This window comes from Uranotaenia lowii, chromosome 2, assembly GCF_029784155.1.
Source record: "Uranotaenia lowii strain MFRU-FL chromosome 2, ASM2978415v1, whole genome shotgun sequence".
Lineage (NCBI taxonomy): Eukaryota > Metazoa > Arthropoda > Insecta > Diptera > Culicidae > Uranotaenia > Uranotaenia lowii.
In genome coordinates, this window is record NC_073692.1 from 171,653,644 (window position 1) to 171,791,805 (window position 138,162).

Here is a 138,162-nt window from a genome sequence, read left to right on the forward strand (position 1 = left end):
TGTTGCACTGGTGCACCACTAGGTGCTGTCAAACTGTTTGTTTATTCGGACGGTGTTGCACTGGTTTTGACCTGGTGTTGCACTGCCATCGGGCGGTGTTGCCCCGAAAATTTTGTCAGTGGTGCTAGAGAGCGTGTGAGTGAGCGAGGTAGGAATACACTGGCGACGATTTGTGTTTGTTTTTATCGGGTACGGTGGAACACTCCACGAGGGGAGAAAACAAATACAGTATTAGTTTTTTCAATGCTTTGATTGCTACGTCACAAACGTTCATAAGCGTCTCGACGTTGAAGCCGCCATTCATCGACGACATGCAACGTTTCATGTTGTTTGAAAAATCACAATCAAAGCACCCTCTTATTTTCGCTTTTTCTTCCTGACGCTCAAACAACTTTATTTGCGTCCCAACCATTCCTCCTAATAAGTTTCTATGGCTACATTTGGACCCCTTATACTTGACTCCGTGATGGCGTCGCGTTACGGCACAATCGTTCATAAACAGCTGTATGGATTTATTTATTTACATAGTATTCCGTCTTACGACATGACTTGACGAACATAATTCCTAAAATTCACTCGGTTCATAGCAACCGTTCTCCAATTTCTCGGGCACCCCACGTTCGCCAGATCACGCTCCACTTGGTCTAACCACCTTGCTCGTTGCGCCCCCGCTCGTCTTGTTCCTAACGGATTTGTAGCGAACACCTGTTTTGCAGGACAGTCGTCCGGCATTCTCGCAACATGTCCCGCCCAGCGTATCCGGCCAGCTTTCACCACCTTCTGGATACTGGGTTCGCCGTAGAGACGCGCGAGCTCGTGGTTCATCCTTCGCCTCCACATTCCGTTCTCCTGTACGCCGCCAAGGATGGTTCTTAACACTCGTCGCTCGAATACTCGAGTGTACGCAGGTCCTCCTCGAGCAATATCCATGTCTCGTGCCCGTAGAGAACAACCGGTCTAATGAGCGTCGTATACAGGTTACACTTCGTGCGAGGGCTAAGTCTTCTCGACCGCAGTTGCTTGTGGAGTCCATAGTAGGCACGACTTCCGCTGATAATTCGCCTCCGGATCTCATGGCTGGTGTCATTGTCTGCGGTCACCAGTGAGCCGAGATAGACAAAGTCTTCGACTATCTCCAGCTCGTCGCCGTCGATCGTGACCTTGTTATTACTGGACAAGCGGGTTCGGTCGGTCTCGCATCCGCAGGCCAGCATGTACTTCGTCTTGGACGTATTAATCATTAACCCAATCCTTCCTGCTTCGCGTTTCAGTTTGCGGTAGATCTCCACTACCGCCACAGATGATCTGCCGACTATATCAATGTCATAGGCAAAGCAGATAAGTTGACTGGATCTGTTGAAAATCGTGCCCCGCATTTCGCCCACCGCTCGTCAAATTACACCTTCTAGCGCCACGTTGAACATCATGCAGGATAGACCATCACCTTGTCGAAGCCCCCTGCGCGATTCGAATGAACTCGACAATTCACCCGAGATCCGCACACAGCACTGCGTTCCATCCATCGTCGCCTTGATCAGTCTGATCAGCTTCCCGGAAAAGCCGTTCTCGTCCATAGCTGTATGGATACAACAAACTAATACTAAAGTTTTTGGTTGTCCCCACCTATAGATAAACCACATAGGTATAAAACCGGGAAATCTTGAATGCTTGTTCTATAAGTTCTAAGAACCGTTGACGCTATTGAAAAAAAACTAACCTTATTCATCCCATTGAAGTAATTCAAACGTTCTTTTTATTGAACAGTTATTCAGGCCATTTATTTGTTGATTCAGAATGGGGGTAGGCTTAATAGCGGCACGTTATCCAAACATACGGGAAAATTGTGCCTACTATTAAAATTGTGCCTTTATATTAAAATGATAGATGGCAGATTTTATCTCTCTAGCGGAAAACTACGCAGAAGGCGCTTAAATCGATCCATTGAGAAATACTGGGCTATTGTCAAGCGGAACCTAAAGAAGACCAAAAAACTGCTAAGGACGAGCAGCAGTTTAAGGCAAACTGGCTTTCTGCGGCGAAAAAGGTGGACAAGGTGGCTGTACAAAATCTGATGGCAGGGGTGTTATCGTTCGTATTGTTGAAGTCAAGAGATTGTGCTCGTTTCTCCCTAGACTTAGGTTATTCAAATTTAAAAATATTTAAGTAAACACCTGGGGGAGGAAGACTGAAATTTTCTGCATCGTTTTTTTACTGTTCGGCAAAAAGCCAGCAATTGTTGAAAAGATTTGTATTCGTTCAAATTTTAACTTTAGATGATCAGTTTCGTGTTGCGAGTCATGTAACTCAGTTGTTTGGGTGCTAAATTTAGATTTGGCTAAATTTTTAGAACAACAATTAATCAAACCATTTTTATTTATCAGCTTCAAAACTTTGACGAAATTTGAGCGACTTAATACGCCATATCATGCAAGAATTTTCCAGAGCAAAACAAAACCTAATTAAATCATTGTTTTATACAAAACAAGTGCTTTTCAGCATCAAACAAGTTCTATTAAAAATCACTAAATAAGAAAGTAAAATATTGAACCTCCGCACTGGTCGGTAGATTGATGAGAGAAATTTGACGTTTGAAAGATTTTTTTTCTTTTTTAATCAGTCTTCCTCCCCCAGGTAAACACTACATACACTAAACCCCCTCACCAAACAGACACTCCGACAATTTACTTTCGACCACTATCCAACTGGTCGAAGAATCTGTAGAAAGGAAATGAGAGAAGGAGAGAGAGCCCGGAAAATTGGGAGATGGGAGAATTTTCGGAAAAGTTGGGGTTCGACTGGACTTCGGTTCCAGGGGCTCGGCCTATTGCCTTCGGCCCACGAACGAGGAGAGTTCTGCGTAAAGTGGTTCTTAGAATACGTTAAACGTAACGGTTATTCAAGAAGTGAATTTAAACCAAAAAACCAAATTAATTGCTGACATTGCTTCAGAAAAGGATCAGGTGAGATATATAAAAATGAAGTGAAAAAAAAAAGAACCGAGGGTTTAAACCTTATGATCCCTCAGGACCCGTGATTATCGTCTAGGCTGAGTTGGAAAAGCTATTCCAGAAAGGGGGACCGGCCGAGATATTTCAGCTCGGTTTCCGGACAGCATCAATGATCCACGCCACGCTCATCCTGTGATCCGTCGCCACGAATCGCATAATATCGCCAGAACACCTTACCCGCCACAAATTCACCATTTTGTGAATGGTATCCGCCACGTGCAGCCCAAGGCAAACAATATTCACCAACAGCAGATCCCGCCAGTTTTTGGACCCGGAAGTCACCCTGCATGCTCTCGATACGTCCGAATCGCCGAAACTACAGAAACAGGTACCTGAAAAAAATAACACTTAAACACACAAAACACTGACATGCATTCACAGACTTGTAAGGTTAGGAAATAAAACTTGAAAATGTAATTCAGCTTTGTCTAATCAATTTAAAAAGGAACTCCGATTTGCTTATTAAGTCCAAGAGCCGGCCCTGAGACCTCCGTTGCCGCACGCTCGAGCTCAGCCAATCAAAAGAAGGCCTTGTGTGCCCACCCTCCACTGAGTCTCCAGAGAAACGACCAGGGACTTGAGGGCTTAGGCGGGATCCCTTCTGGATCTGGCAGTAACAGGGGTTAATCGTAAGGCCCGGCAATTCGGATTTGGAAAAGCGGAAGCCTAACTGAATATTTTTCCTGAATTTCATACTAATTAAACTTGAAAAAGAAATTTAATTTGATTTTTTTAATAAAGGATTTCACCGATTTACACGCGTTTTCCCTTGACCAAATTTTGACCGTATCACCCTTTACATGAAGGGACTTTTTTCTCATTAAAAATAACTTGCTGCTTTTGATTCCATATGGATATTCTTTTTAACATGATCAAATAATATTTTAACAAAAGCTGGAATCGACATGCAGTCAAATTAAAAACTCGTCAACTATAAAATCTACCACGTGCCTACATGCTGTTTAGCTGGGATTTAAACGCACAAAAGGCAAAGCGTTTGTTTGAGAAAATAAATACATATTACATGTTTTTTAATTTTGAATATATTTCTCAAATTCTGAACTTATGAAATTCACCTAAACGGCACCAAATTACAAATCATGGCTTAAAGTATTTATTATATTGGATGCGAGAAAGGCAAGAAAGGGTAGAAAGGTTAATTTCTTTCGAAAAAAAAAGCTTTCAACAAGTTTAGAAACTATCCCTGAATTGAGAATTTTAATTCAAAATCATTGCGTCAGAACATGTTAAATTCTAATGCATGTTTTTTGTAACTACATAATAATTGTTCGAAAAAATTTTTCTTCAATTTTTTAACCCTCCCACTGATCATGAGGCTGGATCGTAAACATTGCCATAGAAAAGGGGCAGCTTAGTAGTTTCGTCGCGTATCAACATCAGGAAAGGACCAGTCACCCGGAAGTTAATCTGCGGGGTGATCCGATCTAGGAGTGTGGCCGTTACTGCTCCACCCTCGGTGCCTTTCTCGTTGACAACCACATCCACCTTGTGGACCACTTCGTTGACGAAGAGGGATTGGGCCTGCGCCTGACGACGTACGCGAGCGCTTCCGAACATTTTTGCGCAACATACGCATACTCCCCCGCCAAATTTGCACAACGGATTTCTCTCGCAATCCTGGCGGTTGTCATGATCATTTTCGGTTGGAGTGCATCCAGGATATTTTTCTTTCAGCTCATCTCTTGCATTCTTTTCAGTGTCTTCGAGCTGATCGAATATATCTTCATCTTCATCTTCAACTTCACCGCCACCAAATTTAGATCCGCCAGAGATGACTCGGTACAATTGACTGCGCTTTTGATCGAACACACTGTCTGCGCCCAATTGTTCCAGTAGTTCTTTCATACCGAACGAATTGACCATATGCAGTTTTGGGAACTGAATTGAAACTGTTTTCACCTCCATCTTCTGGATGATGTCGTTGATCACATCCGCATTCACCTTCGTGCCCAATCCAACCAACTTGATTCGGTTGGAGTTATTTGGAAGGAAGACGTACATGGTTATGTTCCGTTTGTACGGAAAACCCACAACTCTGGTGTCGGCTTCCTTCCAGTTGAAATACGGGAAACAGCCACCATGCACCATCATAGGAACATCATATCCGGCCTTCTCGGGGCCATTAGGAAAAAACTTTCGAGGTTTGGTACCATCCTTCAAGAACGGTTCCTCCCACTCGGCCCGAAAGTACAACGTATTGGCGATGACAAGTTGAGTTTCGGGGCTCAAATTGGAAACGATCTCGTTAATTTTGCATCGAGTTTGGTTGCGAACCCATTTGTTGATCGTGTCGATTGCTCGACTGGGATTGTTATGGAAGTCCAAAGTGCTAATGTTGGTTTGATAAAGCTGATCGGCTAACCGTCCGTACTTTTCGTCGATCATCTGCCCATCTTGGCTAAAAATTCCATTACCTATGGTCACCTCTACCGGCATTCCATCGTTTATGTAGCACCTGAAAATAAAATCAGTTTAAGTCACATTCAATTCATGTAGTTAAGATATACAATTATCATTTCACCGTGGGTTTGCCAAGCAAAACGTTCTTCTCTAAACTGAATTTTAAATTCTTAATTTAATTCTGATGAACGACTAAAGGGAATCAAGAGTAACATTCTCGACTCAGAAGTAAGGTCAAAACCTCGAATTGTTATCCCAGATTCACAATTCTACTACGGTTTTTCAAAAAATTCTCACTTGTTGATAGACATTTTAAAAACTGTACTCGAAAAACGCCATCAAAAGTTATTCATAAAAGAAGTTAGTGGATGAATTTTGGGTAGGCCTTAGTCTCCAATATCGAATTTTCCATAAGATTAGACTCACTAAGGTTGCCTGATTATCCGGATTTAAACCGAATCTTTTTACTTTATTTGTGAAATCAAAGAAAAATTTAAATTACTAGATAACAATTATGTCAAATCTAATGTTCTGAGTTCGTCTTTGTACCTAAAAAATTATCACATTTTCAAAGTTGATGAAAAGTTTTACAGAAACATGAGATATCAAAAAAAAGTAAGAACATAATTCTTAAATATAATGAATTTTTCGAAAAAGATATATTTAACGTTCTCCGTGGTGTAATTGGCGCGCCGTTGTACTGAAGCGTAAATTGCGGGTTCGATTCCTGTCGTATAGATTTTTCTTAAAATTAATTATTTTTACGACTTATGTTCTTTCTTCTTCTTTCTTCTTTCTTCTGATGTTTCTCTACTACTTTCCGTTACCTTTGAAAATGTAACAACTAAGTTTTTTCTTCCAAAACATTTTTTTTTAACAAAGTTTATCCAAACAAACTGGCTGATGTGTTTCGATTTTTTTATTCTCTTTTTTTTATTGAATTCCCAAATTTCCTTGGATATTGCAGAGATTTTGGGTTGGAAACTATATAAAATCGAATGCTCGGATTTGGTAAGGTTTTCAGATAATTTTTTTTTTAAATCAATTTTTTTGCCTGATTTGAAAGTTTTAAGTTCTTATGCGGAATTGAAACTTAATAAAGTTCCATAATGGTGATCCAATATTGAACTTTCAGAGTTTCATCATTCAGAACTTTCATTCAGATTCACTAGTTGAATTACGAATAAATAATTGAAGAAAATAGAAAATCAAAGATTCAAAATTCCAATAAGAGAATTCAGGTTAAGGATTCTGTAATGAAATGCCATCACCGGTTCATAATTGTTGAAAATTTTCGTTTGGAATTTAGATTCAGAAATCGATTTGAAATTCAGAACTTTTATTCATGTTCAAAATACAGAATTCAGATATGGAACTTAAATTCAAAATTGCCCAAAACAAAACACAAAACAAGTGAGCACCAATATTATAAAATAAGATTTTAAAGATTTTAAAGATTGCGTTCATTGAAAAATCTAAATTTAAAATATTTTTTTTTCACAAGATTTTGATAATGAAATAAATTAATAATGATATTATTGTTGATAAAATAACTTCTACTTAATATTCAGGTTTAGGAAAATCAGCTGGAAATATACTTTATTGGTTTGTTGTTCAACATTATTCGGATTGTAGATAATTCAAAAACAAGTATCTCAACTAAAATCTGAATGTATCGAGTTTACAAGAGTTGAAAATAAATCTGATTTGAATCCCAAACAAGTTTTTCATTCAGATGAAACCTTCAAGATCCTTCATTTATTTTTAAAAGCTTCAAAAAAACTGAACACTTTTAGGACTTATTTTCAAAAGTAATGATTTGAAATGAATAACTAATAATATAAAAGAAACCCGAATAATGAGATACTTTAAGTATCACTTTTTTCTTCACTATTCTATATGTACGCATTTTTTCAAGCAAGAATTATAGGAAAAATGTTGTCACCAAACCCCCCCCCCCCCACCCTCACCCTCCATGAGGCAGTTCTTTCTACGGCCCTGTCGTATAGATATTTCGTGTATTTATCAGACATATTAGTTAACCTCAGATTTTATTAAGTCCGCATAAAAATCTTAGCTAAATTATCAATTATGCGAGTTTCATCCAAGGAATATTTAAAGAAGGTATTGTCAAGGCAGCCCTGCTCTAGCATTGGTACCTACAGACTGTGTCGTCACAATCACGAAAAATCTTTTAATTTACTGGGAAATTTCTAGAAGAATTCTTGCTCTTCAAGATCGGTACAGAAAAAGTTGGATTTTTGAGTAATTTTTATACAAAACTAGCTGACAAACTTTGTTAAACCTTTGAGTTTTCCCAAAAAATGTAAGTTATCGTAAATGATTATTTATTTCCATGCAATCGGTTCGGCGCCGAAAAATGAAGAAAATCGGGGCAAATAACGGACAATTTTCATAATATTTCTGCGAATTATATTATGTGGATCTTAACACAGAACTCAATCAAAAAAGGAAGCTTTATGTATTTTCTCTATCATTCCTCAACAGCTATTTTTATACACTCCCCAAGTAACGTGAATAGCGACAGTGTCGAATTTATCAAGGAAAACGTTCATTTGAGCTTCCATCGTATTGAACTTGGATTCATGTGTTGTTTTTCGCTTCGCGGATTATTTTGTTTATTAAAATTCCCTTTAATAACCTTTTTCCTCACCCATACTTACATTTGAAGAAATTTTAATTGTTGAATCCTCTAGGGGCAGAGAATAACAATGATATTTATTAGTTTCAATTTCTTGATTTCCAGCGAAACGAAAGCTGGAAGCGAGTTTTTTCTGGAAAAAAACTTGAAAGTTTATTTTCTTCTTGTTTTCTTAGATAACAGAGGATTCTTCATATAGTGAACCATTTTCGATCAACCCCAAGCTAAGTGATGCCATAAAGATGGTAAAACGACTATAATCGAAACAAAAAAAAAAAGATCAACCCCAAGTGTGCCAAATAATGTTTTGTTGAGATTTGTCTCAAATGCACGCAGTTTAAGTTTGTCTTTCTTTTTTCGCCAAAATCATGTTAGAAGTATTTTTCACCATATACGAAATTTGCAGACATGGCACAATTGGCCATCGGCACATGATCAATAGCACATGGTCATTGGCACATCTCTCATCATTAGCACATATTTATCAAAACAGGATTTATTAAGTTCTGGTCAAATAAAATTAGAACATAAACAATATTCTTCACAGCAACTTCAAATTAGAGGGTTTTAATTTTTTTTAAAGCATCGAAAATTTACGGTTTTAGAGATTTTGGCTTAAGGCTTCATTGAGGCTTAAGGAATATGTGATATCATTTTTTAAACGTTTATTCAATAATTTTATTTTTACTATGATTTCGATTTCAAAATAAATCATTTTTAGCATTGGTGTGTAACTAATGTTTATGAGTGAGTACATATTATCTTTTTTTTTAGTTCCAATACCTATCTGGTTTGAAAGCTTCTTTATTTCTTTATTGGTTTTGAATCTTTGTCAATATTTTTTTTTGAGACTTTATTGGTTTTGAATCTTTGTCAATATTTTTTTTTGAGACTTAGTTTTTTTATGTTCAAAGCTTCTTGTGTTCGAAAATATTCTTAAATTAAATATCTGTTTCTGATCTCTGACACTGAGTGTTAGATGAATTATGAATGAATTATGAGTTGTAGTTTTACAAAGTTAACCTTATTTAAAGTCTTTATTTTTAAAGAAGAATGAAGAGTATGTTTTCTAACGTCTCTTAATCATCCAATCGGTTTTTTAACAATGATCACAAAATTTACAAAATTCCATTCCCAAACAAACTTAATACATTCTGAAAAAATCTTAAAAAATCATTCACATCGATTCAAATTTACCTATACTAATTAGATTCAAATAAGACCATCGTTGCCAAAACAATTAAGAGTATGTTTAAAAAATTTCCAGTCTTAGCGTTCAAAATTATTCTCCTTGACTAACATGACATTCTTCACTAAGGCCGTAAAATAAACAAAACAAAATATCGGGGTAAATAAAGGCAACCAGAATTTTTCCCGCTTTAAAAATTTTCAACCTAAATTTGCCAAAATCCAAGAACGACTCAACCAAAATCAGGAAGAAAAACACCTGAATAGTTGTTTGTTTATCGAAACATATCAGCTGATGTTCAATTGATTAAAATTAAGCTCCTTGAAACCGTTCATCATCATTTTGTTGAAGTCTTTAATTTAGCGAAGTTTGTTTAATTTAGCAAATAAAGTGAATAAAACCGCTCTAAATCCTGGATTTGAACATGCCCGGGTAAAAACGGGCAATACAGCATGTTTTGGGTTGATCAGATAAAAAAATGTTTGAGTTGCCTAAATGTTTGAGGTATCCGGAAATATGCTCCTTCCCGGCTAATAGCGTTTTTTTCACCACATTAGAAGTATTAACAATCACATCCAAGTATCCATTTTACTGGTGCCACGTGAAGAGTTCATTGGCTATGAAAATGGGCGCCAAAATTTCTATCATAAAGATGGATGCGCATCAGTAAGCCTTGATTGCTTTTGGCGCCTTCCTACTCTGGGTGATTCGAATGAAACAGAAATTGGGTGCCATGACTTTTATTTGATACGAATAAAAACTAAAAATTAATTTTCAAATTCCACAAAACCATTTTCGAAATTATCTCTCCGTTGTGTTATTCTTCGCGTGAAGACCAACACAACAAAAAAAATCGCATGCAAATCGCATGATCCAGTGAGGAGTTTTGCGTGTTCGTACATTTCTGTATGGGCTGTCTCTCTCTCTGTTTTATATGAGGTCCTTGGAGCCAAAGGGGTATAAGTGCATAAAAGCTTATTTCGAGAAAACACGCTTTTACATTGTAGTGTTTGGCAACTTTCCATATATTTTTCAAGAATTTGTATTTTTCTTTCGAATGTAAAAGTATGTGAATTAAATTCTAACAATCCAAAAAAATCATCAAATATAGTTTGAAATATAAGGAATCGTTTGGCATCATTAACTCAAAATCGACCATTTTGTCACTTATACCCCTTTGGCTCTGAGGTCGTCATATATATAGATAGGCCATCGAAGTTCGAAACAATTGTGGATTTTCCCTACTCCAATTTGCAACACTTTAGAATAAGTTCAAAATCTTCCATAAAAATGTTGAAGTCAGTTCAGTTTAGGATCCTTATTACAATAAAGTAATCAAAACACAAACTTTTATACAAAACCACAACCAATTATTGGCAATTTAGTAAATCGAGTAAAAAATCATTAATTGATGTTAATTGTTCTACATAAGAATTGGATATGGTAAACCGATCGGATAAAAATAATGCCAATCAGTTGAATACTCAATAACTACCAGCTAGACCTTTTTAAGCTGATTTTTTTCTTCATTTTTGCACGTTTTAGCTTCAAGATGACATTTCATTCATTTATAAAATGAGAAATAAACATAGTGCAATATTCTAAGGCCAAAAAATTTCATAACATTTTGAAATAGAGGCCTTACATACAACACAATCAAAATTAAATTGGAATTCATGTTCGTTCTAAAACGTGTTTTTTATTGAAATTTTTGCGATTCTAATATAAATTTTCGATACATTCGCTTTTGTGACGTCACAAAAAAATCCAATATGACTCTCGACACTACCTTTTTTAAATATTTTTTGAGTTTCATCGAATATTGTTTACAGCTTAAACATTTCGACACAAGTCTTCGTATGAATAGATGCTCGTATAAGGATTGGCTTCGTAGCTGTGATCGTGGGCGAAATGGAGCACCCAAAATAATCCGCACGTCGTGGCTACGTGAAAAACTACATAATTTTTATCCAATTGATTTTCACGTAAATTGTACGAAAAAAATAAGTAAACGCTCCCCCAATAGGAATTTTTGCTTGGTGAATATCGCGTACAACTTACGTGAATTTCAAGTGAGTTCAACGCGATGTGATGATGGAAGCTACGTGAAATGTGTTTAGTATTGAAATGATGTTTGAATCTTTTCTATTAATATTTTTTCGTCTCTGCTTTCGGTAATCTATATATATAAAAATGAATTTCTGTCTGTCTGTCTGTCTTTCTGTCTGTCTGTCTGTCTGTCTGTTCCCTATAGACTCGAAAACTACTGAACCGATATGCTTGAAACTTGGCAGGTGGAGATACTAGAGGCAGGGGAACGTTCCTATTATGGTTTGAGACCCCTCCCTTTCTTATGAAGGGGGGGGAGGGGCCTCCCGAACAAAAGACATTTTTTTGCACAACTCGAGCACCCATCAAGCAAATAGTATCAAAATTGGCATGGGGTGGTATTTGGGTACGAGAAATATTTCTATGAACATAAGGTTCCCGTCCCTCCTCTCAGTGGGGTGATAGGAAGGGGGGAGGGCGTCTACCTTACATTTTTTCCTATAACTCGAAAACTATTCAAGATATTGGAACTAAAATTGGCACGGGAAGGTATTTGGATACGAAAAATATTTCAATGATTATTTGAGACTCCTCCCCCTTTTTCTGTAGAAAAGAGGGGGGGCCTCTTTCATATTTTTTTACATAGCTCGAAAACTAATAAAGCAAATGGAATCAAATTTGGCATGGGAGGGTATTTGGATACGAAAAGTATTTTTATGATTATTCGAGACCAATCCCTCTTTCCAGTAGGCAGAAACAAAGGGGGGAGGGGCCTCTTTTATAATTTTTTACAAAACTCAAAAACTAATTAAGCAAATGGAACCAAATTTGGCATGGGCGGGTATTTGGGAACGTGACATGTTCTAATGATTGTTTGAGACCCCTTCCTTCTTCCAGCGAAGAGAAATGAAAGAGGGAGGGGAGTTTCATACAATTTTTACAGCAAAACTCAAAAACTACAACAGCAAATGGAGCCAAAAAATTGGCATGGAACGATATTTGGGTACGAGAAATGCTTCTATGAATATTTGGTATCCCTCCCTCCTTCAAAGAGGTGGAGGAAAAGGGGGAGGAAAGGTCTCCCTTACAATTTTCAGTATAACTGAATTGAACCATATTTGGCATATGAGGGTTGTTTCTATCATAAATTGAAGCCCCTCCTTCTTTCAGCGGAAAGATATAAAGAGGGAAAAGGGAGCTTCCATTTAAATTTTTGGATTACTCGAGAATTTATCGAGCAAATGAAACCAAATTTGGGATCAAAAAGTATTTGAGTACGAAAAATACTTTTTCTATGTGAAACAATTCCTTTCTTGCAGTAGGATGATAGAATTGGGAATAAAGGTAGGGAAGAGGAGGCTAACATTTAACTTTTTTTTTTATAAAATCCGAGAAATGGAGAAAACTTAACATGGAAAATCATTTTGGTATGATTCTATGATTATCTGACACACCATCCTCCTTTCAGTGAGTAGGTACATAGGAGGAGGGAGGTGAGCCCAATACAATAATGTTAGCATAAGTTCTCAATTTATGCTAACGAAGCCAACAAATGGAAACAAATACGGCATGGAAAGGTACTTGGTTACGAGATGTCTTTCTACGATTGTTATAGATCCTTACGCTTTATAGTGTAGAGAGGGGAAGAAAGGAGGAGAGTCCATATAAATTTTGTTGTAAGGCTTAAAAACTTATCAACCAATGGAACTATGTTTGATATAAGAGGATGTTTGTGAACGAAAAAAATAGGTATAATTATTAAAAATCACGACCTCCATTCAGCAGGGGGTGAAGGTAAGGACAGGGGAGGGGCTCTCTTATCAGTTTTTCAGCATAAATGAGAGCTGCAGCTCTCATTTTATAGTGGTTGCTTATAAATTATGTTATAATTTGAATTAAAAAAATGCCAATAAACAATAAAAATTTGAATAATTTTTGAAAATATCATTTGATTTTTCACTGGGTCAGCTAGTAAAAAATAAAAATAAATTTTATTTTATCGCAAACATAATTTATTTAAACCATGTGAATAATGTACCTTTGTGCGCCATTCCATTGCCACTTGAAATATACCTCCAAAACCTTCTTGACTGGAATCGTCTCCTCGGTGCCGACGGCTCCTTCTCACGGTCCTTCCTTTTCTACTCGGCGGAGCTTCCAGAAGCTTTCTCCGAAGCTGGAAACAAACACAAATCTCAGCTTAGAATGAATTAATTTCCGACCGGAAAATCCATATACACTTACCTCCACGCTGCTGACGCTCGGATTTGCATTGCTTGTGCTAGGGCATCGCAGGATGACAAGTGTGGTCTACTGGTCGACTTCCGACGATAGCAAAAAAAAAACAAGTAAGCTGACTGACAAAAAGTCCCTTTTCGAATAAGAATTTATTACCACTATCATCCACTTGGAATTTACGTGAAATTCATGTGTATGTTATGTGAAAGTAAAGTAGCTTTTACCAGGTCATTGTTGATACTCTGTGGTTACACAAAACTCACGTAGAATCGATAGGATGCAACAAAATCTAAATTTACGTGAAAAATCCCGTAGAAAAAATTTCAAAATTATTTTGGGTGAGGAAACAAAAGGGTGTTCGGATCAAGAAGTGGTCAACTTAAATTTACATGTTTTTTTCGTCTTCTAATCATTCATATTAAGAACCTGAACACCCCTCATTTTGCAGGTGTGTGTAAAATGATGTTTCTATTTGGATTTTGACATTAGGTCTTTAGTTATAAAATGGCGTCCAAGCAAGAAGAACTATGGATCGAAATTTTGAACGTGTGTCGTGAAAATTTTCACGCAGAAATAGCAAAACCGTTGAATATGGCCAAATCAACCGTCACCAAAGTATAAAAGTGTTCGGGAACGTTTGTCGACGATAAGGAAGCCTGCATGTGGGGGAAAGCCAGGAGTTGCAGTGACGAACATATGAGTGGCTGACGCCTTTAAGGGCAACCTCTTCGCTCGAGATTTTGCAAATAAGTTGGGAATATCTTCTACAACCGTCCATGAAGCTAAAAAACGATCCAGACTATCGACTTATAAGAAGGTAATGACATCAATACTGGATGTTATGAAATCGCTTTGTACATCTTTGTACCTGAAAATAATCACATTTTCGTAGGTGATAGAAAAAATTAGAGAAACATGAGGTATCAAAGAACGGAAGAACATAAGCCGTTAATATCACGAAATTTTCGAAAAAGATACAACGGCTCACCTGCAGGACTTGAACCTGCAATCTCTGCTGCAGAAGAACGGCGCGTTAGCCAATTTCACCATGGTGAACATGATGAAATCGGCAAACACGAGCAATCGAGCTATACCGATCAACTGCTGGACTGGACCTTCTATCGAAACACCATGTATATCCCGCATGTGACCTTGTTGCAATTGAATTTATTTTTAACGTTAATAGTCTCTAAACTGATACAATACGAGCAATTGGCATCATTAACTCAATAAAAACCCATCCCCATGTAGATTTTTGGAAGCGTGTACAAAAATAAAATAAAAATCCCAAAAATAAGTGAAATATACTCCGCGTTTAAAAGAAGTGAGTATATCGAAATCAGCGTGCAGAGATCGGGAAAAAGAAACGAAACAAAACAAAAAACGACCGAAAACCTCATTGTCGTTTCCGGTGAGGAGTAGATCACCACACCACACAAGTTCGTGGTGGAAAAAATAAGTTGTGTCGCCCGGGAGAAAAACCGCGTGGGAAGTGTGCCTCGGAGATCCGAACCAGAGGTACGTTTCACCATCATATTTGTGCGTGCGTGATTTAATTAGGGCATTATTACAGCCACTACACGGCGAAAAGCCAGACCAGGCCGCGTGCAGCCACTGCATCGGTCCATTCGAGGACGGAAAAGGCATCAAGCCTAAAAAGGTAACACCTGCAGCGAGGAACCTAACCCGCATTTACCTAACCCGACTTTATCGCCCATAGGATAGCCCCAGCCGGGAATCCCGGTCCGGGAGAAGCCAAGAAGGAACGGCAAAAAGAACGGCGAAATTAATTTCGGCTATTCGCAGGCGGCCCTTTCTTTTTTACCCCATCTACTTTTCCCTATTTACCATCACTATCGTGACCTCGGTGGCAAACTCCCAGGGTTGACCAGCGACATCGGTGCTTCAGGAGAAGAGCAACCGAGAAGGAGAATTTGCATCAGCAGTGTTGTTCCTCTTCGGTGCTCCGGGGCGGTCGAATTTTGAAGAAGAGCACCACCAGTGGTTCCCAATCGGTTCTCCCGGTGTCATGCAAACAGAAGACAAGAGGAAGACGCCTCAGGAGGTGATCCAAGTAAGTGAGCAGGAGAAGCTCAACCCGCGTTAGCAGATTTTCGCTCCGTGCGAAGAGCGGCAGGAAAAGGGTGAAGAAGCAGCTCCCTACTGGACACTAGGCGGCGCTACATGCAAGAAGGTAACCTAAAACGGAAGCAGCAGCACCAGTGGTGCTATCCCATCAGTGCGCCAGGTGGAGTGGAGTTGCTGAAGCAAAACAGCACCAGTTGGGTTGTTCAGGTGGCGGCGAAAGCGGCTGCAAACTGAAACAACCGCCGTGCGTATCCATCGGTGCGCCAGGACAAGAAGATCCTAAGGGAGAATCGGCATCTGTTATGCTCAACCCCCTGGCAACTTGACAGTTCTGGCGAGTTTCGTGTGCCTGATTGAAATCCGCAGGTGTCGCTTATGTACCGCTTGTTTACATACTTTTCGAGCCATGCGTATGGAAAGGGCAGATCATCAAATGTGGTGCAAATCATAAAATTCGAATGAATGAAAAAAAATTTCAACCGAAATTATTATTCTCATTGAATATTCTACATATTTATTTATTGTATAGGAACAGTTTTCCATAAACCGAGAAATGTTCTGCTATAATTTGAAAGTTTTGTTATACTAAAATTTTCATATGTATCGCAGTTTATAAAAATCATTCGATGATTGTTGTGGTAATGTTTTGTTTTACATTTATTTTGTACGATCGTCATCAATAGTTTTGGTGGAAGGGGTTCTTTTCCCAAAAATCTGCCGTATATCAGTGAATTATTTTGATCAGTCCAAAAGTTTTAAACGTAATAAAGGACATACAGATTTACGTCTGTGTGCCCTTTATTCGACTGAACTTTTGAAAACAGATTCTTTTTACGTATTACTGAACTAATTTTCAATTCTGAACGTTTTTTTTTCATTTGTTGAATCGGTTAAAAGAAAACATATTTCCATATGCGTCCTTCCGACATGTTAAGTCGCTTGATTTTCGATTTGACAGAACCAGAGAACCAGAAAAAACTGGCACACGCGATTTGTATGGGAAACGTCAAGTTGCCAGGGGGTTGGTTATGCTCCACTATCGAAGCTCAGGGCATAAAGCGGCCAAAAGGAGGACGCAGTACCACTAGTGCCCATAGGCGGCGTTCTTGGGTGAAGATCGGAGGAGTAGCTCGCAGGCAATCCTCAGATCCAGCTTCAGCTGGAAAACTGCCGGCGCACATCAGCAAGTGTTCTGGGCGAATAGCAACCGGAAGAGAAGCAGCTACGCGAGGGCGCATCCGCGTCGTTGCAAGTGCGACGCGTCGTCGAGCAGGCGTGATCAACACGGGGCGAATGCCCACAGTGGGACCGGCGAGGCCGAGGCGGAGGAGATCCCTCCAGGGACGACGAAATGAAGAGCGGTAAGTGCACGCAAATCAGGGAAAAGTCGGAGAGTTAATTGAATACAAAATGCCACAATACAAGCCAAAATTTTAAGAAAATTTATCTTCTCAAGTGGCATCGACCACGATCAGCCTTCATAATAACCTTTCCCACTATTGATCTCTCTTGTTTCTCTAATCCCACACATCGACTCGGAATTTTAGCCGAGCGAGCACCAGGAGGCGGCAACGATACACGTTTCGTCTATGTATCGTGTGACCAACATCTATTGGCAAAGTGTTAGTGAATCTCGTTTTTAAGCTTTTTTTCTTCAGATTTAAGCTTTTTTTACCTTGAGCAGATAGGAGACGAAAGCTTAAATCTGAAGAAAAAAGCTTAAATCTGAAGAAAAAAGCTGCTCCATACGGTTTGAATAGCGTTGCCGCCATCTGGCGAGCACATGGTCGGTTGCTTCGGGTTTGCCGCAACATACGGTCAGATGAAGAAGCAATCAGTGCTGCTCAAGGTTCCGAGCAGACCAGTTACACAGGGAGGTGTAGCTCTGTTGAAATCAAAACTGATGTTACGCAATCGCTCGGTACATCTTTGTACCTGAAAATAATCACATTTTCGTATGTGATGGAAACCATGTGCTCGCTCGGCTAAAATCCCGAGTCGGTGGGTGAGGTTAGAAAAACAAGAGAGATCAATAGTCGGAAAGATCACATGCGGGATATACATGGTGTTTCGATAGAAGGTCCAGTCCAGCAGTTGATCGGTAGAGCTCGATTGCTCGTGTTCGCCGATTTCATCATGTTCACCATGGGGAAATTGGCTAACGCGTCGTTGTACTGAAGCGGAGATTGCAGGTTCAAGTCCTGCCGGTGAGCCGTTGTATCTTTTTCGAAAATTTCATGATATTTACGGCTTATGTTCTTTCGTTCTTTGATACCTCATGTTTCTCTAATTCTTTCCATCACCTACGAAAAAAGGTAGTGACTCCAAATCGCAACGATAAGCAAAACCTCACGGCAAAAGCAAGTTTTCGAGAGCTGTATACGACATTGTTTAGAAAATTTTATTGCGTGGAAATGGACGTTGAAACCTAAGCCAAGGTAGACTTCAGACTGGGATTGGTCGATCTTGGATCGATCCTTGGAAGATCGATCTTTTGGATCGATTCTTCGGCCAGGAAAAAATCGATTAGATCGGTTTGTTTTCAAATTGGTTTTCCGATCATTTTTTCTCATTTAGGTAGAATAAGAGCATAATGACCACCTGTAGGAGGACGCCTATTTAATCATAGAAAACAGTAGGGTAGACTGTCCCAAATTTGTATGGGAAATTTCAAACTTATGTAAAGTTATGCGCTGCAGGAAATGTTATGATCCTAGGCCTAGTACAAAGCCAAGGTTACTATTGGAAAAAATCGATTAATCGGAAATCGATCTTCAAGCTCCGATTTTTTGATGGATCGATCTCAGAACCGTTCATCTGAATCGATTTTGGAAATCGATCCTATTCAGACAGCTTCCTGGTCAAGAGTATTATACAGCAACCGGATCAGTGGAAGTCGAGCCTATTATGAGTTCCACAGGCAACTGCGGTCGAGAAGACTTGGCCCTTGCATGAAGTGTGACCTGTACACGGCGCTCATTAGACCGGTTGTCCTCTACGGGCACGAGGCGTGGATATTGCTCGAGGAAAATTCGGAGTATTTGAGTGACGAGTGTTAAGAATCATCTTTGGCGGCGTGCAGGAGAACGGGGCGTGGAGGCAACGGATGAAAGACGAGCTCGCGCGGCTCTACGGCGAACCCAGTATCCAGAAGGTGGCTAATGCTGGAAGGATACGCTGGGCAAGACATGTTGCGTGAATGCAGGCCGACTGTCCTGCAAAACAGGTGATCGCTACGAATCCGGTAGGATCGAGACGAGCAGGGGCGCAACGAGTGAGGTAGTTGGAGTAAGCGAAGCGTTATCTGTCGTACGTGGGATGCCCGAGAAATTGGAGAACGGTTTTCATGGATCGAGTGAATTGGATGAATATTGTTCATCAAGTTATGTAGTGAGACAGAAAACCATGTAAAAAAATTATTATAGATAATGTCTTTTATTGTCAAACAGTTTTGTCAAGCGAATTCTTTCTAGAATTGGTCCAAAAACTTTGCTGAGCTGTTTAGAGGACTTCATAATTCTTTGCAGATTTAGAAAATCACAAGTCTGAGTTCACTCCTAAGGGTTAGGAAAGCTATGGCTGGAAATTTGTAGTAAACCCACGTAACGAAGTAATTAAACATCCAACAGTTGTTTTCAAGTTTTTAATTTTTCATTAGAATATACAATGATCATTAAACCCTAAATACAACTACGATCTGGTTACATTGAAGCTTCTTTATTTGTTAAAGAGAGAAAATTTAGTTGAGTCTATCAGCTAAACGGATGAACATATTATAACTTTATTTAATCATGTAAAAATTGATTAGTGAAACTTGTTTACATCCGAAAACACTCTCATTCCGCTCTCGGATCGTACACGGCCCCAAAGAACAACGGCAACTTGGTTCGGTCGTTACGGATCAATATCAAGAAGGGTTCTTCTGCTCGGAAAACGGCATTCGTTCCGGACCGGTTCAGCGTGATGGCCGTTGCAGCACCTCCCTCTGTGCCTCTCTCGTTGATTTGCAGATCGATCTTGTGGATAGCTTCGCTAACGTACAGATTGGCTTGTTCAACTGCATCTCGACGCGATCGGCGTCTCTGTTTCTTGCCGCTAGTCGGTTTTACGATACGTTTGTTCAGGAAGAAATCCTTACCATTCAGAGGGTCCGGTTTTCCCTTTACTTCGGTTGGCGTTTTGTATGAAACGTCACGTTTATTTTTCCTCGATCGAGCCATTGATCGGACATTACTCTTTGGCTGTGGTTTGGATTCTGACTCGACAACTGTATTCGACGTCGTTGTGTCTTCGGGATTCATTTTCAGCGACGTTTCTTGCATTTCTTCGACCAACTCAGTAGTTTCAGAGGTTTGTGGTTCTTCGGTTGCTTGCTCGATCGTGTTTGTTTCATTCGCAACGTCAACTCTTGGGAACGTTATGATGGCGTGGTCTTTATCAACAGGCCTTTTGGCAGGTTTCGGAGGCAAGTTAACAACAGGTGAAACGAAGTTAGGCAAATCAGCTGGTCGGTTGTCAACAGATTCAATACGACTTGCACCGGAAATTTCCGAAAAATCACTCTTCGATGGATTGAAGATCGATTTAACACCGATATGTTTTAAGGTTTTCTTCAAATTGAGTGTGTTGGAGACGTGCATTTTCGGGAACAAAATTAAAGCGGTAGTCATACGCATACGATTGATCAGATTGTCAATTTCAGCCGCATTCAACTTTGCGATAAGCTCTTGCAGTGCCTTACGATTTGAGTTTGTCGGTTTCAAAACGTACATTGTTGACTGATTGTTTTTGTACGGTAGACCGATGATCGAGGCCTCGAGCTCCGGGGATTCATAAAAAGGGAAACATCCTCCGTGAGCCATCATATCAACTTTGAAGGAAGGTCCGTTTTTGCCTTCTGGCCAGAAATCTCTCGGCTTAGTTGCCCCCTCAATGAACATATCTTGCCACAGGGCTTTGAAATAAAGAGCACTGGCGATCACCATCACCGTATTTGAGTCCACGGTAGCTGGAAACATTTCCGAAATTTTATCATGAGTGTTCGTGCGTATCCATTCGTTCATGCGCTTCGTTGCCGTATCAGGATCAAGGGCGAAGTTAAGTTTCTCCACTTCGCTGCTGTACAGCACTCTGGTTTTGTTAATGTAGCTCTGGCTGAGCTCGTAAGAATTTTCCAGGAAGATTCCATTGGCAAGCTGGATCTCGTGGGAATAGCGATCGAAATCGGAAGTAGATCTAAAACGAAAAATACAGAATATAATGGGGATTTGTTCATTCCAGATGTTGAAAGCATAAAAACTATCCATATTTATTAGTGCATGCAGGCAGGCAATATTACAAGAGTTATGAAAAATGAAAATGATGATGAGGTTCAAATGATATTTTTACCTGATTTTAACCTCTGAGAATATTCGGTAATCAGTGAAAGAACTCAACGAGTAGTAGTCGAAGTTAACTGTCCGACGCTATCGTGAAGTTCACGATGGCGGCATCCGCTTAATGCTGTAGATGACTGAAAATCGCATGGAAGCCACGCAATATGAGTTGTGGTTGAAAAGGTTTGTTTATTAATAAAATTTTCAGGTCATAAAATGAAAGTACCACAGTAATAAGAAATTATTTGATTCAGAAAGGGGTTTAAAAAAGGCTTTAACAATCTTGTCAGAAAATTTGCTAGCTTCCGGCGGAATTGAATCCCGTATGATATACCGTCTATAGTCTGGGCTAACAAAGGTAAATTTTGAATCGAAACGCCGAATAACTAAAGGATTTGAATATAAATATGATTTTCAAAACCCATACCTTGCTCTTCAATGATGTTTTTTAAAGAAGTGTATACAACTTCAGAATTCAAAACCAACCGTTTTAAATTTACAATACCTTAATGAAATCCCAGTTTAACGTAGGGACAACGTGGTTGTCGTGTGACAGGTATTTACCATTAGAGACAGGCAACCAAATAAGCAAAAAGAAGCAAATTTAAAATTCAAAAATACTAGTCATGAAAAATTTTCTGCAGATAAATGTAAAACATTCTACGAATGTCAATAAGACAATCCTGATCAGATCCCTTATATCTCTTTTGTTTTTCAACCGATTTGTACAAAATTTAGTGTTTTGGAATCCTCATGTTATTTTTTTTAGTTTCATCCCGAGCAGACTTTGATGCCCAAATTGATAGCAAACTGAGACCATGAAAAGGTGTCAACCAACGACGCAAACGTCGCGTCAGGGAGAGGGGCGAGGCGATTGTCGTCAAAGCACCTGAGGGCACGTACGCAGATGTCTTGCGACATATGCGTACGAACGAAGATCTCGCCGATCTAGGCGAGAAAGTTCGGAGGATCCGTCGGACACGCACCGGCGAGATGATCCTCGAACTGAAGCGTGGTGCTGGAAACTCCAGCGGGACCCTTACGGCTAAGGCAGCCGAAGCCCTTGGCGACAAGGCTGAGGTGCGTGCCCTCTGTAAGGAGGTGACCATCCGGGTTAAAAACCTGGATGAAGTCACAACGGAAGACGAACTGCGGGTGGCACTGGTCGAGCAGTGCAAAATCTGCTCTGACCAGATGACGGTTCGTCTGCGGAATGGCCCTCCCAAATCTGGTATGCAGATTGGGCTGGTCAAACTTCCGGTTGCAGCAGCAAACGCCGCGCCGCACTTAGGTGTGGGCGGCTAAAGGTGGGATGGTCTATCTGTCAGATATCCATCCCCCAGCAACCGGACCGGTGCTTCAAGTGCCTGTTGAACGGTCACAAGTCGTTCGACTGCACTGAGCCAGACAGAAGTGGCATATGCTGGCGCTGCAGCGAAACCGGCCACAAGTCGGATAACTGCAACAATCCGTAAACCGGGATTTACCACCTGTGGTTACCAACTAAAAAAAAAAACATACATCCATATAGATCTTTTTTCAAACTTTTGTGATGGTCCTTTTAAGTAGGAAGATAGTTTTGGAAATCAATTTCCATATTTATTGAGCGTTTTTGATGGTGTTAGTATTGCTTAATAAATTTTAATTTTGAACTAAAAACAACACCCCCTCCCCTCCTTCCCTGGACGAGTCCTTCGCACGGACCTTTTTTCATCAGTTGTTTTCCTAAATCTGTCTTATTTGTAATGTGTCGACTTGCCCCGATATCCAGCAATTAAAGTTGTTGGAAACGTTCAGCAATCTAAATTTTCGCTGGAAACCAGCAAACATTCTCCGTCTTGCTGATTTTTCCAGCACTGTATCCGCATTGTTGAAAAAATAGCAATCGATCTGTCAAACTCGAATTTGTTTTTGTGTTTGCAAGCTATTTCTCGTTGGGCGCTAAAAGTGTTCGTTTGTTTGTCGTTTGCAACGGTGTGGTGACATATAATTTTATTTTCTTTCATATTCCAACGAAGAGCATTTTAGACCAAAGGTAATTTTTTTTAAGGCAAAGTATTTCGTTAAAAAAACTAAGATTTTTTTTTGTAATTCACATGAAGCATGATGTCGAAGACTTGGCGGAAGCGGTCAACCCACTGGCGGATATTATTTTACCTTATTATAAGAATTTAAATAAATTACTATTTATGACAACCATGGAAAACCAGCGGGATAAAAACCAGCAAAATTTTGCTGGTTTCCAAAAAAAAAAATGCTGTATAGGAAAAATGCATCTAAAGGCGAGAAAATGCATTTTTTGCTGAGGTACCAATTTCGGTTCAGGTTCCAAAAAAATGCTTCTAAAGGCCAGAAAACGCATTTGAAAGTTTTGATCCCAAATTTCGGTCCAAATCGCGAGAAAACGCTTCTAACGGGCAAACAAAGCGTTTCGAATTTATGATCCCTTGTAAAATCCTGTTTATTTTTCAAACTGCGACCCAGAGATGGGTCTTGACTCAGTCAGCGAAACTTTTTTTTTGTAGAGATATGAATCCAACTGTGTTAGAGTTCAAGTCCTTCCGGGAGACAAGGCGAATTTTTTTCGCATATTTTTCAACATCGATTTTTATCTTATCTAGTCCCTGAAATTTCATCTAACACAGTTGGATTCATTTCTCTTCAAAAAAATTCTGTTTAATGTTGGTTCATGATGTTCTGATATGCTATTTCTAGTTTTATATTGTTTTAAATTGTTCTATCTTGTTTCATTATGTTCATTTTGTTTTATCTGGTTTTTCCTTGTTTTACCTTGTTACAGCAAATTTTACGTTGAATTAAGTTTAAAAAAAAACAACGAAATAGCTAAGTAGGTTAAAACTTATGCAAACTGGAATAAGGAAATTCACTTACGATTGATTAAAATTACGGTTCAGCGCTTAAACCGCAGATTCGTATCAGAACCGCCGTTTTTTGGACTATCAAATTCCTTTCAGTGGACAACATTAGATCCACAATTATACCTCATTATAAGTCCAATAAGTCTTTATTTTGCCTCTTCAATTCATCCAATTTATGGATTGAAATTTGAGTCGTCTTGTTCCATCGAATGCCACGCAAATAACCCTTTCAATGTGTTGATAAAAGAACTTCAATCGAGTGAAATCTTCTGGCTTTAAAATACACGGGTGACAATCATTGAATGTTTCGGATTGTTTGTACGAAAAGTTGAATTAGTTGTGTTTGAAATATATCGTAATTTAATTTAAAAGCAAATAAAACAAAGAAATGTTTCCAAAACTTTAAGATCTAGGATCGTACACAGGACCGTAAAACAGCGGCAACCTGTGAACGTCATCCCTCAGGTACAACAGAAATGGTCCATCGATTCGTAGCGTAAATGCCGACGAGATCCGATCGATGACGACTGCTGTCACGGCTCCACCCTCAGTGCCTTCTTCGTTGATATCCAGGCTGATCTTGTGGATGATCTGACCTATGCTTAACTTTGGCCGCTGAGCTTGACGCCTCATGCGACGCGGTTGCCTTTGTTGAAAGCAATGTCGGAAGTTTCCACATCGTCCGAGTTGATCACAGCCGAATTTGATTTGGCACACAATAACGAAGTCGGTTATGCTTTGCGATGGTGCTTGCGATGATGGTGGGGTTTCAGATTCCTGGAAACGATTCGAAATACCGAAGCCGTTTGGATTGTTTGAGTTTGATTGATCGGATGCACCATCACGATTTCCAAACATAAAGTTTGGATTCACTGGTTGTGTTGGAGCTTCACTTTTGAAACAACAGTAACACGCATTATCGGTAAAATAGCAGCCTGGACGAGAAGTACACTGATTACCATCTGCTCGATACTGTTGATATGTTGCCGATAAGCACTGGTTTACACCGCCGACAGAAACCAGCGAACGTTGACAGCTGCCTCTAGTAAGGTAGAAAGGTTTCTCGTGGCAGCCATTATTGATCATGTCAGCATTCTGAGCTAAATTACACATGCAACGAGTTCCTTCTATCGAACAATGCGATATGAGTGCGCATCTTTTTATGTGGGCTGGAAATTGAATACGATCATCTTGTTCGTTCTGTTGATTGACAGGAAACGGTGCTGGATTTTGACTATGTTGCTCTTGGGGTCGCGCCCCGAGTGACTCTAACCTTTCCGCATTTGAGAGAAATGCACTAAAGTCCGCTTGATCAGGATCAAAGGCGGATCGCAATCCTAGCGAGAGTAGCACGTTTTTCAATCCTACGGTATTCTCAAGCTTCATAACCGGCATTGAAATAGTACCAGATTTCACCACCATCCTATCAATTAGTTCATTAAACTGGTTGATTGTCATTTGTTGATTCCAATACTGTAGGGTTGACCTACTGGAATCATTCGGTAGTAGCAAGTACATGGTAGATCGTTGTTTCATGTACGGCAAACCGACGATTTTAAAGTTATTCACTTTATCTTCGTAAAGCGGGAAACATCCAGAAGTAGCCATCGTTAGAACCTGCACCGGAGATTGATTCTTTCCATCGATGTAAAATGGCTTTGGTTTGGTCTCCAATTTCAAAAACATAGTTTCCCATTTCGCTTTGAAGTATAACGTGTTGACGAGCACCATAGAAGCTTGCTGAACCAGGCTGGGAGTTGTTACGTCCTGGATTTTCCCTCTAGTCTTTTGACTAACCCATTGATTGATTTGATCTGAAGCACCGACTGGGTTTCTCGAAAAATCCATCTGGCGAATATCCGCATCGTACAAATGTTTGGCCAGTCCCGATGCGTTCAGCCGAAGATCTTCACTGGCAAACAATCCATTGGCCACCGTTATTATGTGAGAACTGCAAAGTGAAATGGAAACAAATGTTAGTTAGGAGATGATTCTTTCTGTTAGAATTTATTGATGGATAGTTACGGATTCGTTAGCACCACTAAAGAAGCACACTACCGTTTGTAACACTAACGCGCACCGGGCTCTAGAGAAGCACTACTCAGGTATCGGAAACAACATTGAACAGCGGGTAATTTTCAAGAGTATGAGTATGTGTTTTTTTGTCGAGATGAAATATAAAAACTGAAAGTTAGATAAGATTATTTACTCATTTATAGAAGAAAACTAGATATGAATTTTCATACAAAATATGCCTAATAAATATCTTTAACCATCGCCTGCATTTAAAATAAATTATTCATTCCCGTATTCTAAATAATTCATAATTGCAATATCCTGGCTATAAACTAGGGCTACACCAAGTGGGTTTGTGATATAGCTCAGTTGGCAAATCAGTTGCTTCCTGAGCCGATGTCCGTGAGTTCGAGCCCAAGAGTAAACATCGAACACAGTTGTACCGGATAAGTTTTCCAATAACTGTTCGCCAACTGCAAAGTTGATATAAAGTCGCGAATGCCATAATGATGGTAAAACGACTATAATCGAAACAAAAAAAGTTTTACCTTATTCAGGGCCGGATTAACCCATCGGGGGGCCCGGGTCAATTTGAATCGATTTTTTTTCAAATGCTAGCTCAGAGAATACAAAACCTTTTAAACGGGTTAAAGAACTGGAGTTGAGTTTAGTGACACATGACTTTTGAACCTTGTGGTCTACGTAGAAGATAGTTTCTGGTATCTTCAAATAAAATAGTTCATTAATCACGTTCAAACATTGCGGAAGGAAAGAGTTTAGAAATTCCTCAAAAACAAAATCTCTGATTTGAGCTGCAAAATGCAAAATTTAATTCTCATTTTTTCAATGCCCTCATCACCAACTTAAATTCTCTGATTTCGAAAAAATACCAGATAGATATTTGAAATGATTTCCATTCCATCGTCTGGTTTGTGCACGATCGAGAAATATATACCTGATGATAATTGAGAAATATCATAAAGATTTGAAACATAGAAAACAAAATTCAAAAAAAAAATTACTAATTTCAAATTCCATAGAGATACAGATATAAGAGTTTAAAAATTCAAAATCATTAATTTAACAAAAACAGATTCAAAGTTACAGTCAGAGTCAACTTTGAAACAAAAAAAAAAAACCTTTTCATGAGATGTTTATGAATATGATTCTCATCAAATAAAAAAATGTTATCAAATTGTTATTCAAAATGTGACAAAGTTTTCATTCGATGCCCTCGGAGCCAACTGGGTATAAGTGCCCAGACAACCATTTGGTGGGTATTTCGAATTTGCAACACAAATATACGTGCAAATATCCGTGTAAACATATCGTATATAATGCAGCAAAACCAGTATATACGTATCATTTTGGAGGCCATATAGGTAGATTAGCACACATATTCTTGATTTGGATTGTATTGTCGTAATAAAATCATGCAATGCATTTAAATACGATAAAGAATTATAGGTGCAGATATACGAAAATGAGTTTAAATAACATTCTATACGATATAATTTGTAAAATAAAATACGACTCCTGGTTATTTGGGTGCAGAAATTATCGGTAAAAATAGTTCTGAATAGAGATTGAATCTCACGTAAGCTTCCATTACGTCGTCTGAAACATCTTAGGAATTCACAGAAAACTGCTGCAAAAGTTATCAAACCAATTTTAAATTTGTGTTTCACATATAGAATATGTTTTTCAGGATACACTTATTCTAAATGGAACGAAGTTGCGACTAGTTTATGTCAGTTTTTATATTTTTTTCGTAATAAAACTCTTTGTTTATATTTTGTTTCATACAACGAAATGAAAGCTCACGCGAGAAATATTTGAAACACTGAATCAGTTATCATTGAAAAAGGTCAAATAAGGAATCCAAATGATTTTAGTACTTTAGTACCTTAAACAAAAATCCTAAATTCTCAAATTTCAGAAAATTTTAAACTGAGCTTCAGTAACCGAAAAAACAACACAAGACTTGAAAATCTCAATGAATTGAATCTGGAAAAAGATAAAATTAGAAACGTAGAAATATTCATGTTAAGAAAATCACTCAATGATGTAAGCAACTCAACTATGAGATCGTTTTTCTGATAAGGCTGGAACAAATTTCAATTTCTTCTTTTGTCACCCTCCCCCTTAGATTTGTCTGAAAATCCGGAAGGGGGAAATAAAAAATGTTCAAGATATTTTGTTGAAAAATTTAATATTATTTTCAAAAATTCGAACAATTGGCGAAAGTCAAACTGCAGAGAATGGGAAATGTATCACCTTTTGAATTCGAGATTTTTCCTAATTTTCGATCTAAAATAGCTTGATTTTTCAATGTTATGCAATGTAGGTTATATACAAGTTTATTGCATGCAAGCTTTTGTCCAATTAGATCCATTTTATTGAAAATTTAGACTATTTTTTATTTTCCCCCCTCCACCCCCCTTCGTGATTTTTCAACTCCAAGTGACAAAAGACGGATTTCAAATTTGTTCCGGTATAATTTGAGAATGATCATTTGAAACATGATTTGTTAAATTCAGCATATTTTCTTCGGAAAATGATAAAATTTTGGTGTAATCAGTTGAAAATATTTCAGTACGAATTTAAAGTCAAAGACAGAAATTGAGATGAAAATTCAATAAAGAAACTCTGTACTATCGATTGGTCCAATTTAAGCAATTACAGTTTTTTTTAAAGATTTTTTTTTTCAAAAATAGGAATTTATGAACCAAAGAAAATTTCAATAATAATAATTGAAAAGTGAAAAGTTATAATAATACTCGGTATTAATCCGGATACTGCCCGGGTAAAATTCTGAAATGTTTATCATAAAGCTTTTCTGTGCTCTCTTAGCACTGTGAGCCAGTTTTGACGAAATTAGCTGCTATTTTAGTGCAGTATCCATTTCATGGAAAGTTAATGTAATAACAAACATTACTATTGTGCAAAACGTTTGTATGTAATGAAAATTAGATGTTTTTTTTCTTTATTTTACCTGTTTTGTACAGAATATCCTGACCGATATGATTCGATAAAAATAAAATGAAAATGTTAGGTGCTTTGCCTCATATTCTTCTAAATTTTTTTTGTAGATTTTTTTTCAAATTCAGTTTTGTCCAGATTTTGGATTGAACACTTTGAAATTCAATACGATGATTATAATATTCTCAGCTCGCAAAATGTGGGAGAACTCCTTCACTGCTTCTAGGGGGCCCCCCTTAACATATGTAAGCAAAAAACTATTCTAGATATTATTTCACGGGGGCCCATTTAGTTGTTATATTTCATTCCGATTTTCTAGTCTTGACTACTTTTCATAGATTTGTAGTAGTATGATTAAAGTAATGTTAAAACTTTTTTCCCTTTGGCCCCTCCCCCCTGAGCCGGGGGGCCCGGGACAATTGCCCTATTGCCTCCCCTTCCCTTAATCCGGCCTTGCATATACTGCAACGCCAAAAAGAGTACATTGAGAAAATTTTTCCAAAACAATAAACAGAAAGTTATATAATAAAAAAAACGGGGGTTCTAAAATTAATTGATTATATTTTTAATGGCATGTGCGGCGGACTGAAAACTAGAGAGAATTTATTTAACAGAAATTTGAAAGAAAGGTGGATAGCAACGTAGCAACCCATGGGCATTTAAAATTAATTAAATACTGCTAATTTGATGGAAGTTATGTGACCCATATGGCCATTAGAAATTATCTTCTGAAATATTCTTTAGGGGAGAATGGGAATACTTGATCCATTTTTCTTATTTTCATCATATCTTTCTGAAAATAATTTACAGATTGCCGTCTTTTGCATTTTTTGACAGCCTGCAGTTTCAAATTAATATGCTGCAAAAGTTAGATCGATACATGACACCGTAGATGAACTAGAAGCGTTTTCTTGGGACTAAAAGAATTTTGATATTTTGAATGTTAAATGAGACTTGATCCTTTAATCATGGTGCCCTAAGGTTTGGCAAAAATCATGCGAAATCAAAAGATAAAAGTGTCAATGACTTTTTTGACCATTTTAGTTTTCGTTTCACAGTTAAGTCTCAGAAAAAAGAATTCTAAAAAATTATCTTCTACCCCAAATTTATTGCATATTTAAAGGTGTAATTTTAAAATTTTCCCATTCCAAAAGTGCGGAAGAGTCGATTCTTGATGAAAGCAGATCAGCGACGAAGAACGCACGAGTGGCGATCCTGCGGGCTTGCAGCGTGTCGATGTCGATCAGGCGGCAGCGAATTTCGTAGCTGGGAAGTCGAAAAGGGTCTTGCCAGTTTAAGTGTCGAAGGGCATATCGACCGAACCAAGCTACAGTAAAGACTTTTCAGGCAGTAGATGTCCTTAAAGTCCTTCGCCATGCGGAAAAGAAGACCCAGGCTTCTGGAGGCGTTGTCAACGATATAGTTGGTATGAGTCTTAAAATCCAGCCGCACGTCAAGATTCAAACCAAGATCTTTCACGTATTGAGCTCGAGAGATTGCATCGTTTCCAAAGAAATAAACGGCTGAGAACGGGCGCCGTTTGCGGGAAAATGATATTACTGCAGGGTCTGCAGGCTTAAATTGATCCTAGGCCTAGTACAAGATCTCATGCCAAATTTGGGCCAGATCGGAACACGGGAAGGGGTCGCTAAACGAGCCTGAAGTTTGTAAGGGATTTTGAGACATTTTGTTCGAGAGAAACATGAAAAACTAGTTTTTCATTAATAACTTTGATTCCCGTCGGCCAAATTCTTTTTAAAAAAACGGGTTTTCTCAAAGCCTAAATTATGAAAAATAATTCATCCGAAGGCTGCATTTCGATAAGAGTTAAGATAAAAAAACTTATAAGGCTTCAAAAATGGGCTAACTTTTCTAACAGTGGTATTCATCAGTGTTAATTAGGCGACGATATGCGACCGCCCCGACTCATGAACAGTGATGAATACCATCTTTAAAAAAGTAAGCCCATTTTTGAAGCCTAATAATTTTTTTTATCTTAACTCTTATCGAAATACAGTCTTCAGATGAAATATTTTGCATAATTTAGGCTTTTAGAAAAACCGTTTTCAAAAGAAATCGTCCAACGGAAACCAAAGTTATTGATGAAAAACTGGTTTTTTATGTTCCTCTCGAACAAAATGTCTCAAAATCCCATACAAACTTCAGGCAAGTTGAGCGACCCCTTCCCGTGATCCGATCTGGCCCAAATTTGGCATGAGATCTTGTACTAGGACTAGGATCAATTTAAGCCTGCAGCGCATAAAATTTCTCAGGTTTTGAATTTCCCATACAAATTTGGGGCTGTCTACTGCGCATTTACTACGGTTTAAAAGTAGGCGATTGGCATCACACCAGGACGCAAATAGGTTAAACTGGTTCAGCAGGAAGTTCACATCTTTGGGGCCATTGACAGAGTAGTACAGTTTCAAGTCGTCGGTCGTCGGTCGTCGGCAAACGCTAATTTAGATCCTTCGAGAAGTTACAACACGTCATTGAAATACTATTGGCCCTAGATAACTTCCCTGAGGCACGCCTGATGAAGCTGAGAACTGCCTGGAAAAACGTCCAGTTAAGTAGGGTCAAGTGGGGTAATTATGAACACGAGGTAATTCCGAACAAGTGCTATACGCGCTGCTGTGGGGAATGAATGGACACAAAAAGTTCCAAAAGTGGTAGTTTAACATCCAATTGATAACTATAAGCTGTTTCTGATCTGTTTTCAAATCCTTATGATATCATTTCAGATGTTTTAAAAAACCATTACCTCGTGAAACGGAAATCGTTTTGGACAATGTTCAATGTTTTGAATATGTGATTATAGGAAATCCAGCTGGAATGTTGTTATCACCTGTTTTACATCTAGTTTATGATGCTTTGTCTGGATTTTGAAGAAATTTTGAAAAATTTTATTCGCACTGATTCACAGATGACTGTTCATATTTACCCCATAGTTTTCGTCCTATGGGGTAATCATGAACACATATTCTTATGCATTTACTGCCATTTCTTTCGCTTTTCGATGGTCAAATGTTTTATTCAACAACTTAGGGGGCCATTTACTAATTACCCAAGCATTTCCAGACCCCTTTCCCCTCCTCCCCTTGTAAAAAATTCTTACAACGCTCACAGAATCCACTGGTCCAAATTCAATAAATTTCATATTTAATTGAGGTCCGCAATATGTTAAGTCTTGAGTTTTGAATTTTTGAGAAATTGATTTTTTTTTTGTTTTCTCAAAATGAGATTCGGATTTAGAAAAAAAGCTATGGCAATTCTTTTCAGTCTTTGAAAAAAACTTTTGAACACAATTTTATCAAAACTGAAAATAAAATTTGAAAAAAAAGCTCAATGCGTAACCACATTTAAACAAGTCTTAATTTTGTTTAAAAAAATAGTAATAAGAACTTTTTTTTTTTGTTGATAGAAAAAAGGCAATCAAATGTTTTCTTAGATTAAGTGAGTGGTGCGTAAGGATAGTTTTACCGGTAATACCGAAATCGAAAACCTGTATCCCAGGAATAGTTCTCTATTACCGAATACAGATTTTACGTCCTTCAAAACCAGTTTTTTTGGTATTGATAAATAACAAGGTTATAAATTAGCCTTGAAAAAATTTTTAATTTTAATATAAATAAAATTCATCATTTTTAAACAAAAAGTTTGCTGCTCGAGCTTTTATTCATTACCACGTGAAAATTAACATTAATATGAACCTTAAATCTCTGTGGTCAACAGTAAAATATATGAAGAACCATGATAAATTTAATAGGTGAATAAGTCCACAAAACAAAGATCAAAAAGATAAATTTTCCTGTGTGTTTGGATAACGTGTTGCTTTTCTAGCATTAAAATTACAGCAAATAATAATTGTTTTTGAGTTACATTCGGATAACAAAGATCTAAAATCTATTTTCAAGCAGTCTTATTTTAATACTTTGTTACTTTTTTCAATCCTAATTTGTTCAAATACATTTTTTTCTTTAAGTACATAATGAAAATCTTTTGGTTGAAGATTTTCTCTTTCAGTTTTGTGGGGAAATTACTGCAGAATTTTTTTTGAGAAAAAAGAGCTACTTATGTGAAATTTCGTATAGGTGATAAAAATATTAATTAGTGTAAATATTTTTCAAAAAAGGCGATCATATAGAACTGACAAGCCTTGAAAAAAAGACTGTTCACTGATCCAAAAAGATTTCAATAAGTGTTTTTATGAAACCACCATCTTTTAAAAAAATAAGAATTTTCTGTGTATGTATAGGTTTTAATTTCATGATACCTCGCACGTAGGTGAAAAGCCTAACCCACGACATTTAGGTGAAAAATTGATGTTTGCTGCGCAGGACATTTAAAACGGATGTAAAAACTGTCGAGTTGTCTAGCTCGCCTAAATTTTCACACGTATGGAGAGGTCCTATCAAATAAAAATGATCTGCAACGACATAAAGAAACGAAAGAAAAAGAAACCAACCAAAACGTAAAAGATGCATCAAAAAATTGAACTACCGAATCAAAAGATAGAAAAAATCAATAAAAAAGAACACTAAATAGCTATTTTTTGTGTTGCTTTACCTCTAAATTTTGATAACATTTGTTTATTTTACAAGTTTTATACATTAATTGAATTGAGTTTTCAAAAAACAAGCCATTTACTTATTACTGCTAATTATTTTCATTATTTGGTGTTGAATTAAGATTATCTGACACCATATAAATCATATTGGACAAGTCTCGGGGTAAATATGAACAGCGTTCGGGGTAATCATGAACAGGTTTTGGGGTAATTATGAACATAATTTTTTAAGTGAAAAATCACCAAACACTGCTTACTATGGGTAAATGTAACGTATAACTACAATTACTTTTCAAAAATTTTATACCAAGTTCGTAATCCGTGTTCATAATTACCCCCTAGACAGTGGGGTAAATATGAACAGACGGGGTAATTATGAACAGACGTCTCAAGGACGTGGGTTGCGACCAAAAACAAAAAGTTGTTCTACAGAATGATGAAGAGCACGGAAACATTCATTGTTGGCAGTTTTTCAGAGTTTGCGATAAGAAATAAACATTTGGTGACTGTAAGTGTGCCAAATGAAGAAATTTTGTTCATAATTACCCCACCTAGCCCTAACTGCGGAAATCCTAAACGTTCGAGGTTTCCGATGGCAATATAATTGTTCACCTTGTCGAATGCGGCCGAGAGATGGGTATAGATGGCAACAGTATGAGATTTCTTTGCAAAACTTTCATGGACAAACAAGGTAAAGGTCAGTAAGTTAATTGTAGTTGAGCGTTGAGGCATAAATCCAAGCTGATCGTTGGATAAGTTATGCTTGCAGAACAGGAAAATGGGATCTTTATCCACCAATTTGAAAAGTTTGGCTATTACCCATAAAGCTGAAATTCCACGGTAATATTGACATCTTTCCTATCTCCCTTTTTACGAAGCGGAAACATTTAAAGGGTGATACGGTCAAAATTTGGTCAATATCAACTTGACGTATTTCTTTCAATTTTGCATTTAAAAAATCTGTACACCCCTCATTTTGAAGGTGTGTGTGTAGAATGTTGCTCCTATTATGATATTGGAATTCACTCTTCAAACTTCAAAACTTTGCTCGCGCATCGCGAAAATCCGAGCTACTCGAACGCAAAGCTGGCAAAATCGCTAAAAGTTGCCAACTCAACCGTTACAAATGTAACTAAAGTGTTTGTGGAACGTTTGTCGACAGCCAGGAAGTCTGGATCGGGGGGAAATCGAAAACCGGAAGCTGCTGAGACGACAAAGAGAGTTGCCGGTAGTTTCAAGCGAAACCCTAACCTCTCTCTCCGAGATGCCGCAAATAAGTTTACAACCGTGCATCGAGCCAAAAAACGAGCCGGACTATCGACTTACAAGAAAGTAGTGACTCCAAATCGCGATGATAAACAAAATACGATGGCCAAAACGCGATCCCGGAGACTGTACACGACGATGCTGACGAAGTTTGACTGTGTGGTAATGGACGACGAAACCTACGTCAAAGCCGACTACAATCAGCTTCCGGGACAGGAGTTTTGTACGGCAAAAGGAAGGGGAAAGGTAACAGATATTTTCAAGTACATGAAACTGTCAAAGTTCGCGAAGAAATATCTGGTTTGGCAAGCCATCTGTACCTGTGGCTTGAAAAGCAGCATTTTCATAGCTTCCGGGGCTGTCAACCAAGAAATTTACGTGAAAGAGTGTTTGAATAAGCGTCTGCTGCCTTTCCTGAAGAAACACGGTTGTTCCGTACTGATTTGGCTGGATTTGGCATCTTGCCATTACGGTAAAAAGCCATGGAGTGGTACGCCGCCAACAACATGCAGGTTGTTCCCAAGGACAAGAACCCTCCCAACTACTGGGCTATTGTCAAGCGGAACCTAAAGAAGACCAAAAAAACTGCTAAGGACGAGCAGCAGTTCAAGGCAAACTGGCTTTCTGCGGCGAAGAAGGTGGACAAGGTGGCTGTACAAAATCTGATGTCAGGGGTTAAGCGTAAGGCCCGGCAATTCGGATTTGGAAAAGCGGAAGCCTAACTGAATATTTTTCCTACATTTTATACTAATCAAACTTGAAAAAGAAATTTAATAAAATGATTTTTTAAATTTCACCGATTTACACGCGTTTTCCCTTGACCAAATTTTGACCGTATCACCCTTTATCAAAGATGCTCGAGAATTTATTGGCAAAGAGATCGCAGATTCCGGAGTCAGAGTTCGCGATGATGTCATCCAGGATTCCAGAAGGATTTTAGGCTAGTCTTGAGGTTTCGCTGAATCCGGCTAAGATGGATTTGATAGCAACTTGGACTGGCTATTTCATAGGCGGAGTTGAGTTTGCGATATTCTTCCTTGATATGCGGAGATTTGTGTTTGTTGTAATTTCGAAGGGCACGCCTTTTTGTCGTTTTCAGTTGTCGTATCGCCATATCTTCAGAGCAATGAAATCAATATGAAAAAAGCCCAATTAGCCAGCGGCCTTGACTTAGAGGTTAGAGCGTAGGTCTTCTTAGCCAGAGGTCGTGAGATCGAATCTCGACCATGGCATACATTTTAGTACTTTTTTTGGAGGTGGGCGAGTGGGTGTGGAGATGAGTGTAGGTGAGAATGAGGATACTTGATCACTAGGGCTACTTGATTCTTCAGTTATACCTCAAAACTGTAATGTCTTACAATGATGAAATGTTCTAGAAACGGGTTCTGATTGAAAAATCTAACAAAATATGACTTGAACATTTTAAAATGATTCTTACAAGGGAAAATTATATTTATTCCAATATGTCTATCGTTAGAGTGAGACATATTTGACATATTTTAGAAGCAATAGTAAACTCTCTCTTTTTTAAATTAGATTTCCAAATTTTATTTCATCCCTTGAGTCTAAAAAGGTTTATTTTTCTTTTCAATGGTTGTTGATCACTGCTAGGCACAAAATTATTATTAAATTTATTATTTATCCAGTCACTTATATTTATCCGATAATTTCCAAATAAAAAGAATTCAAAAAGATTTTTTATCTGAAAAAAATAAAATTGCGCTTTGAAATATGCCACTAATATAGGATAAAAGACAAACTTTTTGAATTCTTTTTGACTGACCTTTTATCTTTAGATTTTGTATGATTTTTCCCAAATCTTGGGGCATTGTTTTGCTTTAATTTTATGTTCCGTGATGTAAAATCAATAAAATTTACATCAGTGTAAAATTATATCTGTTGGTTTTAAATTTTTTTTAATGAAACTGTTTGTCTGTGCCATTTGCCAGTTGAGTCATTACTCGGGAACCGAGTATCTTCGTTCCAAGACTTAGCTCCAGCATCTCAATTTTTTTCTTAAAACGGTAGGTTTCTAAAGTGAAAAGCCAAGAAATGATTTAATTGATATTAATGGGGAAAAGTAAATAAATAGAAAACTTTTATGCTAAGAATTCAAAATGACTTGCAGTCAAGCGAAAAATTGATAATTAATTGAAAACCTTTTGGGACCAAGTAATTTCCCATAACTACGGAAAACGCGTTCCTTCCTATTGACGTTTCAAATAAGAATGAAAAATCGAAATACTTCCATCAAATGTTTCAAAATGAAACTTGAAATTGGGGATGAATACAGTAATTGGTTTGAAATTTCAAAACACTTGAAATAATGATAAAGCATGTGGTGAGAAGTTTCAATAAAAGTTACAAAGATTCTTCTGATAACTATTTTTTTTTCATGCTTCAGAATTTCGTACTGTAGTTATTTATTTCCTTCATGTTTATATTTGATATTTTTATATTTTGCTTTTCTTAGAATGATACAATATTATTTTAAAAAAAACCAATAAACTGGAATAAGTTAAACAAAACTTTGTATGCTAGGAGATTGCAAACAATCTTTATTGAGCCAAGGCGATACTCGAGTTTGATCAAAGTTTTGAAAAAATCAAAAATGCGAAAGGTAAAAAAATCCTATTTTGACCGGTTTGTTTTTTTTCTGCTCTTGGAATTGTTTTTGTATTTAGTAATTTGTCGAATTTATTATAAATCTCTAGAGATGTACCGAATATTCGGTCGGCCGAATATTCGGCGCCGAATACCGCTCAAAAACCGTTAAGCCGAATATTCGGCTCATCGAATAGTTGAGCTAAGTATTCGGCCGAATAGGCCGAATATCTATTATTAAAATTTATAGAATAACAAACATGTAAATTTTTTCAAACGATTTTACGTAATTTATGAACTATCCAAAACTAATGTTGTAAAAGCTAGTGAACCTGTATATAAGAGAAGTGACATCTGAAACACAAAATTCCAATCGAGCAAAAGAACTGTCAAAATCGATTCCAATCGATCCGAGCATTTTGTCGCAGAGCTTTTACCTTTCTTATTGAAAACTCAACCAAGGAAGGTATTGTGATTGTTGTTATAGTTCAAACAGATAATTTTTTAGCTGGTCATATGAATTTATGATTAGTTGCAATTTTTGTCAATGCTTTGGTGAATCGTGTTTCTAGTTAGAAAACTAGCTGATTATTAACGAAATTCAAGTCATTCATACCGTTTATCGCGATCCTTCGGGCATCGAGTTCAATGTCGTTTTGTTGCATTGAAGGAGCGTTCACTTTAGAGCTTGAACATTGAGCCAGAAAACAGTGCTGGGGATTTTTTTGTCCAAGACTTCGGCGATGTTGCCACATATTTTATTTTAAGAGGGATCAGATGTCGCTTCTCTTATATGAAGGTTCACTAGTAAAAGCAACACGATCATCAAAATTTGATGGTTTCAACTAAACATCTTAGGTGTATCCGTGTATCTTTCACTGTAGATAGTACAAGAGAATGCAGAGGAGTATCGCTTTATATCTACCTTTGATTTATCGTTTGTTCCAGATTTTCTTAATATATTCTGGCTTACCCATAAATCCAATAGAAATTCGAGATAATTTAAATCAGGCAGGGATGTCCAGATATTGTTTAAAACTTCCCGATTTTCAATCGTGTATTTCAATGATTTGCTAAATTAAATAAAAAAAAACTCAAATTTATCTTTAAAACTTATTAGATATTGTGTTCTATAACAATTTTTGAAAAATTTCAAAATGAGCAGAAATTTTTTCAAAATTGTTTTTCAAAAATCATCCTGAATGTCTGAAATAAGCAACTCCAAATTGATTGGCACCTGTTTTGACATATTTTGTCCCAGATTTCATGGGAAGACAATCTCTTTGGTGATAAACACCCTAGAAGCGACAAGTCATCTGATATCCTGTCAATTATTGGTGACATTTTAAAAATCAGAAAGACCCCAACTTGAAAAAATCTTCTTACACATCATCTGGTTGAAAATAATCGACTCAAAAACATGAAGGGAATTAATACGGAAAAAGAAGGGAATTGAAAAAATCGTTTTTTTTTCATTAAAAACTCAATAGTATATTCGACCGAATATTCGGCCGAATATTCGTTTGGCCGAATAGTTGAAAAGGTCAATATTCAGTATTTGGCCGTTCGCCGAATACCACTATTCGGTACATCTCTACACTGTAAATTTTTGTCTCGATTTCCAGCAAAAAAAATTGCTGGAGACGTTCAGCAATCCAAATTTTTGCTGGAAACCAGCAATCGCTTTTCTTATTGCTGGATTTTTCAGCATTCGGTTGTGTTCTTGTCATTTTTGCTGGAAAATCAGCAATCGGGTTTCAAATTGCTGGACTTTCCAGAAATTGGTCTAGTTTGCTGGAAAATCAGCAATCGAGTTGTCAAATTGGAGTCTGTTTGTTTTCGTACGCTGAAGCAAGATGAGAATCTTTTTCACGAATTTTGTTAATGTTAAAACTATTTTTTTATTTTCCTCTATATTCTAGCAACCAGACATCAAGTCAAGGGTGAGTTTGTATTGGAAAATGGATTTATTGGATTCATGAAAGGTATTAATCAAATCTCTATTTCAGGTGGTGGATGATTATCACATTGGCACAAAGCTGCCACCCCGGAGGCGGTGTTGGTATATTGACAAAACATATGTCTCTGCTAATTCATTTAATTCATAATAAAAAAAATAGAAGAAAATAAATGTTGTTTATTACTACATGTGCACAGCCAGTTTCAATATTCAAATTCGAATTGAAATACAAATTTGATAGCAAATACAGCCGAATGCTTTGATATAAATAGCTGGTTTCCAGCCATCTGGATTGCTGATTTCCAGCAATTTGAATTGCTGGAAACCAGAATTGTTGTTTGCTGATTTTTCCAGCAATCGATATTGCTGGAAATTTTGCTGGAAAGTCAGCGGGACAAAAACCAGCAAAATTTTGCTGGTTTCCAGCAAAAAAAAAATTGCTGTGTATAAATCTCCCTTCTGGTTTTTCGGACACATCGAAGAGGGGAGGGGGGGGGGGGGGATGAGGAGGGTCTGGGGGTAACAAAAGAAAAACTTGATATTTGTTCTGGTCTTATTGAAAAGTTACTCAAACAATGTTAAAATAATTTGCATGCATCGAACAAAGAACAATGATTGCTTACTACTGATAAATGTAAAATGAACAAAAGGTTAAATACAAACGGACACAGTTTTTCAACTAGCATGCACTACAAGTTAGATACTACAAGCTCATCTAAAGTGATTGTCACTGCATAGAGTTCCTACATTCTTTTTTTTTTTAATTCCTCCAATACCTTGACTATTAAACACAAAACAATTACTAAGTACGAGATTGTGTAACATCTAACAGCGAGGACACACAAACGAAGATATTTACCTTGAGATATTCGCACTTTATTCGGGCGTTCGTGTAGTTGAAAAACCGGCATGATCCGGTCATAAACACACTTGACGTATTTTCACTATTTACTGCTTTTACTTAAATTTTGCTCGTATGCAAGCGATCGTAAAATCTCGTCAACTCAACACCAATTGGGACGGTATGGCTCGTTCAATTTTTTTCACACCTTTTTTTGACATTGAAGCCCCTGATTTCGTTCAAATTCGCAACTTCATTCACTCCGCGTGACAATGACAATTCACTTCGAACAAGACGGTAAAAAGAGATGACTGATCGTGGAATATTAGGTAAACAAAATGCTACAGAAGCTCACGTCAATGGGATATAAAAACAAAATATTTCCAATCTGTTCATGTACATATGATCGGTTGGTATACTACAGTGTATATGTGGGGGAAAAAGGTGCAGGGACTTGAATGAAGAGGGCAAAACTTACTCGGACTGACGCTTCGGACGTTTGGCCGGAGTTTGAGGGGCCTGGAATCCACCACGCATTCCCACATCGTCGTCATCGTAGTCATAATTGTTGCACTTATCTGTCGCGCGCCAAGGGATTTCGGACTTCAGGATGGGATCGTTGGTGACCAACTCGCGGAACAGTTTTCCGAAGCTTTTGTGAATGTCGGTGAACGAGATGCGTGAATCGAAACCCATCACGTTCTCCAGCTCGGTTCGGGTTGTGCCGGATGCTCCGAGAAGCAGCAAAGAAAGGGCACCGGCGATACTGACCGGAGAAAAGATTTCCGTTTTACTCTTCTGACTGGTGATGGCATTGCTAATTTTCTGCGCCAGATTCGTGACACTGTCTGCCACGATGTTCAGTTTTTGGCTCTCATCGTTCACATTTCCTCGCTGTCGGTTGTGTTGGCTGGAAAAAAGCATAGTTTTGTAATTGTATGTGTAAATTGTGTCCAATTATTGATCATTACTTCTGGCAGGTGACCGATTGAATCGCTATCAAAAGTGTCAGAGAAAACGCAAGTTTCAGTCTCATGTTGTCAGCTAAAATGAAAAAAAAAGAAATTTTAAATTAAGCCGTGAAGAGCCTTGATTTGAGATATCTAGTGTATCGTTAGATTTATAAACATGAGTTTTGGGGTGGTTTTATACATATATTAACTTCAAAAATCAAAGAAAAGTTATTCGATGTAGCCTTGACTGTAAAATTTGAATGCGTTTTCGCTTGATGCTCTTCATCAAAGTCTTTACAGTATCATCCGGTACCAGTTTCTCAGTTTTTATTTCCATTTTCTTAACATATCCTTCTCTTCTTTGACTGTCATCTTGCTCTTCCGTAGTTTCTGCTTCATTATTGCCCAGTATTGCTCCACGCACCAGGCGCAGCTACATCGGGCAATGATCGCTCGTGTGCATTTGTGTACGGTAAGCTTCGTTCTATTGTTTCGTTGGTGTGATTTTATTCCTGCGATGCATGGAAAACATCAAAGCAGAACTTTTTTTTTATCTACGACACTTTACCATCCTTGTGGCATTCGTATCTGAATGCAGAACTGTTCTCTTCGTTTTGTGTGGAAACACGTAGTGATTGGAACGAAGATAAAATCAATCTGCACACAACAAGTTAAACTCGGAAGGAATCAGCGGAATGATTTTTTCCGAAGCGAGTTTACGCACCGCTGCCCTTCGTAATGAAAGGCTTTCTCCTCAGGCCGCAAGAGCAGATGGCCAGCCAAACGCGAAATTTGGAGGCGAATTTCGACATTTTCTTCTTCTTAAATTTATCATCCACAACGAACTTGCTCTTGCTGGTAAAAAAAACTCCAACTCCGGAATTTGTTAAATCGGCTTTGACATACGTTTTGTCGTCCATCACACAGTAGCAATAATTTGTCAGCAACTTCTCGAAGAGAATCCGTGTCCAAGTTTAGGCCGTCGATTGTTGCCGCTCTTCGCGGTTTGGGAAGTTCTGTACCTTGTATGTATATGTATAAAGGGTGATACGGTCAAAATTTGGTCAATATCAATCAACTTGACGTATTTCTTTCAATTTTGCATTTAAAAACCCTGAACACCCCTCATTTTAAAGGTGTGTGTGTGTGTGTGTGTGTAGAATGTTGCTCCTATTTTGATTTTGGAATTCATTCTTCAGTGGTCAAAATGCCGTCCAAGAAAGAAGAGCAGCGTATCAAAATTTTGCTCGCGCATCGCGAAAATCTGAGCTACTCGCACGCAAAGCTGGCAAAATTGTTAAAAGTTGCCAAATCAACCGTTACAAATGTAATTAAAGTGTTCGGGGAACGTTTGTCGACAGCCAGGAAGTCTGGATCGGGGGGAAATCGAAAACCGGAAGCCGCTGAGACAACAAAGAGAGTTGCCGGTAGTTTCAAGTGAAACCCTAACCTCTCTCTCCGAGATGCCGCAAATAAGCTGGGTGTATCGTCTACAACCGTGCATCGAGCAAAAAAACGAGCCGGACTATCGACTTACAAGAAGGTAGTGTCTCCAAATCGCGATGATAAACAAAATACGACGGCCAAAGCGCGATCCCGGGGGCTGTACACGACGATGCTGACGAAGTTTGACTGCGTGATAATGGACGACGAAACCTACGTCAAAGCCGACTACAAGCAGCTTCCGGGATAGGAGTTTTATACGGCAAAAGGAAGGGGAAAGGTAACAGATATTTTCAAGCACATGAAACTGTCAAAATTCGCGAAGAAATATCTGGTTTGGCAAGCCATCTGTACCTGTGGCTTGAAAAGCAGCATTTTCATAGCTTCCGGGGCTGTCAACCAAGAAATTTACGTGAAAGAGTGTTTGAATAAACGTCTGCTGCCATTTTATGAAGAAACCAACAACGTGCAGGCGGTTTCCAAGGACAAGAACCCTCCCAACACGCCAGAGCTCCGCTCAATTGAGAAATACAAGCGGAACCTATAGAAACCCAAAACAAAATCTGATGGCAGGGGTTGAGCGTAAGGCCCGGCAATTCGGATTTGGAAAAGCGGAAGCCTAACTGAATATTTTGCCTGAATTTTAAACTAATTAAACTTGAAAAATAAATTTATTTTGATTTTTTAAATAAACGATTTCATCAATTTACACGCGTTTTCCCTTGACCAAATTTTGACCATATTATCCTTTATCTAGTCCAGCTCTCTTCTTTTGCGTTCTGGACGTAGCTCTGCGACATGCCGAACTTTTTTGCCAAATCACGGCTTGATGCTTTGGGATTTGCTTTAATCATCCGCTTCACCTTTCCTTCCGTCTTTTTGTTTTCGGTCCCGGTATTCTCCCAGCTCCTTTGTCGTGGTCCAACGTCAACCGCTCCTGAAACCTGGAGTAGGGATACCATACGCCTACTCTTTTAGGAGTACATGTACTCTTTTTTGATCGAGAAATGGGCGCAATTTTGAGCAATTTTATCAAATGTACTCTTTTTTTGTTGAAGACGTTTGATCAGAAAAAAACCAACATACATAGAAAAAGGATGTAGTTATGTTAAGTTAAGTTATGCGCTGTAGGCTGAAATTGATCCTAGTCCTAGTACAAGATCTCATGCCAAATTTGGGCCAGATCGGATCACGGGAAGGGGTCGCTCAACGAGCCTGAAGTTTGTATGGGATTTCGAGACCTTTTGTTCGGGAGAAACATGAAAAACCAGTTTTTCATCAATAACTTTGGTTTCCGTCGACCGATTTCTTTCAAAAACGGTTTTTCTTAATGAGTCGAGGCGGTCGAACATATTGACGCCTCATTAACAGTGCTGAATACCACTGTTAAAAAAGTTAGCCCATTTTTGAAGCTTAATAACTTTTTTATCTTAACTCTTATCGAAATGCAGTCTTCGGATGAAATATTTTTCATAATTTAGGCTTTAAGAAAACCCGTTTTTTAAAGAAATCGGCAGACGGAAACCAATGTTATTGATAGAAAACTGGTTTTTCATGTTTCTCCCGAACAAAATGCCTCGAAATCCCATACAAACTTCAGACTCGTTGAGCGACCCCTTCCCGTGATCCGATCTGGCCCAAATTTGGCATGAGATCTTGTACTAGGCCAAGCTTCAATTTTAGCCTGCAGCGCATAACTTTTTCAAAAGTCGGGTCATTTGGGGTACTCTAATATACATCCTTTTTCTCCTGTTTTGCATACCATCCGGGTGCAAAGCTTGATAATTATATGGATCTTTCATCAACCTGATGGCTGGGATAACGTGGGAGCTCAGCAACCGGAGTTCGAATAAGCGGGGTTTTACTGTATATCGTTTATCGTGTCTTTTGGAGGAAATGATCTCAATGTTCTTATTTTGATGTTGCGGGATATGGTAACCCACTCTAGAGACGGTTGAATGGTGAATGTTCCAAATTTTCTCCCAACTGCCGGTGCGACAGGTCAGGAAATTCCTGGTGTTTGGATAGAATTTGTTCCCTCGACTAGTTTCGTTTAATCGAAAAACACGACTTCGATTTTGACAGCATGTAAACAATACACGTCGAGTGTGCAAAATGTTGTTGATTTTTACTCAATGGTATAAAAGTTATGCCCTGTTGAATGTTTCGCAATAATTTCGTGTTCGCCTTTAAGCATCCTTGCTTGGTGTCACCCCCAGATGAAATAAAAAGCTATGACAAAAACACTTGGTACCAAAATTTTCATAAATTTTATTTACACACTCTAACCTACAAATTTGTCTATCAGGTTGTCATATCTCGTATCGTTGAACAATTTTTAAAGAAAATGTGTAAATTTCGCCTATTTACAAAATTTTGTAGAACAATCACATATTTAATGGTAAAAGCAAAACAGAGCTCGTACGAGATCAGCTAGTTTTCATATAAAACATAAAGTCAAGGGGTCCACCAATAGCTAGATTAAAAAGCTAACTTTTTTGTAAGGCAGTTTAGGGCTTTAATTTCTATTACAAAATTGTTTTATCTCAGCAAAATACACATGGTAAAATTAAAAAAAAATACCTTCAAAAACGGTTTTTTCTCAAAATCTAGAACATTGTGGGTAAGACAAAACGATATGCAGTCTACGAAACAAAGTTGGAATAAGCGAAAATCAAAAATCGCCTCGTATGTTTTCATTTGTTTATAAAAAGCTGATGCTGTAAGAAGTGGTGTGTTTTTAACGTTTAAAATCGATACTTTAATAAGAATGCACAGCTTTTTGCCTATGCGAATTATCTATTTATTATTCATTTCCAACCTAAAACTTGCGCGGAACTCGGTGGGACTCGAAGCTATTTTAATGTTTAAAAAATTGTATTATTTAAAAATAACATTTTTCTTGACAAAACTAAAAAAAAAATAAGTTACTTGTTCTTTCCTACACAGAGCAACATGCTTTAATTTATTGAATTTCTGATTTCGTTCTGAAATAGGAAGATAACTACAAACATTTTTGTGTAGTGATTCTGTATAGATGAGTTTTGAAGTCATATTTCCAAGTGTTGCAAAACCTTGTTTGAATTTTTGGTGTCATTATTTAATACTTGTTCCTGCCATGTATTCAAAGCGTATAATCCTCAATCTGGACCGGTAGATACATATGTATGTTGATTTATTGATAGATCATTTCAGCAATCATTTGTGTGAATTTGATTCCTTTAAACCAGTGGTTTTTAAACTTTTTTCACTCACCACCTCCCTGTCTTGAAATCTTAGAGCTCACTGCCCCCCTAGAAGTAATTTCGAACAAATTTGTATAGAAATACAACAAAAATTGGTAGTTCTGAACTCTTTCACATCCCCTTTCAATGCCCCCAGGGCGCGGTAGAGAGCACTTTGAAAATCACTGCTATTAAATAAAGGTAGGTTCAAGCCTTTTTTAGAAGATGCCACGAAGTGGTCAATTCTGGGAGCAAAGTTGTTTCTAGAAAACAAACATAAGTAATTTTGTCGAGTTATACAATTTTATTAAAACAGGAAATTGAACATAGAAACACAGTTATCGAGATTAGCTCAACGAGCTCATAATAAGAGATATTCAACTCTTGCTTGGTGTTTCACAAACCCATATTTTTTTTTTGTTTTTTCGTCGAGACGTTTTTAACAGCTCATCGTCTGGGACAAACATACTTGACCCCTCAACTTATTCTTAGACATTCATTCCTTCAAGTTTATCGAACGAGTAGTATGACGCACGATAGACCCGGCTTGACCTTTGATGCTCGTAATATCCGGCAGCAAGTTATGCAAGCGTTGATAAGCCGACGACTTCAATGACGTTAGAATATCTTGAACATTCAAATTGTAGCAAAAGTAGAAAGAAAAGAAATTGACGACCGTAAGTTGTGTGAGTAACTACTCGATGCTGTGATGCTAGATTTTGCGGTGATGTTGGTCGGAGTCGCATGGTAAGGTTTTTAAACATGGTAATTTCTCAGCCAGCTGTAGGGGAGAGTGGGGATACTTGATCCCCTTTTCTTATTTTCACCATATCTTTTTGGAAAAATTTAGTAACTCGCCGTCTTTGACATTTTCTGACAGCTTGTAACTTCAAGTTTCTTTGCTCCAAAAATTAGAACGATACTTGAACCCGTTGATGAACTAGAAGCATTTTCGTGGGAGTAAAAAAATTGCGATTTTTCTGAAGTTAGGGCAGACTTGACTTGATGATGATTAGAGGAAGCCCTAATCCTTGTATAAAAATCAAACAAAACCCCAAGATAGAATTTTAATTCACTATTTTGGTCATGTTTGTCCTCATTTCACAATTTATAGCAGACATAAGAAGAAAATTCTATAACTATCCCTCAACGCTAATAACATTGCATACTTAAAGGCGCTTTTTTTAATAATTAAGACAAAATTAATTATTTTTGCTCTTTTCTTCAGACAATTGTTTGATAAATATCAGTTTTTGGATAAATATTAGTAATTTCGTAATCAGCAATCATAACGATCCATTCAGAATAAGAATATGCCATTTGGAAGGGGGATCAATTGTACCCAACTCTAGGGGATCAATTGTACCCATTATCAACATTTTAGAAAACTTTCTCTAAAAAAAAGTTGAGAGTTTTCCATTGCTTTGAAAATATGGCATTTGGAAGTTCATTTTACGCTCGAACGATTGATACATTGGAATTATTTTTTTTCATAATTTTCCCATGTAAGGAACATTTTAAAGTGATGAAAAAAGATCTTCAAGTTACATTTTGTGAAATTTTTCAAACAAAGTTCAATAACTCAAACAATTATTTTGTTAAAAAATTTTAAACTACAAGCATTGTTATTTTGCTCATTTTGGCACATTTTTCTAGAACATTTGATCTTTGTGAGACATTCCAGTTTCGAGATATAGCTAAGGAATCAAGTATCCCCAGGGATCAAGTATCCTCATTCTCCCCTACATATTAGAAAAGGTACATAGCCAAAAATTTAGCTTTAGCTATCGGCCGCAACCAATTTACGCACACGGGAGAGATATTTTACAGTACAAATATACCCGTGAATCACATCAAAAACAGTTAATCACGTCAAGATCCTTAAGCGATAATGGAATAAGATCAGTGTACTGCAATTTAAATTAATTTCTTATGCCGAATGAGTAGAGGCTTTCAAAAAGATTTATTATCCCTTGAGAAATTCAAGAGATATCTATGTTGCGTCATATTTTTCATAGATAAATTGTGAAAACCACAGACCTAACACCTTCTTTTAAGGATTCTAAAGTCTTTATAAGACTCTTTAGTCTAGAAATCGTTGTATTTTCTCCAACTCTAAGCAGATAAGACCTATAATTTCATTTCCACAAAATTAAGTTGTTTCAAATTGTTCAAGTGAAAATTACATATAAAACAGACAACACTCTGCTAGAGTCATTTGTTTTTGGTACTGAAGAGAAAATGTCCCTCTAAAATACAGAAATGAGAAAGTAGAAATTTTTTTTTCCCTAAAGTTTGATAAAAATAATATTGCATGAATAAACTCCAGCTCTGGATGTAAATTGACTCTAGGAATTGAAACCTATAAAAAATAATGGTTGACTAAAATCAAGAAAGATAACAAAGAATCCTCGAATATTCAATTTGAGGCAATTCGTTACGTGTTATTAACGTCACTTTATAAACAGTTAACTGAATTTGATTACTGTATATACATAGTACAGATAACTTTGACAAACGTCATGAAGCCCAAAACCAGTCGGCCGATGAACTTTAGGCCGAATGGGAAATCAGGCCGAAATGGCCACTAAACCGAATGGATTATTCAGCCGAAAACTGTTAGGCCGAAAGAACGCAAAGCCTAAAGGATGTTAAAGTCTGCTTCATTTAATATTGGAACACAAACAATTGCGTGTAGTTCAGTCATTTATTAACGAATTCATAATTTGTTTTTCATACAAATGTAGCATTTTCTTTACTCTTTCATAAAAAAAAATAAAAAAATTATTCATTGCTGTTTCGAAGACATTCTCGTACTTTTCCCGTAATACGGCACATTAGGCGGCGCACCCTTTTCGTCCACCGTTTTGGCGATTTGATTCCACCAGTTCTTCATTTGAGTCATGTTCCTAACAAGTTTTCCCTTTGCCTTAAGCCTCCGCTTCGTGATTGCCCAGTATTTCTCTATCGGCCGGAACTGGCGGCAGTTTGGGGGGTTGAGGTCCTTCGGTATTACGCTGACCCCGTTCGTTGCGTACCATTCCATAACCGTTTTGCTGTAATGGCAGCTTGCGAGGTCCGGCCAAAACATTACTGGACGGTCGTGGGCACGAATAAACGGCAGAATCCGTTTCTGTAGGCACTCTTTTTTGTAGACTTCTGATGTCATTGTCTTGTCAGTGAGAAAGACTTTGGTTTTCTGTCCACAACTGCATATCCCCTGCCAAATCATGTACTTGCGGGCGAATTTATCCGCAAACACGAACTCTAATTTTGCAGGTACATCCCCCCGAGCCGTCGCCAAATAAAATTTTTGACCTGGGATTTGCCCAAAGTCCGCCTTCACGTAGGTCTCATCGTCCATCAGAATACATCCGTCGAACTTGGTCAGCACTTGGTCGTACAGCTTTCGAGCACGGATTCTGGCCACATTGTTCTGCTTCAGCGTCCGATTTGGCTGTTTGCTGGCTCGGAATGACCGTATTCCTTCCCGGAGACGAATTCGTCGCACCGTACTGTGAGCGGCCTGGAACTTAAGGCAAAACATTCGAAGACTATCGAAGTGAGAGCTCGAATTAGAGGTGTATGTCCTTGGATGACTGTAGATGTTTGGAAGTGGATAAAAATCAAGGACTCCCTTCTAGTAAGATGTAAAAGAAATCCGTCCGATCTTAGCATTCAAAACTTATTAAAACACACATCTAAGAAACTAAACCAGTGCAAACTAAATGCAAAAAGAGATTATTACAGCAATATCTTCAAGAATGCTACCAGCAGAAATACGTGGAAATATTTAAATTCCTTATCCGGAAACCGACCCGAAGAAAAAGATAAACTGAAACTAATGGTAAATGGAAATCTCACGAGTCACGAACAGACTGTTGCTGACACCTTCAACTGCTTTTTTAGCAACATAGGGCCCCAGCTAGCTTCAACTATCAATAGCCAGAGAAATACAAATCTTTTCGGAACCTTAGCTCAACTTCGTAATTCGATTTTCCTGGAACCAGCTACACAGCAAGAAGTGATTATCAAAATCAAAGATCTCGATTCTAATAAAAGCGTTGGTCCCGACGGAATACCGGCATACTTCATCAAAAACCATCATATTTTTTTCTCAAAACTGATGCGGGATGTGTTCAACGAAAGTCTTGTCACCGGTAGATTCCCTGATTGTCTAAAAATAGCCAAAGTTGTGCCAATACACAAAACAGGGTCTAAATTCGACGTAAACAACTATCGACCAATCTCAATTCTGCCCTCTTTAAGTAAAATTTTAGAACAAATGTTGGTTACAAGGATTTCAAACTTTTTTCAAAGGCAGAGCATTCTATACAACTGCCAGTATGGATTTAGATCGGGCTCGAGTACAACAACAGCTACTTACGAGCTTTTTAACGATGTTTACGGAGCTCTAGACCAGAAAAAACACGTAGGACTGCTTTTTCTTGATTTGAAAAAAGCTTTCGACACCATAGACCACGAGATCCTGCTTGAAAAGCTAGCCTATTATGGCATACGCGGCAGACCTTTGGAATTGTTAAGAAGTTTCCTTACTGGTAGAAGTCAGTTTGTATCCATCAACGGAATTCGAAGCAGTATTCAACCGTTGCAAGTTGGAGTACCACAGGGAAGTAATCTCGGACCACTACTCTTTCTTGTGTATGTAAACGACCTGCCCAAACTAAATATTACCGGAAAGCCACGATTGTTTGCTGACGATACGTCGCTGTTCTACACTGCCAACGAAGTCTCAACAATTATCAACAGCATGCAGAATGACATGGTTGTATTAAGCAGATATTTTAATGAAAATCTTCTGTCTCTGAACCTGCGAAAATCGAAATACATGATATTATCAACACCCAGGGGTACTGATGAATCGCATGAGGAACTAGTAGTTGACTCCATACCAATAGAAAAAGTCAATCACTTTACATATCTTGGCCTAGATATCGATTGTAAGCTGAAATGGAACTACCACATAGAGAAACTGCAAAAACAAATCAGTGCATCGTGTGGTTTATTGTGGAAAATTAAAAGCTTTGTCCCACGAAAACAGATGACCTTACTGTACCAAGCGTTCATACAATCAAAATTACAGTACCAAGTATTCATTTGGGGCGCTGCAGCCGTTACGCGTCTTAAAAAACTGCAAGCGGCTCAGAACCGCTGCCTAAAAGCTGTCTATAACCGGCATAGAATGTATCCTACGAGAAACTTGTACTCTGAAGCCGACAACTCCATATTCCCGATCCAGGCTCTTAGAGAGCTTCAATCTATCTCAATAATCCACTCCCATCTAAATGACCAGCATGTACACCACAACATGGTATATGAGCAACCCGACCACGTGTACGAGCTCCGAAATTCAGCCACCCTCTCCTTAACCAGGCCGCACAGTGAAATGTCAAGGAAAGCATTTCCATACTATAGCAAGAATCTATATAACGCAATACCAAGGATCCTCAGAGGAGAAAGAAATCCGCAAAAATTTAAAAAGATGCTGAAAATGTACATCAGACATAAAATCGATTCCTACTTTCATTAAATCCTGATGTTAGAACATCCAATAGTTTAAAACTGTGAGCTATAGACGTCAAGAGCTTCCTTAACAGAGATTCATTCATCTCGCTGGAAGCAAAATCAATTTTTACCTCCCTTCATCCGAAAGTGGCATTATAGCCGCAAACATTCCCACCTCATCGGTTTAATAGATGTCTTGTCTCTTATTTATCTCATTTCCGCCAAATACCGCCGCCCCCAACCACCGCCTCCAACCGCCGCCACCACCGCCAACGACCACCGCCTCCAACAACCGCCACCACCGAATAAAATTCCAGCCATAACAAGTGATTTGAAAAATTCAAGTGTTCAAGTGAAACGAAATTATTGTACACAAATTATTGTAAAAAATTGAAAAAGTTGAAAAAAAAAGAAAATAAATAGTGATGAGGAGGTTTTGCGCCCACTGGAGAAGGAACATGAAAAAAGTTCCACTAACGCGGGCTTTTCCCTGCTCATGTATAAAAAAAAAAAAAAAAAAAAATCGCGGTATATACGGCCTTGATGACTTTCCCACGCAGTTTCCGGTCGACAGTTCCACTCCGACGCTTCGAATGCGGCTTCCGAGCCGTCGTCAATGTTTCCTTGTACTGCTTGATAACACGCCATACGGTATTTCTGGGCATTTTAAGCTGTTTAGCTAGCTTCGATGCCGACAACAATGGATTTTCAAGAAAACTGTGCACAATTTGATCTCTCCGTTCGGCTTCCATGGCGGTTGTTTACAAAATGCTATCGTTTGGTGTTATGACATAAATACATGGTGAAAGATAATGAATTTCCCGACACGTGGGTGAAAAAAGTTTCCAAATCCGTCCACTAGGAGCGCCACAATGAGCAAAAGAATTTGTTCCAATATTAAATGAAGCAGACTTTAGACCGAATAGTCATAAGGCCGAATGTTCATAAGGCCAAATGGCCTTCCGCTTGAATGGACACTAGGCCGAATGGTCGTTAGGCCGAATGGTCATAAGGCCGAATAATCGTAATTAATGGTTGCTGGGCCGATAACACATCTTTTACACTTATATGCATGTTAGGCCAAATGGTCATCAGGCCAAATGGATGATAGGCCGGAAGAACTATAGGCCGAATGGTAAAGTCGAATGGATGCTAGGCCGAATTGATGCTAGGCCGAATGATCGTCTAGCCGGTCTAGCATCCATTACAAAAACGACCAATCGACTTAGCAACCATTCGCCCCAACAGACAATCAAGCGTTGATATATCTTATCGGCCTAGCATCCATTCGGCCTTACGACCATTCGGTCTAATGCCCTTACGGCCAAATGACTATTCGGCCTGATGACCATTCGGTCTAACATCCATTCGGCCAAATAACCTTCGGTCAAATGTCCTATTCGCTCTATTGTCGTATTCGGCTGAACATCCTTTGGCCTATTAACCCATTCGGTCTAGCGAACTTCGACCTAACATTTTCCGGCCTTTTCGACACTGTTTAGAAAACTGTGCCGAAAAGTACTACTTTTCGACATGATTTTTTCGGTAGGAAAAGGAGGTCTTTAAAAAAAAAAAAACAAAATGCGGAGTTGTAGAAAAAATATCATTTTTTAAATGATTGTTTTGTTCAATCAAAGCAATCGAAAGAATCAGTAGAATTATTAAACCAAGTAGACTCAAAAGACACATTAGATTGTTTTTTGTTTAAGTTTGTCTTGCCTTTTTTCTTGTTGCAAAATAAGCACTTAAAATGTTTGTTTTTTTTTTCAATAAATCCTTAAAACCGTTCTCACTGGTAATCCCGATTTTGTGTACTCGGTGTAACCTTGAGTATAAATTTATGCGTATTTCAGTGAATGATTTAGAACAGATTTTTGAACAAAATTGTATTAAGAATCCTCTTTATTTTTATTATGTATGTAAATTCAGCAACTAGAAAAAAAACCAGCATTATTAAATCGAGATTGCTAGTTATATTACAATCTGAAACCAAAGTCTGAATTCTTAATTCAAATCTTGTAACAGTAATTGGTATTGAATATTGAGCTGTATATAAATTGAAGAATGTTTCTTAATTCAGATTTTGTTTTTTTTAATTTTTTTTATTGTTTTTTTAATCTCTTTATTTAAAAATAAAAATTGTTTTTGAAATGTACTGAAAATGTGGTTTGAAAAAGTTCATCATCAGTTGTTTCAACTCCAAACGAATATAGGTATTTTGGGTTGAAAATGCAATGTCAAATTCCGGGTTTCTATGAGGATAAAGGGATGAATCATCCTAAAGGATGAAAATCCCGGAAAAAACGTGTTTCTATGAACCGAATAAGACGTTCATATACTTTTGTAATTTAATTATTTTTTGAGGAAATTTTGAAGCTGGAGTACTAGAGTCACAAATTTCAAGTTCGATGATAATTCCATGTCGAACAAGTTTAAAGATTATTCTCTCTACGTTATTAATTCAATACTGATTTGACTCTGAATTTTGCCTGTTTCAACTTTTACAGTCTCATAAGGCGCCAAATTTATGCGAAAATGTATGGAAATTTCAGACCTGAGACTAGGGATTGTAATATCTACCCGTTTTCCCAAAACTGGAATTCGGTATTTCACTTTCTTTTGCTTTTGGCGCATACATACATTTAGTCCATGACAATCAAAAAAACTATTTAAATTTTTATTATCTAAGGACTGGTTTTCAGTCGTAAAAATACACTTTTATAATCTGAAATAAGTCGTTAAGTAGTTTCTATTTATAAAACTACTGAAACTGAGTGATTATTTTGCTTTATTCCTTGACAAGGATTTAAAATAAGGTACATCGGGGCGAGTGTAAACGATCACCTTTTCTCTGTTGTCAAAAACTTAAAAAATATTTCAGCACCAACATGTGAAAAGGGTATTAAAGACGAAGTAAACAAAACCCGTTTTCAGTGGATTCAAATAGCCCAATATAAGCTCTACTTAACACAAAAACCGTTTTTAGTTTTTCAGTTTCCATAAGATTTATAATGCAGTTTGAGCAAAGGATCTAAACAATTTAGAGCCATAAAATGACATTATCCTCACACAGATTGTTTTATACACCCTTTACTTCACAACAGAGCAAACGGTCTAGATGCAAAACATTCAATAAGCCTTTGTCAAAAAATAGGAGAAATTTTATCTCCATCTCGCTCACACATATGAGACATACAGTACAAAGCAAAGGGTGTATAAAACATGTAGACGAATTTCATACTCCAGCTAGGGTCTATAAACAATTGCGAGCTATTTTTTCATGATAACACCGTCGTATCGATAAAAACATATTTAGAATGATCCCACGCACCGTTATGAACATATAGACTTGCAAAATTTCTCGTGAAATTTAATTAGCGATTAAAAATAGATTGCAAAATTTTCAAACGCGTTTTTCTCGAAACGTCATAAATGAACATAGACCCTTTTCACATGTTGGTGCTGATTTCTTCTTTTACAAATTGTTGCTTAGGCTCAAACAAACAATCTGACATAGATAAACTAAACTTGCTTTAAATTTTTCACTAAAAACACTGCACTATTTAATTACTAGACTAGAACTAGACATGAACAGTGTGTTCTTGTTTTGCATATTTTGGCTACAAAAAAGGGCATTGAAATCCGAATTTTCGATGAAAAGGTGAGTGTTTGAAACTCATTCAAGAGGTATTCAAGTGAAAGCAGAAAATTTATGATAAATGTTCAGTACATCCTGAAAGTTGTGAAAATAATACTCACTCTTGTCAATCCACACTGCGGAGCAAGTGCAAACGACTCTCCCGCGGTGAGTTCAAACTAACTTTATGCCATGTAACATCAGCCAATTCAGAAAATTTATCTCCAATATGGTTCAGTATTCTATATAAATGGTCAGAAGGGGTATCCAAAACAAAACAAACACAAAATTTCACTTGTTGATAAACATTTAAAGCCAGTACTCAAAAAACGCTATCAAATGTAATTCATAGAATATGTTGGTGTATCAACTGAACAGATCTGAGTCCCTAATTTCAAATTTTTATTAAAATTAAGCTTATCAAAGTTGCCAGATTTCCCGGATTTAACCCGAATGTTATCACTTTTTTTTGCAAAATAAAGAAAAAATTGAATTGCGTGATTTTAATTATGAATTTTGCTTCTGAAGTAATTTTTTGAGCAAATGTTATCCAAATAAACTGTGTGATGTGTTATGATGAAATAACACAATTTTTCGAGATTTATAAGTACTTCTTGATATTAATTTGAAAATTTCCAAATTTTCCTGGATATTGCCCAGATATTGGGTTGTAAACTTTGAAATCAAATGCCCGGATTTTGCAAGGCTTTTAGTTATAAAAGCCCGAATTTGTCCTGTCTGGATTAGTGCGGAAAATATCTTGAAGCTGTTTCTGGTTAAAATTTTATTTATAAATAAAAATTTGTGGCCTGTGATCGGATTGTGGAATCTTCATCCAACTTATTATTCTTGATTCGGTTCATCGTTGGGACAAAATCCTGATTCAAATCTTGGTTTTACATTTATAAGATTTGGATTGTATGAAATTTTAACTTCTAACCATATGTAGAATTTGAAAACTTAAAACAGCTTATTATGGCGATCCTGAATTGAATTATCAGAGTTGCATCATTCAGCATTTCATATCGCTTCACTAGTTGAACTACGAATAAACAATTGAAGCAATTATTTAAGGAATTCATATATAAAACAAAGATTCAAAATTCAAATAAGAGATAAGTGGTTAAGGATTCTGTTATAAAATGCCCTTAATTGGGATACTGAGAAATTTTGTTTAGAATTTGGATTCGGAAATCGATTTCAAATTAGGAATTCAGATTCGGAATTATTATTCAAAATAGCCTAAAAAACCAAAACAACAGGTGAAAATCAATAAGATCCAAATTCATTTCAAAGATTGCGTTCTATGGAAAATCTTATTTTAAATTTGCTTTTTTTCTCACAGCATTTAAATAATTAAATAAACTTCAAAATCAAAGATCTATATTCAAATCTGAATATAGCGAGTTATCAAGAGTTTAAAATAAATCTGATTTAAAACACCAACTTATTTTTCTAATTTTATTCCTTAATGAAATATCATTTTAACCAAAATTGTTATTTCAAATGAAGTCTTCAAAATCCTTTATTTATTTTTAAAGCTTAAAAAAAACTGGAAACTTTTAGGATTTTTCTTTTTAAAAATAATGAATAATACACATTAATGTTAATAAACTTAAGCCCGAATAATGGAATACTCCTAGTGACACATATTTGTCTTTATGCTTGCATTTTTTCAAACAAAAATGTTATAAAGAAAAAAAAAAAGGTAACCAAAACCCCACCCATGAGGCAGTTCTTCCTACGGCCCTGTCCAAAGTGTTGTATCTGAAGCGGATATTCAAAATTTTGTAATGCCTTGGTAAATAAAGGTCTATTGACACATTCCACTGTGACGTGAAATCGTTTTTCCGGATTTCTCTGAACAGTTATCATTCTAGAAGTCAACCAATTAACTTGAAAATAAAAAAAAAAATGTAGCAAACGGCCGCAAATTGAATTTCCTTCATAATGAATATAATTTGGTAATTACCAAATTTTAGTTGTTTTTGTTGTGATCGATTACTTTTGTGACGTGAATTCACGCTAGAATCGACCATTTTAGACTTTACCCGATCAGGAGAACATATCAAAATAATAACTCAAACATATCTCACCAAGATACTTACATCTGATTCAGTTATAATTAAGTACTCCAAATTTTCGATTTTAAGTTTCTCCAATCTGAATTATATCTTATTCTGATTGACAGACTTGAATGGGGTTGAGCTCATTTTCAATTATCAAGATTTTTTTCTGATTGTCTTAAAATAAAATGATTATATCTTATTTTGATATACGTACAACTTTTTCTGAAACACGGACATCGAAGTCAACGGCCCAAACCGTCCCGATCAGGAGAGCATATCAAAATAATAACTCAAACGTATCTCACCAAGATATTTACATCTGATTCAGTTATAATCAAGTACTCCAAATTTTCGATTTTAAGTTTCTCTAATCTGAATTATATCTTATTCTGATTGACAAACTTGGATGGGGTTGAGCTCATATTCATTGATCAAGATTTTTTCGGATTGCCCTAAAATAAAATGATTATATCTTATTTTGATATACGTACGACTTTTTCTGAAACACGGACATCGAAGTCAACGGCTCAAACCTTACATTAACGAGTTTTGCTCAACAGATTCATAAAATTGAATCATAATTTTGGGAAACCAAAAATGGGGCATGGTTTTATCAAATAATGTGGTTTATTGACCTTCTACTAGAAAATTTTCTCGAAGCACTCATATCTTGATAAGTTATAATTTTGATGTAATTTGTTCTGTCCAATATCAAACTATGCTATCAGAACCAGATATAATCTTGATAGGAGCATATCAAAAACTGATATAATTTAGCTATGGTCGTATAGATTTTTTGATATAATTTGAGATATTTTAACATCCTACGAGTACTGAATTATAACTCATTTAGATAGAAGAAAATAAGTATCAAAATATCTCATTTTGATATAATTTTGTTTTTCCCTCCTGATCGGGGTACAATAATGAGTTTCGCTCAACAGATCCATAAAATTGAATCCAATTTTGTGGAATCCAAAAATGGAGCATGGTTTTAGCAAATAATGTGGTTTATTAACATCCCACTAGAAAATTTTCTCGTAGCACTCATATCTTGATAAGTTATAATTTTGATAGGTTTTGTTCTGTCCAATATCAAACTATGCTATCTGAATGAGATATAATCTTGAAAGGAGCATATCTAAAATTGATATAATTTAGCTATGATCGCAAAGATTTTTTGATATAATTTGAGATATTTTAACATCCTACGAGTACTGAATAATAACTCATTTAGATAGGAAAAATTAGTATCAAAATATCTCTTCTTGATATAATTTAGTTTTTCTCTCCTGATCGGATAGTACATACTACTTTAAATTCCTGTTCTCTCTGTAGAAATAGAATATTGGTGATTTGAAATGAGTTGTAGAAAAAACAATTACCCACAATTTGACGTGCATAGCTTCTTGATCAATGAACAATGAACGAAGTTATGCTTATTTAAAGTTGTGACGTGAATTCATTCACTTTAATCAGGGTAGTTGACTGAAATCACGTCACAAAATATCGAGTTATTCTGAACCATTCTTCAGAACCTTCAAATTTTATGTTGTCCCGAATTTAACAATTATGAATTTTCAGTGTCTTCGTCTAACTTTTTCCTTATTTTAATAAGCACTTCTTGAAAAGCAACATATTGCGGGATCATACGTTAAAATTCGGCTTCTGATATAGCTCAGTTGGCAAATCAGTTGCTTCCTGAGCCAATGTCCGCAAGTTCGAGCCCAAGAGTAAACATCGAACACAGTTGTAACGGATAAGTTTTTCAATAACTATTTGCCAACGGTAAAGTTGATGATATAAAGTCACGAATGCCATAAAGATGGTAAAACGGCTATCAGCGAAACAAAAAATAAAACGTTAAAATTACTGCTGTTTCTCACAAAAAATTCAACAAAAAAAAATTCAAAAATTTTTTTTCAATTTTTTGGTATTTTGATTTGAATATAACTAACTTTTGGAAAAATTAACTAAATTATGTTGGATTTGTAAAAATCCGACCTTCAGGAGGGTCAAAACAGCATATAAAATTTAACAAAAAATTAAATTTTGTGACGTGAATTTACTCATTCGTGCTGTTGTAACTCAGCTAGATTCCAACCGATTTCTATAAATTTTAGTGTTTTAAAATTACCTTATCATTTTCAAAAAAGATCTAATTTTTTTATTTAAAAAAAGGTCAAAGTTTTCTCGTAAAATTAGAAAATTGGGTGTGTGTGTGTGTAGAATGTTGCTCCTATTTTGATTTTGGAATTCACTCTTCAGTTGTCAAAATGCCGTCCAAGGAAGAAGAGCAGCGTATCAAAATTTTGCTCGCGTATCGCGAAAATCTGAGCTATTCGCACGCAAAGCTGGCAAAATCGCTAAAAGTTGCCAAATCAACCGTTACAAATGTAATTAAATGGTTTGGGGAACGTTTGTCGACAGCCAGGAAGTCTGGATCGGGGGGAAAACGAAAACCGGAAGCCGCTGAGACGACGAAGAGAGTTGCCGGTAGTTTCAAGCGAAACCCTAACCTCTCAGAATGGGGTAGGCTTAATAGCGGCACGTTATCGAAACAAACGGGAAAATTGTGCCTAATCGCGATGGTAAACAAATACGACGGCCAAAGCGCGATCCTGGAGGCTGTACACGACTATGCTGACGAAGTTAGACTGCGTGGTAATGGACGACGAAACCTACGTCAAAGCCGACTACAAGCAGCTTCCGGGACAGGAGTTTTATACGGCAAAAGGAAGGGGAAAGGTAGCAGATATTTTCAAGCACATGAAACTATCAAAGTTCACGAAGAAATATCTGGTTTGGCAAGCCTTCTGTACCTGTGGCTTGAAAAGCAGCATTTTCATAGCTTCCGGGACTGTCAACCAAGAAATTTACGTGAAAGAGTGTTTGAATAAACGTCTGCTGCCTTTCCTGAAATAACACGGTTGTTCCGTACTGTTTTGGCCGGATTTGACATCTTGCCATTACGGTAAAAAGGCCATGGAGTGGTACGGCGCCAACAACATGCAGGTGGTTCCCAAGGACGAGAACCCTCCCAACACGCCAGAGCTCCGCCCAATTGAGAAATACTGGGCTATTGTCAAGCGGAACCTAAGTAAGACCAAAAAACTGCTAAGGACTAGCAGCAGTCCAACGCAAACTGGCTTTCTGCGGCGAAGAAGGTAGACAAGGTTGCTGTACAAAATCTGATGGCAGGGGTTAAGCGTAAGGCTCCACAATTCGGATTTGGAAAAGCGGAAGCCTTAAGCCGGAATATTTTTCCTGAATTTTATACTAATTAAACTTGAAAAAGAAATTTAATTTGATTTTTTAAATGAACGATTTCACCGATTTACACGCGTTTTCCCTTGACCAAATTTTGACCGTATCACCCTTTATACATATATCAGTGCAGTAGTTTTGGTTTTCAAACTTAAACAATAACCCGGCTCTACCCTAACCGGGTAATTGTTTTTTGGTGAGTGGCTCTGGTAACCCTACATAAAAAACTGTAGTGCTCTTCATTTTAGGAATAGTCAGGAAATTTCATGTATCTAGCGTTCCTGAGATATCGCTCCGAGAAAGCACAGTTCGGGTCATATAGACCTTAACCGCAAAGTAAGGTTAAACCACTGATCACACTGACATGACACTTAGAACAAAACCCGACCATTTTGTGGTTAATTTTTTTCTCAAATTTTGCAGGTTCTCAATACCGACGGTAGGTGGCGAACCTGCAAAATTTGACAAAAAAATGCCCTGTAGGAAAAATGTACCTGTTTAGTTCGATTTTATCGTGGTTAAACCACCATACGTACTGGGCACTCGATTTCGTTTTATGGATAATTTTTCCAAGAGAACGCAATATTGATTCCAGAGTGCGCATCGATCGATTTGAAGAAATGCTATCACAGTTAGGAAATGCCGCCCAACTTTAAAATAAAAACAGGCAATTTCTACGATAATATCGGATTAAACAGGTACATTTTTCCTACAGGGCATTTTTTTATCAAATTTTTCAGGTTCGCCACCTGTCGTCGGTATTGCGAACCCACAAAATCTGACAAAAAAATTAGACAAGCAATGGTTGAATTTTTGTTCTAAGTGTCATGTCAGTGTGATCAGTGGTTAAACCCCAGAAGGTTTTTTTCAAGTACTAAAAATGTTTTTAATGTACTCCAAACTTGTTATTCAACGTAAAACCCTGACGACACAAAAATTTGTTTGGTTGTAAAGTGTTGCCAGAATTTATAATGATTTTTATCTCACACTTTTTTCCATAGAAAGTTCCAAACGAATTTGAAAGTCTTTGTGGGTTGCCTTAGAGTTTTATGAATGAGCTAATGTTTTGCTAGTTACGTTTCATTATTGATTGAATACAAATTGGGAGGAGGGGAGCTAAGTTTTAATAAAGTTGGAAAATAAGAGCCACAACATAATGGCTTTTTAATAATTTGCTTTCAATATGGTCTTCATTTATGAGTTTCGTGTCTTAAATATTAAAATTGATTTTCAGAAAAAAAATTTCCCACATTATTGAATATCAATTAATAGGAAGTACGCACAGCATGTAAAAAAAGGAATGTATTTATGCTTTTCCATCAGACTGTTTTAGTAGGGAGAAGTGTTCTTAAACGGGCCTATCGAGTTAAATGCGTTGGACGAAATGGCTGACAAGACAACATTTCTAATCAATGCATTTTGAAGGTGACACGTTTTGAACATAAGGCAAGAAAAAGTTTTGTGAATTAAACAACTCAAAAAAAAAAAAATTAAAATTAAAAATTCATACAAGCATTTGATACTTGATGTAATATTTCGACTTTTAAAATTGTACTTAAAGAAGCCCAAAACAAAAAAAATATGGTTTTTGTTTTTTAATTGATTGAACTTGAAAAGTAAAACAAATTTAAGCTTTTATGATGGTTTCAGAATGTATAAAAAGTGGAATAAGAGAGTGTTTTTGTATGCCTCCATCATGTTTGTAATATGCCTCTATCCTAAAATAACAGGTTAAATTAGGCTTGCCAGATACTTTCAGAAAAAAGCGGGACATTTCACCTAGAAAAAGCGGGACACAGCCGAAAAAAGCGGGACATTTAAGAAAAACAAAAAAAAAGCATAATTATGTAGCCAAACTTATAAGTTTACCATCAGCCAAAGTTGGTCGTAGAAAGTACATTAAGATTTTTTAACGAAGAGTGATTTTGCTCAATTTTTCCTACAAGACTTTTATTTCCATGGTTGTTTTGCCATATGCGCCGTTATTTTCCACGGTTCTCTGAATTAACACGATATTTGAGAGAGAATATTCCAAGTCGTACATGTAAACGACGTATTTGATACCTTGAAAAAACCTTTGAAAATTTATTTGTATGGAATTTGATCATAAATTTGAAAACTCAAGAAAACTTCCATCACCTTCCATCTTTATGTACTTTGGACATATGAGTCGAAAAAGGTGGTTGTATAATATAACGCGATTTAACTAAGATTCCGGCGCAAGAAATAATCTCTTTAATCTATAATCCATAATTATTTGAGGCAACTTAAACAATATTTTCTTCATACATTTGTTGAACGTGTTGAACGTGAACACTTAACTGAAGCAGAATCTTACTATAATGCTAGACCTTTAGAGTTATTCAGTATTGCCTTATACAAACTATGAAAAATGTTGCTTATTTTGAGAAAAAGATTTATTTGAAAGATTTTCTGTTCATAACAGAATTCAAATTGAGTCATAAGTTTGATTTTTTCCAGTGTTAGTCAGTTTACTTTGTAAAAGTTTTCCAAGAAAAAAAGCGGGACATTTTGAGGAAAAAGCGGGACAGCGGGACATTCAACAAAAAAGCGGGACATGTCCCGCTTTTGCGGGACGGATGGCAACCCTAGGTTAAATGGAGAGAGAGAGAATGGAAGAATGGAATCTAAAAACAGATTTGATAAAGTTTTACTTATGGATGAACTGCCTCCATAGTATGCCAACCCTAACTTTTGTTTTATTCTTTAAAGTTAAAGTCTGCTTCATTTAATATTGGAACAAATTCTTTCGCTCATTGTGGCGCTCCTAGTGGACGGATTTGGAAATTTTTTTCACCCACGTGTCGGGAAATTCATTACCTTTCACCATGTATTTATTTCATAACACCAAACGATAGCATTTTGTAAACAACCGCCATGGAAGCCGAACGGAGAGATCAAATTGTGCACAGGTTTCTTGAAAATCCATTGTTGTCGGCATCGAAGCTAGCTAAACAGCTTAAAATGCCCAGAAATACCGTAAGGCGTGTTATCAAGCAGTACAAGGAAACATTGACGACGGCTCGGAAGCCGCATTCGAAGCGTCGGAGTGGAACTGTCGACCGGAAACTGCGTGGGAAAGTCATCAAGGCCGTCAAGAGGAATCCCAATCTTTCAGATCGCGATTTAGCCAATAAGTTCCAGGCCGCTCACAGTACGGTGCGCCGAATTCGTCTCCGGGAAGGAATAAGGTCATTCCGAGCCAGCAAACAGCCAAATCGGACGCTGAAGCAGAACAATGTGGCCAGAATCCGTGCTCGAAAGCTGTACGACCAAGTGCTGACCAAGTTCGACGGATGTATTCTGATGGACGATGAGACCTACGTGAAGGCGGACTTTGGGCAAATCCCAGGTCAAAAATTTTATTTGGCGACGGCTCGGGGGGATGTACCTGCAAAATTTAAGTTCGTGTTTGCGGATAAATTCACCCGCAAGTACATGATTTGGCAGGGGATATGCAGTTGTGGACAGAAAACCAAAGTCTTTCTCACTGACAAGACAATGAAATCAGAAGTCTACAAAAAAGAGTGCCTACAGAAACGGATTCTGCCGTTTATTCGTGCCCACGACCGTCCAGTAATGTTTTGGCCGGACCTCGCAAGCTGCCATTACAGCAAAACGGTTATGGAATGGTACGCAACGAACGGAGTCAGCGTAATACCGAAGGACCTCAACCCCCCAAACTGCCCCCAGTTCCGGCCGATAGAGAAATACTGGGCAATCACGAAGCGGAGGCTTAAGGCAAAGGGAAAACTTGTTAGGAACATGACTCAAATGAAGAACTGGTGGAATCAAATCGCCAAAACGGTGGACGAAAAGGGTGTGCGCCGCCTAATGTGCCGTATTACGGGAAAAGTACGAGAATTTCTTCGAAACAGCAATGAATAATTTTTTAATTTTTTTTTATGAAAGAGTAAAGAAAATGCTACATTTATATGAAAAACAAATTATGAATTCGTTAATAAATGACTGAACTACACGCAATTGTTTGTGTTCCAATATTAAATGAAGCAGACTTTATAAAAGAAATAGATTTTTTTCAAAACTTCAACTTTGTAGTATGAAAGTTATCATTTTTTAGCATTTTCAATGAAATTATACGGTAATATAGCAAAAAAAAAAACAGAAAATTTCCCCAAAACATAAATAGCCCGTACGGTTTGGGGTTCGGCATTTTAGACAACAGTTATAATAAAATCGATTTTAAGGAAGATTTCAACATAAAAATTTCTCCAAAGTATAGAAAACAGATGCCTGTGTATAAAGATTTTGTTCACATATTCGATGTAATATTTGATTAAATCAGAATTCTCCTTAATAGGCGCATATAGCCCGTTTCTACCCGATTATGAAAACTTCTCGCTGCAGTCGAATTTGAGAAGCCCTCCCTATTATTGACGAATCCTTCGCATGGCATTGGTTCGAACTGTAAGCAAAACATTTTATCATGGAACACAAACATTGCTCAACTGCATCCGTTGATTTCACAATCAACATTACCAAACAAATGCAAATTCATAACGTTGTTGGTTATGCTACAGCTTGCAATCGGAACCCCGAACAACTCATGAATCGTATATTTTCTATCCATTTAGGACGATTATCAGTTTTTTTTTTCCACAAGTCATCATATAATTTGTCACACTATAAAAAGAATGACGTCTTTGCTAGGCTGGAAAAACACAGTCAAATCGGAAGGATCAAAATGCTCACACAGTGGTGATTTTTTTCTTCTCTCTGCCGATAGCCATATGTTCCACCGGATAGCAAAAGGCGTACGTCAACTGAGACTCGAGACAGCGACGCGTAGTCTGCTGGTCTTTCCTGGGGGAGGGTTGGCGTCTCGGTCGTTCGTTCGTTGCAAAATCGAAGCTATCGCCACCATTGACTATCGCAGTTCTATTGAATAAAACCGCAAGCTCCGCCACACATATTTAAATAGCTTCAAAACGGGTTCCGTTATAAAACCATCGCATCGGATAGATAATTTGCAATCTCTGCGTTCGCTTGCTTGCTTGCTTCATCCCCGCGCGATGTGTGTTTATTTCTTTTTGTAGTTTTTATATTCCGGTTTGTGGTGATTGTTTCCTTCGCGTTTGTAATCGTCAGGAATCCCAGCATCTCGGGAAGTGCTCTCGAGCCATGCGAGCCATCTTGCTGCTCAAGTCGTGTCGATTCGGCTCTCGAGTTACCTCCACCGATGACCTTTGGTTGATAAAGATAGAGAGCGACATCGCATCGCTTGCCCTTGTTTTAGCATCGCTTAGAACAAACTAGTTGAGTCTTCAGGTTCCCGTGAACTTGTAATTCGGATTGAGCAAGGCACAAATAATTAAATTGATTAGAGAAGCACATATTGCTCCCAATATGTACACTGCTCACAACAAGTTTGGACGTCGCAAATCGAAACAGAAATCACAAAGAATGAATCACACTGTATGTATGCGCTAGAATCAGGTTTTCGAATGCTGCCACCATATATGTAAAACAAATGCACGGCCAACGATCTGCTATCCACCAAATGTCACCCAACACCTTGCAAAACTCAAGAGATTCTTACATTTGAGCGACAAGCTCGGTATTCCAAGTAATTCGGTACACTGAACTCTTATCCGATCGGTATCTTGCGGCCACTTCACCAAAATTTTCCCGGGATGGGCCTGGCTTTATGATGAACTCACTTCCACACAAAATAACAAGCAAAAAATCCTACAACCGGTAGCAGGTATGTAGATACTTCAAACGCACATTCCCAGTTCTTCACGCCCATATACCAACTCACTAAGTATCGAGTATCGACCGCGTCCGCACGGAGTTTCCAAAGAACTGAAAACTGGCTCCGATCGGTTGATGGTTTAAAAGTCGCGAACGGATGAGCTAAGCTTGTTGATGATTACAAACCACCATCGGGCAGTAGGTAGACGATCGCTGTCTCTTGCGATCGGTTGTCGAAACTCGTTCGTGTTCGGTGATGAGCTTCTCTTCCGTCGTGGCTCTCCACAGTGACGATGAGAAACATGGAGCTTTTCGAGTCCGATCCAAAGTTTTGATTTGACTGTCGAAGGTATTGCCAGGATAAACCTGCACACATTGGTGTAGAACAAGTTATTAATCTAGTATATATTGAACGCCTAAGTAAAGCAGTGGATATAACACAATTAAAAAATTCAAAAAGTTTGCAAATGAATGTCTCTGGGCGACTGTGAGTATATCTACTCTTATTTACAATTATTAAGGCGTACCACAAGGATGTTATCTGGGACCTACAACGATCTACATATCTCAAACTCTCTTTTCCTCGACGATAAAAATTTTCCTTCTGAATTTTCCATTAACTTAGATCGTTGATCGTACTCTGACAGTTGAAAGAGTAAAACAGAGTGCTACAGACAATCACCAGGTTTTGAACTAAACTGAAGTAAACTTTTATCGATTAGAAGTACTTTTTGCTCGATAGAAGTTTACTTTTTTTAAATGGTTAAGCTAAGCGTGAACGTGACACAGGCGCGGTCCTATGGGAGGAGGGGGGGGGGGGGTTGGGTGTCTGTGCAAAAAACCGTTATTAAATACCCGCAAAAGCTCAAATTTCAATAAAAAGTTAGAACTTTTATTAATAGCTGTGCTTTTAAATTTTTTAAATTTTCCACTCCGTGGGGGTGTTTATTCAACAAAAACGTTAATATATCACTTGAAAAGCTCAATATTGAAAAAAAGCCAGTCCACCAAACTCAAGCAGCAGTAACTTGCAATTCCCCGGACTGAATTAACTTTAACAACATTAACAAATAACTTTTGTTGATAAGTAACTCAACAAAAGTGTTGAGTGTTGATTTTGAATTTGCTATTAATGAAATGTAAGGACAACTTTTTTTTTTAAATTGTCACTAATTTCCCTCATATGCCACACGAGCAAATCGTAATAAATTTTATATTTGCTTCAAATTTAGAGCTTCTAAATTCTTTATTTTGTTTTGAATTTAAATTAAATTACAAAAGGAAAAAGTCACATTGGGGGGTGAATATGGTTATAACACTGAAATACTTGAAATATTCGTTCTGATGTCGTCATACATTTATTGCCTTCAATATGTAGTTTCTTTATTATTTGCTCAGATTTAGAAGAAAACAATAAAAAAAATCATTAAACTGTATCATGTGATTTTCAATTTTCTTTATTTTAAGAAATTTCTACCATGTTTAATGGATTAACAGATCTTGGTCGTTCTAAGAAGTAAAATAAAACCTTTGGCCTTCAAGTGTTAAATTGCTTTTATTGTAAGAAATTTAAATTTTAGTCAAATTATCCATTGCAGTGATCAGTTTTCCAGTAGGCGTTTAAGAAACGTATGACTTCAATTGACCGTCCAACTTCCTAATCTTCCTTTTTGTCTTTTAGTCACCAATATTTCACTAAACAAATTCAATCGGATGCCGCATTGAATTCAATTTTGATGAAGTTTTGAGCAGCGAAAAGCTTCCCATTAGGATTTTTTTTTGTATTTCAAAATATTTTTAAATCGATGGAAAATTATCAATTCAGAATCAGGAAAAATCATTCCAATAAAACTTTACTTTAAGAATTGAAAGCTAATACATATCTGAAATTAGAATATAAATTTGAATTTAAAATTCTGTTTTTTTCTTTTGCTTACAGCTGGTTTATTTAGAATTTGTAAACTTTATAAAGTCATACCAGTTGTCTAATGCTAACCTCATATCAAAATCTAAAATAGTGCTATTTTCACTTACGTTTACAAGGAATTCATGACTTATTGCAAAATAAGAATTCAGGTTCTGAATCACAGTAAAGATTCTCTTTCGTGAGTTTTTTTCACCCTTCATTTTCCACCATTTAAATATGAATTATAAACTTTAAATAAATAACCTAAGGCTATGATCATTTAGTATCCGGGCACTTTATTTCGGTGATAACTACGTTATTAGAGCTTGGATATGCAAAACTTTAGCAGCGTTGTGTTGATTATGAAAAGGACTATCTTGCCTATTTTTGCCAGATTTTTAAGTTAATGTGTGTTTGAGATATTTACGATGCAAAAAGACATGGTAAAAATAATTTTGCACAAATTTGCGCCATTTGCGCATTTTGCGCCTCGAAAAATCTTCATTGTCGACTTGAAAACTCATAAACTGTTGATTTTTTTCTGATTCTTTTTGGACCGAATGGTTAAGAAGTATAAGGAGCCACTCTAGAATCCACACGAAGTTAAAATCAAGCATCGGAATGGAGCCTTTGATCTTAAATGTGGTAAAAAATCGATGGTTATTGGGGATAACTGAATGCAGACCCCTTAAATAATGCAATTAATCCATTTCCGTCAGTCAAAAAGTGTTGTCTGACTAGTAGACACCAAGTTAATAACTAATAGTGAACAGTTCCTTAGATTGCAATATATGCAACCGGTTTTTAATCAATGCGACAGATGTGTCCTGATGGATGAAGAAATTTATGTTAAAACCGGGTTTAAGAGATCAAATTTCTCGAGATGCCTACTCATGAAGAGGTTCCAACCAGATTCAAATTGCTTTTTTCAGGTGGGTTTGTGTAAAATATCATGATTTTGCAAAGTTTTTACTTCTGTGGTAAAAATAATAGATCAATACATGACTGACACAAGTGTGCAAAGATAAAAAAGAGATTTTATGAAAAAGTAAGATTATTTCTTGAAATCTATATATATAAAAATGAATTTCTGTCTGTCTGTCTGTCTGTCTGTCTGTCTGTCTGTCTGTCTGTTCCCTATAGACTCGGAAACTACTGAACCGATTTGCGTGAAACTTGGCAGGTGGGGGTATTGGAGGCAGGGGAAGGTTCCTATTGTGGTTTGAGACCCCTCCCTCTCTCATGAAGGGGGGGAGGGGCCTCCCAAACAAAAGACAATTTTTTGCATAACTCGAGAACTTATCAAGCAAATGGTATTATATTTGGCATGGGATGGTATTTTGGAACGAAGAATATTTGTATGAATATTAGGTACCCCTCCCTCCTCTCAGTGGGGTGATAGGAAGGGGAGAGGGGGGCTACCTTACAATTTTTCATATAACTCGAGAACTAATCAAGATATTGGATCCAAATTTGGCATGGGAAGGTATTTGGATATGAAAAGTATTTCAATGTTTATTTGAGACCCCTCCCTCTTTTCAGTAGAAAGGGGGGGGGGGCTCTTCAATATTTTTTAACATAATTCAAAAACTTATAAAGCAAATGGAACCAAATTTGACATGGGAGGGTATTTGGATACGAAAAATATTTCTATGATTATTTGAGACCCCTTCCTCTTTCCAGTAGGGAGATATAAAGGGGGGAGGGGACCTCTTTTTAATTTTTTACATAACTCATAAACTAATTAAGCAAATGAAACCAAATTTGGCATGGGCGAGTATTTGGGAACGTGACATGTTCTAATGATTGTTTGAGACCCCTTTCTACTTCCAGCGGGGAGAAAGGAAAGAGGGAGGAAGATTCATACAATTTTTACTGTATAACTCAAGAACTACAACAGCAAATGGAACCAAATTTTTCACGGAACAATATTTGAGTACGAGAAATGCTTCTATGAATATTTGGTATCCCTCACTTCTTCAAAAAGGAGGATGAAAAGAAGGAGGAGAGGTCTCCCTTACAATTTTTAGTATAACTGGAGAGCTGATCGAAATTGAACCATACTCGGCATGTGACGGTATTTGGATACGAGAAATGTTTCTGTTATAAATTGAAGCCCCACCTTTTCAGCGGAAAGATATAAAGGGGGAAACAGGGGCTTCCATACAATTTTTTTTTGCATAGCTCGAGAATTAATAGAGCAAATGAAACCAAATTTGGCATCAAAAAGTGTTTGAGTACGAAAAATACTTTTATGAATATTAAGTTCTCACCCCTCCATTCAATGGGGAGAACAGAAGGCGGGATGGTACTCCCTTTCAAGTTTATACACAACTCAAGAATTTACTACGCAAATAAAACCAGATTTGGCATGAGATGGTATTGGTAGTGGGATAGTAGAATTGGGAATATGGGAAGGGAAGAGAAAAGCTTACATTTAACTTTTTTTTACAAAACCCGAGAAATGGACAAAACTTAACATGGAAAGTCAATTGGGTATGATTCTATGATTATTTGACACACCATCCTCCTTTCAGTGAGTAGGTACATGGGAGAAGGGAGGTAAGGCCAATACAATTTTGTTAGCATAAGTTCTCAATTTATGCTATCCAAGTCAACAAATGGAAACAAATATGGCATGGAAAGGTACTTGGTTACGATATATGTTTCTACGATTGTTATAGGCCCTTGCGCTTTACAGTGTAGAGAGGGGAAGAAAGGAAGGGGCTCCATATATTTTTCTTTTGAAAAGACTAAAAACTTATCAACCAATGGGACTATATCTGATATAAGAGGATTTTTGGGAACGAAAAAAATGGGTATGATTATTAAAGATCACGATCTCCATTCAGTAAGGGTTGAAGGGAAGGACAGGGGCGGCTCTCTTATCAGTTTTTTAGCAAAAATCCAGAACATATCAAGCAAAAAAACATATTTTATAAGTTAGATTGTTTGCGAACGATTAATTTGGGACCCTGCTTTTTTAGGGCGGAGCTTAAGGAAACAGATAAAAATTATCAGATCTTTAACGCGAATTTATAGATCAAGATTCAGAATATAAGTTTAAGTTATCTTTGTGTTGCAAATCGAAACTCCAGCTGCAGCTTTCATTTTATAGCGGTTGCTTATGAATTACGTTACAATTTGATTTAGAAAAAATAATCCCAACAAAACAATAAAAATTTAAATGATTCCTAAAAATATCATTTGATTTTGAAAGGTGTAGCAAAGCACACCGGGTCAGCTAGTCATTGATAAATATTTTTTCGTATTTTTATATTAAATGTCACCTTCATTTCCTCCATAGAAAGTTTTTCGATCAAATGAATAATTTTTAAAATACAAGCGTTTGTAACTGCCTGGATATCAAAAGATCCACAAAAATACCTACAAAAATGTTTGCTGGACAATTGATATGATGAATTCAAATATACTTCAATGATTGCATCACGGAAAATGGAGCCAGATTAATTTTTCTTAATAAGGTATATTTTATCAAAAATCTAGGTATGCTTCCACATAAATGTATATCTCCAGCTGCTACAAACAACTGATAGGTTATGCGATGCTTATTTTAAATGCAGCATTGAGATGAGTCACGATTCAAACATTCAGTCGACTAAACTTTTTTGGGGAAAAAAAGAACCCATCAGGAATAAGTTGTATTGAAAACCATGATAAAATTCGCCTTTTCTATTACTTGTAGCCAAGCACATCCTGCGCCAATGTTTTAACTATCTACTACAGGAAACAACCTGACGTTTATTTTGGTTCACCATCTTTCACCATCTTTGTGACCTTCGCGACAGAAGTAGTCCTAGATAGTGTATAGGGTTTGTATCAATCAGTTTTGATCATGATATGTATTGATAGAATTTTACCTTAGACAAAGACTCATCTTTAGTTTATAATATTTTTCCCCATAGCAATCTTACGATTTCTCCCCGAAGCCAAAGCATATAAAATATCAATTTAATATGTAGTGTTAAACTCATTAAAATGTATCATTGAGTGAGTCTAATGGTTTTTTCTAAGGAGAGCAGTGGTTCTATCTAATACCAACTTCTCTTATTCTTAAGGGGGGGGTAGGGTCTAACGGGTATAAAAAAACACCATTTTCACGATTTTTTTCTGGAGCTATCGTTCAAACAAATGTATTCAAATTTTTGGCATTATACAAAGCATTGTTAAAAGAACATTTAGTAATTTTTTCGTAGAAAAATATTGAAAAATTAGCCGGTGACGGAGCATTTTCGAGGATGCCTTTTAGAAAACAGGATTTGCGGTGGACACTGTATCTCAGCACAGAATCATCTGAAGTAAAAAAATCAGAGCAAAATATTTTTAATAGATGTTTTTCTAGACCCCAACGTTTTTATTTAACTTAAAAATATTTTTATGAAATTTTTGTGGCTGTTTGAAGTAAAAACTACGATTTTTCACTTAAAAATCCGCCATTTTTCACCTGTAAAATCTCTCCAAAGTAAAAAAATCAAAAAAGAAAAACGTTGGGGTCTGGTATTTTATATGTAGAAAATATGTTCCAAATTTGAAAAGAATCGGATAAGTAGTTTTCAAATGACGATGTCCACGGACTTTAAAAATGTGCTTTCGAGAAAAACGCGTTTGAAGTTTCTGCTCTTGCTTTCTTGCAGTATTAGATAGGAGGAGATAAAGGCCTATAACTTCTACAGTTTTGCTTCAATTGACTTGAAAATTTGACACAACATTCTTGAAATGTTTTACAATAAGAAAATAAAAAAATAAAAAAATCGTTTTTTTGAAAATGTTAGACCCTACCCCCCCCTTAACGAAAAGTCAACTTTTTTTTTTAAAATATGTGTGAATCTGCACAACTCAGAATTTTGAAGTCGTATTTTCTCGAAAGAAGTTTTCGACTTCAGAAGCTTCACATAATATTATATCGATCCTCTCCTCTTTACATTATTCTTCAGGAAGAAGTTTTGGAGTTACTATGGCATGTGACTATGACTGTGACTGCGAATAACTTTCAAAAGAAATGAAATTTGTGCATAGTTATCTGTAAAAACTTGTTAGAAATCCATTAGTTCAATATGCGGAATCATGAATGTAGATTTTCATGTTTTGCAAATTTATTAAATTCCTACCAAACTACTAAAAAGTTATATTTGATGCAATTTTTAGTGAAGCTACCTTGTAATGATATGTATACGTGCCCAAAATTTGGTGACAATCCATCAAGTGATTTTTGAGTGATATTTGATCCATCAAGTTCATTGACAATTTTTTTTGGGCAGAATTGAGAAAAATCAGAAAAGTCCCAGTGAGAGGCACAAAAACAGCTGGAAATCAACTATTCGACCAAAGTTCACATGGTAAATTGTTTGAGAAGTCCTATAGGACCGATTAGACGAGGTCCATCATCCACCCGAAACGAGGTCCAAGATCAGTCCAAGATGAGGTCCACGATCCACATGTCGAGATGCAGAAGTCAACTTCGAATGATGATATGATACAAATGATACAAGTGATACACATTTTTAAAAGAAATTTGAACTTATATGCCATGTATGGAACCTTTGTAAAAACCAAATCAAATTTAATACTTAGAAGTGGTCGGCTGAATATGATCAAGAATCAAGAGCCTGTTTGTTATAGTCTATAACAAATGTTTGAAGATTAAAAAAAAGTGTTAGGAACTAGAGAGGTTTTTTCAAGCTCAATCCAAAAATATGAATGAAGAAGTGATAAAAAAGTCATTTTATGGACTGGTTCGTCTAGCTGACTTAATAAGCTAGACTTTTTTTTCTACAAGGTAGAACAGCTGTCCACCGGTAAAATAATTAAAATACGGTGGTCAATTCGTGCGCAAAATATTTGAACTGCTTGTTTAGAGATATTTTGAAAAAAAAATCGTAATGGACAGAAAAACGAACTCTTTACCAGTCACCTGGCAGGTTTTCAACCAGAAACTTGTGACGAGTCTCACCTGTATTTCCCGGGGATAAATGAGGAGAAAAAAAATGAAAAATTAATGTCTTGCACTTGAGGAGGCTAACGATCTGTGGAAACTTGCAAATTATTCCGACTTTGGCCAAAAATACAAAGAAGACTCCCCTAAAATGCGACGGTTTTCTTTGAAAAGCATCTGAATAGGTCCCACAAAGTTTATACTCTATTATATTTTTATCTTAAATCGTTCCATTACGCAAAAAACGGTGGTGGAGTGATAAAAAGTCAAATATAATATCTATATAGTTTTTGTTCCAAAGGAGGACAATCGGCTGAATTTGTTATAACTACGACCATAATCGAAATTTTGAGTTATCAGGAGCAACAGGAAACAGTAAACGTAATAAAAATTTATCTTAATTTGAATAAAAATGTGGTTTATAGTACACATTGTTGCCCAAAAATTAAATTCGAAAATTTTTTTCATCGGACGTTATCTCAAATCGACTTGAAAGAACATCACTAAAAATTGCATATGTAGAGGAGAGTGGGGATACTTGATCCCCTTTTCTTATTTTCACCATATCTTTTTGGAAAAATTTAGCAACTCGCACTCTTTTACATTTTCTGACAGCGTGTAATTTCAAGTTTCTATGCTCCTAAAATTAGAACGATACTTGAACCTGTAGATGAACTAGAAGCATTTTCGTGGGAGTGAAAAAAATGCGATATTTTTGAAGTTAAGGGAGACTTGATCCTTTATTCAGGAAGCCCTAATCCATGGAAAAAATCAAACAAAACCCCAAGATAGAATGTTAATTGACTATTTTGGTCATGTTTGTTCTCATTTCACAATCTATAATTGTCGGAAAAAAAATTCTATAGCTTATTCTCATCCCTTATGATATTGCATACTTACGGGCGCAATTTTCTAAAAATAAGAGAAAATCAATTATTTTAGCCCTTTTCTCCAGATAATTGATGGATAAACATTAGTTTTTGGATAAATATTAGTAATCTCGTAATCAGCAATGACCACGATCCATTGATAAGGCGGCATCCATAAATTACGTAACGCAAAAAATGCACTTTTTTGACCCCCTCCCCCCCGTAGGTCACAAATCGTAACGCTTCGACGTACCCCCCTTTGAAAATTACGTAACGCTGACAATTACCCCCCCCCCCCCAATCTTCTCATGATTTTCGAAGATAAAAAAACGTTCTTCACAACGGAATTATTATCCATCCAAATCGCTTCTTAGTACTCATTGATGATAACTCTCTGATAAAATAAATTAATTGTCTTATTACGAGTTGCTCTGTGCTTGTTAACTGGTAATCTACCTTGTTTACTTTATTTTGTTCAAGCAGCATAACTTGTTATGCAAAATATACTCCACTTAGTAATATTCGTCAGAATAATCAAAATAGCTGATCGGAATAATCAAAATCAATTAAGAAAAAATAGTAAAATTTCCGTCTTAAGATTGGATTGAGTTCTTGGGGGTAAATGTACCTAATATTCGGTTTTCCAACGGTTATTTCACGGATACCCAATCCATTGGTTACAAACCAGTTTCAATCTTGTTAATGCTTACAAATTTTAAGGTGATTTTAGTTTGCTTATCATTTAGCAAAAATTGCATGATATCAACTGCGATTAAACTGAAATTTTTTAGGAGAAAATCGTTACGTAACGATGAGCATACCTCCCCCCCTCCCCTATGTCACAATTCGTAACGCTAGAGCTTACTCCCTCCCCCCCCTAGGAGCGTTACGTAATTTATGGATGCCCCCTAAGAAGAATATACCGGGATCTTATGTACCCAAATATTAGGGATCAATTGTACCCATAATCAACATTTTAGAAAACTTTTTCTGAAAAAAGTTAAGAGTTTTCCATCGCTTTGAAAATTTGAAGCTCATATTACACTCGAAAGATTGATGTATTGGAATAAATATTTTTGTTACAATATTTCCATGTTAGAAACATTTTAAAATGATGAAAAAAGATCTTCAAGTCACATTTTGTAAAAATTTTCAAACAAAGTTTAATAACCCAAAAACTTATTTTGTTAAAAATTTTTGAGCCTCAATCATTGCTGTTTTGTTCCATTTGGCACATTTTTCTAGAACATTTGATCTTTGTACGACATTCCAGTTTCGAGATATAGCTTAGGAATCAAGTATACTCATTCTCCCCTAAACATTACACTACCAGGTAATTCCGTTAAAAATTTCATCAATTTTCATTCATGCATTCAAAACTTATTCACAAAACAAAGTATTGCATTTTTTCCGAATACGCTCCTTACCTTGTGATTAGGCAAGACGTTTGTTTTGTATGAAAGTGAAAGAAGTTTTTCTGATAACAATGACTGTCAAACCTAAAAAAGGTTATCCCAAACACAAGTATGAGTAAAAAATAGTTTTTTTTTTTAATTGGGAGAAAATATTTAAGAAGAAAAGGAATAGAAAATGAAAAATGTTTGATTTTATTCCCTGGGAGGAAACTCCAGAAATATTTGGCCGGGTTTTTTGTTGAAAATTTCGACAACAAATTCCCGGATTCTGCCAAAATTTAAAAAAAAAATGGCTTGATTTTCTCAGCGCAAATAAGTACGGGATTATGTATATTAATTCTAGGGACCCCCTTAACTTGTTTATTTCCTATAATGTTTTTTAGATGTGTTTTTATGGAATCCTTTAACTGTTTTATTTTACATTTTAATTTAGATTTTCTAATTTTCGGCCTTGAGAATATGGCATGGGGGATTAAAATGTATGATGTTAAAACTCTCCCTTTGTCCCTAGTTTTGTAAAGAATTTTTCATAGAAATTTGGCATCAGTGAAGCTGAAGCAGTTCCTTCAGTAGCAGACCATGCATTTTAATGCAAAATATTCCACTAATTGTATTCTACTGTGCGTAAATTTTGTAGCAGTCAACTATTCAGAATGAAATAGGCGAACATTTTTTTTATCCTACAGTATGACCCATAAATAAATGCCAAAATCTGTCGATACGAAGTTACAGTCTTTTACAAAGTTGTTTAGTGGAAAATTTCCTTCGAAGATTTTACTAATTGACACAAAAAACATTAGCAGCACTGAAGATAAAAAAAAGATGTTGATTTTTCATTACAAAATATTTAATTTTCTCATACAAACCCAAAGGTTCAAATTTACTCATGTGAACGTTACTTAAAAATTCTGCAAAAAATTCATGGATGAGCTTTGAACCAAAATTAAGCTTTTTAGACTCCAGCGTTCGAAAAATTCAAAAATAACCCCAAATCGACTCAGTCTAATGTTACAGCTGCCGTTATTTGTTTGGGAGATTTTCTGACGAGATGGAAACTGGTCACCATGGTTGACGAAAGAAAATTCTGTGTTTTTTTTAGAAATATTATTCTAACTTTCTGTGATTTTACTCAAAAATTCTGTGATGCTAAAGCATGGATCACGCAAAATCTGGACGCATGAAAAAGAGTCTATCTCGGAGCTATGTAAAAGAAATAAAAATGTTTTGTACTCAAAATGTAGGGTTTTTAATTGCACTTTAAAGGAAAAATAATGAAAAAAATATTCCGATGTTTTTTTTTTATGAAATTTCGAACTTTTCATCGAGTACCACTCATCATAGTTTGTTCCACAATCGCTTTATCTCTGTTGCATCCCGAAACGTCCTACCATTCTTCTGCTTGAAAATTGCCCAAAATTTTTCGTAGAGCGGAATTGAGGGCAGTTGGGTGGGTTGATGTCCTTTTCGACAAAATCCATCCGTTGGCCCGATACCACTGTAGTACCTCTTCGCTGTAGTGGCAGATTGCCAAATCTGGCGAAAACTATACTGGTCCTTTGTGAGATCTATTGTACGGAAAAAAACGTTTTTCAGGCACTCCTCCTAGTACATTCCGGAGTTCATGGTCTTGTTTTTCACAAAAACTGGTGTTTTTCGTCCGCAGCTACAAATACCTTGCCAGACCAAACAATTTCTTGCCAACGTATCGGAAAAAAACGAATTTGAACTTGGCGGGGACATCACCCCGACCAATGGCTTTCTAAATTTTTTGGCCAAGAAGCCGCCCAAAATCAGATATCACGATTTTTGAACCAGACCACGTCGGGTTTTTGACGTGGGTGTCCAAAATTAATTTTCGTCTCGCGGCTTCCATCATGTGTAACTTTTTTAGAACAAAACAAATCGTAATGAAATTTTTTGCACTGATAGAGGAAACATTTTTGAACTAATTAATGTCAAAACATTCCAGATACGACAACTAGAAGTGTCATGGTATAATACACAGTGCGTCCAGATTTTGGATGATCCATGCTTTATTTCCTTGAATTTCATAGATAATCCATGATAAATTGGGTCTTTTTCACATTTATTGGGCAAAATCAATTACCATTACCAATCTTATCATACTTTTCTTCTGAGCCGATGTCCGCGAGTTCGAGCCCAAGAGCAAAACATCGAACACAGTTGTACCGGATAAGTTTTTCAATAACGATCCGCCAACTGCAACGTTGATAAAGTCGCGAATGCCATAAAGATGGTAAAACGACTATAATCGAAACAAAAAAAAAAAAAATCATACTTTTCTTATTCAAAGTAAGAAATATAAAGGGTGATACGGTCAAAATTTTGTCAAGGGAAAACGCGTGTAAATCGGTGAAATCGTTTATTTTAAAAATCAAATTAAATGTCTTTTTCAAGTTTAATTAGTATAAAATTCAGGAAAAATATTCAGTTAGGCTTCCGCTTTTCCAAATCCGAATCGCCGGGTCTTACGTTTAACCCCTGCCATCAGATTTTGTACAGCTACTTTGTCCACCTTCTTCGCCGCAGAATTCCAGTTTGCCTTGAACTGCTGCTCCTCCTTAGCAGGTTTTTTGGTCTTTTTTAGGTTCCGCTTGACAATAGCCCATTATTTCTCAGTTGGGCGGAGCTCTGGCGTGTTGGGAGGGTTCTTGTCCTTGGGAACCACCGGCACGTTGTTGGCGGCGTACCACTCCATGGCCTTTTTACCGTAATGGCAAGATGCCAAATCCTGCCAAAACAGTACGGAACAACCGTGTTTCTTCAGGAAAGGCAGCAGACGTTTTTTCAAACACTCTTTCACGTAAATTTCTTGGTTGACAGTCCCGGAAGCTATGAAAATGCTGCTTTTCAAGCCACAGGTACAGATGGCTTGCCAAACCAGATATTTCTTCGCGAACTTTGACAGTTTCATGTGCTTGAAAATATCTGCTACCTTTCCCCTTCCTTTTGCCGTATAAAACCTCTGTCCCAGAAGCTGCTTGTAGTCGGCTTTGACGTAGGTTTCGTCGTCCATTACCACGCAGTCAAATTTCGTCAGCATCGGCCGTCGTATTTTGTTTATCATTGTGATTTGGAGTCACTACCTTCTTGTAAGTCGATAGTCCGGCTCGATGCACGGTTGTAGACGATTCACGTCATCTTGGAGAAAGAGGTTAGGGTTTCCCTTGAAACTACCGGCAACTCTCTTTGTCGTCTCAGCGGCTTCCGGTTTTCGATTTACTCCTGATCCAGACTTCCTCGCTGTCGACAAACGTTCCCCAAGCAATTTAATTACATTTGTAACGGTTGATTTGGCAACTTTGAGCGATTTTGCGAGCTTTGCGTGCGAGTAGCTCTGATTTCGCGATGCGCGAGCACACAGACACACACACACACACACACACACACACACACACACACACACACACACACACACACACACACACACACACACACACACACACACACACACACACACACACACACACACACACACACACACACACACACACACACACAATGCAAAATTGAAAGAAATACGTCAGTTGATATTGACCAAATTTTGCAGTATCACCTTTTAAAATTTATGCTGTCCAAAAAAATTATAATTTCGGAAATCTTTTGAACCTATTAAAATTATGTGAAATCTGTGAAAATTTCAAAATTCTGTGTTCACAGATTCTGTGTTAAAAATTTGCTCAAAACTCTGAGAAATTTCAGATTTTTCTGTGATTTCAGCCACCTTGCTGGTCTCTATCTTCTTTGTGTGCATTTTCCCGATATGACGTATGTTGTACTTCTGCATTGTTTACGTCATTCGCATTTTTTATGGGTCATACTGTAACTTGTGATTGTTTCGAGTAGAGGGTTTTAGGAATGCTAATTTGGTCAAATACTTATCTTGCCATCTTTTGACTCAAACGCTCTACTGTTGAGTGATTTGAAGGCATTGTTAACATGTCTTTTCGTTTCGGTTCGTGAAACTAAACTAATTAAGTCTTATTTTGAAGGATTCACAACTTATTTACGTGACAATACAGCAATAGATAAAAAAAATGATCATTAATCATTAGGAAGAAAAACCGTTTCGATTTATTCCAATCACATACACTTTTTTGCGTTTCAGCACCCCGAGTATTGAATTGCATGAATTCATCCTGAAAAAAAAATTCAAATGTTGCGAAAACGAGTCTCGGTTATTCGTCATGCCACAAAAATGCTTCAAAAGAATTCACGGTCATTTGTTATCTAATTTCCATCGCTTCACCGGAAGCGATCACTTTAAGTGTTTGCCATTGAAAGTATTCCATTATCAACAGTGGAAAAAATGGTTGTTATTTAGTAATTAGGGTTTGACCGGTTTTTAAATTAATGGGTTTTGGAATAAACTACCAGTTCTTTGAAGGGACTCTCGAAAATAAAAATTAAAAAATTGACTATCACAACTGGAAAACATTAACAATAAATACTCAAAAAGAACCAGAAGAAAGCGCAATGTAAGATAAGAAGCATTCGAGAATCCAGAAAGTGACATTTTTTTAATTTTGAATATAATTTCAGAAATTTGAAATTTACTCATCTCGAAACATGTCCTGTCAGCGTATCCGTCCAGCTTTCGTCAACTTCTGGATACTGGTTTCGCGCGAGCTCGTGGTTCATCCTTCGCCTCCACACTCCGCCCGCTTTCCTGCACGCCGCTTGTTGCTTCTTTAGTCGATATCCGTGAGTTCAAACATCTAACACAGTTGTACCGGATAAGTTTTTCAATAACTGCCCGACAACTGCAACATTTATATAATAAGGTTGCCAGAATTTTTTCAGCACGTATCCGGGCCGGACAAACCGGGCAATTTTATATGAAAACCTGGCAAAATCCGGGCATTTGATTTCAAGATTGACGACCATAAATCTGGCAATATCGAAGCAAATTTTCTTAAAACCCAGACATTACTGAGCAAAAATCAAGAAAATTAAAACAAAAAAATTTTTAATTAAAACTTATCGACAGATTTTTAATGAAATTCGGGCAAACGGGCCGGACCGTACTGTTCCCAAATTTTGTATTAAATATCCGGGCAAACCCGGATAAAACCGGGCGATCTGGCAAACTTTTTATATAAACACGGAGAAAAAAGACGACAGTTGTTTCAATTATTTTAGCTCAGGGAAACAAGGTACGGAACTAAAACCCGATTTAATACACTTATCAGTGGATTGGAGGCTTTCTTACAGAGTGTCAATTATCTTTGGAAATAAATGACACAATAATGGATTCCTTATTTCTGAATTATATATTATTAATCTATAAAAAAGATTATGATTAAAGAAAATCGATAGCAAAAATTATATTGAGTTTAATATAAAAAAAGGTGCCCAGTACGTTTTTGGAGGATAAACGAACTTATATTCAACGAGTTAAATAATTCAAACTGTTAAAGTTTGAGAGCCACATTTTTCGACGCGCACTAGTGGTCAAGGGGTTAACCTCCTAAACTCTCATGCTAGATGGCGTGGGATCGATTCTCTGCTGTTTTATGAAATTTTTGTCAAATTTTTGATCGCCTTTGTAATTAATTTAGCGATTGCTGGCTACTGCTGCTGAGCAAATGGCTACCTTTTTTGGAGCCAACGTAAGCATGATATGTTCTATGGAATAGAAAATTTTTAAACAATTTTGTTTTTTTTTTGGTTTTGAAATATGTCCTACAGGAAAAAAAATGCAATTTTTTGATACTAAATTCATCAAAATCGTGAAACCTAGAATAGGAGTTAATGTGTTAAGAACGTTTTTATGGAACATACAAATTGACGGGCATCATCGTAACTCGTCGAGCTGAGTCGATTGGTACCTATAAAGTGGGGTCTTGGACCCTTAATTAATGATATCCCCAACTGACCGTTCGCTATGCCTTTCCGTAAGAAAGCCAAAAAGGTAAAAAATACCATTTATTTTTTAAACTCGATATTTTTAATCCTTTTTTGTTTAATTGAATTTCAGATAAACTAGAAAAATGCTATACAAACGACGATGTGATTTAGGTGTAATCACGTCAGATGTAGCATGTAATCCTGTATATGTAAAGCGGATCACCGAAGGCCAGTGTCTGGTAGTTCGAATCAGAAAATTTTATCAATTGCAAATGAATACAACAATGAAAAAAGCATAGGAATACTTCATTGCAACAGGCTATAGAAAAAAATCAACAATATATACGATGACTTCTAATATAAACATTAGATGTATCTTAAATATCTATTGTTCAACTAAACAAATCAATCATAAAAATTTAATAGAATCTCTGATAAAACAACTATACCAGACTAGTTGAACCAACTATAATTATTGTTGAATGCGAAAAATCAACAGAAGGTTTATAGTTGAATCTATTTTGTTCATTTTTGAGCGCGTAAAATCTATCATACACTTATACAAAATTAAATCTATTAAATATATCGTCGAACACACAATATCACACAGTTTAAATTTGAATATTTATAGTTGGTCGAGAATCAATCAGAAATATGATTGAATACAAGTGGAAAATTGTTGATACTACTATACTTTCTTCTTCGTGAAGTCGCGAATACCACAAAGATGGTAAAACAACTATAATCAAAACAAAAAAAGTTAAAAATGTATAGAAGCCCTCCCCCCCCCCCCCCGCCTAAATACCCACTGAAAAAGGGTGGGGTAAAAAATAACCATAGAAACATTTCTTGTGTTCAAATGCCCTCCCATGCCGTATTTGGTTCCAATATCTTGATTAGTTCTCGAGTTATGTAAAAAATTGTAAGGTTAGCCCCCTCCCCCTTTCTATCCCCCCACTAAAAGGAGAGAGAGGGTATCTAATATTCTTAGAAACATTTCTCGTATCCGAAAACCACCACATGCCAAATTCGATACCATTTGCTTAATTGGTTCTCGAGTTTTGCAAACATATGTCTTTTGTTTGGGAGGCCCCTCCCCTCCTTCATAAGAGAGGGAGGGATCTCAAACCATAATAGGTACCTTCCCCTGCCTTCAATACTAGCACCGGCCAAGTTCCACGCAATTCGGTTCAGTATTTTCCGAGTCTATAGGAAACAGACAAACATACAGACAGACAGAAATCTCAAATTTTCTACACCGGATCCCTGATTAAGGTGTTATAGAACACCGTAACGTTGGGTTAAAAATTAAATTTTTACATCAAAATTGAACTGATTCGCTTGAATAAAAATCAATAAAATATGCAGACGAAAACTCAACATAAACACGTTCTTTTATATTCAAACGAGTATGAAATGAATAATACCAGAATTTTTTTTATGGTAGTTAATAATATACATAATGTTTTTTTTTTCAATTATTCTGGATTCTTTTCGAACGAAACGTACTACGATTTTTGACGAAAAAAACCGCCATTTTTTATCTGTAAAATCTCTCCAAAGTAAAAAAAAGAAAATCGTTGGGGTTTGGTATTTTATATGTAGAAAATATGTTCCAAATTTGAAAAGAATCGGTGAAGTATAGTTTTCAAATGACGATGTCCACTGACTTTAAAAATGTGCTTTCAAGAAAAACGCGTTTGAAGTTTCTGCTTTTGCATTCTTGCAGTATTAAATTAGAGGAGATAAAGGCCTATAATTTCTACAGTTTTGCTTCGATTGACTTGAAAATTTGACACAACATTTTTGAAATGTTTTACAGTAAGAAAATGAAAAAAATAAAAAATCGATTTTTTGAAAGTGTTAGACCCTACTGCTCCCTTAAGTCAAGTTTCTTAGCCTCTGTGTTATGAAATTTTTGAAAAAGTTGTCAAACAAATTTTGCATCTATTCAGTTTTTCGTAAAACGAAAGTTGTTTGAAATAATGAAACAAATCATCTGTAAAATTTTCAGCGAGAAAAAATAGGGTTCAATCGTAGCTTTAGAAAATATGTCCTTAAATCTTTAAAGCTAGGAGCTAAATATTTATAATGAAATTTTAAGGAACATAATATGGAATTCACTTTCATCGATGGGCTTGTGATATAGCTCAGTTGGCAAGTCTGTTGTCTTCTGAGCCGATGTCCGCGAGTTCGAGCCCAAGAGTAAACATCGAACACAGTTGTATCGAATAGTTTTCCAATAACGATCCACCAACTGCAACGTTGATAAAGTCGCGAATGCCATAAAGATGGTTAAACGACTATAATCGAAACAAAAAAAAACTTTCATCGATGGTTAAAATCTTTCAGTTTGTTCAAGAGTCTGTTAGATTATGTTTTTCTTATTTGAGTCTAAAATTAGTTTTTTAGAAATGTTTTCTATTTCCTTAAAAAAAACTTAATGCATGCTAAAATAAAACAAACTGAACATTCCAAACTCTTGAGCAAGTTTAACCATATTGAATGAAGACGTTACGTTAAAAAATTCACGAAATTTTAGCTATAACACATTGTTATCCTAGTTCTAGAATTTTTTGACTATTCTGAAGTGATCTTGATGAAATTTGGAAGCTCAAAAATTGGTTTTGGATATTGTTTTCTGCTACGGTTGTTCTGGATCTTCCACAGGGTCTCTTAGTCGCCATTCCGGTCAAAAAATTTTTTTCGTAAAAGTCGTTAAAAAAACGTTTAATAAAAAAGAATCCAGTGTATTGTTAAATTTTGAATTCAAAAAGTGTCTTTGAAGATTTCACTGGATCTTCTTAGTAAATATACAAAAATACTCAAACAAAAACGTTTTGGAAAGTCAACGACTATAGGAATATATGAGATGTAAAGAAGGGAATCTTCATTGAAACAGAAAATAGTTCCCGACGACATCCTGTACACTAATTTACTCAATGCAGTTCGTCCCTGTTTGTAAACATTGCTGTGATTGATGGGCTTATCTAATACCGTATTTGTTTATGCCGAGTGTTGCACTAGTGTTGCACTGGTGCACCACTAGGTGCTGTCAAACTGTTTGTTTATTCGGACAGTGTTGCACTAGATTTGACCTGGTGTTGCACTGCCATCGGGCGGTGTTGCCCCGAAAATTTTGTCAGTGTTGCGAGAGAGCGTGTGAGTGAGCGAGGTAGCAATACACTGGCGACGATTTTTGTTTGTTTTTATCGGGAACGGTGGGACACTCCACGAGTGGTAAAAACAAATACAGTATAAAATAGCGATGGGATTTTCTGTTACTGTCTTCTTGCTTATGCTATTCTTGTTCACATTTTTATTCCCATTTTGCGCAGCAGTGTAGGTGAGTGAGCTTTCACGATCACGAGCACAGCTGTTTCTGTTTTTCCTTTTTAGTTTTTTGCTACTTCTGTTTGAGCACTCACCGCATGAGCTTAGTCGATCAAAACAATCTGACCGAATAGGTTCGTAACGATCGTGCGTGGTTATTCGATTTTTTTTATTTACATTTCAATTTCATATCAAAAGTTAAGTTAGGTTATTCCTAGATCGAAGTTATCTGTATATTTACTTATCGGGGAAAGCTATGTGGGTTGGAATTGTAAAGCCGAAGAACTGAAAATTAAACATTATCACCTGGAGTCGTCATATAAAAAGTGAGTACAAAAAATCGAAGAGTGATCCATTTTACAGAGATCGTTTGGCATTAACCTAGAACCCGCATATGGTTCATCACTTAGAAGCATTTTTCCGGAAAAAAGACATTTCGTTCTGGTGAATTACTTTTGGCGACCCTGACTGAATGCTTTACCCTGCCTAATATACATATTATATTTGTCGTGTTTGGTAAATCTGATGGTGTCTGGTAATTCTCATTCCGGTTTTCTCTTGCTGGGAATTGTTGTTCTGCTGCTGAGTGAGCTTTCGGATGGGAAAAACCCGTTCTATACGCATATCAATGGCGGTTTTGTGAAGATACGTCAACCGTGACGTTCTAGCGCTGCCTCATGAGGTCGGTGTATGATTGAGTTATTATTATGCGCCATATATACATCAGTGTGAAATGCGCATCCCAGCACAACAAAACCAAATCAATTTCAGATGCCGAGATTCAACGATATTCTGGCGTACCCTATGATGCTGAGGATTAGTAACTGATTTCATGGTTTTGGAAAAAAAAGTTAATTGTTTTCGTTCTGCGGTTAAGATTATATATAAACGCAACCTTTTTACTATAGTTTTTATGTAGAATTTTATGGGTACAATCATATATATAAAAATGGAGGCGTTTTCTTTGTAACACCATTACGAATAAACGGTCGGTGGGAATGAAGTAAAATTTGGTATCCGAGGGTTTTTCGGGTCAGAGATGGTTTGTATAATAGTTTCAAGAGTCTCACTTTTTATGGAAGAGGGGTCCCCATACAAAATTATCTCTTCTTCACATTCTTATATATAAAATTGGAGGCGATTTCTTTGTAACACCATTACGAATGAACGGTCGGTAGGAATGAAGTAAAATTTGGTATCCGAGGGTTTTTCGGGTCAGAGATGGTTTGTATAATAGTTTCAAGAATCTCACTTTTTATGGAAGGGGGGTCTCCATACTAAATCAACTTCAAATGGGACACAAGCCGTACAATTTTGTACGATTTTCAAAAAAATCGATGGTAAAAGTTTACCGGGTCAGCTAGTTATCTATAAATGCGGATTATGCGATCTTCAGAAAAAAATCGATTTCCAAATTGGATTCAGTTTAAAAGTCCTAATAATGATCTAAAGGGTGATACGGTCAAAATTTGGTCAAGGGAAATCGCGTGTAAATCGATGAAATCGTTTATTTAAAAACTAAAATTAAATTTCTTTTTCAAGTTTAATTAGTATAAATTCAGGAAAAATATTCAGTTAAGCTTCCGCTTTTCCAAATCCGAATTGCCGGGCCTTACACTTAACTCTTGCAATCAGATTTTGTACAGCCACCTTGTCCACCTTCTTCGCCGTAGAAAGCCAGTTTGCCTTGAACTGCTGCTCGTCCTTAGCAGTTTTTTTGGTCTTCTTTAGGTTCCGCTTGACAATAGCCCAGTATTTCTCAATTGGGCGGAGCTCTGGCGTGTTTTTTCTTTTTTTTTTATTTAACAATCTTTGCAGATGCTTCATATTATTTACAGAGATTAAACTAACTTATCCTAGATTTAAACACAGATTTCGACAAATTAAAATCAAATTCACTAGCAATTTCGTTGAATTTTGCACAACATACATCTAAAGGATTGTTCTGACCATATAGAGTTCGTCGGTGAGAAAGTCTTAACAATTCCTGCGACCGGGTCGTTCTTAAAGGAGCATTAAACGGCAGGAGCGACAACAATTCCGGACAATCCACGTTATTCTGAATGATGTCGTAAATGAAGAGGCGTTGTAGGAAAACGCGCCTTGATTCCAGCGTCGGTAGATTTAGTAGTAAGCACCGTTGTTCGTAAGGCGGGAGCTCAAATCCGTTGTTCCATGGTAGCTGACGTAATGCGTATCTGACGAAGCATCGTTGTACTTTCTCGATTTTCTTTGATTGTACCGCCTGATATGGTGCCCAAATTTGCACTCCAAATTCTAGAATGCTGCGCACAAGAGCACAATACAACGAGTTCAGACTATAGAAATCACTGAAATACTGCGTGTTCCGTCGTATGAAGCCAAGAACCGAAAAACCTTTGGCTACTGTCGTGGAAATATGCTGAGAAAAACTGAGCTTGCTGTCCAAAGTAATACCAAGGTCTTTGACGACCGATGTGCGATTCAGGATAGTCGTTGACATGTTGTACTCAAAACTAATAGGCCTTCGTTGTCGAGTGAACGTAATGGTAGTACATTTGGTTATATTGGGAGCCATACCGTTCTGATTACACCAAGTGAGAAGACAGTCAATGTCCTTTTGGAGAGCGCAGCAATCGACTAACGAGGAGATTGTTCGGAAAATTTTGAGATCATCGGCGTACATCAGTTTTTCCGACTCAAGAATAGTATTCAAATCGTTTATGAAGAGGAGAAATATCAGAGGTCCCAGATGACTCCCCTGGGGCACTCCCGAGGTTATTTGAAACGGAGACGAGTTAACAGAGCCCAGTCGTACGAAAGCAGTTCGAGCTGCGAGGTACGAGTTAATCCAGTTGCAGAGCCAGTCCGGAAACCCCAATCGCCGCATTTTTTTCTACAGTCAAATCATGCGGTACCTTATCGAAGGCTTTACTCAGGTCTACATATACGGCAACGACTTGTTTACCTTTATCTAGCCTGCCAACTAATTTCGAAACGTACGTCATGAGATTGGTGGTCGTTGATCTACGTTTCATGAACCCATGTTGATCTTCAGAGATGGTATGTTGCACAGTTTGATACAACACATCGTAAACGAGGCTCTCAAAAACTTCCGGAAAACAGCTCAGAATTCAAATTCCTCGATAATTTTCTGCTCTATTCATGTTTCCTGCTTTATGAATTGGGGTTATCGAGGCAATTTTCCAGGTCCCAGGAAATACAGCCTCCTCCAACGATTTGTTGAAGATGATAGAAATTGGTGCGGAAAGAGAAGCAGCACATTTTTTAACCAAGAGTGGTGGAATGCCGTCCGGTCCAGGTCCTTTCGATTCATCCAGTGCAGCCATCTTACGAAAAACATCATTCGAGGAAAATCTCAGCATACCCAGGTTGAAATCGTGACTCTGCAAACTACTCAAGTATGATTCAGACAAATGTGGTGAGTTATTACTTAACACGCTCTGAAAGAAAGACGAGAATAGATTTGCAGCAGCATACGGAGTCTCGGCGGTGGTATCGTTGAAGCTGATGACTTGATGTACTCCCTGGTTACCCTTCCGTTGTCTTATATAAGACCAAAACGATGCGGGGTCGGAGCGAGCGTTGTCTTGAATGCGATTCATGTATTCGCAAAAACTCGTCACATGCAAAGAGTTATAGGCGCTCTCTAAGTCACGTAATTCGTTTAAGCGATCCATGCTATCGCCGTTGTTGATCCTTTTCCTTACCTTTCGAAGCCGGTTACGCAGGTTACGGAGTTCAGGATTCGACCAAGGTTGACGGGATGCAGAACGAGTACTCCGTTTTTTCATTGGAATAACATCTCGGAAAATTCCGTTCAATGCGTCGTAAAAAATTCCCACCACGTGATCGGTTGAGCCAACTAAAATGTTTTGCCAATTTATTGCAGCCAAGGATTCGTTGAGCGATTCAAAATCGCAACGTTTGAAGTCAAAATAAAATTCATCCGGTGGTCAGGATTGAGAGTCTGATTCGCATAAAATCGACATCATAATAGGAGGATGATGCATATCGACGTCAAGTAAAGGCATCGGTGGTTCAAAAATGTTAATATTTTTAACGTCATTCGTGAAAACTAAATCGAGCATTCGCAGCATTCGTGTTGGGAGGGTTCTTGTCCTTGGGAACCACCTGCACGTTGTTGGTGGCGTACCACTCCATGGCCTTTTTACTGTAATGGCAAGATGCCAAATCCGGGTACGGAACAACCGTGTTTCTTCAGGAAAGGCAGCAGACGTTTATTCAAACACTCTTTCACGTAAATTTCTTGGTTGACAGCCCCGGAAGCTTTGAAAATGCTGCTTTTCAAGCCTCAGGTACAGATAGCTTGCCAAACCAGATATTTCTTCGCGAACTTTGACAGTTTCATGTGCTTGAAAATATCTGCTACCTTTCCCCTTCCTTTTGCCGTATAAAACTCCTGTCCCGGAAGCTGCTTGTAGTCGGCTTTGACGTAGGTTTCGTCGTCCATTACCACGCAGTCAAACTTCGTCAGCATCGTCGTGTACAGCTTCCGGGATCGCGCTTTGGCCGTCGTATTTTGTTTATCATTGCGATTTGGAGTCAGTACCTTCTTGTAAGTCGATAGTCCGGCTCGTTTTTTGGCTCGATGCACGGTTGTAGACGATACACCCAGCTTATTTCCGGCATCTCGGAGAGAGAGGTTAGGGTTTCGCTTGAAACTACCGGCCATTTTGGCTTCCAGTTTTCGATTTCCCCCCGATCCAAACTTCCTGGCTGTCGACAAACGTTCCCCAAACACTTTAATTACATTTTCAACTGTTGATTTGGCAACTTTTAGCGGTTTTGCCAGCTTTGCGTGCGAGTAGCTCGGATTTTCGCGATGCGCGAGCAAAATTTTGATACGCTGCTCTTCTTCCTTGGCTGCATTTTGACAACTGAAGAGTGAATTCCAAAATCAAAATAGGAGCAACATTCTACACACACACACCTTTAAAATGAGGGGTGTTCAGGTGTTTTAAATGCAAATTTGAAAGAAATTGTTTTTTGTTTTTAAAAGTCTTAAAACTCATAAATGTACTTTGCTCTAAAATCGGATAAAACCATGTTTTCCAATCGCTTTAATTTACTCAGTAAATGGAAAAACTAAGTACCGTAAACTGGGGGTACTTTGATCAGCGGGGTAACTTTGATCAACATGAAATTTTTGCAGATATTCATAATTAACGAAGAATTAAGTTAAAATATCTGAAAACTGTTTACTACATTTGAAAGCCTGTAAATTGAGTTACAAATAAGCTAAATTTGGTTTTTATTAGGAGATTTTTTATATTACTTAAAATATAATTTTAAAATCTTAAAATATCTGGTTTTTTGAAGGCTCACAAACAAACATCTCTCCTGATCAAATTTAAGCATTAAGGAGTAAATGGATTGTTTAATGTGAAAGTTCAACTATTTTTCTTGGTTTAGGCTAAGTTTAAGTATTATTTTTATGGTCATTTGATCATAATTTTTGGACATTGAAAAAAAACGGTCATTTTCCATGAAAAAGCCTGTATAGGAAAAATGGCTAAAAACCCTGTCAAATGGTAAAGTTTGAAGAAAAAAAGAACGTGGGAACAGTGCGAGGACTTGGGGAATTGCATGAAGGTAAAATTTTATTTGTTTTCGAGGCCAAAACATATTAAGAAATGTTTATAATTTTTGCCCCTAAATGTATGCAGCAACATTGTTCATCTTTCGTGTATATTTGTTTTTGAAAGAAAATGTTGAAAAACTCAATTGAGTCCAAACAAAAAATTACTGTTATCGATGTTTTGAGCCTTCTGTGCTTAATGACATCAAAACAATAAATTTGAAGATGTTGAAATACGTAAAAACCATAGTGATCAAAGTTACCCCGAAACTGGAAACCTGGTTTTGTAACAAACATTTAATTATGATCACAAATGTTGTTTGAATTTACTGCAATCCATGATCGTGTTTAAAACTCCTCACTTCAGGAAGGGTTTTAAAGCTTTTAGGTATTACGAAAAAGCAACCTCTTCCAAAATATTCTAAAATAAATGAAAAAAGTGATCAAAGTTCCCCCAGTTTACGGTATGTAGTCGATATCAGTATGGGAGAGTGGGGAATCATGGGCCATTTTTTTTCGTTGTTCCATAACTTCTTTATTAGAAAAGATAAAATGAAAATAAAAAATGGTATGGTCTTCTACATTTTACAGGGAATCATAAGGTATTTTTTTTAAATTTTTAATAAGTTATTTTCCCCAAATTCTGACTGTTTGAAAAAAAGTAATATTTTTTTAATTTTGAAAAATGGTGGGGAATCGTGGGCCTCCAAATCCAAATTGACCAAATAACATGCAAAGTTTATGAGTTGATCCAAAACTGTGATTTCCTAATTCATTTCGTTATTTTAAAGCAATTTCAGATGATGAAATAAAAAAGAGAGCTGTGTATGATCGCATAGATTCCAAATCCTGGCTCGCGAATGTTTTGGCAAAATTTCTTATATAGGATGGACAAAATATTTTTCATAACTTTTCATTTGGCATAAGAAAACTTTACAAATACCTATCTACGTATTTTAAGTTCTGAATGTGTATAAAACATAAAAATATAGGTGATCCAAAATGTGTGGCCCACGATTCCCCACCAGCTATGATTTGCAAATTGGTTGCGTTTGTGTGACTTATTGATGTTTCATCAAAAATTCCTTTTCCATGTGAAAGATCATGACAAAACTAAGATCATAAGCGTATGAGCATATTTTTGTTATGCACTTTAGGTTCCTCATCGATGAAATTAGCGGGTGTTTTTTTAATTATGTAAGTAAATTTTTCTAACTTTTTTTAGCTTGATAAATTAAAGAAGCATATGATGCGTATTTCAGTAAACAACATATAGGAATATATGCTCACGCAAAGCGACGACGATGACAGTTGGTTTGAGATTTTTATCTCAACACACATCTGAGATATTAAAAGTGGCCCACGTTTCCCCATGGCCCACGATACCCCACTCTCCCCTACTCAAAATTTGTTCTTAACGCATTATTGACCGCGAAGAAATCGAAGCCGATATACATCGAAATTCGGCATTCTATATCTCAGAATCCATTGGATCAAAATCTTCAAATGTAGAATCTATTCGCACTGAAAATTCCGTCATATGTGATGCTTCTTTTTATTAACACCATATGTGATATAAATTTGCATAAAAAAGTGCATAAGTGTAAGAAATTTTTTTTCGCAAATTAAACTCCCCCACGGAGTGGAAAATTTTTGAAAATTCAAAAGCACATCTACTAGGGAAAGTTCAAAGTTATTATAGAAATTCGAGCATTTATTGGTATTTTGTAACGGTTTTTTGCCGCTTGGGGTGATCACCCCGATCACAAACCCCCCCCCCCTCCCCCCATAGGACCGCGCCTGATACGAACAGATTACAGATTTTCAAAATTTTGTACAGATTTGTAAAAATTTTTGACTTTTAAAAACTGAAAGTTTCTACATTTGCTTTCATCCAGTTTATTGAAAACTTTATACCAAATAAGTTAAAAGTTAGCCTTTATTAAGCTGCCGATAGGAGTTCCTTACTGGGAAGCACACGATGGATCAATTAGATTTCCAAATTTGCTACAAATAATTAAATATCTGATTATAATCCTCCACTCGTCAGCAGTGGTTGAGCACATTTTCTCGCAAGTAAATGTCAATAAAACCAAAGTTCGTAATCGTCTGAGTGTTGACACAATGGACGCTATTCTCAGAACGAAAAGTTATTTAAGGTTAAACGGTGGATCGAAAAATGTCGTATTAAAGCATGGATCACGATGAATCTGGACGCATTAAAACAGGTCTATCTCGAAGCTATGTAAACGAAATAAAAATATTTTGTACTTAAAACGTAGGGTTTTTATTGCACTTTAAAGGAAAAATAATGAAAAAAATTATTTCAATGTTGTTTTGATGAACAAAAATTTGATATGTGATGATATGCTTTTAAATAAATTGTACTCGTTCATTTTCAACATCTTTCATTTCATCTAACCTTCTATCCACCTATGTAAAAAATTTCATAATCTTTAGATGTCCCTACTTAAAAGGACATCTTTTTTCACCGCTAAGGCCGATAAATTAAATTTACAAATATAAATTACGTTGATAAATCCTTCATAAAGTTTTGATGAATTGAATAAATTGATTTTCGGCAATTTCAGTCACGTCGTGGCGAGGATTGTGCAACACTTTCGAGTGTTTAAACCGAATACGATATTAGTGTTGAAAATGTGTCTTTAAAAACTTCCTTTTACAGGTTCTCGATCTTCGATTTGACAGGCCTCACAATAAAGTTTATAAAGCTTGAGAATATTCAAAACCGAATTTCAAAATTGCCTTTGGGGATTTGTCGATTTAGAATAGTGGCTGCTGTATCTTGGGAACGTTGCGATATGTCGCTTGACGTGTTCAAGTGTATCTTGCAGTGTTTTGTTTGAAGAAATGTGTTTATCGCGTTTGTCGATCGGAGCTATTCCTAAATTCTGTCCTTTTTTTGATAAATATTGTTGAATCTTTTATAAATTATGTCGAGCGTTTTCAAGATAAAAATCTTACAAACTCGGCGATTTTTTACTGTTATCGCAGACCTGCGAGGGACAGGGATTTTCATACAACTTTTCAAAAAGCTGGTCTGGAGATCAAAGGAACCGAGGTTCCATAAATGTTGAAAAACTCTCAAACGTTCCTCTTCTGAAAAAATTTGAAATGTACATCGACAACGATGATTTTTTAAGGAGTTGGTAACTCCGGCTTGTCTAATAACACCGTTTTTTCCAAATATGTTTTTTCTGGTATCCGTAATCGCATACGTATATTTTTCTTCCACATGTTCGAGTTACTTACTCGCTTTCTCGTTCTTCCGGAGCCTGAGAAGAACTAACCTCGAAGCTGCTTTCTATTTCTGGTAATTCCACTGTGATAGTCGAACGATCTTCCTGTTATTTTTTTAATTTTTTTTATCGGATCTTGAAAAGTTTTTGTATATAATTGCGTAGCCCTAACAAAAATATGTACATATCATTCCGTAAAACAAAACGATTCACTTTGGCTTGCATCGGAATCCGAGGGTATATACGAAGTATCACTATCGGGACTAAAATCTTCAAATTCTGAGCTCGAATTATCGGTATTGAAGGTTGGCATTTTTGTTGGATTACCAAATGTCGGTAAAACGTTGTGATGGAAGTTTTTGTTGGCTATCAGTCTAAACACCTCTTTACAAATGATGAAATTATAACGAATTGCCAATCCCAATAACCATCAGATGCAAAAGACAACAATGGTTATTGAAATTTACTGTTTCCCTTGATGGCAAAAGGGTAGAAGTGAATTTACTTGGTGGCAAAGTAGTATAAATGCTGCACTTATACCCGTTTGCCAAAAAAAAACTTTTGTGGAATAAACTTTCCGAAAAACTAGCTTATACACATTCACGCTCAAGGAATCGTTCTACATACTTAACTCAGTTTTTTAGTTTTTTTAAACTTTGCCTCATTTGTTTATCAAAAAAATAAAGTATATCTTTCTTTTCAAGGTTCAAAAGGTATGAAAGGCGGAAAAAATATTTGACGCCTGCCATAAGATTTTGTCCTTCAGTCACAGTATCCATTTTCTTCGTCAGTTTGCTTTGAACTGCTTCTCGCTGCTCAGAATAGCTAGATTCTTTAGGTATACTCCTCCGTTGCTTAAATATGTATTAGTAGGCCAACGACTGATTACTTATTTGAACAATAAGACATCTCAGTTTTTCTTAACCGTAATTTTGTTCAAATCCCATACATCATACCCATCATAGCATTTTAAATCACAGGACCAGAAACATTCAAACATGACCAAGAATAAACTCAATCCATTGTATACACTGAATGTCATACTGGAGTCTCTAGATTAGTGTCTATCGACTACTGTCGATTTTTTGCAAATGTTCTTCGATCAAAGCTTTATAGCTGTATTCCCATTTCAACTGAGAGATTCATTTATAGAGTTTTTTTTTATTTCATTGTTTTTTTACAGCTACCCACAATGTCTTCGTGCCTGGGACGAATATTTTTACTACTTCTCATCGGTTTCACAACCTCCATTTCGACGCAAGAAAGAAGTTCCTTCCTAACGTCACAAATCTCGTTGGATGTCAGCAATGCCATCAACAATCTAGCCCACAAGTTGGCAGTAAAGTTGCGTAACGAGCGAAGCAAATCGGAAATTATATCTCCTCTGAGCATCGGTTCCTCGGTGCTTTTGCTGCTGCGAGCGTCCCGGGGGAACACCCGAAATCAGCTGCTCGAATTGCTGGGGCTGGCCAAAGACTACCAAAAGAATGATGGCCGAATTCCGAAAAATTTCGGCTACCTTCTGAGGGTACTGTTAGACGTTGGTGAATGGGATTCTTCGTTACTAAAGAAAACTCCAAAATGGCAGGATGAAGCGAAATGCGCCCCGGAAGATTACCAATATGAAGACGAGGAGGATGAATTGTAAGTATTTGTTCATTTGCAAACAGTTGGTTCCGTTGGTTGGTACAGATTCCTAAGTAGACTTAAAATATGAGAAGGGGAGAGGGGGGATGGAAGGGGGAAGCGGGAGGGGGCGGTGGGCGTAACTTGGTTATTGCTCCTACTTCCCATGAATTCAAAAACTAATTGTAAATTCTGATGCTTTAATATTTTTCTAAAGTTTATGGTATTCAGCCCAGTTTGGTGAACCTCTCTTGTTTTGATAAACACTCCCAAGTAGTGAACAATTCTGAAAATTTGGGAGCAATGTTTTGAAAATCACTAGGAAGAAACGCTCATGATACGTTTCCAGTTGGAAAATTCAAAGCCGAATGCTGCTACCTGTAATTTTCTAGACAGTCGGTCGATCAACAATGCGAGGTCAATGTAAACAAAATTCGTATGTATGTATGTGTCTAACGGGTTGGCAGAGTGTTTAGTACTCTATATCACCCTACATTGAACAACAAGATTCAAAAGCTAGAGCTCATGCGCATCAAAGTCGATCACGCAAGCTCACTACCTGGTGATTACTTGACTCGCTTGTTCGACGACCGACTGACTGACTCACTGGCTGCACGCTTGGGGAGAATGGCCCGGTGTTGGTTTAATCCATTCACACATCTCCCTTCTGTCCCAAACAAAATAATATTTATTGTTGCTGAATCCCCAAACCGGAGTTATCGTCAGTTTGACGTTACGTCTGTCAAATATGCACTAACAAGAAATGTTGTTTCGCGCTATTTTATAAGTACACATGTTTTGTCGTTTATTATTTGACACAAGCGTTGCCAGTAATGATATTTTTTATATATTTCACAACGTCGCTGGTTGGCAAGGTTGCCGCTCACCAATGCGAAACTTCGGATTTAAACTTCAATGACAATATATAATTACAAAAAAATGTTATTAAATTGTTTCTTTATGTTAAGTTTTCAAGTTCAGTTCCACCTTTCTTTCAATCTCCGTTTAGGGAAATTATCTTAATATTTCGATGGAATAAGGTCTCTGTATGATCACCCACTAAGCTTGCGACTTATCTTTCATAAATTAGCGTGAATCCACGGTGTATTAAATTGTGTATTTCTTCGGAAAACTCAAAATTACTGTATAATTTGTAAAACCTTCCATGCTTTCACTCTCTACAAACATTATCTCAAGCACAAGACATACACTGCCGGTTAAAAGTTTGGGATCACCCGAGCTCATTTGAAAGATAATGAACAATAGCTATTTCGAAGGTATTTTGCTCAGAAATAATGTTTTAGTTTTGTTCCTTAAACTGATTCAAAAGTTAGAACATTTTAAACAAAATCGCACTTAATATTCAAAGTCGATCATCTTGGGATAGGGTGGAAAAAATTTCAAAATTTGAGTAGCATTAAAATCCTTTTTCTTTACTTCTCAAAACACAATAAAAAAGTTTTGTGCAAAAATTTAAGAATGTACTTTTAATTAATAAAATAGACACTTAAGTTATTGTCCAAAAGTTTGGGATCACCCTTTAGTATGGTGTATCGGCCAAAAATTTGGGATCATTCTTTCAAAAACATGAACATTTATCTCATTCATATCTTCCTCATCTAACATCGTATTGCAGATCTGAAGAGTTCATTGGAAAGCTTAGAAAATGTTGTTTTTAAAGTGATGACCATAACACGACGACCTTAAATGAGAAAGATATGAATGAGATAAATTTGCATGTTTTTAAATGAATGATCCCAAACTTTCAACAGGTATATTATACTAAGGGGTGATCCCAAACTTTTGGACGATAACTCAAGTGTCTATTTTATTAACTAAATGTACATTCTTAAATTTTTGCTCAAAACTTTTTTATTGTGTTTTGAGAAGTAAAGAATAAGGATTCTAATGCAACTCAAATTTTGAAATTTTGTTCACTCTATCCCGAGATGATCGGCTTTTAATAATGAGTGCGATTTTTGGAAAATGTTCTAACTTTTGGTTAAGTTTAATGTACGAAACTCAAACATTATTTCTGGGCGAAATACCTCCAAAATAGCTTTTGTTCATTATCTTTCAAATGAGATCAGAAGATTTGCAATATGTCCTACACAGCAAAAATTATTTCCTGTAAAATTATGCAAATGTCCTGTAACAAAAAAGGAGCAGGAGCATTTACCGTAATTTTACAGATCGAAAAACAAATTACGTGACAATTAATTTTTAGTGTACAACTTTTTTACAGGACATTTGCTGTAATAATAAATGAATCTTCGTTAACTTTTAAGGAAAACAATTTAAAATTACAGGTTTTGTTAGTTACAGGCAGCCGAACTTAAATTTATCCTTTTTATTTGAGGGTTGCTTATTTTCAGGGAATTAAAGGATGGTTAAAATTTTTGTACCCGGATGTTGCTGTTCCGGTACATTGCATTGCAATAACAGAGCGGTGGAAAATTTTAACACTCCCGGTCAAAGAAAACTTCGGAAGTTACATCCCACGGGAAGTAAATAACATCCGAAAGTTTCCGGACATTCCAAGCCGCTCACCATATGATGACAATGACGGACAGAATATTACGCTGACACGGTGGACATTCCATTATGAAGTTCCTCATAGTATTCCTGTAATTGTTCCGGAACGACTAAATTTTGCGTCGTGTTCGTTGGTTGCTCTTCCGATTCGAAGTGAACTCGCTAAGTGTTTTCAGTCCAACAAAGAGAGTTCAATTTTTAGTTCATAAGGTCGAACTCAGCTTTGATCCCTCGCCGAAGGAAAAAAAGGGATCAATTTTGAGTTCGCAGTTCGAACTCCGTTTTGATCCATCGCATGGAGGAAAAAAGGGTACTTAACTTTAAGTTCATAAAGTCTGCTTCATTTAATATTGGAACAAATTCTTTTGCTCATTGTGGCGCTCCTAGTGGACGGATTTGGAAACTTTTTTCACCCACGTGTAGGGAAATTCATTACCTTTCACCATGTATTTATGTCATGTATGTATGTATGTATGTATGTATAAATCCACCTTGGGTTTGCGGCAGCGCCGCAGTTATGGCCAAGAAAATAACCCACGCGACCATCTTGGCTACCACGCAACACAGTCATAACCCCTCTATGAGACTTTTAAGGGAATGGAATCGCAAGCAGAGGCACTTACGGTATCCAGGGTTAAAGGGGAAGAAGTCTCGAGAAGCTATAACCGTGCTGTTGACTAACCAAGATAGCATGCAAACTATAATCCCGCCGCCAAGGCTTCCGAAAAAAAGAGTGCGTCCTTCTTTTACAAAAAGTAATCAAATACGATCATTTTCTCAACCATGCCAAATTCCCTTGACATAAATTAAGAAACGCCAAGTATTCGAAACGAGTAACAAGCACATATTGCTACCCGCTCCTTTTGCAAAACAAAGATACCCTGATGCCCCTAACCCATTTATCGCTTATTCAATGTGCATTTATGTAATATAATATAATAAAATATAATATAATATAACATAATATAATATAATATAATATAATATAATACAATATAATATAATATAATATAATATAATATAATATAATATAATATAATATAATATAATATAATATAATATAATATAATATAATATAATATAATATAATATAATATAATATAATATAATATAATCTAATATAATATAATATAATATAATATAATATAATATAATATAATATAATATAATATAATATAATATAATATAATATAATATAATATAATATCATATGAGATAAGAATGTGGTATACTAATAAGGTTCATTTATTGTTTCCTGAAAGATAAAATACAGTGATTCATTCATCACTCAAAACAACAAGATATTCAAATATCAATACAAATAATTCTATAATCTGTAGGATACAAGAAAGGTGATAAGCTGAATATTATAAATCAAAGCGATCGAGATCTGAAATAAACAGTTGATCAATTATGGAAAACTAAACCTTTTATTTTAGTTATAGAATAAATAGTAATATCAGCTTATCAATCAATTTCTTCGTAGCTTCAACTGGAATTTAAAGAGGTTAATATTTCAGTTAAGATGCTATAATTTGGATTCGCCAGTTCTGCGTAAGATCAAATGTTAGTCAACACTACAATGACTAGGATTTTTTTTTCTTTATCATAGAAACTTCGGAATCGAGTATCTGTTGTACAAGTATTTGCTGAAAAAAAAAATGAAATAAAATAAAAATGAAAAAAATAAAAATTAAAAATAAAAATTAAAAAAATAAAAATAGAAAAAAAGATCAAAATTAAAAAAAATAATTAAATAAATAACAATAATAATAAAAAAAAAATATCTATATATTTTTATGTAGGTTCATAGAAAAAATAAATGAACGAAAAGGAATAAATTAAAAAAAGAAAATGGTTCATTTTTTTAATTTATTTTCCTTTTTTTAGAGATTGGCGGCGTAACGTTAATGTTGAAAGCTAAATACATCAACAAAAATTCTGCTCCGGTTGCTTGACGGTTCATTATTCTGGAATATATGACATCTGCAAAATTGATTTTATACAGAACATTACTTTACTTGCTTAAATATTTACTTGATAGTGGTTTGTGCATCTGTTTCACTTCCTGCATCTGATATTTAGTTTTTTTTATGAATATGAATGTATAAATATTATAATGTATATATGAATACACTGGATCCTATTTGAAACGATTGTTGTGCACGTTTAAAAACAGATATCGTTCGGTTACGGTTGTTCCGGAACTTCCGTAGGGTTTCCAGTTGGCCATTCCAGTCCATGATTCTGTCAAGAAGTTTCGTCCGATTCAACTGATCATCAATGTGTGGTTTGAATGAAAGCAGGACTGTCTAGGACCTGTTTTCAACATGTATAATATGAAAATCGTCTTACTTCAAGAAAATCTTCAAATAAAATTGTTTAAGATAAAATCATGAAGCTAAAAATCGTGTAAAAAAGAATCCAGTGTATGTGAATGAATATATGAATTTGAATGTATGAAAATAAATAAATGAATATCAATGAATAAATTTTCATACATTCGTACGAATAAGAATGAATGAATATGAAAATATGAATAAATGAGTATTCCTATATGAAAATGAATATATGAATTTGAATATATTAATTTGAATATATGAATACAAACATATGAATACGTAAATCATGACGAATACCAGTAAATTATAGGTAATATTTAAATTTAAATATGGTAATTTAAAATAAAACATACATATAATGTATGATATAACTACACAAGTGAGTTCTGCGTGCGTGAGTCTGATCTAAAATGCGTTTCTTTTAAGCTGTTAGTGAAATAGAAACATATAATAATAAATAATAAATTTATAAAGTAGTATGCAAATGCTGATCGAAGAAGCTGGAATACAAATATTATTTATACATTTTTTGTGTTAATTATAAAATGTTTTTATTTCGTGATTGGTTCTGAAATATGTAACAATAAGAAATAAAATAATATTTTTCATAATTTTATATTATACTTAAAAAATAAATGATACCATTCTGCGACTAAGTTCATAAAAAAATTTAAAATGCACCTCTCCAGAATAGTTCCACCAACACTACTTGAAAAGGATCAACACAGAAAGTTAGTATTTTGACAATGTTATTAATGAATTTGTTATCTTAAAAATTGAAGAAATTATTATAATTTACAATCAGAATATCAAAACAGAACTACAGAATATTGATTAGAAAAAAAATTTAAATCGAGAATAAGAAACATCCTGCTGTAAAATTATTAATCCATTGAGTACCTACTAGGAATATTTACAACTTGGTTACATTATACACGAAAAAGGGACACAAAATGTAGAAATAGCTAAAACAAAATAAAAAATTTATTTAAATTTGTTTCAATTGATTTTTTTAAAATTCTTAGTGATTGAATAATTTTTATATTTCTAGTTTGAATTAAATTTAATTTTATTGATATCGATTCACAATTTTAATCAAAATATTTCCTTAAGTTGATATTGGTGAAATTGTTTAGCACATTCATTATGCATACACCCCTTCTATGCACCACGATGGCTTTAGCCGGGATCCCAACCTACTCTTAAAGTATACCATCGCCATCTTACATCTTTTTCTCAAATCTTTGCCAACTTCCATTGCCGCTTGCGTACAAGTTTCAACACAACCGAGACAATGAAATATTTCATGACTTGCTTCGAATCTCAAAACTGGCAAAAAATTGACTAAATGTCTACGAATATCCTCACTAATTCTTTAAAAACTCAAGGAGGTAAATGTCTTAACAGAAACAAATACTTAGCTTGAATCTGGAACCGCGTTCTCCGCGAAACTCTGGAAAAAAACACAGAAACTCCTTGGGATGACTCATGTTCCAAATAAATTTTCTTGTTCTGGCTGGGTGGCATAGTATGAGCCCTCTTGTAGATAGCATCTCCGAGAAAAAGGCACGATTTAGAAATCACAAGTCCACAACACCATTACTCTTCACAATAAAAAATAAATATCCAGAAAACACCGCACAAATCCTTTGTTTATTTTTTTGAACCATATTTAAAAAACGCCACCGAAAACCAATGGAAATTTTGAAAATATTTGCGGACCGAAACACAAACAACTTTCACCCGCCAGCGTTGCCAGCTCTTCCTGACCTTTCACCATGTATTTATGTCATAACACCAAACGATAGCATTTTGTAAACAACCGCCATGGAAGCCGAACGGAGAGATCAAATTGTGCACAGTTTTCTTGAAAATCCATTGTTGTCGGCATCGAAGCTAGCTAAACAGCTTACCCGCTCCTTTTGCAAAACAAAGATACCCTGATGCCCCTAACCCATTTATCGCTTATTCAATGTGCATTTATGTAATATAATATAATAAAATATAATATAATATAACATAATATAATATAATATAATATAATATAATACAATATAATATAATATAATATAATATAATATAATATAATATAATATAATATAATATAATATAATATAATATAATATAATATAATATAATATAATATAATATAATATAATATAATATAATATAATATAATATAATCTAATATAATATAATATAATATAATATAATATAATATAATATAATATAATATAATATAATATAATATAATATAATATAATATAATATAATATAATATCATATGAGATAAGAATGTGGTATACTAATAAGGTTCATTTATTGTTTCCTGAAAGATAAAATACAGTGATTCATTCATCACTCAAAACAACAAGATATTCAAATATCAATACAAATAATTCTATAATCTGTAGGATACAAGAAAGGTGATAAGCTGAATATTATAAATCAAAGCGATCGAGATCTGAAATAAACAGTTGATCAATTATGGAAAACTAAACCTTTTATTTTAGTTATAGAATAAATAGTAATATCAGCTTATCAATCAATTTCTTCGTAGCTTCAACTGGAATTTAAAGAGGTTAATATTTCAGTTAAGATGCTATAATTTGGATTCGCCAGTTCTGCGTAAGATCAAATGTTAGTCAACACTACAATGACTAGGATTTTTTTTTCTTTATCATAGAAACTTCGGAATCGAGTATCTGTTGTACAAGTATTTGCTGAAAAAAAAAATGAAATAAAATAAAAATGAAAAAAATAAAAATTAAAAATAAAAATTAAAAAAATAAAAATAGAAAAAAAGATCAAAATTAAAAAAAATAATTAAATAAATAACAATAATAATAAAAAAAAAATATCTATATATTTTTATGTAGGTTCATAGAAAAAATAAATGAACGAAAAGGAATAAATTAAAAAAAGAAAATGGTTCATTTTTTTAATTTATTTTCCTTTTTTTAGAGATTGGCGGCGTAACGTTAATGTTGAAAGCTAAATACATCAACAAAAATTCTGCTCCGGTTGCTTGACGGTTCATTATTCTGGAATATATGACATCTGCAAAATTGATTTTATACAGAACATTACTTTACTTGCTTAAATATTTACTTGATAGTGGTTTGTGCATCTGTTTCACTTCCTGCATCTGATATTTAGTTTTTTTTATGAATATGAATGTATAAATATTATAATGTATATATGAATACACTGGATCCTATTTGAAACGATTGTTGTGCACGTTTAAAAACAGATATCGTTCGGTTACGGTTGTTCCGGAACTTCCGTAGGGTTTCCAGTTGGCCATTCCAGTCCATGATTCTGTCAAGAAGTTTCGTCCGATTCAACTGATCATCAATGTGTGGTTTGAATGAAAGCAGGACTGTCTAGGACCTGTTTTCAACATGTATAATATGAAAATCGTCTTACTTCAAGAAAATCTTCAAATAAAATTGTTTAAGATAAAATCATGAAGCTAAAAATCGTGTAAAAAAGAATCCAGTGTATGTGAATGAATATATGAATTTGAATGTATGAAAATAAATAAATGAATATCAATGAATAAATTTTCATACATTCGTACGAATAAGAATGAATGAATATGAAAATATGAATAAATGAGTATTCCTATATGAAAATGAATATATGAATTTGAATATATTAATTTGAATATATGAATACAAACATATGAATACGTAAATCATGACGAATACCAGTAAATTATAGGTAATATTTAAATTTAAATATGGTAATTTAAAATAAAACATACATATAATGTATGATATAACTACACAAGTGAGTTCTGCGTGCGTGAGTCTGATCTAAAATGCGTTTCTTTTAAGCTGTTAGTGAAATAGAAACATATAATAATAAATAATAAATTTATAAAGTAGTATGCAAATGCTGATCGAAGAAGCTGGAATACAAATATTATTTATACATTTTTTGTGTTAATTATAAAATGTTTTTATTTCGTGATTGGTTCTGAAATATGTAACAATAAGAAATAAAATAATATTTTTCATAATTTTATATTATACTTAAAAAATAAATGATACCATTCTGCGACTAAGTTCATAAAAAAATTTAAAATGCACCTCTCCAGAATAGTTCCACCAACACTACTTGAAAAGGATCAACACAGAAAGTTAGTATTTTGACAATGTTATTAATGAATTTGTTATCTTAAAAATTGAAGAAATTATTATAATTTACAATCAGAATATCAAAACAGAACTACAGAATATTGATTAGAAAAAAAATTTAAATCGAGAATAAGAAACATCCTGCTGTAAAATTATTAATCCATTGAGTACCTACTAGGAATATTTACAACTTGGTTACATTATACACGAAAAAGGGACACAAAATGTAGAAATAGCTAAAACAAAATAAAAAATTTATTTAAATTTGTTTCAATTGATTTTTTTAAAATTCTTAGTGATTGAATAATTTTTATATTTCTAGTTTGAATTAAATTTAATTTTATTGATATCGATTCACAATTTTAATCAAAATATTTCCTTAAGTTGATATTGGTGAAATTGTTTAGCACATTCATTATGCATACACCCCTTCTATGCACCACGATGGCTTTAGCCGGGATCCCAACCTACTCTTAAAGTATACCATCGCCATCTTACATCTTTTTCTCAAATCTTTGCCAACTTCCATTGCCGCTTGCGTACAAGTTTCAACACAACCGAGACAATGAAATATTTCATGACTTGCTTCGAATCTCAAAACTGGCAAAAAATTGACTAAATGTCTACGAATATCCTCACTAATTCTTTAAAAACTCAAGGAGGTAAATGTCTTAACAGAAACAAATACTTAGCTTGAATCTGGAACCGCGTTCTCCGCGAAACTCTGGAAAAAAACACAGAAACTCCTTGGGATGACTCATGTTCCAAATAAATTTTCTTGTTCTGGCTGGGTGGCATAGTATGAGCCCTCTTGTAGATAGCATCTCCGAGAAAAAGGCACGATTTAGAAATCACAAGTCCACAACACCATTACTCTTCACAATAAAAAATAAATATCCAGAAAACACCGCACAAATCCTTTGTTTATTTTTTTGAACCATATTTAAAAAACGCCACCGAAAACCAATGGAAATTTTGAAAATATTTGCGGACCGAAACACAAACAACTTTCACCCGCCAGCGTTGCCAGCTCTTCCTGACCTTTCACCATGTATTTATGTCATAACACCAAACGATAGCATTTTGTAAACAACCGCCATGGAAGCCGAACGGAGAGATCAAATTGTGCACAGTTTTCTTGAAAATCCATTGTTGTCGGCATCGAAGCTAGCTAAACAGCTTAAAATGCCCAGAAATCCCGTATGGCGTGTTATCAAGCAGTACAAGGAAACATTGACGACGGCTCGGAAGCCGCATTCGAAGCGTCGGAGTGGAACTGTCGACCGGAAACTGCGTGGGAAAGTCATCAAGGCCGTCAAGAGGAATCCCAATCTTTCAGACCGCGATTTGACGGTACGGTGCGACGAATTCGTCTCCGGGAAGGAATAAGGTCATTCCGAGCGAGCAAACAGCCAAATGGGACGCTGAAGCAGAACAATGTGGCCAGAATCCGTGCTCGAAAGCTGTACGACCAAGTGCTGACCAAGTTCGACGGATGTATTCTGATGGACGATGAGACCTACGTGAAGGCGGACTTTGGGCAAATCCCAGGTCAAAAATTTTATTTGGCGACGGCTGGGGGGGATGTACCTGCAAAATTGAAGTTCGTGTTTGCGGATAAATTCGCCCGCAAGTACATGATTTGGCAGGGGATATGCAGTTGTGGACAGAAAACCAAAGTCTTTCTCACTGACAAGACAATGACATCAGAAGTCTACAAAAAAGAGTGCCTACAGAAACGGATTCTGCCGTTTATTCGTGCCCACGACCGTCCAGTAATGTTTTGGCCGGATCTCGCAAGCTGCCATTACAGCAAAACGTTTATGAAATGGTACGCAACGAACGGGGTCAGCGTAATACCGAAGGACCTCAACCCCCCAAACTGCCCCCAGTTCCGGCCGATAGAGAAATACTGGGCAATACTGGGCTGGTGGCGAGAAGATATAAAGATTTGCATGGGCATTAGTTTTATTGACTAACTAAATTCAGGCGATTAGGATTCAGAGACTTCATGCGTTCCCAGTGAGGGGATCCTCTTTTAAGGGAACGCTGGTTGGCAGGCTACCGAAGTACGGACTGTTGGCTTAACTCATTGGATGAAGGAGTCTAATTTAGATCTCATGTGCTTTTTGATGAGCGTTTTAAATTTGGTGGTGCTACTTTCAGATCGTATGTCCGCAGGTAGTTGGTTGTAACAGATTTTACCGTAGTAAGTGAAAGCTTTTTTAGCAAATTATGTGGTGGGTTGTCGTACTTACAAGCTGCTTTGGTTTCTTAAAGGATATCTGTGGTCTGGACGATCGTAATGTTGGTTGTGAAGTGCAAGTGGGTTATGTAGATGATTGTGGATTATGGATGCAGCTTGGAGTTCTCTCAATGCATTGATTGGCAGAGTAGATTCATCTGCTTCATGAAAGAGACTCCTTGTAGGATACAGCCTTGGACGCTTGTATACAGCCTTCAAACAACGATTTTGAGCTGTCTGTAGAGGTTTGAGTCTTATTCTGGCTGCGGCTCCCCAGATGAATACCAGGTATTGAAGTTTGGACTGAACAAACGCATGGTACAAAAAAAAAAAAAAAAAAGAGCACTCTCTGCTGAAAATAAAAACAAAAAAAACCTGTTGGTCCTCCGCAATACCAACGATTAGGTACACAGCATTCGAACATCAATCGGTGATTGAGTGAGTGAGTGATTTAAGTGAGCAAGAAAAGAGATTGAGTGAAACAAGAAACTGCAAATCAGGAAGCTCCTCACTCAGTTCGAATTCCAATTGGAGGAGGGACGCCTCTCTATCAACTCTTATTTCTTTGATTCTCGGAGCAGCGCTTTTAAACACCATCTTTGTCACGAAAAAAATCAATATCTTTCTTCTTACAAACGAAAATTAAGCCCTTTTTAATCCCTAATCCTCAAATATTTTGTAAACAATTTAGAAAAACACTGATTTGAACTGAAACAATTTTTACAAAAAAGACCTACCTTGTGTGATTATTTCCGAGAAATCAAACAAAGACGGTCTGAGCCACCGCATGCTTTTGATAAATGGAGTTTTGGCTGATTTTATTCGGACTGATAGTTAGATCGGACTTTTAAATTTTGATTTTTTTTTATTTTTGAGAAATCGAATGAATCCTAGTTAAAATTGATCCTAAATCTGGAGTGTGTCAACAACAGATGAGTCTGCTTTGGAGTGAATTTTTTTAATTCCAGGAACCACACTGACGTTCTGGTCAAGGTTGCTGAAATCACAGAAAAATCTTTAATTTCTCAGAGTTTTTGGTCAATTTTTGTCACAGAATCTGTGTCACAGAGCACAGAATTTTAAGAATATTCACAGATTTCACAGAATTTTGAAATTTTGGGCGTAGTTTTTATAATTAAATTTTTAATGTCGATAGAAATGTTTGGTAATCTTCTTTGAAAAGGTAAAATATGATAGAATTGGAAATGTTAATTGATTTTTCTGAAGTGAAATGTAAAAAAGACGCAATTTGACATGATTTTTGAATGAAATTAATGAAAAACGCATCACACAAAACCGTTACAGAATTTTTGGGTAAAATCACAGAAAGTCAGATTTTTTTTTCGTCAAAACACAGATTTTTTTTTCGGAAACCTTGGTTCTGGTACCTAAAATTTGGTCCTCTGGTTTAAGCCATCGGAAAACGAAACTATGGCTGGTTTTACTCTCAATTCCCCTACATTTTTTTATACATAGTTCAGAAAAAACATGAAATTTTTAAATCATCTAAAGCTTATCTTATGTTATTTACACCAAGGAATCGAATGCAGGCTATTTGACCCACTGCACGCTTTGGAAAATGGAGCTTTTTCTGTTTTGACCCACTATTCCCCTACATTTTTCAACTTACTCAGGAAAAGTGAATAACTTTTTTCATTTTGTTGGTCGACAATTGTGGTTTTGTTTTCGGAATCTTGTTTGAGAGTAGTATGTATGTCAACTAGCAAAAATTATATTTGTTTACTAGCAGACCCGGTAAACTTCGTCTTGCCATGTTTAACTTGGCGTCTCGCTTTCGTGAATATATCCTAGTTTTTTTTTACATATCCTTCTTTTCCGTTTACACGAATTGTCACGCTTAATTCTATCGGAATCAAACCTAAAAATTTAAACTGAATTCTACGGGTCTGTACATAGATTATCAAAACATTACCATCTTACAGGAAAACTTTTCATCTACTTTTCTTTGATTCGGATGCTTTGAATATTGCCGAATGGTGTCAGGTATCAGCTTCCCGTTGAAAATTTGAGTTTTTCAGCACTCAATGTGACCATCAAACTTGGCAAGCCTCATGCAGCATGCTTAAAAAACCACTCTTTGTAACTTGTTCCATAAATGGCTTTATGTTGATAGTATCTATGTTTCATTTATTGAATACCATTTAGTTGATTTACTCCGCTTTGCTCGAGTTCACATTAAGGTTTAAATCGAAATCAAAAGTTTCTCATTAATTGGAATTTATTGCATATGAAACTTTATGGAAAAAGAATTTTGAAGATCGGGACCATTTTAGGAGTATTTGCTCAATATTATGCTTAACGCAGTACTTTCAGCTCCTGAGTTTCTTCGGATGGTATATTTTTTAGAACTGAAGGAATAAAAAAACATTAGAGAAGATTTTTTAACTAACCATTTTCAAGCAGCTTTTTGTTCACTATTTTCACCCTTGAAAGCAGTGGTAATTAAATAATATCCATATTTTCATCAAAACCATGTCAAAACAAAAAAGTTCACCGTTTTATTATTTATTTCAGCAAAAAGTGCTAATTGAATTCCTTTGAACATTTATCCAATTAATGAAAAAAAAAACGATCGGTTTTGAAAGAAGAAAAAAATATGATAAGATTTTTACAGCAATTTTATTCGCATTTTTATCCTAATGGACATATCTGCCAATTTAAACCATAATTTTTTTTTTAAGATTCTAACTGAAGCATTGAGGTTTTAAAAAATTAAATAGATCGAAAAGAGCTAATCTGTTAAGGGGGGGGGGGGTAGGGTCTAACACTTTAAAAAAATCGATTTTTTTATTTTTTTATTTTCTTATTGTAAAACATTTCAAGAATGTTGTGTCAAATTTTCAAGTCAATTGAAGCAAAACTGTAGAAGTTATAGACCTTTATCTCCTCCTATCTAATACTGCAAGAAAGCAAAAGCAGAAACTTCAAACGCGTTTTTCTCGAAAGCACATTTTTAAAGTCCGTGGACATCGTCATTTGAAAACTACTTATCCGATTCTTTTCAAATTTGGAACATATTTTCTACATATAAAATACCAGACCCCAACGTTTTTCTTTTTTGATTTTTTTACTTTGGGGAGATTTTAGAGGTGAAAAATGGCGGATTTTTAAGTGAAAAATCGTAGTTTTTACTTCAAACAGCCACAAAAATTTCATAAAAATATTTTTAAGTTAAATAAAAACGTTGGGGTCCAGAAAAACATCTATTAAAAATATTTTGCTCTGATTTTTTGAGTTCAGATGATTCTGTGCTGAGATACAGTGTCCACCGCAAATCCTGTTTTCTAAAAGGCATCCTCGAAAATGCTCCGTCACCGGCTCATTTTTCAATATTTTTCTACGAAAAAATTACTAAATGTTCTTTTAACAATGCTTTGTATAATGCAAAAAATTTGAATACATTTGTTTGAACGATAGCTCTAGAAAAAAATCGTGAAAATGGTGTTTTTTTATACCCGTTAGACCCTACCCCCCCCTTAAGGCTTCAATGGTTCCATGAGCTCATTCGTTTTTTCTGCAAGTTTTCATGAAAATATACCTCGAAACCTTTAAAAACATATAAGTGTCTTTCGGCTATCATCACAGTTCAACTTTCATATTCTTTCAAAAAAAAAAATCTGAGTAATGGTAAATTTGTCCCATTTACTGATGCAAGTGAAAACACGTTGCTCTTTTTCAGATGCGTCAGTGTAAAGACTTTAAAATGAATTTAATACTTTTTCCTGTTTGTCTTTTTTATCAATTTTCATTGATATATCTGCAGTTTCTCTCCAGAATAAAATAATGCTTGGTACTTCAATTTCACTGAACACTGTTTTACCATAAGACCTTCATTTACAAAGACATTTAATAATTTTGAATATCCGCATCAGATTTAACATTCGGCATACCCTTTCCGATAATTTTGGAGAAATAGTTCTTAAAAGGTAGATATATGTTTCATGACTAAAAGGCGCTTTGCCACTCGTTTCACTGTGTGAAATGACAGGAGTTCATATCATTTTCGTCACTTTCAGGTCATAATAAAAACTTATCAAAAAAAATTCTGCTTCTGCTATCAAAAAAAAATAATGTTATATCAATCACAGAAAACTTTTCAACAAAAAAGCGGATCTCTGATCTCTTCTATGTAGCAAAAATATGTTAAACATAAACACACTTTCATGTTAAGTATGTACTTGAATTTTGTGTAAACAAACAGTGAACCTGTAAACAGGTTTTCTGTGAATGATTTAAAAAAAAAAATGAGTTTATTTAGTCAGATTCTTTATTTGGGCTCAACGATTAATAGATGAAGAAATAATGTGAACATGTATACATGAATGATTTTATTGATAACTTTCACTTATGCTTGCAAAAAATCAAAAAGTTTTTTGCATTAGGCCTTGAAATAAACATCAATCCTTTATAATCCTTTTTAATGGACAGGCTCTTGTTCAGTTCATGTGTCTGTTCATCTTCAATGGATTTTGTTGTTGTTCTGTAAATTTAAAGGCACCCGAAACATTTTCAGTTAAGCACGTTTGTACATGTTCGAAAAATGTTTCTAGGGGTATTGGATTATAAAATTGTATGTAAATCTTCCCACTTTCTTTTTTTCAAATGTCCGCAAAGAGTCATACCGTAATTTTATATGCATCAGTACTAAATTCATATTTTTCAGACAACAATTTCTGCTGAACTTAAAAAAGTTTTTTTTTTTTTAATCGTTTAAATGGTATGGATTTGATCGGCAAAATATCAATCTGGGCGTCATTCATTACTACGTGCTGTACAAATGATCTAGGAATCAAGAAGAAAAAAACACATCTAGGCTTCATATGGCCACCACATGCATTGAAATTATGCTTGCTTTAGAAATGCGCGCCCAAATATTTTTTAACTAATCAGTATGCTATGCCATAGTTACCATCCTCTCTCGACGTTTGCTTGCGACGCCTTGGACGACTATGGAGACGAAAAACAAATCGCCCGGCGCCCGAAGTAAAGAAAATCTCCAAAAATGGAAGTCATGACTTTAATTTCATTCAAAAAACTACAAATTTAATTATTACGGACAATTGATGCGACTTTCTGTTATTTTTATTCAATATAAACCGATTCGCATGCCAACAGAATATTCTAAAAATAATTTCATTTGAATCGTTTGGGTAATTTCGGAGGAGTAGTACTACAAACACCGTTACAAGAGAATTTTATATAATAGATAGAAATTCGGGAATTTTCGTGTATTTTTAACGGTATTTACCGATTTGGGGAAGTGTGGTCATAGGACCATGCATGCTTACAACATTGTTGAATTTTTGATAATTCTTTCTTTTTGTTTCAGTTTTCCAGATTCTAACACAACAGAAGTGAACCTTATTAAGTTGGCGAATGCCATCTTCGTTCAGGATGGGTTGTTCGAGAATGATCGACTGCAAGGGATCGTCGAGAATCTGTATCTGAGCGTCGTAGAAAACGTGGATTTCGTCCGAGAGTCAGACAAAACTAAGGCTCGCATTAACAGCTGGGCGAACGAAAGCACCAATGGACGCATTCCGGAAATCATCACCGACCCACTGAGTCCCGATACAACGATGGTGGTCGCGAACGCTCTCTACTTTAAAGCGTTTTGGGAGGATGTTTTCTTGGCAGGCGCCACGAAGCCCAGGAAATTTTTCCCAAATGGCGAGGAAGATGAATCGGTAGAAGTTGAAATGATGGCACATGGGGGTTGTTTCCCTTACTACTACTCAAAAGCTTTGAATGCGAGAATCATGGGATTCCCGTACAAAAACAAAACTTCAACAATGTACATCATTCATCCATACGATTCGAATCGTTCCAAACTGGAAACGTTGATTGATAATTTGGATGCGACTGCACTGGACGACCTCATTTCGAACATGACGATGAGATCAGCGACTGTTCAGTTTCCCAAGTTGCAGATTTCAAATTCTTTCGAGCTCAAAACGGCTCTGCAAAAGTTAGGCATCAGCGCGATGTTCAACCGAGGGGAAAGCAACTTTTCGCTCCTAAACCCGCAGGACGCTACCGGTGAAAGTCCAACCGTGGGTGGAATGCTCCATAAGGTGTTTCTGGACGTCAACGAAGCCGGAACTGAAGGTGGAGCCGTGACAGCCACGCTTCTGGATCGATCAATGCCGGCGATCAATTTCCGAGTGACCACCCCGTTCCTTCTGGTCATCCGGCATGAAGTGACCAAGTTGTTGCTTTTCTATGGACCGGTCTATGATCCGTCCGTTTGAAACGTCTCGAAGCTGCTGGACCTCTTCTTAATGCTTAAGACTAGGCGCTGTATACTCAAAACAAAATCCTCGCTTCTTTCATCACCGTAGGGGGTATTTTATTGTATCAATAAATTCATTTGGAATTTTTGCACCAACTTTTCAACTCGTGTTGTATTGTTGTCAAATCCGAAAACGGGTTCCAATTTACTAGGCAGAAGGGAAAACCAAAGACCTAAAAATGAGTAAACCAATCTAATAATAAATTTTAAGTTCAAGATTTCGTCTATTTCTTTCCTACGATGGTCATGAATTGAATCCAAATAAACCCATGAGTCATTCAATTTCAAATGTGCAAGGTTTTAATACAAACGTTATCTGAACTTCGCTTATTTTAATCGAAGAAATTTTTATGTTTACTTAAACAAATTACATACATTCCAAGCATTTTCTTCATTTCATTAATTTATAATTTATAATTTGCACTCGTTTTCGTTTACGTCGAGTTTCATATATTTTCACTGCCAGAACCCCTTGTACCCGCTCACACACAAAATTAACAGACAGAAAAGGTTTTTCAAAGATTCGCTAGAACAAACGAAAGGGAAGAAGCAGGTTATATGCGTCTGCTGATGTTATCGAATATTTCAACAAATACTGAGTGACAATAAAGTTCCCGTACCTACCGTAGTTTTTTTTTACAGGTTATAGACAATTTTTTGCCTATTCTTTGCATGCAATTTCACTTATCGAAAGCACTAGTGCATAGGTCGGCAACCTGCGGCTCGCGAGCCGCATGCGGCTCTTTGGATGTATAACTGCGGCTCTTTAGCTCAATGTGGAAAAATTTTAAAAATCTTCGAAACTTTATAGAGTAAACGGACGCAACATAAGTTCCTTCAGTTCAGATAATATTTCCCAGGATTCAAAAAGAAACCAAAAAATTACTATAGAACAAATTAACAGCATCTTGTCAGTTTGCAACCAAGTTGAGATTTAGAAATCAGTTAACGTTCTTCATAAAAGTCTGATATAGCATTTGGAAACCTGGAGAAATTTTTCTTCGCTGGCACGGGAAGTTTTCCGTTGAAATTGATTTTCTGATTAAATCGGATAAAAACCGAGAATTTTTAATCGTTAAATAAAGTCCTCAGTGCTAAGACTATGAAATAGAGTTTGTTTTTCTTGAATTGAATATTCTGATCAAATACGAACATCAGATCATGATTTTAATAATGCTTTGAATACTGATAATAATTGTTTTGTACATTGAAATTTCTTTCTTAAAACATGTTGTTTTTAAATTTTTCAAATATTGAATAACATCTCTCAATGTTCTTTTTCAAATCCATAAAAAAATCAAGTTCTTCGTTCTAATTTTGAACATGATTCCAAGTGAACAAAATTTTCAAGTTTGATAAAAAATATTTTTGTAAACCGGAAGCTGAGTGCTGGTCTAATTTTAGAATTCCATGTATAATTTGAATATTTTTATTCGGAGGAGAAACTTTATTTGGTAAAGAAGCATTTTCTTCCATTAACTTTAATATATCTTCTAACAACTTTTTCATTTTTTTTTAAACTCTAAACCTAATTCCTAATTATGCAATAATTTTTAAAACGTCATGACTGTTCTAAAAGTTGATTTTGATTTCTAAGTCTTTATCTTTGTAAATTTATTTTTCGGCATATCGGTGAAAAGTAGTTCTGAAATTGATAAAGATGGATAGAGAAGTGAGGAGAAAATTTACAGATGTTGAAAAGAGCGAAAGAGCATTTTTGCGAGGAAACTTATTAACGTACACCATACTTTACCCTGCAACATTTCATTATTTAGGAGAAGTAGTACCGGGATAGAGGTGGCACTACCTTAACCTATACAATGAAATCTTGTTGGTCCGAAGTCTACATGTGGTGAACACGTATACTCCGGACGGGCAAAATATGGCGTACGTTAAGCTCCAGAAAGCTTCCCTATTGCGCGCAATGGTTCCATCGATGCGCTAGCCGTGTTGATATTTCGTTATCACGGCATGAATGCACTGTATGAGTGCTAATCATTAGGGTCAACGGTCCAATTTGGCTAAGCCCGAATTATTTTGAACCATTGATTTGATTTTTTATTTTTAAAGCCTATTATTATGATTTTTTGAAAGAAGTTAACCACCGTTAATTAATTTGCCGATATGCCGAAAAATAAATTTACAAAATTAATTAACGGTGGTTAACTTCTCTCAAAAAATCATAATAATAGGCTTTAAAAATAAAAAATCAAATCAATGGTTCAAAATAATTCGGGCTTAGCCAAATTGGACCGTTGACCCTAATGATTAGCACTCATACAGTGCATTCATGCCGTGATAACGAAATATCAACACGGCTAGCGCATCGATGGAACCATTGCGCGCAATAGGGAAGCTTTCTGGAGCTTAACGTACGCCATATTTTGCCCGTCCGGAGTATACGTGTTCACCACATGTAGACTTCGGACCAACAAGATTTCATTGTATAGGTTAAGGTAGTGCCACCTCTATCCCGGTACTACTTCTCCTAAATAATGAAATGTTGCAGGGTAAAGTATGGTGTACGTTAATAAGTTTCCTCGCAAAAATGCTCTTTCGCTCTTTTCAACATCTGTAAATTTTCTCCTCACTTCTCTATCCATCTTTATCAATTTCAGAACTACTTTTCACCGATATGCCGAAAAATAAATTTACAAAATTAATTAACGGTGGTTAACTTCTCTCAAAAAATAAGTCTTTATCAGAATTTTGGTTTTGGTTTGTTCTACTAAGTGATGATCAAAATAACGTCAAAAATCTTAAATTTGAGTTTAAAAATCGGTTCGTTGAAAAATGAAATACAGTGAAGCAAAGTCAAAGTTATGTAAAATTTATTATTGTTATGGAAGATCCGAAATACAGCCAATCTGTCAAGAATTAAAAGTATTTCAAATATATTTTTTTGACTGTTTGAAATATTTGAAATTGCTTTGCTTTGAAATATTGAAAAATTCGAATAAATTATTCACACATCGAATCTTATATCATTAAAATTGGTTAACATTTTCTGCCAGGGAACCGCCAACAAACTACTATAATGTTCAACATTACAAATTTGCAAGTGAAAACTGAGAATTCACTCAACAAATTAAAATATTTGTTTGAAAAAATCAAATAGATGAAATTCCAAATCACTAATTGTATGAAAATTTGAAATATGAATTTGTGATTAGAATTCATAGAAACTTTGACAGAAGGATTAATCTGAATCCATGATATATTTGAGACTCAGAGGTTTAGACATTATTTTTAAGATTTCATTAGTATGGAGAAGAAACAACTTGAAAGGGTTACGATTGTGAACAGAATTGAGAATTTAAACTTATATTTATCGTTATCGTTATCAAAAAGTATAATGTTTGAAACCTTTTTTTTTTTTAAATTTTATCAGAAATAAAAATGAGAACTAGAGAGCAGAATCGAAATGCATGTAATGAAAAAAAAAATAAATAAAAGAAATTTTCTAATCACATTTTATAGACCACATTTCGCGACCGATTGTTAAATTTTTTCAAATTTTGACCAATTTTTTTCAATCCGTAAAGTGAGCATTTTTGAATTAAAATTTGTTAGTTTATTTATTCTAAGGCCCGGAAAAAAATTGTTCAAAATATGTTCAAAACCAAAAAAAAAATAATTAAGGCTTATTTGAAGATTTAAAAGAAAAAAATATAGTGACAAACCCCCGTACAGTTCTTTTTTTTCTATTTTTTTTTATCTGGGAATGGCTGTTCGGAAAGAATTTCACCAAAGTTTAAAATGATAAATTTTATCAGGTAACAATGGAAAATCGCCAAAATTTCAACGTTACTACGATGTATCCGTTATGAAAATGTATTGATTCAGAATAAAGAAAATCGCTTCCGTTTGCCAATAAAACAACGAAAATCTGTGGCGTTGTGAAAAAGGATAATAAAACTGAGTTAACATCAGGATGCAATGTATCTTAGCGATCACCATTATTTGTAGTAAGAATAAAATGAATTGCGGCTCTTTAAAACTTGGACATTTCCTTAATTTGCAATTTTTGGCTCTTCTGTCTCAAAAGGTTGCCGACCGCTGCACTAGTGTTGTCAACAAGAACCATGTGGTCTAAAGATACAATTTTAAGCCTCATTAGCTTCAAATTACGGACCGGGCTAAAATGTTTACAAAATAATTTACTTGAACAACTGTTCATTTTTCATTCACTTTGGTTGTAAAATTACAATGTAAAAGTTTATTAAGCTAGTTTGGAAACTATTTGTTTTAGATTTACATTCAAATGCATATTTCTATTAAACAAAAACCTGAACTAAACAATTAGAGTTTTTTAAGGTAAGAGAATAATTCAAAATTCATATCAATTTTAAAAGTATATTGTTATTGTGGACCTCCGACTTTTTTGAAAAAAAAAAAATACAATACATTGCTGTGCATCCTTCCGCCACATTATCAACGAAATTATGTAGCCCGTTATTGTGTTAGCGAGGCGCGTGACGGCCAATTTAAGAAACTCAGAAAAGGCCACAATTTGGAGCGGCGGCCACAATATGCAGAATATCAATTAATAAGTAGTTTGAAACCATTGTTCACAAATTATCTACAGTTTCAAAGCCAAGTCACATTTTTACTGCATTCCAGGCTGGTTAGCAATCATGTTTGTCAAAGGATATAGCTGCACATTACAGGAAGTTTACAATCTGGGGAAAACTAGTCAACCATGCCTTAGAGGCCAAGATCGGGTACATTTACCTTACACCTTTTAAACATGGAAATGGGCAAAATTTGTTATGTTTATGCATTCTTATCGTCGTTTGGGAGTTTGCTGATACAAAGAATGACATAATGTTTAATATTCGGTTTTTTTCAAGAGTTGAGAGTGTCATTGAAATGAAATTCAATTTCCCATAACATTTCTCCGAGACTTCAATGACATTGACAGTCGTCCAAAAAATGTTACGCAAATGAAAAAAAAATGTCATTGAGTTTAGCAATGACATTCGCCAACCAAAATGTAATGTTATTTTTCTATTCAATAACATTTCTGCCTAGCGAATGTCATTGGTTTGGTTGGTTCTACGAATGTCTCTATGAAATTCATTGAAATCGAGAAATTAGTCTTGCTCCGATTTAGACTTGCGACCCCTCTAGTAAAAGGATTTGACTTGTAGCCTACAAGTCAAATCCTTTTACTTGAGGGGTTGCAAGTCACAAGTTGTAGGTGACTAAAAAAGTGTCGCGAGTTCGCTAGTACAAGCTACTAGAGTTAGTACCGCGAGAACTTAATTTAGCTCCGATTTCAACTTGCGACCCCTCTAGTGAAAGGGTTTGACTTGTAGGTGACGAAAAACAGTGTCGCGAGATCGCTAGTACAAGCTACTAGTGTTAGTACCGGTAGAAAATAGTTTAGCTTCGATTTTTTTTGTTGAATGATATTTTTCACTTCAATGTTGTTTGTTTTACTGTATGTTATACTTTTTAACGTGCCTACATGGCGTACTTCAAATGGATCTGGAAGTGCGTAGAGAATATCAGTACGACATCTGGCAGCATTGGGAAGCTCAAAAATCAACCGATGCTATAATGTACGAGGTAGCGATGGTGTTGCTAGCTTTGCCAAGTAACCAAGTTTCCGTTGAGCGAACATTTAGTGCATTTGCACTTCTGTTTACAGAACATCGAACTCGTTTGGGTCCGCAGTCCACAGTGGTGCAGAATATCAATCTAGCTGTACGAAATTAATTGCGCCCAGTGATGAAGAGATAGACATTTGATGTCTTCAGCAACATTGTTCAGTTTTACATGGCGCATATTCCAATATCCAATTTTTTGCCGAGGGGTCCACCGATAGCGAGATAAAAATGCTAACTTTTTGTTCTTCAAATTAGGGCATTCAGTTTATCCTCTGCCTTCTTCACGATCGGATGTGTTTTCTCCCTCGATTTTGTGACAAAAGGCTATGGTTAGTTTTCTTCTGAAGTAGTGATAAATAATCGTAGTGCTCGCGATGAGCCCATCACCCGGGGACTATCCCGGTAGAACTATTCTGGAATGGTTAGACCGCGAGAGTCTACACGGCCGTTAATACTATCTGACCCTGAAAGCTGGAAACGGACACGAGCTACCGAAAAATCCCTTTGTGATCTCGCGATTTATTGCAGAGCATGTAGGGACCATTGAAGGAGGATTTATAGAACGCAGAAATAACTGGGACGTGCTGAAGATCAGAAATAAAGATCAGTTTATATTGCTTGCCAAGTTAACTCAACTCGGAAACGGCACCCCAATTTTGGTTGGCCGTCATCCTCAATTAAACCAAAGGAAATTTGTCGTTACATGTAACCCTTTCCTTGGATTTTTTAATATAGATTCGCAGACGTATAGACGGTTCCTATAGTTGGTGATATTGACTTACCTTTGTTTGTGAATTTTTCAAAATTAATCATTGAAATACAAAGGGACAAAAAGCTGTTAATTGATCCTATGAATATCCAACTAACAATCCTTCCTTCATTCCTCATTGACTGCTAGGACGTGGCCAGCGCCGTTATTGATCATTTTCAAAGGGAGAGCATGAGTTTTGTGCATTGTGAATGAACTGCTAGTCCCAAGCACCATTCTTTTGGCCCTTGCACAAAGCTGATGCCCTCGATCAATCACGGAGTAGCAACCATTGGCGAAGTAGAACTTATTCTGCTAAGCCACGCCAGCGATCATGGAATTTGAAGTACATAAGTGGAATTAAGTCTAATAAAAATGTTATCTAAAATTCTGAATGAATGATCATATCCAAGCACTTCAAGTTCAATGATTTAAGGTGGATATGAGTAGTCAACTAAGCTAAGCTAAGCTAAGGAAATTTGTCGTTACATGTAGGGACGTAGAAGGCATGTCAGATGAGGAACTTTTAAAGAACTAACTCCGCAAAAAATCATTAATGTCTGACGTATCACCAAAAAACGGCTACGGGAGTTGTAGGTACATCTACTCTGGTTCTTAATATTAACAGCACAGTTGTTCTTGAATTTTTAAATTTTGGCTTATTGAGAGTCCATACCCGTCCGTATTATTTCCAGCCACTTCTTTGTCGCTAATGTTTGAAGTATGGACATCCGAAAATAAAATGTCAGCAACAGACACGAACATGCAAAAATTGTTCGAAATCGCACGAGAATGAAGAAGACAATTGTACATCTCCCAGTTATTGTCACAATTGTACAGGAAAGCATGGACCCATCGATAGATGCTGCCCTTTGTGGATAGCAGAAACAGCAGCGCTGAAGATAAGTACCGATCAAAATTTACCAATAGCAACAGCCCGTAGAATGGTTCAGACTAACAGCAGCAGCACGAGCTACGCGAACGTAGCGAAACAGAATAGGGGAACATGCCCTATTATGCGCCACCTAAGCGAATCGCTGATTTTCTATGTATTCCACGTACAAATTGTGTTAAAAATGGGTGCAATCGTTGAAGAAAATTGTTTTCTACAAATGCCTATGATTTTTTATTACTCAAATTGCTATAGTTGCTTCAAAAACTTGATTTTTAAAAACCTTATTCAAAGCCACAGAACAAAACTGTGTTGCAAATACGCGCCGCCGTGTATTCAATACGCGCCTAGCAGCCGAACACACCCGAAAGCAGCCGAAGACCGAAAACATACCAATACTTACAGACACTTTGAATGAAAATAAAATCAAAATGGACTAATCAAAATTAAAAAAAAAAATAAAAGTAGATTTTTTTGGGCTGAATTAACGCTCAAAATAAGGTTTTAGACTTTTTGTTCATTTTCAATGAAAATTGGCCTTTTTGAAAAATTAATGCTATTTTCAGCCTACTACGATTGGCGCGTTATAACGAGCGCATGGGCCGTGATAAAACATACCCATAATAAGCATACCATAGCGAGTTCGGTATAATTTTTTAGCATTAAATCGTAGTTTAGATTCTCCTCTATCGATGTGTCAGAAAATATTGTCTTATTCGTTTTTCTCTGCTTGGTGACACCTTATTGAAAGTGTTTTAAAATTTAGATCGAAATGAAGAAAAACCTACACCCATAGAAGAGGTTGCAAAAATCCAATGCCTTTTTAGCAAATCTCTGTGCCGATAACGCTCTGAAATGTGCACTGTACCGAAGACGTTATGTTTGAAAAACCGTAACTGGCATAAGGACTCGGCTCCCAACCAAAATGATGACCACTACATTCAAGCGAAACAAGAAAAACATTTTATGGGATTTCCTTCCTATTGGATGATTCATCCCAGAAACAAGAAAATAAAAATTAAAACCACAGCGCTGTAGTGAGAATCGAACTCACATCACCAATTGTATCGTCTTGCCAGTCCGACATTCTAACCAGTGTACTATTCGAGCTTCATGCAGGACGAGGTATATTTGTCATAGGCTTTCTGTTACCTATCAATCACAAAAAACGTACAACAGCGGCTTCCCGGCGTTTGGCCTCCTTTCAATGCATTCCTTTGCCTTAAGATGGAAACGGCAAAGGGAACGGGAGTGAAGGAACGGGAAACCCATTGAATGAGAACTGTGCTTTGCTTACTGCCTGCTATTACATACACACGCTACATATACACAGCTGCTAAAGCCGGGCAGCTTGGCCGGTGTTGTTTGCCTGTGAATTGAAGGAATGTTTTTGTTGTTGCTTTTGCTACATACACACGCACGGCTTAGCCGTGTTTGCCGGTTGATTGAATTAGAAGGATGTTTTTGTTGTTGCTTTTGCTACATTCACACGCACAGTGCTCGGTTCGCTGGCTGCCTGGTGTTGGCCGGTATTTATTTCCATCCTTCTTCGGCTTGTGATGCGATGGGAAGGGACGCGAAAACGTTTTTATTTTGTTTCATTCAGACATACGCAATTCGGTTGCGCTGGGAGGTTAATGCCGGTGGGCGCAAATCGAATCAGTGCCGGTCGCGTTATCTTCTTGTACCAATGATGCTATGAAATTGACTACACGCCATTGGCACAGAGGCTGAATTTTGGGTGTAAATTGTGTAATTATCACGACACGGGAGCATTTTAAGGAAAAATTCATACTTGCAATGACCAATCACAGCATTTAGAACAAATTGGTAATATTTTGCAGGCTTAAAATGCTTCAGATTCTTCAAAACAAGGGTGGCGCGTATTAGCCACATGGGGCGTTATATGAACTTTTCCCCTACCACTCAACAGCATAATCAAAAAATACGGAACGGAAATCTACCACCGCAACAACCGAACCAACAGCAGCAGCAGCAGCAACAACAACAACTAGTAAACCACCGCCAGCCGTGGCCTAGAGGATAGCGTTCCAGTCTTCTAAGCCAGAGTCCATGAGATCGAATCCCGATCACGGTGCACATAGTACACTTTCTGTGGTCTGGTGGTTTTAGCATTTGTAAGATGCTAGCCGTAATATCCTTGAAAGATGTACGCTTTAAAGCATGGATCACTACAAATCTGGACGCATTTAAATGGGTCTATCTCGGAGCTATGTAAACGAAATCAAAATTTTTTGAACTTAAAATGTAGGGTTTTTATTGCACTTTAAAGGAAAAATAATAAAAAAAATATTCCGATGTTATTTTGATGAATTTTCGAACTTTCCGTCGAGTACCACTCATTATAATTTGGACACCCTATTCGCTGACCTCAGCGGCCATTTTGTTCCACAATCTCTTCATCTCTATTGCATCCCGAGTCGTCAGACCATTCTTCTTCATCTTCCGCTTGACAATTGCTCAAAATTTTTCGATAGGGCGGAATTGAGGGCAGTTGGGCGGGTTTATGTCCTTTTCGACAAAATCTACCCGTTGGCCCCATACCACTGTAGTACCTCTTTGCTGTAGTGGCAGGTTGCCAAATCTTGCGAAAACTTTACTGGTTCTTTGTGAAATCTAATGTACGAAAAAAAAACGTTTTTCATGCACTCCTCCTTGTATATTTCGGAGTCCATGGTCTTGTTTTTCACAAAACCCGGGGTTTTTCATCCGCAGCTGCCAGATCAAACACTTTCTTGCAAACTTATCGGCAAAAACGAATTTGAACTTGGCGGGGACATCACCCTGACCAGTGCAGTGCACCACTGCAGTGGCTTTATAAAATTGTTGGCCAGGAAGCTGCCCAAAATCCATCTTTACGTACGTTTCGTCATCCATGAGGATGCATCCGTCGTACTTCGTTGGAATCCTTAGGCTACTAAATTCCGCTTGAATGTCCGGTTTGGTAGCTTATGGGCCCGATAGGATCGTATTCCTTCGCGCAGACGAATCCTTCTGACGGTGCACCGGTCGGTGTTGAATTTCTTGGCGATGTCGTAGTCCGACTACCCTGTGTTTGCCTTAATCGTTCTCAACACCTTCAAATGCAGTTTCCACTATGACGCTTGGTATGAACCTGCCGATCGATAGTATGCATCTCACGGAAACGTTTGAGAACGCTACAAGCGGTTGATTTGACCATTTTTTAACGATTTCGCGATTTTTGAACCCGACCACGTCGTGTTTTTGACTTGAGTGTCCAAAATTAATTTTCGTCTCGCGGTTTTGATCACGTGTAACTTTATTGGAACAAAACGAATCGTAATGAAATATTCAGCACTGATAGAGGAAACATTTCCCAACAAAGTACTGTCAAAAAATTCCAGATCCGACAACTAGGAGCGCTATGGTATTTGTAGTGATCCATGCTTTAGAATTAAGTAAATTAGATCTCTTCAAAGAAACATGGATTTTCACTGAGATCCTATATGTGTGTGTTCGTTTGTTAAAAAAAACAGAAGACCAGCCAACAGAAACGCACGAGATTGGGCAACAATACACTACCTCGACGACCATCGGACGAAGCATCCCCAGTAAGCGCGTCCTCTCAAAAATCGACAGAGCATGTAAAAAATTGAGAGTTGAGTCACCGAACTTAAAATAAAACGGTTAATTTCGGCGACACTTCAAGAACGCAAATATTCTCATTAGGTTTGTCCTGCCGAGATACCTAGTGGCAACGAATGCGAATGCGTACATGCGAAATCAGTATGAATCGTACACTCGTACGGTGCAGTCGACTTCTCAGACAGGCAATTACGCGTCTCGAAGGGAAACATACAAACACGATTCGGGTTGTTTTCGTGTGTTTCTCTGGAGGGCGTGTCTTAGATTATTTCGTGGCACTCACTCAAGGCACGCGTATGGTGTGTTCCTCTATGCCGATGTAAGGATGCAAAATCGCCAGAGAGATCGTTACGATCCCTCTGGCGTTTTGAGTTACCTCTCTGCCGATTCATGTTTACTGGGTCAAAGCAGAAACAAAGTTTGGATCTCGAATCGCCCCCAGGAAACGAAACCCCGTTATAGCTCAGACCTCATCTTCCGGGCCATCAAACCGTGAAGGAGCGAGTGATGCTGAGGTATATACTGCGCCAAATTCTATTCCTCCAGGAGGAGCTCGATCAACACGAAGTCGATCACGCATCGACACAAATAAGTGATTTTCTCTTCCTACCCTTTCCTCCTTCCCATTTCCTTTCCATCCTTTTTTTTCATTAATTATTAAGTGGGACTCCCAGGCACAAAAATACTTTATAAATAAGTAAACTGCCTTAAAACACAGATGTAGTAAAAAAAATAAGGGCTTGATTGTCTTCGACAAAGTTGTTTATCTGATAAAAATACATAAGTTTGTTGAATATGTCAAAGTCCTATAACATCACCCTCAGGAGTTACAGTCAAAGTAAAAAAAAAATCACTTAAAAAAACAGTTTTTTGCACCTGACACGTTGTAGATTGGATAAAATGGTTCGCTGTCTTTGAAACAAAGTTTTAACAAGCCATGATCTACAATTGTTTCATGCATTATGGTAAAGCTTAGTTCTTTTAGAAATGGGACACTTTCTTTTGCTAATAGCTCGTTTACTAGTTGTCGGAAATTCGAAATTTTGACAGTATTTTATTGCCTGTAAAAAGTACTATCCGATCAATTTTTTTCATAATTTAAAATTTACGCCTTTTTGAGATATTTAGGATGCAAGAGAAAAAGGAAAAAATAGTTTTGCACAGTTTCATTCAAAATCCATCATTATCAAATTGATAGCTGACAAAACTGTTGATTATTCGAAGAATTACTGTATGTGAGTGGTGGAAAAGTATGCAAATACTGTCAAAAATGTCCACAAGGTTCAAATCAAGCATTGGAGTGAAGCATATGATCGGAAACTTTGGCTTAGGGTCATCAGGGAAGTCAAGTCTCATACCAGCATTTTTAATTCCCAATAAGCGAAAAACTAAGGGTATATCGCTGAAATTTCCAATTTTTTTTTCTCCGATAAGCTGAAAGTGTTTCTTGGTAATGAGTCATTTAAATCTTACTTCAAACAACAATTTTTTGCTAGTTCCACAGCGGTATAAGCGGTTCCGAGGTTATGGGACAGATGATTTCTGATGAACGACAAAACTTATGAAATACCCTATTTCAAACAAATTCCAGCGTTTGAATCCTATACCATGTCTGCTCGTGGCAAGGTCCGGAGTATATTAAAGTATGAATTTGCTGGTTATTTTGTATAAAATATAATGATTTGCCAAAATTCTGTTCCTGTGGAAAAAAAACATCAATTTGAAAAACGAAATCTATGGTTTTCGCTGTTTTTAAAAGCCTAAAAAGAGTTATCTTTTATGTACCCTTCGCAACCTTCGATCTATACTAACCGATTATACTTTAAGTTCAATCTCATGATGGTTTTATTTTGTTATTGCCTGATTTTGCCAGCAAAAATTCCATTAAAAACGCCCAAAAAGTGGCTCAAAATAATCAAATTTGTTAATTTCGAAACAGCTGTATCCACTAAATTGCTTTCGGTTTCTTTTAAAAGAGAAGTATTGTACCAAAAAGTAGCAGAAATTGAAGGAAGAGAATGTAGCCACCTAAAATACAGATTAGACGAAGTCTTACTTTGAAAAACTGATCATTATAATGACTGAAAAAAGTATGCGCTGGCCGATGGGAGGTACCAAGAATAAAGTATAATTTATTCTTACAAAAAAACGATAAATAATTTTTATCAAATTTTTTCATGAATTGTCATAAGATTACCTTCATTTCCTTCATAGAAAGTATTTAGATTAAACAAAAGGTTTTTAAGATACACGCATTCGTAACTGTCCCATTTCTAAAAGAACTAAGCTTTAGGTTTAGAAGTTGCTGAATTTCTATAGAAAGCATTTAGTGTATTTTATTGGCAATTTTTGAAGGCTCGTCCATCGAAAAGTGCACATTTTCGCAACACCCGCTTATTTTTGATCATAAGCAGAACCATTTCCATTGGAAATTAGCGGTGGAATCGGTGGAACTAGTAGAGATTTGAATGATTGAAAATACAATTTTTATATGAAAATAACCTATTTTACAAAAAGAAAAAACGTTGATAACATTTAATTCATTAATAAAGTGTTGCAGTTTTCTCTAATACATTTTGTTTTACTAAAAGACATTTAAATTCGATTTTTCAAATAATTAGAACACTTTTATCTCGCTATCGGTGGACCCCTCGGCAAAAATTTTGATATTGGAATATGCGCCATGTAAAACTGAACAATGTTGCTGAAGACATCAAATGTCTATCTCTTCATCCCTGGGCTCTATTAATTCCGTACAGCTGAATTGATTTTCTGCACCACTGTGCAGTCTATATCGGACCTGCTGATCATAAGAACAAACAAAGGAATTTTTAATGAGATTCATAGATATGAATCTGGCGATTCTGATAATCTCCAAGAATGTTTTTTAATGTGTCATTTAATTTCCGTCGTTGAATGTTTAATTTAATAAAAATTAAGTTGAAAATAAGAAAAAAAATTGTGTATAGTCAATTAGAGGACAAAAAAATATTTTAGGAACATAAGTTTGACTTTGGTGTAAACCGTGTAAACTTTCACTAGTATTGAACAAAAGAATTATTGAGTATGATTGAACTATGTCAGATTTTTAACTTCTACACTCCGGCAAATTCTTATAATAATTTTCATAAGATGCGTCTTATGAACCACTTTTTAGAGTATAAAATTGTTTTTCATAAGAGTCTTATGAAATTCTATCAGTTTTCATTATAATATCGTATGAAAAATGGAAGAAACGGCATTGTGAAAAAATAATGAACACATTCACTCATTCTATCAGTAATTTTTTCATCGTCGTACGGAGCTATTGAGTTTTTTTGATAGTTAGAAGTGATTTTCTAAATGGTAAGTTCGAGTAATATAGTTTATTTTTTATGACGCTGAAAACATTTGTGAATTAAAATACTTTTTCATTCATTTACTTTTCAGAAAATCACCGGCAAAATGCACAAGGCCAAAGGACCGGATGAGGAAGAAGAATTGTGTTGGATGGAACCGGGTGATTATGTGCTTATGTGTGTGACCATGGTATAGTTTCGATCAAATATGCCGAAAAAATGAAATAAAAGTTTTATCCATCAAATTTCTTGAATAATTTACATCAAACATGACATTTCCTGTTTTCATAAGACTCTCTTATGAAAAACAACAAAAGCTCATTAGAGAAGGTGTTCATCTGAAGAATTCATTCGCGTCATAAGACAATCTTATGAATTTCAATGATTTCTCTTATGGCGCCACTTCATAAGAGAATCTTTTGGCATACTTAATAGTATTTTTCTGAGTGTACTTCTACTACGTTGTACAAGCTTGTATCAAGTAACTGCTAAAACAAATTCTGATCAATTTCTACCCTTTTAATTATCAGGTCGCAAGTTGCAATCGAGCTTACCTAATTTCTGTCGGTACTAACACAGATAGCTTGTACTAGCAATCTTGCGACATTTTTTTTCGTCACCTACATGTCAAACCCTTTCACTAGAGGGGTCGCAAGTTGAAATCGGAGCTAAATTAAGTTCTCGCGGTACTTGTGCCTCATTAATTTGTTTCAATTTCGCGTTTAATCGCCCCTAAGACACGTCAACTAATTAATATCCGAATCATCTACTAGTCTAATCGATCAGAATCCGATGGTTTAATTTCGTCTGCTTCAAAAGCGGTCGCGACAGTCAAATTCATAACATTTCAATGAATGTTACGATTGAGATTTCGTGACATTAGAATGACGCCGTAACATTTCCAAAAAGAATGTAGCTATCGCCGACATTCTTTGGACGGTCATGACATTTTTTTTTCCATAACTGTCCCGATCTTTAAGCAAGTTGTGACATTCTTTCCGAATGTCATTCGACATTTTTTCGAGTAACATTCTTTTGGAATGACATTCGCAAAAGGGAACTATAAGACATGACAGTCACATGACCGTCCGTTCCGATGACTGCGAGATTTTTTCCGTGTGACAGTCAAACGACATTTGTTACATTTATAACCTCTGGTTAACAGCATTGAAAATTTGAGCATTAAACACGTGGTTTTGAGCGCATTCTGCCCCAACTTTAGTATGATTGTTTAATGCCAAACTTTATGGGAAGTTAGTGAAATTCAACTTAATATTTATAGTCTTCCGAAAGTGCATACGAGTGGAAAAACGAAAAAATGTGGTTTTATCAGATTGAGCAGGCTAGTTGACCAAAACAACCTGATGTGTAAAAAATGAAAAATAACAAGTTTCCATGATCCATGATTTTTTGCAAAATTTTTAACTAACGTTTACATGAGTAAATTTGAACTTTTAGGTTTGTATGGGAAAATTGAATATTTTGCACTGAAAAATCAACATCACTTTTGTTTCGTCTGTGGAACCGAGCCAGCTTATGGTTTTTGTGACAATTTACGAAAATCCTAAAGGAAATTTTCCGCTGAACAACTTTGTCCAAGACCGTAACTTCGTATCTTATTAGGAAAAAAAGTTATTAGCTGTTAAACAGGGGTATGTCTTTTCGCACTGATAAACAATAAATTTAATTGACATCCCTGCAGAGTGCCTAGTGAGGTACTGCGTGACTACTTTCCATGCAACACTTCGCGAGGCTCAAGCAGTATGTCAATTGAATTTATTGTTAATCAATGCGAAAAGACATACCCCTGTTAAACAGCTAATAACTTTTTTTTCCTAATAAGATACGAAGTTACGGTCTTCGACAAACTTGTTCAGCGAAAAATTTCCTTTAAGAATTTTATAAATTGGCATAAAAACCATAAGCTGGCTCGGTTCCACAGACGAAACAAAAGTGATGTTGATTTTTCAGTACAAAATATTCAATTTTCCCATACAAACCCAAAAGTTGTTAATTTACTCATGTGAACGTTACTTGAAAATTTTGCAAAAAATCATGGATAAGTTTTGGACCAATACGAAGCTTTTTAGACCCCAGGGTTTGAGAAATTCCAAAATGACCCCAAATCGACTCAGTCTAATGGGCCATCTTACCCCGCTAGTGCGTCTTGTACAGTTTCGACCCAACAATCAATTTATTGCTGGGAAAGCGCCGAAAAAATATCATTGGTCAATTTTTCATCAGCAATCTGGCTGAAAGAAGGCCTCCAAAATTCACAAATTCATGTGACAAGGCAGTTTCAAAAACGCGCCTATGGATAATGCTGTATTTGTTTCTTACTTCGCTGAGTGTTGCACGATGACAGAAAAATGGTCCCAACGGATACGCTATGAAAGAAAACAATTTTGGACGAGATAACTCGTCGTCATTGCAAACTGCTGAGAAATTATCGCGTTTTCAAATATATCGCTAATTAAACGAGTTATAAATCAGTTAGCATTATCAGTTCTGCTCGATTAGTTTTCCTGCCGTTGACAAAAATGTTAGACTAAATTGAAACTTGTGAGCGTTGAAAGATATGGTTTTAATGTTATAGAGAACCACTGACTACACTGTACTGACTGGACACTCGATTTAGATTTTTGGCTACGTTCGAAAATCAACGCGTACCTACTGTTGATACCAGAGTGCATTTGGATCGATGTTGTAGAAGTGGTAGCCTAGAAAATTACACCAGACATTTGACAAAAGTCAAACAATTCCGACTCTCTTATTCACAACTCCTATCTCTACCTCCCCGTGGTACTGGCTGGGATGCGAGTAACCTAAGCGGAGATCGGGTACCCAACCCCGGTGGATGCTTTGGTCGCATGCAGACTGAGAAGGTGGCCGCACGCGTCTGTTCCCCAGGTCAGGGGCGGCGTGCAACAACAACCGAGCGTCTGTTCTCCAGGTCAGGGGCGGCTCAAACAGCGTATGTCTTGCAGCAAGCGGCTGAATTTATGAAATGCGGCTCCCGCCAGCTAAGTCCAAGATGGCAGCCCCATCGCGGGATAGGGACTTTAGGCTAACAACCTACTGCTCCTGATATCTTGTATTGTTACAGAAACTGAGAGAAGAAATAACCGAATTGGAACTTTGGCAACGACTTTTAGCATGAAAACACGGACTAGAATTGGAACTTGGAATGTTTTGACCCTTGCCCAGCCAGGAAAGCTGACTCAACTTGCTAGAGAAGCTAGCCGCCTCAAGCTAGAGATATTGGGACTGAGCGAAGTCCGTTGGCCTAACACTGGAGAACACAAGACACAGTCCGGGCAAGTTTACTCTGGCATACGAGGAGAACATGCTACTCGGGAACGAAGAGTTGGTTTCCTGTTAAGCTCGCAGGCCCATGCGGCCCTCATAAGATGGGAACCAATAAACGAAAGAATAATCGTAGCCAGATTCAGAACACGGGTTAGAAACCTTACAATGGTCCAGTGTTATGCGCCAACTGACGTTGCCGATTTGCAGGAGAAAGAGCAGTTTTACAGTCAATTGAACAGCGTGGTTGAGAGAATTCCGAAGGGTGACATTCAAATCCACTTAGGCGACTTCAACGCAAAGATAGGCTCCGATAATCCGGACTTTGAGCGCATCATGGGGCGCCATGGTCTAGGACAGATGAGCGAAAACGGAGAGCTGTTTGTAGAATTTTGTGGCAACAACAACATGGTGATCGGTGGATCGCTCTTCCCCCATTGACCAGCACATAAGGTCACTTGGGTATCCCGAGATGGCCGAACAGAAAATCAAATTGACCACATCTGCATCAGTCGAAAATGGAGAAGGAGCCTTCTTGATGTCCGCAACAAACGAAGCGCAGACATTGCATCTGACCATCACCTCGTCCTTGGCGAGATACGACTGAGAGTTGCACGTGTCCAACGGCGCGAGGAGAAAGTCGGGTGTCGATACGACGTCCGCCGGTTGGAGAATCCAGAGGTGAAAAGGGCTGCCTGGATGTCGGATGAAACCTGGAGGATGATCGATGATCGGAGAAAGGCGAAAGTCGGAATTGATCAGGCATGTACCGGGTCAGCCAAAGCAGCCGCCCGCTTACGATATGCGGAGCTGGAAAAGGCAGTTAAACGAGCTTGTAGACGAGACAAGAGAGCCTGGAAAAACTCCCTAGCCGAAGAGAGAGAAAGAGCCGCCGCCAATGGAGATATCCGATTATTATTTGATATTTCTCGCCGCCTTAGTGGTGCAAGGACTAATGCAAGAATGCCGCTGAAAAACCGAGCAGGTCAGCTGCTGACAGATCGAACAGATCAGCTCAAGCGTTGGACTGAGCATTTTGATCAACTTTTCCGAGTTACAAATAGCAATGGCCAACAGAACCCGCAGCTCGAGGCGCCCACAGTTAGTCGCATTAATGGCGTAAACTCGGAAGCGCCCTCGCTCGCTGAAATAGAAGCGGCAATCAAGGACATGAAATCCAACAAAGCGCCTGGAATCGATTGCATTCCTGCTGAAATGCTCAAAGCCGACCCTGCCTTGTCAGCACAAATGTTGTCTTTTCGCTGACATTTGGGATACTGCAACATTCCCGGCCGACTGGATGCAGGGTATCCTTGTAAAGGTCCCAAAGAAAGGAGACCTAACTGCGGTAACTGGCGTGGCATAACTTTGATCTGTAAAACCCTTAAAGCACTCTGCAAAGTGATCCTGAACAGGATCCAGGAGAAAATCGACGCTACACTCCGACGGCAACAAGCTGGATTCCGATCCGGACGATCATGTGTGGACCACATCACAACGCTACGAATAATACTGGAACAAATCAACGAATTCCAGGACTCTCTTCTGCTGGTGTTCGTTGATTTCGAAAAAGCATTTGACCGACTGAACCACGAAAACATCTGGGCTGCTCTTAGACGACAAGGGGTCCCAGAGAAACTAGTCCATCTCATCGAAGCACAGTACGAGGCATTTTCGTGCAAGGTCTTGCACGACGGTGTCTTGTCCGAACCAATCCCGGTAACTGCTGGAGTGAGACAGGGATGTGTTTTGTCACCGCTGCTTTTTCTCATCGTAATGGATGAGATCTTGACTGGATCGATTGACTGTAGACCAAACCGAGGATTGCCGTGGAATCCTTCAACCATGGAGCAACTGAACGACCTTGACCTGGCAGACGATATTGTTTTGCTCGCCAAAACACAACAAGACATGCAGAGCAAACTCGACGACCTCACCGAAAGCTCCAAGGCAGCAGGTCTCAAAATCAATGTTGGAAAGACCAAGTCGATGGAAATCAGTACAGAAAATTGTTCCAATTTCGTGGTAGCTGGACAACAGGTTGTGCCAGTGGAGTGCTTCCAGTATCTTGGTAGCCAGATTACGCCTGATGGTGGTACCAAGAAGGACATCGAAACCCGGATCAGAAAAGCCCGATTTGCGTTTGCGAGTCTCCGAAACATCTGGCGGTCACGCCAGATCTCTCTACGAACTAAGATCCGAATCTTCAACTCAAACGTCAAATCTGTATTACTGTACGGGTGTGAAACTTGGTGCACATATGCGGTGACGACGCGAAAACTGCAAGTTTTTGTGAATCGCTGCCTGCGGAACATCATCCGCGCTTGGTGGCCTGGCAACTGGATCTCAAACGTTGAACTTCATCGCCGGTGTCATCAAAAGGCGCTAGAAATCGAGATTCGGGAACGTAAGTGGAGATGGACTGGGCACACGCTGCGAAGAGATGAAAACGAGATTTGCAGAGAGGCGCTTGACTGGAATCCAGAAGGGCATCGAAGAAGAGGCAGGCCCAAAAGCTCGTGGCGGCGAAGTCTAGCCGCTGAAATCCGCACGGTTGACGAGAACCTTGGCTGGCAGCAAGTGAAGACGCTGGCTCCGGATCGCCAGCAGTGGAGATCTTTTATCTCAGCCCGACTCACTTCCATCTGTACCGTTGAGCCGTCAACACGTACGCCGGAGCATCGTATCGTTGCTGTGTACCTGCAGGAACATTTTACATTATTTATTTTTTCCTTACCTGTATTTCAATCAGCACTTTTCAGTGCTAAAATTATTTTCATTTTCTTTTATTCATATTTTCTCTTTTCTTTCCAGCATGGGGAAGTCTTCGGACGGCTCAAGGGCCGGAAGAAAACGGATTGCTGAACCTAATCCAGGGCCATCTGCCAAAAAAGTTGAAATTTCCAATTCATTCGATGTCCTTCATAACATCGGTGATGAGGAAATATTCATATTTAATTCTGATAAGAGTACTAAGAAACCTTCTTCTTCTTCTTATACTCTTAAAAACGAAAAGATTCCACCAATAACGGTCACGATTCCTGACTTCAATGCCTTTCGAAAAGAAATCGTCACTTCCGTCAAGGATGTGAAGATTTCTTTTCAGATCGGTCGAAGGGGAACTGCTCGTATATTGGCGGAATCTTTTAATGATTTTCAAAAAATTTTAAATTATTTGAATAATAAAAAACACCAATTTTTTACGTACGACACTAGAGGTGATCGTCCTTTTAAAGTTGTACTTCGTGGTCTCACCGGCGATCAGACACCGGATGAGATCACAAATGAATTAAATTCTTTGTTAGGTTTTTCTCCAATTCAAGTAATTCAAATGAGGAAAAGAACCAACACGAATAACACCAGAAGTGTTGGTTTTGCTCCTGAACTTTATTTGATCCATTTTAAAAAGGATCAGGTTAATAATTTGAAAATTTTGGAAAAGGCTCGTCTTATGTTTCATTGTCGAGTAAAATTTGAACCTTTTCGTAACTCCCATACCAATTTTTTACAAAATATTACGCAATGTCGTCGTTGTCAAGCTTTTTGTCATGGCACTAAAAATTGTAGAATGAATGCCAGATGCATGTTTTGCGGCTCATTCGATCATGAAAAATCTAAATGCCTTTTTGGTGGTGATAAGCCAAAAACAGAATTTTTTAAGTGTGCGAATTGCGCAGGTAATCATTCCTCGAATTCTCTAGATTGTCCCGTTAGGGCAAAAATTGTTGCTTCTAGGAAAAACCCCAAAGTTTCCAGAAAAGTTTCTTCTCCTCCTTCCTCTTTTTCGTCTACACACGTCAGACCGGCAAACAATCTGCCTGTTCGCAGTCAGCCTCGGCCTACATTGGAATCACGGCTGGGTAATACCCGAAGTGATTTTAATGTTACCTGGGCTGATTCTGCGCCACAGACTCGTTGTTTATCGTTCTCAGAGGTGGTTGAAAATGGGTTGCCCTCTTCAGGTTTAACTAATAAAAATGGGAAAAAACCAAGTCTCAACGTTCATGCGAAGGCTTGGGAAAATCCCCGAAATTCAAATACTTTTTCTTCTCCTTCCTCTTCTGATTCTAACAATTTTGTTGATTTGGGTGAGATTACTGAGGAAAAATTAAAATTTTTGCATCAAAATTTAATGGAAATGATGCAACTTATGTTGAAAGCAAATTCAATGTTTGAAGCTTTCCAAACTTCTTTTAATTATGCTAACAAAATTATTATGACTTTACGATTCCCTCATGGATCCAAATAGATGTTTAAGGGGGGGGTAGGGTCTAACGGGTATAAAAAAACACCATTTTCACGATTTTTTTCTAGAGCTATCGTTCAAACAAATGTATTCAAATTATTTGCATTATACAAAGCATTGTTAAAAGAACATTTAGTATTTTTTTCGTAGAAAAATATTGAAAAATGAGCTGGTGACGGAGCACTTTCGAGAATGCCTTTTAGAAAACAGGATTTGCGGTGGACACTGTATCTCAGCACAGAATCATCTGAAGTCAAAAAATCAGAGCAAAATATTTTTAATAGATGTTTTTCTGGACCCCAACGTTTTTATTTAACTTAAAAATATTTTTATGAATTTTTTGTGGCTGTTTGAAGTAAAAACTACGACTTTTCACTTAAAAATCCGCCATTTTTCACCTCTAAAATCTCCCCAAAGTAAAAAAATTAAAAAAGAAAAACGTTGGGGTCTGGTATTTTATATGTAGAATATATGTTCCAAATTTGAAAAGAATCGGATAAGTAGTTTTCAAATGACGATGTCCACGGACTTTAAAAATGTGCTTTCGAGAAAAACGCGTTTGAAGTTTCTGCTCTTGCTTTCTTGCAGTATTAGATAGGAGGAGATAAAGGCCTATAACTTCTACAGTTTTGGTTCAATTGACTTGAAAATTTGACACAACATTCTTGAAATGTTTTACAATAAGAAAATAAGAAAATAAAAAAATCGATTTTTTGAAAGTGTTAGACCCTACCCCCCCCTTAAATATTATGAATTGGAACGCTAGATCTTTGCTGGCTAACCAAGACGAGTTCTTTTTATTTTTGAAAACTCAAAACATACATATTGCTGCCATCACTGAAACTTTTTTAAAGCCAGACAATAACTTGAAAAGCAATGCTTTCTTTAAAATTTTACGAAATGAATTAGAAACTTCTATGGGGAAAATTATAATTGTTGCCGCATATTTGCCTTTTCAATGTAGCGGTGAACAGAAAAATTTTTTGAAGGGAGATTTACAAAAACTCACCAGAAATAAATCTAAATTTTTTATTATTGGTGACTTTAATGCAAAACACCGATCTTGGAATAATATTTCATCAAATTCAAATGGGAATATTTTGTTTAATGACTGCTCTGCAGGTTATAATACTGTTGAATATCCTGATGGGCATACTTGTTTTTCTTCAATTAGAAATCCCTCCACAATTGATTTGGTTCTAACGGATTTAGGCGAGCATTGTAGTCACTTATTTACTCATGCGGACCTCGATTCAGACCACCTTCCAGTAACATTTTCTTTATCCCAAAGTCCCATTGAAAACCCTTTAAAATCAACTTTTAATTTTCAAAAGGCTAACTGGGAGCGATATATGAATTTTATTGAACGTAATTTAGATGTAAACGTTCCATTGAATTCAATAGAAGATATTGATTTGGCTGTAGAAAATTTGACAAATTCAATAGTCAATGCTAGAGCCGCTTCAATACCTAAAGTTAAACATAAATTTAATCAACCTTTAATTGATGATGATCTTCAGTTTTTGATAAGACTGAAAAACATTCGTCGACGCCAATTTCAACGAACTAGGGATCCTTATTTGAAATTAATTTATTGCGACCTTCAAAAAGAGATCAAACGTCGTTTAAATTTCATTCGTAATGAAAATTTTGCTAAAGCAGTAGAGGACATAAAACCCTACTCAAAGCCATTTTGGAAATTAACTAAAATTCTAAAAAAGCCCCAGAAGCCAATTCCTACTTTGAAAGATGGGGATAAACTTCTTTTAACTAATTCAGAAAAAGCTCAAACATTAGCCCAACAATTTGAGTCTGCTCATGATTTTAATTTAAACGTTGTAAGTCCAATTGATGCTCAAATTTCCCTAGAATTTGATGATATTCTTTCTAAGCAAATTGTGTTTGAAAGTTCTTGTGAGACAAATATTGATGAACTTAAATTGATTTTCAAAAAATTTAAAAATATGAAAGCCCCGGGGAAGATGGGATTTTCTATATTCTTATTAAAAAGTTGCCTGAAAGCACTTTAAATTTTTTAGTTAAAATCTTCAATAAATGTTTTCACTTGGCTTATTTTCCCAATAAATGGAAAAATGCCAAAGTAACTCCAATTTTGAAACCTGGAAAAAGTGCTTCAGAGCCTTCAAGTTATCGACCAATTATTTTGCTTCCTTCTTTAAGTAAACTATTTGAGAGAGTTATTTTGAATAGAATGATGATTCACATTAATCAGAATTCTATTTTTCCTGATGAACAATTTGGTTTTCGTCATGGACATTCTACTACACATCAACTTTTGAGTGTAACTAATATGATTAACGCTAGCAAATCTGAGGGTTATTCAACTGGTGTTGCTCTTCTTGATATTGAAAAAGCTTTTGACAGTGTTTGGCACAAAGGTTTAGTAGCTAAATTAGCTCGATTTGATTTTCCTGTATATCTCACCAAAATTATTCAAAATTATTTGACTAGCCGAACTTTGCAAGTAAGCTATCAAAATTCATGCTCTGAAAGAATACCCATTAGAGCTGGTGTCCCTCAGGGTAGTATACTTAGGCCTATTTTATACAATATTTTTACTTCTGATCTTCCTGATGTCCCAGAAGGAAAAGGTAGAAGATTATTTGCTGACGACACTTTGCTCTCAGCCAAAGGTCGAAATTTACGGGTGGTACGCAGTAGATTGCAACAAAATTTAAATTCCTTTTTGAATTACTTGAAAATGTGGAAAATTTCTCCTAACACTTCCAAAACTCAACTTATTTTATTTCCCCATAAGCCAAGAGCTCAATTTTTAAAACCTAATGAAAATCATTCCATAACTTTTAATGGGGTTTCTTTAGAATGGTCTGATCACGTGAAGTACTTGGGACTCACACTTGATCGGAATCTTTCTTTTAAGAATCACATTGAAGATATTCAATCTAAATGTAATAAATACACTAAATCTCTTTATTCTCTCATCAACAGGA

The 138,162-nt window shown here is 36.5% G+C and overlaps 2 protein-coding genes and 1 long non-coding RNA gene across 5 annotated transcripts; 2 read left to right on the forward strand and 1 right to left on the reverse strand.

The window, feature by feature from the left end:
• Positions 1-4,195: 4,195 nt before the first annotated feature.
• On the reverse strand, positions 4,196-66,150 carry LOC129744205 (serine protease inhibitor 28Dc-like). 3 transcript variants are annotated; one of them, XM_055736615.1, is made up of 4 exons: positions 65,849-66,127; positions 41,120-41,192; positions 40,627-41,058; positions 4,196-5,484 (listed from the first exon to the last, which is right to left on the reverse strand). In XM_055736615.1, exons 2-4 carry the CDS (start codon positions 41,182-41,184, stop codon positions 4,338-4,340), a joined length of 1,644 nt encoding a protein of 547 aa, XP_055592590.1. In that variant the 5' UTR covers positions 41,185-41,192; positions 65,849-66,127; the 3' UTR covers positions 4,196-4,337. The 3 variants fall into 3 exon arrangements, with proteins under 3 accessions (XP_055592590.1, XP_055592589.1, XP_055592588.1); XM_055736614.1 differs by lacking the exon at positions 4,196-5,484 and adding an exon at positions 19,285-20,890; XM_055736613.1 differs by lacking the exon at positions 4,196-5,484 and adding an exon at positions 24,214-25,860 and having other exon boundaries at positions 65,849-66,150.
• On the forward strand, positions 14,944-15,776 carry LOC129744206 (uncharacterized). The gene is made up of 3 exons (XR_008736852.1): positions 14,944-15,085; positions 15,141-15,227; positions 15,288-15,776. It is a non-coding gene; the product is annotated as an uncharacterized LOC129744206 (long non-coding RNA).
• A 19,303-nt stretch (positions 66,151-85,453) lies between the features above and the next one.
• On the forward strand, positions 85,454-113,516 carry LOC129745329 (serine protease inhibitor 28Dc-like). The gene is made up of 3 exons (XM_055738331.1): positions 85,454-85,676; positions 95,396-95,856; positions 112,456-113,516. The coding sequence occupies exons 2-3, from the start codon at positions 95,405-95,407 to the stop codon at positions 113,375-113,377; spliced, it is 1,374 nt and encodes a 457-aa protein (XP_055594306.1). The 5' UTR covers positions 85,454-85,676; positions 95,396-95,404; the 3' UTR covers positions 113,378-113,516.
• Positions 113,517-138,162: the final 24,646 nt, after the last annotated feature.

Coding starts and splice junctions, on each gene's coding strand:
- LOC129744205 (XM_055736613.1), bottom strand. CDS start 41,184: ATGAGACTGAAACTTGCGTTTTCTCTGACACTTTTGATAGCGATTCAA. Junction 41,059..41,119: donor CAATCGGTCACCTGCCAGAA/GTAATGATCAAT, acceptor GCTTTTTTCCAG/CCAACACAACCGACAGCGAG. Junction 25,861..40,626: donor CGTCCGAAGCGTCAGTCCGA/GTAAGTTTTGCC, acceptor TTCACTTTGCAG/TTCTCACATAATAACGGTGG.
- LOC129745329 (XM_055738331.1), top strand. CDS start 95,405: ATGTCTTCGTGCCTGGGACGAATATTTTTACTACTTCTCATCGGTTTC. Junction 95,857..112,455: donor GAAGACGAGGAGGATGAATT/GTAAGTATTTGT, acceptor TTTTTGTTTCAG/TTTTCCAGATTCTAACACAA.